Source organism: Cavia porcellus, unplaced genomic scaffold (genome assembly GCF_034190915.1).
Source record: "Cavia porcellus strain 051 isolate PalLab524CR breed Dunkin Hartley unplaced genomic scaffold, mCavPor4.1 scaffold_13, whole genome shotgun sequence".
NCBI classification, from domain to species: Eukaryota; Metazoa; Chordata; class Mammalia; order Rodentia; family Caviidae; genus Cavia; species Cavia porcellus.
In genome coordinates, this window is record NW_026947496.1 from 29,399,870 (window position 1) to 29,523,570 (window position 123,701).

At 40.0% G+C, this 123,701-nt stretch overlaps 6 protein-coding genes, 2 long non-coding RNA genes and 12 other non-coding genes across 23 annotated transcripts; 9 read left to right on the forward strand and 11 right to left on the reverse strand.

Annotated features, from left to right (window-relative positions):
- Nucleotides 1–4,427: 4,427 nt before the first annotated feature.
- Nucleotides 4,428–5,135, reverse strand: LOC100735825 (histone H3.1). The gene has a single exon (XM_063260000.1). It carries the CDS (start codon nt 4,885–4,887, stop codon nt 4,477–4,479), a length of 411 nt encoding a protein of 136 aa, XP_063116070.1. The 5' UTR covers nt 4,888–5,135; the 3' UTR covers nt 4,428–4,476.
- A 494-nt stretch (nt 5,136–5,629) lies between these two features.
- LOC100735272 (histone H2A type 1-like) lies at nt 5,630–6,268 on the reverse strand. The gene has a single exon (XM_003468807.4). It carries the CDS (start codon nt 6,207–6,209, stop codon nt 5,817–5,819), a length of 393 nt encoding a protein of 130 aa, XP_003468855.1. The 5' UTR covers nt 6,210–6,268; the 3' UTR covers nt 5,630–5,816.
- Nucleotides 6,269–6,484: 216 nt separating this feature from the next.
- Nucleotides 6,485–6,965, forward strand: LOC100735546 (histone H2B type 1-C/E/F/G/I). Its single transcript, XM_003468808.4, has one exon. It carries the CDS (start codon nt 6,534–6,536, stop codon nt 6,912–6,914), a length of 381 nt encoding a protein of 126 aa, XP_003468856.1. The 5' UTR covers nt 6,485–6,533; the 3' UTR covers nt 6,915–6,965.
- Nucleotides 6,966–15,010: 8,045 nt separating this feature from the next.
- On the reverse strand, nt 15,011–16,245 carry LOC100736110 (histone H4). Its single transcript, XM_005003293.4, has one exon. The coding sequence runs from the start codon at nt 16,195–16,197 to the stop codon at nt 15,886–15,888; it is 312 nt and encodes a 103-aa protein (XP_005003350.1). The 5' UTR covers nt 16,198–16,245; the 3' UTR covers nt 15,011–15,885.
- A 693-nt stretch (nt 16,246–16,938) lies between these two features.
- On the forward strand, nt 16,939–17,010 carry Trnam-cau (transfer RNA methionine (anticodon CAU)). The gene has a single exon. It is a non-coding gene; the product is annotated as a tRNA-Met (tRNA).
- A 4,315-nt stretch (nt 17,011–21,325) lies between these two features.
- On the forward strand, nt 21,326–21,398 carry Trnar-ucg (transfer RNA arginine (anticodon UCG)). Its single transcript has one exon. It is a non-coding gene; the product is annotated as a tRNA-Arg (tRNA).
- Nucleotides 21,399–25,617: 4,219 nt separating this feature from the next.
- Nucleotides 25,618–25,699, reverse strand: Trnas-gcu (transfer RNA serine (anticodon GCU)). The gene has a single exon. It is a non-coding gene; the product is annotated as a tRNA-Ser (tRNA).
- Nucleotides 25,700–29,979: 4,280 nt separating this feature from the next.
- Nucleotides 29,980–30,051, reverse strand: Trnaq-uug (transfer RNA glutamine (anticodon UUG)). Its single transcript has one exon. It is a non-coding gene; the product is annotated as a tRNA-Gln (tRNA).
- A 1,226-nt stretch (nt 30,052–31,277) lies between these two features.
- On the reverse strand, nt 31,278–31,359 carry Trnas-uga (transfer RNA serine (anticodon UGA)). The gene has a single exon. It is a non-coding gene; the product is annotated as a tRNA-Ser (tRNA).
- Nucleotides 31,360–31,776: 417 nt separating this feature from the next.
- Trnam-cau (transfer RNA methionine (anticodon CAU)) lies at nt 31,777–31,848 on the reverse strand. The gene has a single exon. It is a non-coding gene; the product is annotated as a tRNA-Met (tRNA).
- A 394-nt stretch (nt 31,849–32,242) lies between these two features.
- On the reverse strand, nt 32,243–32,313 carry Trnag-gcc (transfer RNA glycine (anticodon GCC)). Its single transcript has one exon. It is a non-coding gene; the product is annotated as a tRNA-Gly (tRNA).
- Nucleotides 32,314–35,800: 3,487 nt separating this feature from the next.
- LOC134478525 (uncharacterized) lies at nt 35,801–40,721 on the forward strand. The gene is made up of 4 exons (XR_010051196.1): nt 35,801–35,884; nt 37,676–37,820; nt 38,855–38,993; nt 40,248–40,721. It is a non-coding gene; the product is annotated as an uncharacterized LOC134478525 (long non-coding RNA).
- Nucleotides 40,722–45,955: 5,234 nt separating this feature from the next.
- Nucleotides 45,956–46,027, reverse strand: Trnaw-cca (transfer RNA tryptophan (anticodon CCA)). The gene has a single exon. It is a non-coding gene; the product is annotated as a tRNA-Trp (tRNA).
- A 2,227-nt stretch (nt 46,028–48,254) lies between these two features.
- Trnar-ucg (transfer RNA arginine (anticodon UCG)) lies at nt 48,255–48,327 on the forward strand. The gene has a single exon. It is a non-coding gene; the product is annotated as a tRNA-Arg (tRNA).
- Nucleotides 48,328–53,731: 5,404 nt separating this feature from the next.
- Nucleotides 53,732–53,813, forward strand: Trnas-aga (transfer RNA serine (anticodon AGA)). Its single transcript has one exon. It is a non-coding gene; the product is annotated as a tRNA-Ser (tRNA).
- Nucleotides 53,814–54,165: 352 nt separating this feature from the next.
- On the forward strand, nt 54,166–54,238 carry Trnar-acg (transfer RNA arginine (anticodon ACG)). The gene has a single exon. It is a non-coding gene; the product is annotated as a tRNA-Arg (tRNA).
- Nucleotides 54,239–55,576: 1,338 nt separating this feature from the next.
- On the reverse strand, nt 55,577–55,648 carry Trnaw-cca (transfer RNA tryptophan (anticodon CCA)). The gene has a single exon. It is a non-coding gene; the product is annotated as a tRNA-Trp (tRNA).
- A 7,698-nt stretch (nt 55,649–63,346) lies between these two features.
- Nucleotides 63,347–75,401, reverse strand: LOC134478409 (uncharacterized). Its single transcript, XR_010051031.1, has 4 exons — nt 75,180–75,401; nt 74,593–74,696; nt 70,110–70,188; nt 63,347–63,702 (listed from the first exon to the last, which is right to left on the reverse strand). It is a non-coding gene; the product is annotated as an uncharacterized LOC134478409 (long non-coding RNA).
- A 113-nt stretch (nt 75,402–75,514) lies between these two features.
- Nucleotides 75,515–104,855, forward strand: LOC106027458 (proline-rich protein 36-like). 4 transcript variants are annotated; one of them, XM_063260001.1, is made up of 2 exons: nt 75,515–75,652; nt 81,737–104,855. In XM_063260001.1, exon 2 carries the CDS (start codon nt 95,087–95,089, stop codon nt 96,953–96,955), a length of 1,869 nt encoding a protein of 622 aa, XP_063116071.1. In that variant the 5' UTR covers nt 75,515–75,652; nt 81,737–95,086; the 3' UTR covers nt 96,956–104,855. The 4 variants fall into 4 exon arrangements, with proteins under 4 accessions (XP_063116071.1, XP_063116073.1, XP_063116072.1 ...); XM_063260003.1 differs by having other exon boundaries at nt 75,526–75,652; nt 78,057–104,855; XM_063260002.1 differs by having other exon boundaries at nt 75,532–81,933; nt 82,497–104,855.
- A 1,799-nt stretch (nt 104,856–106,654) lies between these two features.
- On the forward strand, nt 106,655–111,363 carry LOC134478410 (zinc finger protein 14-like). Its single transcript, XM_063259697.1, has 3 exons — nt 106,655–107,980; nt 108,172–108,232; nt 109,648–111,363. The coding sequence occupies exons 1-3, from the start codon at nt 107,968–107,970 to the stop codon at nt 110,078–110,080; spliced, it is 507 nt and encodes a 168-aa protein (XP_063115767.1). The 5' UTR covers nt 106,655–107,967; the 3' UTR covers nt 110,081–111,363.
- Nucleotides 111,364–123,701: the final 12,338 nt, after the last annotated feature.

Genomic DNA, 123,701 nt, shown 5'->3' on the forward strand with positions numbered 1-123,701 from the left:
TCACTCCTCGCATGTCTCAACCACCTGAGTACTGGTATTACAGGCATGAACCACCACGCCCTGAATAAATTACAGATTTTTAGACCAATGAAATCATAAGTCCGCACCACCTGGACAGTTCATAAGAAAGGTGTTATTAATGTCTCTGTTAGGCAAATTATTTAATGAGCAGTGAGGTATCTACAGGAGCTTACAACTAATAGATAGGCAACTTTGATTCAGCCAGGTCTTTTATAGACTGACTCAGTGAGGTAATTCTGGGTAGCTCACAATTATCCCTATATAATTAAGCCTTGCCTGGTCCTGAAAGTTTTTTAACTTTGCATTCCATACAAATACAGTTTGCTACACAATAAGGAAAACAATTTCCTTATGGTTATAAAGCTAATCAACTGAAATAACACGAATATGAATCAAACTCAACACTAAACAAACTTTTACAGGCTTTCCCTTTTCTCCCTATTTTAGAGAAGGACAAATAATGCTTTTCTCAAGCATCACAAATTCTTAGTTTGAACAGACTGTAAAACAGAAATTTATTAACTTGTAATTTTATCTCATAGATACAGTAGGAAAAAAACTAGAGAATGATTAGTTGTCAAAGAACTGCTTTTTGAATTCTGGCTTATACAAGCACCATCAACTAAAAAGAGTAAATGTTTAAAGAAATGTCTTCAGTGACTGCCTTTGTTCTACAGCTGGAGGAGGAGCAGCTAAATCTATGCTGTACTTTTAGAAAAATAGAGAATGAACAGTTTTCCTGCATTAGCTGCTTCTTAATTTCCTTCAGATCAACAATTCATATGCCAGTGGGAGGTATTTCAGGGTAGCATACTCTAAGCTCCCATGTTGTTAGAAGCTCCACGTTAGTTTCTATTTTCAAGATTTGAATAGGACCAAACAGAAAGAAAGCTGGATCCTAATTTATATGCTGGAGCACAAATGAAACTAAAAATAAAGCAGAAGCTGCATAATAGACAGACACCAAGACTGCTGCGTTTAACTCCTCTCTCAGGGCCTTGTTTCTCACCTTAAGCAAAAGCCAAACTTCTTGCAGTGGCCTGTGGGAAAAAACAGAATATATCACCCCAAAATAAAAGACTGTAGAGTTAAAAAACAATTAAGAAATAGATACAAAAAAGCTCTTTGTCCTGGTTCTCAAAGCAGAAGGAAAATTTATAGACAATAAGGAATGCCAGACCTCCCTCCAGGGAGAACAAAAGGTAACTTACTTACCCGAGGGAACATTTAGGTGAATCAGAGAAATGGACATTCATAAGCTTTATTAAACGTCCTGTATTTGCTGCTTGTTGTCTTTCCCTGGAGACATGGACTTTAGCAACACATAGCCCTATTCTGTCATCCTAACACTTTGTGTGTTTAGTGTCCTTTGCTGAAGGTACTGCATGAGCCAGGATTCCAATCTACTCCTTTGAGAAATACAAATTACCTGAATGTATTTCAGGTACGTGTGAAAAGTTAGTAAACTTGTTTCTCTCTTATTAATCTGATTTTTGTTTCAAGCCAAATGTCCCTTCCTGGGAGAGGGAGAGTATAAGGGAAAATTCTTCTCCCCTAAAACCTATCAGATTGCAGGTTCTGGGCCCCTGTGTTTCTCCACCTTCATCTCCTGCTGTATCCTGTCTACCCAACCTAGCACACCTTCTGCACTTCCCTCTCTTTCCTAAGCACAGCTACACATCAGGCTTCCTCACATCTCTCAGGCCTTTGAGGAAATTCTCTGCAGGAGGTCTTCACTAATGTTACAGGCAGCTGAACCAGTTAGAAATATTTAGGCAGTCAGACAGGGTTAGGCCCTCGAGGAAGCTGGCACAGAGGACCAGGTATCTGATAACCTTGGAGGGGACACATACCTCTTGCTGTGGGCCAGACTGCAAGATAGAAGGGAAAACAAATGCAACCACACCCTTAAATTTAATCCTTAGGGATTAAGTCTGTATCACCTTGAAGTCAGGAGACATTCCAATCCCTAGGGAAGAGTCACTGCTCTCTAAGAATGCCAGCTTTCTAAATATATCCTACTCTTCACCTCTGTTGTTCCTAAAATTCATTCTTGAATTTTAGAGAACATGAACTCTCAGACATAGTAGGTTGGGAGTCTCATTTCCCTGTATCACTTGACCATATCTAAATTTTAGCCCCCAATATTACTTCATGTTCTTGCCTTTTTTTTCTTATCATCTAATGTTTACACAATGTTACTTAGGTGATTCAAGTTCTTCCCATCATGGAGTCAATGCAAGCTCCAAGAGAGCAGAAATTTTGTTTTGTCCTGCAAACAAACAGACACAAACACATTATAAAATTTCAACAAATACATCAGGAACAAATACATTTAAATTTCATTACCAGGGCATGGTGGCACAGGTCTAGAATCCTGGCACTCATGAGAGTGAGGCAGCTAAGGCTACATAGCGAAACCCTTTCTCAAAAAACAAAAACAAAAAAAAAACCTAAAACAGAATAAAATTCATCAATGTTAAGTGTTGTTTATTGCAGCAGTAATGATGCCATCATAATGAGATACAAACTAAATGTAGTGGTGTATACCACTGTAATCCCTGCTCTCTTAGAAGACTGAAATAAGATTTGCTCAATGTTGAGCCTTCCCCAGGTACTTCAGCAAGTTAGCAAGATCATATTTAGAAAAAAAAAAAAAAAAAAAAAAAAATGTTAGAGACATAGCTCAGTACAAAGGCCCTGAGTTCAATCCCCAGTACCACAAAACAAATTTAAATAATTGGCCTGTGTTGATGATGAAAGTGGATAAGATGTACATAGTTTTATTAGACTTTCCTTTCATATAGTAAAATTATATAAAACACTTTTACTAAAATATCACATACTAAAAGTATTTGAAAACGAAAATATCTGAAAAAGTGACAACTTGGTAAATAAATAAAAGCCATGACAATGGAAGAGCTGATATTTAAATAAAACTTTGTGCTACAAAAAAGCCCTCGTATAAAGACAGAAAGGCATCATGGATGTTTGACAGAAAGTCTAAAATAGTGCCCACCTCTCCTTGTAGCACCTCCATAACCTGGCGCAGCCAATCATTGAATGCAGCTGTGTCTCAGTATAGACTCACATTAGCCTTGCCCTGAGAGATAGCTTTACTACCTAGGAGGAGAGGCAGGACTGCCAACTTTGGGCTGGGGCTGGAAAATTTATTGACTTAAGGTAATTCTGTTTCGAAGACTAAATAAAGGTTGCAAATGTAACTCATAGCAAAGACCTTTGGTTCAATCCCCAGTACAGAAACAGAGAGACAGAGATAGAGCTTCTTATAAATGTCAAGTGACCATTAAAAGTGACTCCCTGTAATGAGTTACACAGTTGTCAAGTATGCCCAGAAGGTCCTTTTTGGAAACTACTATTACTATTTCTCTCGATAAAAATCACAGTTCCTGTTTCAATTAGATAACTCCTTGCTAAACCTGAAGTCAAACAGAAGCTAGTCACAGGACTGGAGTTCATTTAGTGATGCCTCAACCCCAGCTGCCTATGGGTAGCAAGGATTGTCAACATTAATTACAATTGGCTGAATCTGAATCCCTCCCCCCACTGCAGCTGGGAATGGGGCCCAAGGTTGCTTTTATAAAAGTTGCCAGTCACTGTAGTTGACACCATTACGAAGTACAAAAATCTCAAGCTAGCTCATTACATATACTTAGAGAATCTCTTTGTTGTCATACAGCTGGTTAAAAAAATCACTTATCACAAGTTAAGATTTTTTATGATCACAAACTATCCTAAAACTAGGCTTCAAACTGGTTTTTATGACTAACTTCTTGGTTTTTAACTTTTGTTAGTAGAGTCTGATACAGATTCCCTAGCCCTAGATGGGGCTTGACAATCCAATTCCTATCATATTCTGATTGTGAATTTTCATGTTCCTGGTGGGTGGAAAACAATGTAAGGCATTGCATTGACACCAGAGGTCTGCTATCTTAGAAATCCTTATGGGTTAGTTTAACTTTGAAGGCACTCTACTAGACAAAGCATACTGGAAATAAAAAACCTGAATTTACTTACACTTTTACATATGGAAACTGACCAAACGAGTTGGGTATTTTTATAGTTCAACCTCCCCTTGAACTCAATGAACTCCTGCCTCAGCCTTGAGTGCTAAATGACAAGGCTTCAGACACCACACCGGAACCCAGATATTAAAGAGTAGCCTGCTCACTAGTAAGCCAATGGCCCGTTCCCATGCTTAGAAAAAACTTTGAAGGGCTGTTACAGCATTCAACTAAAAGGCATGTGCTGACTACCAACGTGCTACAAATCAGCAAGACTTAAAAACACCTTAAACTTGCAAAGTACCCTATAAATTTCAAGGTAGTCTGTAAAGCCATAAATGAAAATATGCAAAGTTGATTACAGCTATTTTACTGTGTTAGTAGGTGGCTCTTAGAAGAGCCTTTTGAGATGTTGGAAGCAGGGATAGCGTTAAGCCCTCTCCCCGCGGATTCGGCGGGCCAGCTGGATGTCTTTCGGCATGATGGTGACCCGCTTGGCGTGGATGGCACACAGGTTGGTGTCTTCAAACAGACCAACGAGGTAGGCCTCACAGGCCTCCTGCAGTGCCATGACGGCCGAACTCTGGAAACGCAGATCAGTCTTGAAGTCCTGTGCGATCTCCCGCACCAACCGCTGGAATGGCAGCTTGCGTATGAGCAGCTCGGTGGACTTCTGGTAGCGCCGGATCTCGCGCAGAGCCACAGTACCGGGGCGATAGCGGTGCGGCTTCTTCACTCCGCCGGTAGCCGGAGCGCTCTTCCGGGCAGCTTTGGTGGCCAACTGCTTGCGCGGGGCCTTACCCCCAGTGGACTTACGAGCAGTTTGCTTGGTACGAGCCATGTCAGCTAACGCACAGTGACATGAAAGAAGTGCAACAGCTTGCCATTATATATGCTCAGAAACATTCTGATTGGTCTGGATGCTTTTCAAAAGTCCCGCGCTCTAAAACTATTGGTTGAAAAGCAACAAGTTGATTGGTGCGACAATGGAGATTCTGATTGGATGAGTTACTACACTTTCTGATCCTTCAAGGTCTGTCAGTCTGAGACCTCTGTGAGTCCTATTTCTTAAATTGCTAACTCTAAGCTTCTAAAACTGTTAATACCTACAGTATAACACTTGAAAATCCTAGTGTTCTGACTTAGCAAATGTGTGCTGGGGAGGAAAGAACACACTTCAGGAACCCACATATTTTGCATTGTGCCCCACTCGCAAGCTTATAGATGGCACTTCCTAGCATGGTCTTTATGTAACTGTACTACAAATGTTGTAACACCCTAAAATTGGCCTAAATGTAATTTTTACAAAGGCTCAAAATTTGAAAACACGACTGTCTCCACCTTCCAATTAACAAATCGATTTGCTGTCGAATACAAATAGCCTAGGTTATTAATCCTAATACTTCCCAGTTTCCCTAAAACCCATTCTTCCCTTATTTTGATTTTCCTATTTCGGAAATTTATTTGTAGTTATCTTTTCTGAAACTTGCGTTGACAGCCCTTAAGAAACATTGCAATATTAAATGTTGCTTATAGAACACTCGCGTTCCCTATTCAACCTCAGCAGTGTCAAAAAACCATTGGTCAATTCAGACGCATTTCAGGTACCTAGATGGACACACGTTAAGATAAAACTCGAAACATGCCTAGCTATTGAAACCAGCAATTTCGACCTAGTGTTTTTTGCCACATACTCTTTCACTTGAAAATGTAGATGGCTCTGAAAAGAGCCTTTGGGTGTAAGAGATCGCCACATGCTGATGAACTGCTTTACTTGCCCTTAGCCTTGTGGTGGCTCTCGGTCTTTTTGGGTAGCAGCACGGCCTGGATGTTGGGCAGCACGCCGCCCTGCGCAATCGTCACCTTGCCCAGCAGCTTGTTAAGTTCCTCGTCGTTGCGGATAGCCAGCTGCAGATGGCGGGGGATAATACGCGTCTTCTTGTTGTCGCGCGCCGCGTTACCCGCCAACTCCAGAATCTCGGCCGTCAAGTACTCCAGCACAGCCGCCAGGTAGACCGGGGCGCCGGCGCCCACTCGCTCGGCGTAGTTGCCCTTACGGAGCAGACGGTGTACGCGCCCCACGGGGAACTGTAGCCCAGCGCGGGAAGACCGCGTCTTGGCCTTAGCGCGAGTCTTGCCGCCCTGTTTTCCGCGTCCAGACATCACTGAAATCTAACAACGACCGCCACGAGCAAAACTAAAAGTGAATGTAGAAGGTTGCCACCCAAATGTCAAGTAATTATACTTTCAGTAGGGATTGTAAATTGCACTCTCTGATTGGCTAACACAAACTACAGAATATAACCAATTGGAAAGCAGTTTTTGAAGTCACCTAATTTGCATGTGACGCAACGGTGCAGAAAATCTGTCCAATCAGAGCTTAAGAATTGAAACACCATATTTGCATAGAAGCCCTACAAATATTAACGCCGTTGCAGCCTCAGACTATCATTTCTTTTCCAGTTTCCTTTCTGAATTGTCTCTGTCATGCCTGAGCCAGCGAAGTCGGCGCCTGCCCCGAAGAAGGGTTCAAAGAAGGCCGTGACCAAGGCCCAGAAGAAGGACGGAAAGAAGCGCAAGCGCAGCCGCAAGGAGAGCTACTCGGTCTACGTGTACAAGGTGCTCAAGCAGGTGCACCCCGACACGGGCATCTCGTCCAAGGCCATGGGCATCATGAACTCCTTCGTCAACGACATCTTCGAGCGTATTGCCGGCGAGGCGTCGCGCCTGGCGCACTACAACAAGCGCTCCACCATCACGTCGCGGGAGATCCAGACGGCCGTGCGGCTGCTGCTGCCCGGGGAGCTGGCCAAGCACGCCGTGTCGGAGGGCACCAAGGCTGTCACCAAATACACCAGCTCCAAGTGAGCGCGCCTGCCTGCTGCCCACAACCCAAAGGCTCTTTTCAGAGCCACCCACATTATCTCTCAAAAGATCTGTAACAGGAAACTTCAGGCTAAGGCATTACGTAATGGCAGCTTTCCTTTTCCTTTGTGCTTTAAATCAAAGCAAAGGATAAAGGTATTCTACAGCTAGGTAAGATAGTAATCATTAAGGAAGACACGTTAACATTTACGTGGGGAGGGGGGGGGCTACCTCTCACTACCCTCTTTCAGCATTGCCCCTCCTTTGACAGGGTTTGTTTTCCTTTTTCAGTTTCATTTTTTAGTAATACCGTTGTCCTTGGCCAGGGAATATCCAAGCAAAGTTCTGGAATTTTGTGTGTTCCTTAATCTAAATAGGATTCCTGAAAGAATGCATGTTTCGTTTTGCTGATCTTTGATTACACACAGCTAGGGCAGTATCTGGTAAACATAACCTGGCCTGATTATACCTCTACACCACAGACCTCCCAGGCTTTTATTCGCACCATTTAGCTCAAGGTTCCAAGGTCACAAATGAGTGCACGTTTATTCATTGATTCCTTCTCCGATTATAGAAGAGTTCTATACATTGTAGTTTTTTGCCCACGTGAAATACAAGCTTTAGAAACAACGGACAACAATCTTATGAGGGAGGAGACAAGATGTGAAAATCACTCGTTTTAGAAACAAATGACCTAAGAAATTAAGGTAAAGTGCTCCTTAGATGGGATCTGAATCCCAAATCTGTATGAATCCAAGTACTAGTTCCACACCAGTTGTTTGAAACAACAAGCAGAAAGCTAATTGCAATTATAGGAGATTTAGGCTCAGTTAAAGTAAAACAGATGGCGAGATACATGTATCTAGCAAGGCAAAGTAATTTATCACACCATCAAAAATTTTTTTAAAGAAATCAATTTTGGAAACTCAAAAATCACATGAAAAAAAAAGTAGTTTTTCTGAACATCATTTTCGTAGAAGGGAAATCGTGGACATGCAATGTAAGCCTGAGCTTTGAAACCTCACCTTGTGCTTATTAGCTGTATCACTGCAAATACCTATAGACCAAATTACTCTGAATACTAAGTCAATGCTAAGTGACCTAATTTTGTAGACACGTGAAGGAAATTTTGCAAGCCTCGTGTGTTATTTAGGTTATTGATTTCTTGATTTTCAATGCTAATTTTGAAATAGATTTTTAAACAATATTGATAAGAAATCTATTTTTTGGTTTAAAAGATAAATCCCTCAGAACAAGACAGTCTTCACTAAAGCCTGGGTTTAAGCGATTTATTTAACTTCTCTAATTAGTATTCTATTACCTCTAAACAGAAGATGAACGACTGCATGACTTTGCAAAGTTGACCAATAAGAGAACACAAATAATGAATATAGTGCAGTATGTGCACAGAGGAATGTGTGTGTGTGTGTGTGTGTGTGTGTGTGTGTGTGTGTGTAGCGGTTCAAGACTGGCTGCCACGATAGGACACACTCGATCCTGCTCATCTGGAAAACCTTGAGGCCCAATACCTTAAACAAGGCAGTAGTTTGAGCAGCCAGCAGTAGAAAAGTTATTCTTCAAAGAGTCCATTCTTTGACTTCAGGACACATGAACTTGGCATGTTAAAGGTCTCACCAAAATAATTGGAAGGAGAGAAATAAATACCTTGCTAAAAATGTCACCTGGCTAAATTCCAACAGACTCTCAACAGTCAACAGAAACAGAGGCTGCTGAACTCCAAGTGATCATGCAGGTGGAATCAACAAAAGTGCGGGCTAGGGATTTGGCTCAGCTGCGTAAGTGCCTGCCTTGCAAGCACCCGGTCGTGAATTTGATCCCTGATAGCAGGAAAAAAAAAAAGTGCCAGACTCTTTTTACTGGGATTCACTAGATCAACCTTATGAAAGGAGTTCCTAACTGCTAAACTACAATATAACTTCCATCTAAGGCGCATTACATTAGATCTTTCCTGGCGTCTTCCTTACACTGATTCTTCTTAGGTCAAAGCAGCTAGGTAGAAACTATGCCCCTTCTCCCCTAACTACGACGAGGGATACCGCTGGAGAGGAGAATATTACAAACAGCCATATTAGGTAGAAATATAGGCAGTCAGACAGAGTTAGGCCCTCGAGGCAGTCAATGCAAAAGAGAACATATCTTAAGATAATTAAAGTCACAATGGCCAGATTACATACTTCCCAGGATAAACAGAAGTTTGAGATTATTGGTACAATCCTTTTGAGATTTCTCATATGAATAAATCGTTATCTCTTTAGAAGTAGGCCGTTCTCTCCCACCAAGACTAAAACTAAAGAGAATAAAACTATAGATTATCAACCAATGTTAATGGTATTGTCTGTATGCCCTTGCTACTATTGAATCAATAGTAGTGAAGTGGTTATACTTTTAATCTTATTGGTTGATTACAGTTTTGGCCCACATTTTCTCAGAGAAGCAGACTGATTGGCAACTCATTCAGGACCCCTCCTGTCACTCAGGAGCTATTCCTACCCCCATTCCTATTCCCCAATAAATATGCCTACTCTTAAAAAAAAAAAAAGGAAAGAAAGAAAGAAAGCACTGTGTGTTGGGAATGTCTGTTACCTTCCCCGCCTTGCTCCACTAAGACTCAGTTGAGAGCTGCAGAACCCAAGAGGAATCTGAATGAGACTTGTTCATTTTTTCTTAGTCTATTGCTCTTAATTTATACTGTTCTTTCATCGTATTATACTAATATTATCCATTTTTCAACAATAGCATGAAAGGTCTAGCATCTTCTTTAGGTCTTTGTATTTTTATTAAAGGCTCCCAAGCCATATAAAATATAATAAATGAGTATATCTTTTGTTAATCTACCTTCTGTTTCAGGGAGGGCCCAATCAATGAAGCTGAGATTGAAAAAAAAGATTTTTCCTCCTAAAATATACTTGAAAAATGTGTGTGTGTGTGTGTGTTTGTGTGTGTGTCTGTCTGTCTGTCTGTTTCTGAAGTAAAGAAGCAGACAGAGCATTGAGATGATCCAGAGAAAAATAATCGCAAAATGAAAGTGGTTAAGAAGTGCTTTTGTTTATTAGGGCTGCCATCACAAAGCACCACAAATGGGCTTAAACAAATGTATTTTTTACAGTTTTGGAGGCCAAAGGTCTGAGATCAAGGCTGGAACACAGTTTTCTTCTGTGCCTCTTTTCTCACTTGGCAGATGACTGACTTCTCTATGTCCTCATAGGGTCTTTTCTCTTTATCAACATACTAGGTTGAATTAGAACCCACTCAAATAATTTAATTTTCTCTCCAAATACAGTCACATTTCAGACTTAAAAAGTTGATACAATTCAGCCCATAAAAGTACAGTAATTTCACTTCTAAATTACATCAACAACCCTATGATGGTCTCAGCAGGACCAAGATTGGCCTCATTATTCTCCCTGCCAACTCCACTTAATTCATTCAGATTTAAAATCTTGTCCTTATGTGAGTATATTTATATGAGTATACCTTTACTTTCCTGAATAAATTTAAACATATACAAAATTCTATTGATTTTAACTTCTGATTTTTCAGAATATTGTTTCAGAATATTTCTGTTGACTTTTGCTAAAAAAAAATTAGAAATAGAAATGTTTAAGAGTATAACGTTGGCTAAGAATATATTTCATCCTTAATAAAATTCTATGCAGTTACCAAAAATAGTACTGTAGAAAAATAAGCATAATATGCTTATAGGGCACCAACTAACCTATTTATGTTATTTGCATTCATACTCTGGATTTAGTCATAAGGGAAAAACTGATCAATGCCACATATTAACTATTTCTATAACATTTCCTCTGAAAAGAACTTTGTTTCCTACTTGGCTATCTTCAGAATTCCCGGTGACATTTAACATACAGAAAGTTCTGTTTCAGCACTTTCTTCTCCAGATTTCCTTGTCCTACATTAAATGCAAAACAAAAAATTCTTAAACAATAAGTATGTATTAGATGAATAGAATAATAATTTGAAGATACAATTCTGTATTCAGGAAAACTTTTAATTTTTTTTTCCAGAGATCAAGACCTTGCGCTTGCCAGTCAGGTGCTTATACCACTGAGCTAAATACCTGGCTTCAGGAAATTTTTTTTTAAAGAAAAAATATAGCCTAAAAGAAAAAAAAAAAAAAAAAACAGACTGAGGCATTTGTGAATCACCTAATGCTGTAACTCTATGTTCTTATTTATAATCATATTCTACTGACCTTGAAGAGGATCAAGCAAGAAAGCTGAAAAAAACAAAGCAATGTGGTTATAAAGCACAGAAAAGCAAAACAATGTTAAAACAAGATAGAAATACAAAATGCTAAATTGTGGTTATCTCTGGCAAGGAGCAGCAGAGGGAAACTGCAACAAAGTACTTACTGTTAATCTGTGTTTTAGCCAGATGGACATTGGGTTCAAAAGTATGATCATACTATGCTGTATAACTTAGCTATGTTTAGGTAGAATTATAATTTTAAGGCCAAGAAACAATAGCATACAAATATATTAATGGACAAATCATCATCTTCCACAAAAAGACATAACCTCCATGAACAATTAAACGTTGCTTGTACGGAAATTTTGTGACAAGAAATATCACCCTGTTTAAGTACAGCACTTTGCAAAACTGCTTACACTATACTTGTTTTGGAAAATCCCTTACAAGAAATATGTTCCTTTTCCACCACAAAAAGGAAATAGTCACGTTACACACTCTTCTGACATCCTTTGTCACATTCCATTCCTGCTGTGCCTCTTTGTGGAGTGTGTGTTGACTTTCCAATACACTTTCCAAAGAAAGAAAAAATAAAGTGGAGAGTGAGGGGAAGTGGGGCTTCACAGTGTGTGATCAGCCAGCTTCACTAGCAGGGTACTGTTTGAATACAAACCTGAAGTGAGGGCTCAGTACCTGCAGAGGTCTGGAAGAGAATGCCTAAGACAGAGGGAACAGTCAGAGCACAGATCCTTGGAGACCTAAGTTCCTCTGAGGTTGAGGGGTTGGTGAATCTCGGGTAGGAAGGAGAGCAAAAGTACTGGGATTTGATGCCCAAGACTACAAAAGACCTAAAAATGAAGCCTTTGGGACCATAGAAAGTAGTTTGGTGGACAGAACAGTTCACTAATAAAACTAAACAAGGGTGTGGTAATACGAAATTTTCAGAATTTTTCAGAATTCAGTTATTAGGACTTGGATAGATTGCATGTCCAGTGTGAAAGAAAAGATAAAAATAGCTCCAATGGAAAGAGTAGATTTGCAATTCACCAATTCAAGGGGATAAGAGGAGCTCTTTTTGCAAGGTAATTTCCCAAATTTTGTTTGAACCCTACTGAAGTTATAAGTGCATGTTAATTGGACAGTCTCAAGGACTTCCCAGCAAGTACCACAGTCTGAGACTGGAACTCAAGGGGAAAACAATCTGTGGAGTGGTCATGTAATCTCCATAGTTTCAACAAGTAAACCTATCTCCACAGCAACAAGGAGATAGCAAGCAGTTCAACAGAATCATATTTTCATTCTCAGGAATCATCTATGAAAAGCTTTTGGTCAAACTAAGAGATGAGAAAAGGCAGCATTTAGGTAGAGAACTCTTCAGCAGAGTACTACCATAGGCGTCAGGAGGCCTGAAGACACTCTGGAACTGCTTTCAAAACATGGGAGAGTTAGTACATTTCAAAATGGATGTGAATATGTACTATTACGACTGCCCTTCCATAGGGACTGGCTCACAGCTCTCATTTTAAGACATTATTTGGGTGAGATTTCCAGAGTTATTGCATAGTCTTTATTGCTGACAGCATTTTTATACATAGGATAAAAATGTATTCTGTGCTGAGAATTATAAAAGAAAGGGAGAAAACTAGGTAAAATTTTATGAAACCAAAGTTCTGAATCCATACATCATGAATACCAAGTAAGCATTCCTTATTTTTCTGACCTAGGGCTCCATCCTGGTACTGCTTCTCTTCACTATCAAGCTTCTTTCCCAAAAGATTTCTTCAGACCTTATGGCTTTTCTATTCTCATGGCAGTTATATCCTGACAACTTCCAATTATGTTTCCAGCCCACTCCTTTTCCCTAATTTCCTGACTCATATATCCAACTCTGTTTCACATCACTCTTAAATATTTGACAGACATTGCAAACTCTCCCTGAACATTCAAAACTAGGCACATAATTCTCTTCAAAAATGTATTCCTCAGCCAGGCATGATGGTACACACCTGTAATCCCAGCACTCAGAAGATTGAGGCAGGACCACCTTAAGCTACAAAGTGAGCTTAAGGTCAGCCGGAACTGTATAGCGAGACCTTGTCTCAAAAGACAAAAAAAGACAAAAAAAAAAAAAAAAAAACCTGTTCCTCATATTCTTCTTGATTTTAGCCATGCAGTTTCTCCACCCCAATTTTCTTTCTTTCTTTTTTTTTTTTTTTTTTTTTTTTTGATACTGAGGATGAAACTCATGACCTCACATTTGCCAGGCAGGCGCATATGTCACTGAGCTAAATCTCCAGCCTCTCTACTCCAATTTTTATAGTTAAAATCATAGAAATCATACTGAAGAGAAAGATTTGTGTATTGTTTGGACAACTGAATATAGATGCCTTGTACTCTGGGTGAATGATTTGGGATGACAATGTGCAATGTGTGTATCATTGTTGCCCCATGATCGACGTGTTTTGAAATTTCATTTTATTTTCACTCTTTGAAATAAAATGAATTTTTAAAAAATGGATTTGAAATAAAATGGACTTGAAAAAATAAAAAAATCATAGGAATCATCTACAAATTTTCTTTCTCTGATCCTAGTTATCACTAGCTCAGACAAAAAGTCTTAAGCCTTTCTTTAAAAATATATACAGGGTCTTACCCCCTTTTACAACCTCTGCCACTACAATATTGATCCAACTCACTTCATCTCAAATATTTTTATGGCTTCTATGTGGTCACTTACCCTGGTCCCATCACATTTTTCATCAAGCATCCAGATAAAGACCATTTTTAAATATAAATCATGTCCTTTGATTATTTGCTTAATTTTTGTTTTTTATATGTATATGCATACATACATATATCAGATCCTTTGTTTGCTTCTTGATAGGATGAAGAGATAAATAGATAGATACACAGACACATCTCAGATCCTGACAGTCCTCTGCTGAAATCTACCATGGCTCACATCAGTCAAAAGTGAGGCCAAAGTAGTTGCATTAACCTACAAAGCTGTACAAAAAAATACTTCCATTTCCAAGACCAAATCTCCTTTGCCTCTGCACCTGGCCACTTGCATACTTAAGTCTTCTATTTAGAACATTCCACTTTCCCCAACCCTCACTTTATCAACAGACCTCTCTATGATCACTTCCTCTAAAACAGTACCTTCTGGCTTACAATTAGAGCATTACGAAAGCAATGAAGAAAGGTATTAATGAGGAAAGAGATGTAAACTTGAGGTAAACATAGCATAGGCAGCATTTTTTTTTCAAAAAGTATACATACAAGCATAGGTACATTTCACCGCAAAATGTTAAGTATGCAATACCTAAGCTCTCATGCTTCACATTGCTAACTACAAAGCATATGACCTATAACAAAATTTGCCTTTTTCTGCTTCAGTAATGATAGCACTGTTCCCTATAACATATTATGTGTACCTTACATTGCGCTCCCAAAACCAAGTTATATAAACTCCACGAATGAATATTGAAATATTACGATCTCTGTCATTCATTACTGCAATTTCCACAGCATATGCCAGGCCATGTATGCCTGGCATAAGATACAGCAGGAAAAGGTTTCTCTTTTGCTCTTAAAATTACATTCACATGAGGTTTTGTTCGTTTTGTCTTTTCTCAAATCAGTGCCTCTGCTCCAATAATACGTGATTCTTTTCATAGAGAGCCAGGTGTGGTGGTACACAATTATAATCCTAGTACTCAGGAGACCAAGACAGTATTGAAACTTCAAGGCTAGCCTGGGTTATCACAGTAAATTCTAGGCCAGCCTTGAACTACACAGCAAAATTGTTTCAACACACATGTACACAAAGGTGCACACAAACATGCACACACAGGAAAAAGAAAATATGAAATTTAAAATAACTTTATTAGTACTTCTAATATCAATGTATCACTCTACAGATTACTTGTTGGCCACAGGGAAAAGGTTGATTTTACAATGGAACCATCACTAAGCCAGAAATAGAGCATCATACTAAATTCGGATAAGCCAAATACCATGCACCACGACATGGTGCCACAGGATGTAAACATCAAGTATAAACCATTTCTGATAAGCATATCGGGCTGTTTGACTAAACAAGGAAAACAAAGCAGGTTTTCTTCTATAGCACATTAATGTCAAGAAAGGGAAGGAGAGGAGTGGATCTCTAAGCCAAACCAGTGACATTCGCTGTATAAAATGGACGGTTCACAAAGTACAATACTTGAGTCAACTGCATTGCTCATACGAGTACTTTTTAAAACCTGTTAACACCACCTCATTAAAACCTTTCATTGCTTTTACAATGCTCCAACTTTTTAACAGAAGTTACCTGATCCTCGGTACCGGGGAAGCCTCGGCAACACTCCCCACGGTCTCCCCAAAGTCAGTCTAAACACAGGACAGAGCCACAGACCCGGAAAAGTCGGCGGGAAAACGCAGCTTTGTTCTCCCGCCACCCCGCCTCCTCCAGACGCCATCTTGATTGCAGCAACGCGGAGCAGATTCGTGCGGTCAGCAAGAAGAGGTTCGGCTCGTTGGAGGGCAACACGCAGGAGACCCAGAACTCAAGTTCAAACCGGAGGGAAACCTCGAGCTCAGGCAAATGTATAGTCAAGCCTGCTAAACCGTAAGATTTATGCAACACAAATAGGGATCAAAAATGTTAGCTCTTTTAAAGGAAAAGGTGGGCGGCCCTGAAAAGGGCCTTTGGTTGATGTTGTTAGGAAACTGACGAGACTTAGCCGCCGAAGCCGTAGAGCGTGCGTCCCTGGCGCTTGAGCGCGTAGACCACGTCCATGGCGGTGACCGTCTTGCGCTTAGCGTGCTCCGTGTAAGTGACCGCGTCACGGATTACGTTCTCCAGGAAGACCTTGAGCACGCCGCGAGTCTCCTCATAAATAAGGCCAGAAATGCGCTTGACACCACCACGGCGGGCCAGGCGGCGGATGGCGGGCTTAGTGATCCCCTGGATGTTGTCGCGCAGGACCTTGCGATGGCGCTTAGCACCACCTTTGCCAAGACCCTTTCCTCCCTTACCGCGGCCAGACATTTTAGAGCCACTAGAAGGACGCTTGAAGAAAGTGGTCCTGTGAAGCAACAATACTGCTTATATGCACCGATTGCGGACCTGATTGAAGACTGCAGCCCGCGCACACACCTTGGCCCCGCCCCCGAAGCTCGTTTGGTGACGTCACCAATAACCCGGATTCGGGTCCCTGAGCGCAGTTTTGGCGGAAGTCTTGCCTAAGAGTCCTCTGCCGGAAGAAGAGCTTTCCCGCGTCAGATTAACCTTTCTTAATTGTCACTTGCTGTTTCTGTTTCTGTCTCTATAAGCCGACTGCAGTAGAGCTGCTTGCCGCACAAGAGTGCGCTCCTGTTCCTCTCACTGCTGTTAGGGACGGAACCACCCCAGGGTGAAGTTTGAAAAAATTCCGCTCTCCCCTTTGCCCCAGTCTTTCTTGCAGAAGACAAATCTATAGGTGGTTCCTGACTCCGCAGTATTCTGGTTAGCTGGGCAGAGATCCTGGTCTCACTCCCGGAGTCTTTTCTTCCCCTTAATTAAAATCTGCAAAGTCCATTTAAGTATCTAAGCCTCCCTTAACCTCTGCGTCCAGCAATTTCCAAGTGCTGATGTTTGATTCTAAGCTTTCTTTCCTGTGATGCCGACAGCGATTTTCCAAACACGCAGCCTGTGGTCTCCAAATAATAAAAAGGTGATTTCTCGCTGGTTGGGGAGTCACATGACACATGTATCACTTACAAAGAGAATTAAGAACCCTTTTAGGGAAGTAGCAGAGTGGCGCAGCGGAAGCGTGCTGGGCCCATAACCCAGAGGTCGATGGATCGAAACCATCCTCTGCTAGGCGCTTTTTTTTTTTTTTCTTTCTGAAACAGGGTCTCACTGTGCAATTCAGGCTGGCCTTAAGTTCACTTTGTAGCCCAGCCTTATGTCGAACAATGATCCTTCTGCCTCTGCCTTCCCTAGCCTCTTACTTAACTGCAGTCTTCTCTCTTTCTTTAAGAAAACTGCATCCAAATACGTGGGAGAAAAAATTGTGCAATTGAAACGGCTTCTCAGGAATACCTGTAAAACTATTGACAGTCTACATCTTTGGCGAATTCCTATGTACCATTAATTTGTCATCTTAATTAATCTTATGTTTATGAGTTCTAGTTGTCAAAATGGCTATGCTACCTTTGTCAGCCGGTTAGCACAATTCTGTTTGCCTTGTGAAGCCGGAAAAAGACTAAAATCAGGTGAGTGACGAAGATGAGGACGAGTAGAAGAATTCAGAAATCGAGTTTTATTTCCTTCTCCAGATAATTCAGAAACCCTTACTGGCCAAGTGGTTAAGGTGATTATAAATCTAATGGGCAGTTCCCTGTGCATATTCTATACAACTACAACTGTTTTAATCTTGGGAGAAAAATGAGCAGTTTGAGACAGGTGCGGTAAATAAAAGTCTCTAATCTCCACAGTCCTATAAAATCTCTTAAAGAACTATTCTCTACCCTTTTGTTAATGTCAATGTTCTCTGCCCCACCAAAGAACTTCTATTTTGGTACTTAGAAACCAGATTTTGTGCCAGAAAGCTAAGAAAAAATTAAGTGGCCTACAGCCCATGTGATTTTAAACAAATACATATTTTCAGCATAATACTATTTCTTTAAAAAAAAAAAAAAAGTGTCGTCTTAGTGGAAATAAAGGAAACTGGTGGTTGTAAACATGACCACCACTGATTTGGGGAAGCGCTTGTATTATTTAACATATACTTGCAAGTTCAAAATTCATTACAGCCACGGATACAATGCAGTAAATGCAGGAAACAGATATACATAGGTGAAAGCTGGAAAAGTCTTCCTTTCCAGTCTTCAGCGACAACACACATATGCTAACTGTTGAGCGATGAACTACAGTCAGCTGTGAATAGGGAATCAGAGTTGATGAAGGGAACTGGCCACCACATGATCAGCCATGGGGGTGGAACCTTAGCCAGGAACCAAGAGCACATCATGAATCACCGTGTTTACTTTAAATATGCTGACAATCTGGTTTATAGTGACTTGGTGCATCAGAATATAAAATAACATTACTCAGTAAATGTGAACAATCCAGCACTTTACTTTTCAAGGTGTGGTCAAGGGTCCTCACCATGGTAGTTGTCTACAGAGTTAAGTGAAAAGTGAATGGAAGAGTTTTGCTGTATTAACAGTGCCCAGGCAATTGTCTCCTTCAGGAATGGCAGCAAGTTTTGAGCCAAAATTTGCATAGGTACTTGCTAGACAGCCAAAAAGAGCATTGTAGGCAAAAGAAACACAAAGAGGCATGACAGTTAAGAGTTTATAAGGAACTGTAAATAATTCGGTGAGATGGAGTGTGAAGGTAAGAGAGGCTGTGTGAGGGAGAGGAATTGGAAGCAAAATGTGGCTGTCTTGGGCTCGATTCTAGTCACACACTTACTGAAGCAGGGGCCTCGTCTCCAACACCAGGTAGATGAGATTGAAATCGGTGTACTGGCCACAAATACTAAAAGCCAGGAAGAACAGAACACTGTGTGCCATGCAGACAATTGAAGGGCTACATTGAAAAGCAGAAAAATCTCCTAGAGCCTTGGAGAGGCAGCCATTGAAGTGATGAGAGGCTGGGGCTTCAGAGCTGGCAGAGAAATGACCCATTATATTGATAATTGAGGGAACACAGCCTGTCTGGCTCATAAGGAAACAGGCCTAATTGAGAGTCTTCCCTGTTACGAGGGGACAGATCTGGCAAGTCTGGAAACTTGAGAAAGGGTCTCTCACCTGTGAGAGGCAAAGCTGTCAAGAAAGGACTAGAAATTTTAGATCTTATAGTACACTCTGGAGTTATGGCAGAACAGTTAGAGAAAGGGCAGATCACTAAGGGAATCAATAAGTAATACAAACATTTTGATTTTGTTTTTCCAAACAATTGTAAGCGAATAATATGAATAGGTTCTAGTGACAAAAAAAAAAAAAAAAAAAAAAAAAACCATGAAATTCTTATGTGTATTTGTCCTTTGGTCTTTGATTAATTTACCTTTCAAAAACTAATTTTCCTTCTATGTCGGGGTCGCTCCCGGCCGGCAGGAAAGACACACGACAAAGTCTGGCGGTGTGCAACCTTGCCTTTATTTATCTCCGCGTGGGCCCCTCGAGGCCTCCACTCTGCCACCAGCCCTTTCTCGCCGGTGGACTTTTTCTATCTCTCTCTGTGCTTTCTCTGTGCTTCCTGTCTCGTGGCGGGAGAGGCATTCACTTTTATAGGGTGACAGTGGCCAATCAGTTCAAAGCGCGCGATGCGGGCTGATTGGCTAACATCAGTTGTTGCTAGGCAGACTATCTTACAGAGCGGGTTGTTTAAGTCGCCAGCGCAATCAGGGGGCAGGAAGCAGGCGCCAACTTGACTCACTCCATGGGAGGGGCAATCTAGCTCAGGCTCCGCTCCCACCCACAGGCCCTACGTCCGCCAAGTAAGGCGACCGGTGTCGGCGGCTCCCAACACTTCTAATTGAGAAAAGAAAAGTTTGGGTGATGCTCATCAAGGTCTGACCATCCGTATTGGTCATCATCACTGAAATATTATACACAATTTAAACAAGTCTTAACCCCATACACAGACTTCACCTTCCATACTCCTGCCTTCAACTCCATCCATGTCACTGGAAACTTAGTCATTACAGGACAAAAGAATCGTGGAGTAGTGTATAACTTCTGTTGCTCTCACATGCCAAATCCAATCATTAAGATTTTCAAAAAATATCCATAAACCAACTACTGCTCACCTCTTCCACAATTACGCGTGATAGTTTAGGCAAAAATGACAATATGTGTCATATGGATGTTGCAAATAGTTTTGCAACCAATCTCTATATCCAGGAAGACAGAAAAGCATAAGTCTGTATTCAATTTTTTTTTTTGCAGAATAGAACTCTTTTCATTAAACTTACCTTTAAAATGATTATAGAATTCAACACTACATATATGAAGAATTCAGCACAGTTTTATTGGACCACTACTCTTTGCCAGGAGGTATTCCGTGCACAAGGGAAAAAAGGCTATGTAAGATCCACTCCTTGACTCCAGAATTTTTTTTACTAATCTAGAAAAGCCAAGTCCTACCAAAAAAAAACAAGACATTGTTTCTAGGGCCTGCAGTATGGGAAAAATAAGAAAACAGCTTATGTGTAGACTGCTGACATCTTCAGACAAAGTACAGAGTCACAAAGATTTACCGAGAGTCTTAAAAGAAAACAGCCTAAAGTACATAGAGGCATACTGTCCAAAAAAAGTCACCCAAAACATAATTTTAGATCATATCTTGTTATGGAATTAAGCACTCCTCAGAACATTGTAAATCTTGTAAATATTTTTTTCTTTATAGGATTATTTTATCTTATAGCCTCTTGTTTTTATATTGTTTCAATAACTCGTTCATAAAAATTCTTAACAGTACAAGAAAACTTTGTTCTGTTTTGTGTTTCTTCTTTTGTGCATATAAGGAAGCTCAGACTATAGTAGTGGCCTGGATGTCTCTTATACCCCCTTTTCTTTTTGAAACAGAGACTTACTGAACAGTGCTTGGATGCCACATTGTGAAAAACAGGGAACTTGCCTGGAGATTAGGAGAAGGTGACACTAGTCGTGCCTGGGGTCTGCAGACACCCAAGCACCGCGATCCTAACGTTGGTAGGGAGAAACTGCCTTTCAGCTGCGGTTTCCTTGGCAACCGCGCGACCAAAGCTGGCGCCCTGAAGTCTCGGACAGTGCACGTGGAGAGTCTGCATTAGGAAGGAACTGTGAAAAGCTTCCTAAAAAAATATCTTTTGAGGTAGCTAACATGTAATATTTTGGCATCTTTTAGGGTACTTACAGTGCAGTATTTTTGCTGCGGAAAGTCGTAGAGCAAACAACTTTTCTCTCCGTGAAGCAGCCAGAGACCCTGAGGCCGAAATAATTGTCATTCTGACCTCTCATAAATCCCGCATCCAGCATCCCAAATAATCCACGTCATCCACAATTTGCATTTTCCGATTATAAAATGGGAGTGTCACTGCCTTTTTGTTACTACTAAATGAATTTTTTAAAATTGCCACCTGGATAGAAAGTTCACTGGCCCCTAGAGTACTTTCTCTAAGTTACAGCAGAGGCCTAGCGTCGCAGACCACGTGGCCTAACGGATAAGGCGTCTGACTTCGGATCAGAAGATTGAGGGTTCGAATCCCTTCGTGGTTAACTTTTTCTAGTAATTTGTTTTTCAATCTTTCTTTTTTTCCTTTATGTAACTCCTCCTACAAAGATCACCTTGTCTCATTAAAAGGAAAATATTGCTCGTTCTCTGGATTTTTCAAACTTTTTTCTTTCTTCTTTAAAGGGAAGGAAGATACCAGTCTCAAAAGGTCTCGGGAGAATTGGTGCTGGGATGAAGAGAGAAAATCAAAACTGAAATTAGGCTTCTGATATAGCAGAAGTCCCAGATTCTCTCCAAATTTGTTTGAGCATCTGGGCTTCAGATAGTTCTTTGCCTCTTGAAAAAAGAAATTGGTTCTGTAACCGCACCCTCCAGACCTACTGAGCTCTGTCTTGATGATCGTCCCAGTGGAGGACCTGTACCTTTTCCCCCAGACTTAGCAGGTTGGCACAATCTCCAGATCTCTAGCCCGAGCCTATATGCGGTAGTCGGTTACTGCTGGAGCCCAGGTCACTGGTTCTCATTCTTCCCTTCCTTTTCCATCTGAATGTTTTTGCTTTGGTTTCATTCACATCAAAAAGATGAGAGCAGCTCCTATTATTCAACTGTAAATTGCAGAGCAGAAATATTAAGGCTCTTAAAAGGGTTCAATTGTGTATGCTGTGTGTGCACAAACAGAAAGTCAGGAAAATCTCCATGCAACATACATAACAACACATGTCCTGTACCTCAGTATGTGAATGCAACAGGGACTGGGGATGAAGAAGAAATCCCAGCTGCTACTGTCATGATGAGGCAGGTTGACTCCAGATGGGTAAATGGGTAATTGATTGCATCACATGGAGGTCAGGAGTGTTCTTATCAGTCGCGGTGAGCCTGTGGCACGTGTGCCACACTGAGCACACCAGCCTAGTCGCTCTAGCATCGCCACGGTATCACCCAGCAGCTAAGAATTGGATTATAGCTCAAACTTTTACCTTTCAACAAAATGCCATTTATACTTTATTGAGTGGTGGTGCGTGCTTGTAATCCCAACACTCCGGAGGCTGAGGCAGAAGGATTGTTTCTAGTTGGAGGCCACCCTAGTTAACAAAGTGAGTTCAAGGGCAGCCTGGACTGCCTAGCAAGACCCTGTCTCAAAAAGAAAAAAATAGAAAACTGTGTCACTGAAAGCTCTGTTATTATTTTTGTTTGATATCTGAAGATATCGATGTATGAGTTGTTTTCTCTAAGCCAAAAATTTCAGTATGCAGGTTTAATTGTAGTGTTGGCACTTTGTGATAAGTAAGTGAATTCTAGGTTGCAGTTTGGCCCCTTATCTCCAAAATTTCAGCATCACTATTCCAGATCAAAAACATGAATATTAAGAACAAGATCACAATTATCTTTTCTTCAGCCTCCTTTTTAGATCTCCTTTTCTGGTTCCTGTTTCCCCCAGTTAGAATACAAAGTGTATAAGTTCTAATGTCACACAGCCACACCTGCTTTCCTGCCTTTGAAGCCCACCATTGGTTTACACTAAGATCTTTTTATTTACCAGGGAAAAGATATAACCTCGGAAGACAACCTTTCAAAGTCAATAAAATGATAGTTGAGAAATACTTGCTCAACTTTTATTGGTTCCTGGGAACAGGCAAATCTTCCTTTTCCCTTTCTGACCAGTCCAGTATTTAATCTTCTGAGTCACCAGACTGTGGCATGGCCCGATACCCTCCCCAGTCTGTAGTGGAAATGGAAATTCCTACCCAAAGAGATAAAACTGTGCCTGACACAAAAAAAGTTCCCTCTTTTTCTTTCTTGTTGTCTTTGATGGACCTGTAAAGGAAACCAAAAGGAGAGAACCTTTCCAGACCATAAAGTACTAAAAGGAGAAAACTGGAAAGCACAGGGCCACCTGTGGACATCTTAAGTTTTACAAAAAGGCTGATGGGTACTAATGGAAAAATCAAACACAGGACAAGGAAACAGCAGTCTGGGGTTATGTGAGTGAAGATATTTAAGCAAAGCTGAAGATTTGGCCCAAGTAAATACGTGCTAAGAATGCCAGGAACTGGAAATGAGAACAACAGCAAAGGGCCAGAGGTCAGACTGTGGCTGTATATTCAGAGAAGGACCAGAAACTAGAGTTACTTGGTGAACTAGCCAAGAGTGATGAGCAGGAGTTGAAGAGGCCACCAAGATGCAGATTACTGGGTCTTCAAGTTCATGATAATGTAGGATTTTACACCCAGGGAAAGACAGGGGTGGAAGGTATGGAACAGGTAAGAGACAGCATCTGACTTTTCTTTTAGCAGCATCGTACTGGCTGCCGGTTGCAGGACCAATCGTAACAGTGCGGTGGGAAGGAGGCCTGGACTTCAGTGGCCACAGAGAAAGTGGGGGAGAAACCATCTGCTTCTGGATATATTGTAAATAAATAGCAAGAGGCTTACCATTTTTTTTCTATTGTGTATTTATCTTTAGTAGTAAGGGAAAAGAAGCTCCTTGGTTTTAAAGGAACCAAGTGTCAGGGACAAGATTGTCCCACTTAATAACACTACAAAAACCACAAATATAAGCAGGCATGGTGGTGCACAGTTAAAATGCCAGCACTGGAGAAGTCAAACCAAGAGGATTATAGCACGTTTAAGGCCTGCCTGGGCTACATAGTAAGTTCAAGTCCAGTTTGAGCTACAAAATGAGACACTGTCTCAAAAAGCTATAAAATAATTTTGAAACACAGAAAATATCATTTTGTATGTATTACAAGGAGTAAAGAATAACCCAGTACATTCCAGCTGGATAAAGTTTCATTCCACCAACACACACACACACACACACACACACACACACACACACACACTATGCCTTGAAGTATTTGTTGTACAAATATCCGATAAATGTTTAAAATACTCCAAGCTAAAAAGACAAGGACTTTAAAAATGAGCGTACTCCTTTTACCTTCTTCTTAAGAAAGGGAAAGTGGGGAAGGCAGAGGAAGCGGGTAGATAAAACTGCTCAGATGCCCATCGTGTCAAATAGCTCTGACTCTTCCTTGAGGAAAAAGCAAAATATACAAACCACATCATCCAATTCCTGAAGGCCTCATGTTGGCTTGCGATTCAATCTGAATTCCCTCCTACCCTAAACCTTCATTTCCAAGATTAAATGAATCAAAGTTTACAAAGCATGTTTAGGCCACTTATACTACAAGTAAAATTCAAAAGCAGATACTGCCTCAAAAACCATGCTTCTTATCTTTCAGTCTTCATGAGCTATGGGAGAACCACATGCCTAACCAAAATGTATTTCAGAAACATTTTTCTAAAGCCTCAATCCCAGGCACAAGGTTAGAAACTGCTGAAAAGACTCCATTGCCTTAAACACTTGTAAAACAGCCTTGGTTCCCACTAAGGACAGATTGATCAAGTGAAGGTGTTTTTACCAAGTAGTTTGTGTTCTCCACTGTTTTTCTCATCTTACCTGTATCCTATATAGGGGAAGACTTTTTCAGAGAGATCCTCTTTATGATTCTGCAAATGTTGTCACTGTACTCTGTATAGAAAACTCCTTTCTACAGTGTACTATAAAGTGAAAACGGGTGACAGTGAAATTCTGTGGGATTGTGTGATAAAATTAAGATGCAAGTAGCAGCAAATGATCAAAGGAAAAGTAAATAGACACTGGACAGCTTGAAAAAGATTTTCCATTAAAATTAATTCAACTGAGCCGGTCGTGATGTCTCACGCCTGTAATCCCAGCACTCGGGAGGCTGAGGCAGGAGGATCGTTTCGAGTTCGAGACCAGCCTGGACTAAAAAGAGAGCTCAAGGCCAGCCTGAAATGCATAGCGAGACCCCGTTTCAAAAAAAGACAAAAAAAAATTAATTCAACTGAAATATAAGGGCATTTCCGTTTGCAGATTGGCGATGGCGGGTAGAAGAGCCACAAACTGAAAGAAGCGTAACACTAGGTGTGGGCAGGGAGCTTTAAAGCCTGGGAACCGTACACCCCCCACCCCCGGCAAGGGACAGCACCGATCGCTGGGCCTCGTTTCTAAGATTCCAACTTCGCTTGCTCAGCCTTGCGGGGTTTACCGGAAGAGCCTCGGCTGCGAGGGGAGCCTAAGGGATTGCCGCCAATGAGCAAGTGCCAGTCTGCTGAATTTCAAGCAGCTGCTCAATCTCTGGACCTCTAAACTCTATAAAATGAGGCCCGAACACACGTACAACCATCGACAGGGAAAGAGTCTAAAACCTCACTCCCACAACAGTGGAAGACTAACCGACGAGGGTGGGATTCGAACCCACGCGTGCAGAGCACAATGGATTAGCAGTCCATCGCCTTAACCACTCGGCCACCTCGTCGCTACTGGAATATCTTCCAGATAGTTTTATGGCTCTTAATCGAATAGTTGTTTGCGTTTTCTTTTGTGGATTTTTTTCTGCCTTCCTTTTTGAGGAAATAGAACTTCATTTCACAACTTCTATTGTTTTATCGCATGATTTTATTGATGAAAACAATCTCTTCATTCTCTTTTAATGGCCCTCTTACTTTGATAAGGAAAACAAAGGAGTTTGGGAGAAAGGGCAGATCTGAGTACAACAAAGTACTGTGCTTTTCCCTCGGGGGAAAAAGACCAGAGAAATCAACCGAGGGGTTTATGGGGTTTATGACTGCCTTTGTTTTTAAATTCATTTTACATATTGTCGTTTCTACGTCGCCATGAATAGTAGGAGCATCTCTGAAGCCTCCTGGAAAGCACCGAGGCAAGGTTCTCAAAAGGATGCCAGTCAGGCGACACTGGTGCCACTTAGAGACACACGCCTGGCCTCTGTGAAGCCCATGGGGTTATTGTGAAGAACTGAGGGAAATTCAGGTTGGTTTCCAACGTCAGACCACAGATTTGGATTTTATCATGCAGAACTATGGGCCTTGCGGGGGGTCGGGAGTGTTTTATTTTGTACAGGTAAGTGTGACAAAAATGATAATTTGGTATTAGCCTTTAGTATTCCTGTTATCTATTTCTGTGACCAGCAAAAGACCACCCAAGGATCCTTTGCTGCCAGGTCAATTGAGTCTGTTACTTCTGTGACTGCAGAGAACACCCCATGAGAAAGAGATCTCAGTAAAAAGTTACTTTAAAGGTTACTGTAGCGTTTGTGTTCCTGTGGGGTAGCTCAGAGAAGGTGTATCAAAGCAGCAGTGTCTAGATTGGATGCTATCAGGAAAAAAAGGCAAAATCCAATTACTGGGTATCTGGGTAAATTGTACCAAAGAGAAGATTAGAATAGAACAAAGTTATAGTCATAAAAGCATTGGTCTCTCCTGTGTTAAATAGGGATGTGTGCTATTTTGGTGTTTGCGCAGTAACATTTCTCTATCATCTGTGCTTAGTCAGGGTTATAAAATGTTGTTTAATTGTTTCTATCTCATTTCATCATAATCAGAAAGGTCAGTCTGATATTGAAGTTCTGAGATTATGTTCCACAGGAAAACCCCAATGGTCTGGGAGCAAGGGTCAGGCTGGCTCTGACCAGTCCCTGGCCTCGTGAGTAGGGTCACAAAGGACCCCTTTTTCTTTCTCATTTGTAATCAGTATCATTATTTTTTAAATTACTTGTGTGTATGTTACAATGTGATGTAATATAAAACAAATAAAATAGCGAGGATGAAAGACAAACAAAGATAAAATGTGGAATATATTCACAGTTCAAAACAGATACCTCAGGCTAGAGTCAGGCAAGGTGGTGGACACCTGGACCGCCAGCACCCTGGGAGGCTGAACACCTGACCGCCAGCACCCTGGGAGGCTGAAACAAGTTTGTAAATTCAAGCCCAGTGGGGCGATTTACTCACTTAGCAGGACACTGACTCAAAAAGGGGGGGGGGGGTGTACCTCAGTGCAAAGGCCCTCGGTTTGATCCCTGGTACTGCAAAAAGAATAAAATAAAGAAAATTTTAAAATTAAGCTAAAACAGGCGAAATACATAGTTACATCCTTAAAACCTTAAATAGAAACTATAAACTGTTTCTGGAAAGAAAAAACACATTATTTGGTCTTAGGATTTATAAAACATAATAAACAAACTCAGGCCTAGGGTCCATTGGTTCTTCATTCATTCAATCTTTGATATTTATTGAGCATCCCACATGCGCCAGTCAGTGTTCTAACAGCAGGAGTATACACCTCACACAATGTTTCCTGCTCTGATGATAGTTAAGTAAAAACCAAAAGATACAGTATGTCAGAGGTGGTAGATGTGTTGGGATAGTAGCAACTTGAACAGAACGGTCAGGAAAAGTTTAGCCGACTGGTTCTCACACTGCACTGCATGCTTGAGTCCACAGGGAACTTTTGAGAAATATTTATGTCAGCCATTATTCCTAGAGATTCTGTTCCACGTGCTCAGAAATGATATGAGAATAACAGCAGTTAAGAACTTAAATGCTGGCTTAATTATAACAGAAAATATAAAGGAAAACTTAAAAAAATAAATAAAAGCTGAGGCAGAGATCATGTTCCCAACTAGAAAGTACAGGGGACCAGCTTTCGGTACAGCAAAAGAATGTACCTGTGAAATACTAGGCAAGGTTCATTATGGCCTCCGCTCTTTGTGTTATTTAAACCCCAGTGAAGTAGGCACATTTCTTGTACAACCCCTTCCCTTGAGTGTAGGCTGAACTTTGGGCCTTGCTCCTAACTGGAAGGCTACTGAAAGTGTGATTGGATGATCAGCATGTATCTATCTAACAATAGAACAGAATATTCCTTCTCAGTCCACGTACTTTGATTGAACAAGCTGTCACACAAGTGAGAACCACACAGGGAGAAAGTGAGAGTGGACCTCAGTTCACAGCCAGCAAGTGATGGAGACTCATGGTCCAGGGACTGCTACGAAGTTATGCCGGGGATCAAACACATAAACTTGGAAATGGATCCTGCCCAGTTGAGGCCAGCGACAGCTACAATCCAGCCAACACCTTGACCTCAGACTGTTAAGCATCCTGAAGTAGAGAACACAGTGACATTGTTGTTCGAGTTCTTTCTATCATGCTGTGACCAGCATAAGCAAAGGCAGGCTGAACATTAGCTCTCAGAAAAGGCCGATATCCATGATGGAAGCTAAATATGTCAGAAGGAGTATGGAGGATTTTTTCTGGAACACTTTAGAGGTCAGAGCAGTTCCTGGAGCTCTTGCTTTATTGTCATTGAGCACACTGAAGTAGACATTTTGAACTGTTGCAAGTTAACAGAAAGAATTTGGGGTTCCATGGGTTACAGTCCAAAAATCATAAACCAAACTTTTAAAGAAAGACTTGTATACTATTGCATCGGCTCAGTAGAACTGGAAATTATTTCAGGAATAGACTCAATCTAAGGAGGAGCATTAACAGAAATTGGTGTATGGGGACAATGGAACTTCTCAGATGGTTAGGCTTCTGCCCCTGACTCATAATTAACTTACAGGGGTGAGCATTTGAGAAACTGAGGCATAGGATCTCAATGATTTCCATGGTAGCCTGGGATACAAAGTTCAAGGCCGGCCTGGACTACCTAGAGAGGCCCTGTCGCATAAAAATAACCAAACAAAGGAACAAAAAATAACTTACAGGTATCCCATTAACTTCAAGTACCACCAAAGCAAACACTGGCATCAAGAGGCGAGAGTGTGGGTGGGTGGTAGTGCAGGTGACAGGGAAAGAACATTCCAGAGCCAGAGGAGTGCAGCTGGGGGAAGCAGCTGGAGTGGACTCCAGGTGGCAGAAGTGCAAGGGGGAGCACGTGCAGGTGCATGCCAGGTCACCAGAACTGAGACAAAGGCCACAGAGATCTGAAATTCAGGCCCAAACCGCAAAATCATAAATCCCTTGAAAGTAGATCATTACTGAAAGACTGATATGCACTTTTAAAACAGTAATTAGTATTTCTGCTAATGTAGGAATTATGTTATTTTAAAATGTTGAGATGGTGCCTCTAATGAGTACAAATCCTGGATCCTCTAAGATTTATACAACTCTGCTTGCTATATGGCCCAATAGTTCTAGGATGGTGTTAGTACCTAGAGGTCAGTAGAAAACTTTAAGCTTCAGTAAAGGAAGAAAGCAGAAGCTATAAAACCTAAACCACCACCCATACAGAGATTCTAACCTACCAGGAATTCTGGGCAAAAAAAAAATCCAAATCACATATCTAGTGAGAGGGGAACCAGGGTTGCAATTTCAGAGATACATGAAGAGATTTTTCCGCAGGCCAGAGACTCCGCGTTGGTTTGGAGGAAGTAATTGGCACTACTGGCAGCCTAGCAGATGCACCCAGAGTGTATTGTGGGAAAATCACAGGGGAAAAGCCCCAAATGTTTCCGAGGGCTTGAAGAGGCTGAGATTCAAATTGTTGAATTCAGCCTAGCACGCCAAACATAATATATGGGAACGTTATGTACAAGAGGCTGGCTATTAAAATTCTTATGTATATTTTTGCATCTGAAAAGGCATACTGGGACAGTGTTTGATCCAGGAGCTTAAGCACCCTGACCACATGGTTACTTTCCATAAGGCGGAATTGAGAGTTATTGAAGCTTCTCTGGAGGAGCCAGCATTGGCGATTTGTTGGGAGGATATATGTTACAGTATCAAAATTTATACAAGGTCCCACCGAGATTTGAACTCGGATCGCTGGATTCAAAGTCCAGAGTGCTAACCATTACACCATGGGGCCAGCAGTGACAAACTTTCCTGGCACCTTATAGACACCGAATGTGCTAGAAGCCAGGCTAGTGCAATTGGAATGATTCTATTCTGGGATCTAAAGTATATTTATGTTCTGGGATTTCAAGAAAACCACGAAATTGTTCCAACCCTGCCCAAGGGGAATCTTATAATGGATGGATGTCCCTTGCAAAATCAAAACTGCATTTGCTGAATCTTTAACCTGGTCCTTATATAAAAGTAAATGCCTTAGGACACTTACAGGTATGCAAGATGCAAGAAGAAAGCTAAAAAATGAGATGCCAGAAATTTACTGGCAGTTCCGATAATAAGATGAAAATTTTTTACTGTATATTTAAATCTTTCCTTACTTGCATTTCCTAATGGATCGGTTGTTCATATAATATTAATAAGCTAAATCTTATTATATTTATTTTGTTCTTTTTGCATTATAGCAACAATATCTATAATGTGTTAGGAAAAGAAATGCAAAATTTTATGAGACAAAAAATTTTTAAAATAAGATGAAACCAAAATCTAAAAACAACTGCTAAAACTCTTATCTAGTATTTGCTCTGTGCAATTCTGGTCTCTGGAAGTGGGAAGATAGCCCGATTTAGCACGGAAAAAAGACTGGAAGTATTTGTTTGCTTTGATTAATGCTGAGACACAGATCAAATATCATCACAAGTAGAATAGTGATACACTGGATGTATCCAAATTCTTAGAAGAATGTCCAGGAACAGCAGTTGAAGACAGAAGAGGTTTCAGATCTCAGACAGAAACTAGGTTTTAGAAGTAAGACAAGAGCCATCTGTTGGATAGGAAAACGGCAATTCCAAAGGAATTTTTAAAAAAACTTTTTTCAGAACATGCAGTATATAATCTTCTTGGGGAATAAGTACATGTACATAATATGCATTGGTTCTTTTTTTTTTAAACCCTCTTCTCCCTTGCCTCTTGACCTCTTCCCTCCTCCTCTAAATACCTTTGCTCCATTTTCATTCTTGTTGACATTATTAAAATATTGAGGATTTTAAAGTTACAATCTGAACTGTTTCCAACACATTGACAGAGTCTCACAAACTCCTAATGATGCTAGATACAGATGGGTGCCTGAGAGAAATAGGATCACCTGCTTCCAATTTATATGGAGAAAAGTAATATAAGAGTGTCAGAGTGAACAGTCGGAAGAGTTTGCTGGTTTTTAATGTATTTGCAAAGAAAACACTCTTACGTAGTCGGCAGGATTCGAACCTGCGCGGGGAGACCCCAATGGATTTCAAGTCCATCGCCTTAACCACTCGGCCACGACTACAGCCCTTGTTCTAAGCCTTGGATATATTCCCATGAGGAGTAATACTTTCACAATTAAAAAATCCACCTTCAAACCTGATTTCTGCAAGAATGCCACAAAGTCTCTGGAGTGCCTGTCAGTGCTATTTATAAAAAATAGATCTGTGAAAACTGAGACCTTGGCTGGAAGAGGTACAGCGGACTGCAGCACCGGCTGATGCAAGGGAAGAAATCAACCCTTACCTGCAGTCGCTTCCAAGTCAGGCATACTGAGTAGTAGGGTCGTCTGACGCAGCCAGACTTACCATAACTGAAGGCTAGAAGTGGCCATTTCTAACAAATCACCTTGCTGATTCCTACACTGTCAGGTCTAGCCCTCAAAACTTTAACTTTACCTAAAGTCTTTTGTTTCTAAAATCGAGGTTCCCACTAAAACTTGTAGCAGAGGATGGTTTCGATCCATCGACCTCTGGGTTATGGGCCCAGCACGCTTCCGCTGCGCCACTCTGCTTACGTAAGAGGAGGGTTGTCCAGCTGCATATACAAGAATGAAACTTTTGGCATGACCCCAATGCTGAATGACTTACTGTATTTTAATGATTACCACGGAGAATGGAGAGGGCAATGTACACGACTTCGCTCCACCACCACACACCAGAGGTTTAGCATTCTTCCCCGAAAAGCCAGTCTGCTGAGGTTGGGCTTCAGTGGAACTGGATGGGAATTACTTCGGATTGTTGGAAAACAACGTGCGCACTGATGGTCATAATTTATAAAAGTAAACTATACAAACCCCTTGACTCTTGGTCATCCGAGGCTAGCGAAACAATAATTACTGTAAAACTTTTTTTGTGGTTTCCTGTGGAAAACATGTCACTTTTGGGTAGAGAAACAAAACAAGTGTGTGCATTGGCCGGGAATCGAACCCGGGCCTCCCGCGTGGCAGGCGAGAATTCTACCACTGAACCACCAATGCTAGCTGCTGTGAGCCGGTTCCTGTCTGACCTTATAGAGCTACATTTGTATCCTAACTACTTGTTATTAATGTTTGATTATTTCTCTGGGATTTTTCCAAAATTCAGTCAGACAAACAACTGTCTAGGAAAATCTGTGAACCAAAAAGAAGCTGAAAGTCTACCTACATATAACCTTTGGAGGCTTTTTAAAGGTGAAAATTATGTAACAAACAAAAGTCGATCTTCACCCTTTCCTTAATATAAATCCCTAATGAAAATGAATTCTGGAATTCTCTCACTTAGGAAGCAAGTTGATTCGATTAATGTAACTGGAACTCAAGGCAATCCTTCTGCCTCAGCCTCCTAAATCCTGGGATTACAGACACGGGCCATCACGCCTGGCTGAATTTTTTTTTTTTTTTTTTTTTTTTTTTTAGGTCGTTTCACTTTGTTGGAAATCAAATTTGACAAGAAAGGTGTTGTGCTGGTGCAAGCTGGAATGCGAGAGAAAGGCCTCTAAAAGTGCGAATTTTCAGGAACCCCCTACAAACCTGCACCCCATTCCTCGCCCGCCTAGGAAGACCTGTCGGGTTTCCGGAGTCACCGTGGCACTTGGGAACCAAAAACCAAAGTCTCTTGGAAATGCACAGAAGAGGGGGACCCTTGCTTGTAGGTTGCCAGTTGGTTTGGCAGAAAAGTGAATGCGTAGAAAACCATTAACCAACAAGAAGTATTTTATCGCAGTATAATTAGTTTTGGGTTTGAATTTCAGGAAAGTAATGGACTTGGATAGCTTGGATACGAAAGCCTATGCAAGCCAGGAGGCTTCCTGCGTCCCCAGTTCCTCCTGGTCTCTACCTTTTCATAGCTTTAAAATTTAGAGGCATCTTGGCAGCTGTAATTCAGTGCTTTGGAGGAAAAGAAAGTCAGGAAGTGGCCCAGCAACTCAAGAGGCTACTACTGTCTTTCCAAAATGAAGAATGTGGGCCATACACTAGGTTTCTGTAAATCCCAGCAACAGAATTGTATAATATGACAAATATCCCAAAACTTGGTCAATTATATAATGTATTAGTTCTTATCTATTCATTTGTCAACACAGCTTAGAAAAGTTGAGCTACATGCCTGAAGGCACTGACCATGAAGTAAATTAAAATAAACAGCAGATAAATGAGGTTAGATACTGGTAGTTATTTCATGGGACTTCTTTGCAGAACTGGAAATTTAACCCAGGGTCTTCAGCACTGAGCTACAAACCCAGCTCTTTTTCGTTTTTTATCTTGAGACAAGTTCTCCCAATGTCTTTAAATTACCTAGGCTTAGCTGGCCATCAGGCCAGGACCATATGATACACTAGGAATATTTTACCTTATTTCTACTTGCAACAGAAATCGTCAACATAATGCACATAGTAAGTACTTATGTGAAAAACTAATAACCCCAGCACTTGGGATGCTGAAGCAGGAGGATCAGTTGGAGAATAGCCTAAGCTAACACAGTGAATTTGAAGCTAGCTTGAACTACACAGTGAGACCCTATTTAAAACAAGCAAATTAATTAAATAATTAAAAATAAATACAAAAATATATTCTGTGATTAAGTGTGATATAACCTTTATAATGTGTGCTCTCCTTCCTCAGACTTACAGGTCGTTTGCCAAATGCTTGTTACCCAAACATCACCAAAGCTCCCAGAAAAAACAAAGCCAAGTATACTTGCAAGGGAAAACACAAACTCAAGGGTCTTCCCAAAGTTGAATTTTTACTAAGATTTTTGAAATCCAGATTTTGGTTAGTCTTACAAAATTAAGCATTTAGTTAGGATTAGGCGGGGATCATGATTAAAATATTGATAGACAGGGGAGGAATTTGAGTACTGAAATGTAATATTGCACTTTGCTATATAATAAATTGCTCTAAAATTTTGTGTCTTAAAAAGTGCATTTACAGTGCAAAAAAAAAAAACAAGTGCATTTACTCTGGCAGGTTTTCTATGGGTCAGGCATTAAGGAGAACCTCACCTGGGCCAGGGTTTCTTATTAGGTTGCATCGAGATGTTGGTGGAGCCGTGGTTAACGGAAGTCTCCGATGTGGCTGAAGTCATCCTGCCAGCCTGCTCCCTTGGCTGAGGGTGAAGACATAGCTCTTTCCCACATGTGCCTCCTTCAGTTTAGTGTCCTGATGTCACAGATGGCCTGACCAGATAAAGGGACCCAAGGGAGGACAAGGAAGAGGTTGAAGCTTTGTAGGACTTAGTAGAACCCTGCCACTTCTGTAGTTTTCTCTATACTGAAAATAAACCATTGAGTCCACACACTCTCAAGGGGAGAATTAGGCCCATCCTCTGAAGGAAGTCTGCTTGACAGACATGGCTAAACCATACAGAGTCAGAATACTGCATGGAAACTGTCTATTGAGGAGTTTATGGGTCTTTCAAGAAATCTCTAGAATAAACAAAAAATCCTAATTCACTGATTCTGAGTTCTGAGCAAGAGTTTGCGAATGGTAACACTATGCTAAAGAAAACACAGAACGTCAGGCATGGTGGTGCATGCCTATAATCCTAGCACTCAGGAGTCTGTATAGGGGAATTATTGTGAGTTCAAGAACAGCCTGTACTACAACAGTAGCTCAAGCCTGGCCTGAACTGCATAAGGAGACCCTGTCTCAAAAAGACCAAAAAACAAACAAACCAAAAACAATGGAATACAAAAGTCACAAGAATATATGAATATTATTACCTCATATTTATTGGTAGGTGGTACTGGAGATCAAACTCACCGCCCTGAGCCTGCCCAGCAAACACTTACACCACTGAGCTAAACCCTCAGCCCAAGTCACATGCATATAAATAATCAACTGGAATGTTTTCACCTCTCACATTCAATATGGATTCCTTAAAATATATAGATATGGTTTCCACAGGTAATCTTTAAAAGTATTGTTTTTAAAAATTGAACTTTAGAGAGAAACAGTAGCTAAATAATATTTTAGTTGCCTGACATCAAAACTTAAACACTCAATGCCTTAACATGCCTTTTATTAAAAATTAAAGTCCATAGCTGGGGGTTTAGTTCAGTGGCTTAAGTGCCTTTCTGGCAAGCACAAGGTTGTGAGTTTGATCTCTGGTACAGAAAAAAAAAAAAAAAAATCCCAGTATTTTGAACTTTTTAAAGAAGGTTTTTCAGATTAGTATTGTATGGAAATGATATGGTGACTTCTGCATTGAAACAAAGGCACTTATTTGTCACATGCTGGAGTTTGTAAATATAGTAATAATATGTCACTGTGGAGCATGCTAATTACAAATCCTATTAGTGATGGAAGGTTATTTTATGTCAGTGGCCCACCAAGCCTCATGCAATCTTGGACTTGGCCAATTCTAGTGTTTGTGATTGGTTTGTTGTCTAGTGCTTGGATTGCTGGTATGAGTGATACCTGCTCAAGGGTGGAGCCCCGCATATTGTGTAACAGGCAGGAAGAGGGTGTGGCTTGTTTTTCTTCTGCCCTTGGCCCCTTGCTGTCTGCAAATGGCCTGCTGTGCCACTCTGCCGCTTGGAACTAGCAGAGTATAGACTGAAACCTCCAACCGGTAAGAAATAAACCTTCCCTTCCTTAATTTTGAGCATTTGGTATTTTGTTTCAGCAAGGAGAAAGAAAAGTAACTAAGACAGGGGTGAGTCCCAAATAGTCTGTTCAAAGTTAAATCCAGTGAACACAGAATAGTATCTATTGATAAAAACTAAAACCACCAAATTCCTTTGTGAGATACATAACGACATTTATGCTTGCCAGGATCAAACTCACAACGTTATGCTTGGTAGGCAGGCACTGTGCCACTGAGCTATATCCCCTGCTCAAAAATGATATTTATGGGAGCCTCAGATCTGCTTACTCCTTCTTATGGTCTGCTGTTTAGTTCTTCCTCACCTGTGTTTGTAGAATAAATTCAGTGAAATTATCACCTGGATGGAATTAGACACTGGAAACTGTCCCACAGGACTCACAGGATCCTTCTGTTACACATCAAAATACTGTTCATGAGTTTGCACAGATTTCAAAAGCCCCAACACTTCAGGTCACCTTGACCCTGGTTCTGAGGTTCTCCAGAGGATGACTCAGTAATGACAAGACACTCTGGTGGCAGAACTTGGGCAAAGACTTCCTTTTTGACCATACTTCAGCTTTCCTTTCCTCATCTGCCCATCCAGTTCTAGCAGAAACATTGCTATACCACATTATGGAGGATCCTTGATATCTTTCACTTTGTTTGGTTTGGTTTTTTAAGATAGGGTCGCCATGAAAAGATCAGGCTGGACTTGAACTCACTATAGGGCCCAGATTACTGGCATGCACCACCATGCCTGGCAGCCCTTGATATCTTAATCACATTCCTCTTAGATATTTCCATCCCAGGACCTCCCCTCATTCTGCTGATTTTCCACAAACCCTCTACTGTCCTTACTAATACTCAGAGATGGGGTCAGGATTGGAGTTGTAGCTCAGTAAAAGAGAATTTGCCTAGCATATACCAGGCTGTAGTGGGTTCCATCTCCAATACTAGAGGAAAAACAAAGGAAAGGAAAGGAATGGAGTTCAGTTTAGTACAGGTAGAACAAGGAGGAGTGAGGAAATCACTGCTCTTCACTCAGTTGAGGTCAGGCAGCACCCTAAGACCATTTTATATACCCCATACTAATACATACAAAACAACAAAACCAACACTGTGGCAGAAGCCAAACTTAAACCTTTCCCAGGCTGTCTGCCTGCCCTGGCCCCGCCCTCCACTGAACCATAATTAACTATATTCAACTGATATTAAATGACACAGTAGCTAATCTCTCTCCAAAATGAAAAGGTAAAAATAAATTAAACAGGCCATCCTCCAAAATTCAGATGGCATTAGACATTTTAATAACATAAAGAGATACTTATATGTGGCATAAATGACATGTCAGTTCCTAAAGTTCCCTAGACCTTGTCCTCCTTATGAGAAGCCATTACTAAAGTCATAAATACCCTGTTGATTGTATTTGACTCCTGCATACTTAATTAAATTTTACAGATACCTTCTACTATAGACCAGATCCCAAAACAAAAAGCCAAAACTTGACCTTCAAATTCCATAGAGACCTCCTTAATATGGCTTTTCGTGTTTTCAACAACAGAGATAACAGTAACACTTGTGACACTTGGAATTCTGAGACAGGTAAACCGACACAAGGTGTAGCTGCCTGGGCCTCCCCCATGGACCATGCCTTATATACAGCAGAAGGACATTGGGCAAGAGTGTGCCCCATCCTGATGTTCCTTTGGGATCTTACCCCAGGGTTATTGGACTGTCCTAGCCAGCAGAGAGTGGGTAAGCCATCCTAACTTCTAGCCCTCACAGGAAATGCCAGCACTGCCAGATTCATCACCAACAGCTTTGCTTAAACTTGCTGCTGAAGACTGATGGAACTCAGGGCCAACAACAGCCCACATTAAGGTGTCCGTCTCAGGGTCCCAAGTCCCACTAAAAGTCTCAGGTAAGACATTCTCTATATTTGTGGACATAGAGGCCATATGTACAGATTCTTCCTGAGTTTTCAGGCTGCTATATTAAGTCCTCAGTCTCTAGGGGGTATTGATGGTCAACCTATGCCATTTACAAACAGGGCCTATTTCTTTCTTTTTTTTTTTTTTAACTGCAAAATGGTATTTATTTACATTAAAATATGAAATACCCATATACACAGATTTGAGAGGCACAACCTGTTCTGTACATAAATTGTAACGTTCACTACATAATATACATAGTAGTACCTGTTGGTTAGTGGCTAGAATGAGAATGGTACCAACACATCCCTCATAAAAAATAAATTATTCATTCATATTTTCTGATCACACAAGACACTTAGTATTTTAAAAGGTATATACTAAAAAAGTCAATGTACAACAAAATAGATTCATTTTATGAAAAATGATTTCAGATGGTCACTCATGAATAACCCATTTTTAGGATGCATTTTTAAATAAACTACATTGATTATCAATATTATGCATATATTCCTCCCTAAAACATGACAGAAGAGATAAATTCCTTTTCTTAAAAGGTATAACTATTGTAGAGAATATGCTAAGCTACTGCCCCCAACTTCCAACACTGCCATTCTGTTTTTAAATTGGAATTTAAAGTTCCAATTCTAGTATAAAATTAGTTTCCTAATTCTGAAAATTGTTTCCTTTTAAAAGTGACAGGTTGCTTTGAATCTTACCAATATTCTAAGAAATTTAAGCTTTCTTTTTATCTTAAAATGCTTTAGGTTAAAGCTGATACTGTATGTGGAAATTTTCAGATAAATTCAACATTTTTTTCTCAAAGAGTTTCACAAAGATATTTTTCAATTCTATAATGTAACGAGGTCCAGAGAACACCTCATTATTTTCATAATACAGTGAAAGATTCATCTTTGGCATTTCTCCATTGATTCTAAAAACACAGTATTTGATATCATATATTGCACACATGTTCTTAAGTTTTAACAGCAGTTTCACTTCTAAGAAATATTTTTCTTTTTAGATATGCAAAAAAAGTCTTAACATCATTCACTTTTTTATCATGAAAAGCTGAAATGTTTGATGTTGGTGAAATAAATGTGTTTAATACTTCAGTGAATAGAAATTCAACATCCTTTCAAATTCAACACTGGATAAAACAGGTATGTATGCAACATTTTAAAAAAAGGAACTCAAATATAACTTTTTAGTATTAACATGAAGCCTAATAACTGCAAAGGAAAAAGGGTACATTGTCTCAAATCATGGCAATCGAACTGATATATTTTGTCTCTTCTTCCCTATTCTATGGCTTTTCTTTAAAAAAGCAAAAAAATACAATTGCTATAAATGCTGATTTGCAGAAAAATTTTCTACATTGCCTTCCACATTAGAATTATTCACAGTTTTCTTGCTCATCACACACTAAGCTTTTGGATGAAAATTGTACAACTATTTAAAAGTAACAGGCCTCTTACAGTTTGAATTTGGTCAGGGCCTATTTCTTGCAGGTCCCAGACTGCTTCTTCCCAATCTACCCAGTGGTGCCAAAACTCCCCTCCACCACTCACTCTACAGTCCTAAATCTTAAAAATTCTTTTTATTCCCTTGTGATTATATAGACTGACCCAGACACTGAGGCCTCAACAGCTTACACCTGTTATCGCTAGTAAACCTCTCCTCAGTGATATAGACTACCCCCTTCCTTTCTTATTCACCAATTTCTCAGACAACCCTGGTCAAGACTGACAGATAAATTTTGTCTTGTCACTTTGTTTATACTTTTTCAGGATACATAAAAGCCTTTCCCACAACCAGGAAAACTGCTGATATACTTACTAAAGTCCTGTTACAGCAAATCATTCCAAGGACTACAACCAGGTTAGAGCGACCCATACCTGATATTCTTGGCAACCTCAACAGTGATCAAAGTTGCTAGACTGATATCCTGGTGTCATATCACTCAGGCTAAGTGGTGCCCTTCCAGCCCTAAATCTAACCATCTTTTTGCCTACTCATCTCCATCTCACCAGGGCCTCACAGCCACAACTTTCAGGCTGTCATGTTTTGTTATCCAATTTGGTTTCTAATTTTTTATCCTTTTTTACAGCAGGACTCTCAACAGTATTTCCTAAAGACTCCCACGTCATACATACCAGAGACAAGCCTTACCTACCTACCCTCCTTAACTTTTACCCTTTCAGATGGGGGAGTAATCACCTCTCATAACTTCACTCCTCCTAACCCCACATTTATTTTTCAGAATTCTACCTTACTGTGGCAATGATTCTACCTCAACATGGTCCTGATATAGTGACATATCAGAATCAGAGGCACCTTTCCTTCTACCTCAGCTGGGTCCTTAATTATGACAGTGCCATGCCTTCTCATAACATCTTGTCTCTTTGTTTTTCCAGTCTAACATACGTGCATTCACCAGTGATGAAGTTGTCCTGGCTAAAACCCCTGGCACCAGCTTCTACCTGGGCATCAACTGTCATCCCATCGACTCCCCTAAACCCCAGTACAGTGCCCTTTTCCAGCAGGAAGCAGTAAAAGAAAGAAATCTCCGCCCTTTTTCCTAATAATAATAATCATAAGACGGAAATGAAAGGGCTTTGGCCCAGACAGGACACTGTAGTCAGTAAAGCCTTAGAGGCGGAACCAAGGAGCTCTGTCTTCCCCACCCCTAGGAATTTGCCTCTGGCAGGAAATAAATGCCAATGAGATACCTGTGCATCCCTAATGCTCCTCAGGCACCACCCCCAACCTAAGAGAATGTATGCCCCCACTCCGTGTCCGGAGAGATAGCCAACCCCGGGGAGATGCCAGACCTGGGTGGGGGGGGTGTCTCTTCCCGTATTCTTAAAATAAAGATCATTTATATTTCATACTTGTTATCTTTTCAGCCGCGCCACAATTCTATCACATACCAAAACACATACTAGGTCCCCACTACTCCCACCTGATTTTCTTTCACCATTAAGGGTACGCCTTGCGACAAGAGCTTGGAATTTATCTGTTGCATCCACCACACTATACCAAGTTCACAGTGTACCAAGATCTCTTCCCTATCACAGTGATTTAAATAAAATCTCTTTGTTGACTATTGTAATCCAAATATTATAATCCCTTTTTCAGTCTACCTCACAATACAGAAAGTTATATTTGTAATACCATAGAAAAGTTATTCGAACTCCAGGGAGTTAATTCCAATCTGCCACCTCCAACACAACCCACGGCGAAAGTAAAGACACTGAGACATATTTAAAGTTATGGGCAGCCAAGGAGTCTTAAGTCCATTCCAAATGAGGATATATGGACAAAGGCCTGATTTAAGGCCTGTCCCAGAAATTATCTCATGAAGAAAGGAGTGATTCAGGGATAACTGACAGTGGCAATGGCCAGGGAATTACACGAACAAGGTGAGCTGAGCTAGCCAGGATGGAGAGCCAGTGCCTATGCAATATACATAGAGAAAGATAATGCAGAAGGATCAGGATGCCTAACTCAATTGGGATAGCATATGAATGAGTTTAGGAGGCTGTTGCTTCAGTTTCTGATATGTAAACTTTTGTACTCTGGGAAGTCATAATGTTATAGGCCACTGAGTTAGATAGGAATATTATAGGCAGTCAGACAGGGTTAGGCCCTCGAGGGAGTCAGCACAGAAGACTAAATGTCTTGTGACGTTGGAGGAGACAGGCACTGCCCACTGTGGGCCAAATCTCAAGACAAAGGGCAAAGCAAATACACCCACATCCTAAGGATTGATAAGTCTAGATAGTTCTCTGTCACCCTGAGGGAGCCAGGAGTCACCATCCGAACCCTTTTACAGAAGTCACTGTTCTTTAGGCATGCCCGCTTGTTACGTGATTCATTTTCCCATTTGCTCCTAATTTAACCAATTTTCCCTCTGTATTTATTCTTATTGGTTGACTATAGTCTTGTCCCACTTCATGCTCACCTTGGGAGTTCCTATGTTTTCCTCACCTTAGACCTGCCTCACTTTGTAGTTTTACTCTATAAAAGTCCCTAGAAAAGACAGACTCTGGCAACCCTATGGGACTCCTGTTTTTCTCCCAGACAAAAGCTTTCTTTCTTTCAATAAATAAACTCTGTTCTTAACCTCCATTATTCCTAAAATTCATTCTTCAATTTTAGAGAACACGAACTCCGTGCCAGACATCTAGTAGGCTAGGAATTTCATTCCCCTATATCAATAGCCTCTTTTTTGAGGCTCTACCCACTTGACATTGTGGGAGCTAACTGGCTCTTCCATAGAGAACACAATGCAAGGAAACAGGAAATTGTCAGTTGACCTTAAAGATTACATATCAGTACCTTAGCTAGCCTTATTTGCATCACTTAGAGCCAGTTGAAGGGAGAAGGAGATAGCATAGCCAGCTCCTGTGAGTATCAGTACAGAGACAGGGCCTGGTTTAAATAATGCTCTATAGCTCTGCATTTGGGGAGAGCCATCCACTTGATCTTCTGCAGTTGGTGTACTGGATTATTATTCATTTCTGTGACTGAATACTCTGACAATCTCTGCTGCATCAGACATCAGATTACTCTCGCCTTGCCCAAACTGCAGCACAGCTCCTCACCCTTCTTGGTACTGTTGCAGGGCTCCTCACCCCGCTTACAGTATCCACCTGACAAAACTCAGAAGCTGCCATAAGAATTTACTGTTTGTTGCAAATAGTACTGGACCAAGGCCCCTCTACCATTGTGGGAGGGTAGACTTCAGCAAGCTCCGGTCAGCAAACCCAGATGGCCAATAAGCCTCCCCAATGTTAGAGTTTACTAAGTTTTTCAGACTGCTCCTGCCTCCCAAATTCCCTCCTCCTCTTTTTAAAATGCCTCTGCAAACTGGAGTTCAGTTCATTCTACTCTTTCCTCCCTGCAAAAGATTATAGACTAAAGTTTGACTCTAGCAATTTAACTAACATTCAGTTTCATTTAGCTTTTTATATTTCACATTAATAGGTAAATAATAATTATATTTTATCTTTGACATATTAAAAATTGTGAGTCTTTAAAATTGACACCCTGCCCCAAATTACCCATGTCTAGTCTACTGAATAGTTCTGGATTATTTCATTTTCTAAGAACCTATTATAACCTTCATTATATGGAAGTTATAAGTCTAAGTTACAGAAAATGAACAGTTATGCAGATCATTTCTTCCAAGGAAATGCAAATGAACCATGTTTTTAATATGTTTATGATCCTGTGGGTAGGGACAAATCCTGCTTCTATCCAATCTCCCTGGTTACCTGTGTGTGTTGTTAGTTCTCCTTTGAGTTGGTTGTAGTATACGAGCTTAATAACTAATTATTGAATTAAATAAAATACAAGTTCCTTTTATATCTGTATGAAAGGCATTATTTTATCTTTTAATTTATTCTTTTAATCTATATATGAGAAACTTACATGATCTGATGTTCGAAAAACGTAAGTTCCCAATTGGTTTGTTCCACTTTTAGAATATGACCTTAAATAAATTATTTATGGCCACTTTCAATTTTTCTGAAAAAATAAAGGAACTTTATAAAAAGGAGAAATATACTATGCCTAGTATATCTATCACTAAATAAATGCTACTTCAAGCCAGGCATGCCTGCATATACCTGTAATCCCAGCACTAGGGAAGCTGAGACAGGAGGATCCCTGCATGCTGCAGGCCAGCCTGGATTACAAAGTGAGTTCAAGACCAGCCTGAACTGCATAGTAAACCCTGTCTCAAAAAAAGACAAATAATAACAATAATAATAAAATAATACTACTTTGTTTATCCTTAGAGCAGTACCCAGTTTAATTGGTGACAGCATGTCCGCCACTCCCTAACTTTCATTCCCCAGGTTGTAATTGTGTTTGGAGATAGAGTCCCTATGGAAGTGGTAGAATGGGCCCTAAGCACATGAGGCTGTTGGCCTTACAAGTGGAGATTAGGACGTGGACACACAACAGAAAGGCCAAGTAAAGACCGCAAGAGAAGACTGACCATCTGTAAGCCAACCAGAGACACCTCAGAAGAACTCTCACCGACACACTGTCCTTGGACTTCTAATATCCTGAACCATGAGAAAATGATTTCTGTAGTTTCAGCTCCCCAGTCTGTGATACCTGTTATGGCAGCCTACCAAGCTAATGTAATTGGAGATGATGAGATCTAGAACAAGAGATAGAAAAATATTCTACAGTATCAGTAGACAGCTTGACAGAGCTCTAACTTTATAGCTTTTAAGAATATAATAAAAAAAATGCCTGTTCATTTTTTTTAATATAACAATTACCCCCTTTTCCCTTTCGCAGCTCTCCTCCCCCCACCCCTGCTTTTTTCCTTTTCTAGTACTGAGGACTGAACCCAGGGCCTGTGCACTGCACAAGTCCACTTACCATTTTCTAGTTTTTGAGACAGGGACTTACTAACTTGCCCAGGCTGAGCTAGAACTTCCATCTTCCTGCCTTAGCATTTCAGAAGGCTGGAATTAAAAGCCTAAAGTACCAGGGCTGGCTATACCACTTCTTTATAAGCCTTATAAGGCAAAAGATTGATCTAAGTACCAGAAATATTATAATTCAGTGCATTCTTAGTAACTAGACTCAGGCTTTCATTGCACAAATTCACTTTAATGGGAAAGAAACAAGAGAGAAAAAATTTAGGATCAAAAACAGTTTCTACTCATTGTTCCCACTGGCTACCAGACTACCATGGCAGAACTCAACCTTCCTTTTTCCTTTGGTCTGCTATGCTAAGGATCAAGCCCAGGGCAGCCCCCTGCCACCTAGCTACATCCCCAGCCTATCTGAAGGTGTTCAGCAATAACACAGCAAAATCTCCCCTGTCCTTCCGTGCCTCCTCCAAAGCTACCGGGTACCTTTGTGTACCAGACATTCTGCTAAATACTAGGAATTCAGACATAAATACATAGATTGCTCAGCCCTTGCTGGACATATAAGTAATGAGTGCATTCCAACAACACAGTACCAGAGTGTAGACCGTTCAGAGAAACTTAGGGTGATAAAAATCTGGAAAGCAAAGTATGAAGGGTAGGGTATGGAGAACCTTGTATAGAGACCAGAAAGGCTGAGGTGGGGGGAACATGTTTTCCTTTCCCTTGACTGCTAAAGGATGAGTGTCTGAATCATGCACAAAAGAGGGAGAATGGGTTTTTCAGGGCAAACAGCAGGTGCAAAGGCTCTGTGGTGAGGAGCAAAATGCAGTTGAGCTGAAAGGTCAGTGTGTCACAGGGCTAATAGGCACAGATAGTTACAGTCAACGTCAGGGTATGTTTTGCATTTAAAAGGAAGCATGATAGAGCCAGGCACATAGGCCTATAATCCTACCACTGGGGAGGCTGAGGCAGGAGGATTGCTGTGAATTTGAGACCCCCTAAGGCTACATAAGTGAATTCAAGGCCAGCCTGCACTAATAGTGAGACCCTGCCACAAACAAACAAACATAACAACAAAATGTGATACTGTATTACACAAATGTCTCCAGTTATGATTTGTCAATTAAAAATATCAATTTTTATACAACATAATAAGGTCAGAGGTGTCACTGAACAGGAGAAGTTAAGAGATCATGCAGATGGCACAGAAAATAAGCTCAGCTTGAAAGAGAAATAGAAAGAAGGTAAATTCCGGAGTGAGAGCGGTGCTGTCCGTGGATAAGCCCGGAAGTCAGGGAGCAGACTCCCAGAGGACAGGGTCTGGACAAGACGCCACTATCAGGGGCGGGTGGCAGTAAACCTCCTCTGCACCAGAGACATGCTAGAAGCGTCAGAGAAGATAAAAGAGAAACAGACTACGCAGTTTCTGGTGGCAGAGAACTTTAAAATCAACCCTCTGTTTAACAGTATAACAAAAGCCACTTGTCCCGGTTTGTAAGGGAAGTTCATCCCCTTGTCAGTTCCAGGAACCCCCACCCACCCCGCACCCCAGGGCAAAACACAGATTACTGACAATCTGTCTGTCCCTTGCATCTCAGCAGTCTTTGGAATATCAAATTCGCTATCCAGGCTCAATGAATTATGCCAAGCGGTTATTTAATTGCTTCACAGAGTAAAAGCCAATCTTTTTCTCCACCATCATGTCTAAAATAATCACCTGCTGACCCCGACGTGATTTGAACACGCAACCTTCTGATCTGGAGTCAGACGCGCTACCGTTGCGCCACGAGGTCACGGGGGCAGCATGCTTTCGCTCTCAGACAAGGATTTCCCACTGCAGTCTGCGGCTTTATTTCTGCAGTTGCCATCTGGTTTGTGTACCTTTCTGCAGCACACATACTAATCGCTGTCTGGTTTGACCTTTTCTCTCCCTACCATTCACAGCTCAACTAAATGCATTGGGGGAGGGGCAAGGAAAATAATAGATTCAGTTTTAATCCCCAAACTCAAGTACTTCCCGTGGGAAAAGCTCTTTTGTTTTTTTCCATTTGCTGCAACTTCAAAAATAAAGATTGTGGCCCTATTTGTTTAGATTGTCAGTGAAACAGGAATAAAACATGGCTAGGATGTTTGCGCTACGACTTTTTTCTATCTGTTCACCGCACTTCTGAGTCTTGCGGAGCAGATACCCAGCCTGGCCCTGCACTGCCCCTGTCCGCCTAGCCCTTCCCTAACCCTCTCACGCCTTCCCAACTTCTTCCTCTCCCTCACCCTTCTCTATCCTTTTCTTACCCTACTCCACCCTCACCCCTTTTTTCTCCCCTGCCTCCTCTATCTTCCCCTTTCCCTCTCTCTGCTCCTTCCCTTCTTCTTCTACTCTGCCGCGTCTCAGGCTCTTGGCCCTCCCCAACCCAGTGGGTCAAATCAAGACAGGAGCAGCGTTTCCTTCCCAGGTCTTCACTTTGCAGTCAGGATCCTGGGGCCTTCTGGCCTCCCTGATGTTCACAACAGTGGTCCTGACCAGTCATCTACATTTATGGTGCTCTTATTCTTTTATACCCTGCACCCCAGGGGTTCTCAGAAAGCCCTCTGGGATCAGTAACAGGAGGGAAGGAGAGAAGCACATTTTACCCCGCATCCCAGGCCTACCGATTTAGAAACAGCAGGTGTTTTCACAAACTTCCAAAGGACTGTGCTCCAGGGAAGGTTTGAGAATCAGTACTCCTGCCTGCCTTTCTTCTGAATAAGTCTCACACTCTTACTCCCTGGGTAAGCCCTCTCCTCTTCCCCTGTTCTTCCTGGATGCTTTAGTTGACTGCTGTGTGCAGACAACTCCTGGGCTGTATAGGTCACAACAGTATCAAATTTGATGTCATCACCTTCCCATGCGCCTCAGCCTGTAAATGTCCTCAAACTGTATCCTCTGGGAGTCGAATTTAAGATTTGGTCTCTGGCCTCTACAGGCTCAGCCTGTGCACAAAGGTTGGGACCTCGGTTTCAGGGAATGGCACACTATGCGTTTTCAGGAATACTCTGAAGAAAAGAAACTTCCACTCTGCTAGGGTGAAGGGTTGGCAATGCCAGGGCTCACTAAGGGCTGCCAAAACAAATCACAGCCCAGGAACTTCTCAGAGTACCAAACTGAGATGTCCAAGATCGAAACATGGGTTGCGCTTTTTTTTTCCTGAAGCCCCTCTAGCTAACTTTTAGATGACAACCTTCTCTGTCCATCTTTATATCCTCTTCTTTCCCTATCCTGTCTTAATCTCTTCTTCTTAAACACATCATCATACTGGATCAGGGCCCTCTCACAGACCTCTTTTCACCTTGTCACCTTTTTAAAGGCCTCAATCCAGTTGATCCTGAGACCTGAAGGCAGGGCTTCGCCCCAGGAATCCTACGGAGTTGGGGGAAGGAGGCATCCTGGTGACACTCTTGCGGAGCTGGCCGGGGGCACGGGCGTGGAGTTAGACCCCATGGCCTCTCTGCCTTCTCTATACAACTCTGCTTTCTCGGGACTGAGAAATCAACTATCTTTCTCCTAAATCAGCTTTTCAGATTACAAAACTCAGTTGCTATTATCTCCTCTTCTAAACTTTCTTTCCATTTTAATTTGTGTCTTAGACCTGTCCAGGAGGAGAGTTTGGTTTCGCGAGCTCAGAAGTGAGTTCTTGGGGGGAATCCCGAACCAGCGTTTAGAAGCGAACGGGCGCCTAAGTCTTTCTGCCCCTTTCCTCCGCCGCAGCTGGGGCGCTTTCTCCTGTCTTGACCTTGCTCCCAGCTTCCCGAAGACAATAAAGCAATCTATTATTAATGCCTGAAACACAATAATCCTGCCCTGGATAGCTTCCTGTTGAAATTGCAAAGAATTTCTGATCATTAAATTAAAATTATTCTTCCAATTAGTTTGTAAAATATTTTAGGGATTGGACATTCCTTGCTTTACAATCATTTCACTAGTTTAGCCTCTATTCGTGAAGATTATTTTCTTTTAACAAATTAGCAGGCCATTCACTGTGGGACCACGTGGCCTAATGGATAAGGCGTCTGACTTCGGATCAGAAGATTGAGGGTTCGAATCCCTTCGTGGTTGCTTGGGATCTTTATTTCTACTTGGCTCTGCTAAGAGTCTTAGTGTTCACTTTTATCATTTCCTTACAATTGTCTTTTCTCACAATCAGAAAGTAGGTACCTGTTCCTTTTCACCTTAATGGAATAGTTTTAGCCTATCTGTACTTTTTCCCTTTACGCCCCATTAGGGAACAGCAGAACCTAGAAAATTTTGGAAACGCAGGCTTTATGAACGGCCCCTGTGTATCCGAGCGACTCCGGCCCCTGAGCTTGGGTCTTGGGGTGTGGCCTTGGGCAGCAGCCTATTGGACAGGCACCAGCAAACTCTACAGTTTTTACCCTTCGCTACGGTAATGAGTAAACTCCCCAGGTTCTTCCTAAAGCAGGGCCGCGCACACAATAGCACAGGCTGTCAAAAATCTCAAGCTGTCATTGGAACCCTCGGAAAGACCTGGAGTCCGGGGACAGAGGCAGGAGAAGAGGCCAGCCGGTCCAGCCCTTCTGAGAATGGGGAAGATTACTGCCAGCAAGAGCTAACGAATAATGGATCGGGCAAAGAGATAAACAGTGTGAAAACGTTTAGGAAAAGGCCACAGGAAAAGCATGTAATTTCATGGTTTCAGACTGCCACCCTGTGACTAGCGAATCATTTCAGAAAGAGCCCTGGACGCACTCCTTTGTCTTTGGGAGCATCAGACACCCTGACGGGGTCCCCCAATGCAATCTGCAAGGTTAACACCATGGTGCGGTGTGTGCAGGAAAATATAAACCCTAATCTAATCACTCAAATCAGAGGGAGTCAGCCAATGACTGAGTCTTCTGGTTTAAAGGAAGAAAAAAATTAAAATGTGTTACTAAGAATCCTGAGACAAACTGGGACATTCTAAAACACAGCTGACGTGGATTTTTTAAAGTCATTGTCAAAACACAGAGCTGTGAGACTTCTGAACGAAAAGAGAAAAGGAGACGTTATAGCCAAATACAACAGATATTCTGCAGTTGCACATGGGTTAGAAAAACTGCCTTTAACAGATATATTAGATAAATTTAACTAAGAACTGGATATTAAATACTTCTGAAAAGTTGTTTGTTTTAAATTGAGGTGGTGCTATTATGGTTATGTAACATGCATGTCTAAAAGATATGTGTTTATATATTTATGAGTGATACATAAAAATGTCTGCAAATGAATGTCATGACGGCACAAAAAGCAGATAAGAGTCATGTGACAAAATTAATTGTCAAATCTGAGTAGTGAGTTTACAAATAATTCCATATATTTTTCAACTTCGTTGTGTGTTTGAAGTTTTTATTGTATATAAAAATATGAATTTTTTTTGAGGCAGGGTCTTGCTATGCAGTTTAGACTATCCTTGAAGTCATTGTATAGCCCAGCTGACCTCAAAATTTGGGGCAATTCTTCTGCCTCAGCCTCCCAAGTACTGATATTACAAGTATAAGTCACCATGTCTGGCTTAAAAATTTGAGTTTTCAGAAAAAAGTTTTACAAAGACTGTATTATTTAAGCAAAGGCCCTAAAGGATGAATGCAGGGCTCTGAGTACACAAGGCAGAGATAGATCACTGTGAAGAAAAATATGCTGCATTAGGAAAGGTAGGTCCTTTTGAGACAGAAGACATGTAACTCCCAAACTATTAGAAGTCAAATGCATGAGTTCACAGTGGCACCACAATGAGGAATAAAATCATAAAACAAAAAAAAAAAGTTAGCAGAGTTTATTGGAAATAAAGGAGAAAAGAATAGCACCTGGATTTTCCATAAGGGCCCCAAACGGCCACTGAGGCCCTTTGTCAGGAATAGTTTGTACAACGAAGTCTCAAAGAGGGTACAACATGAGTCAAAGTGCCACCAACCTATAGGATTGCAGGGATAGCCATCTAGTTAATATTGATCCAATAGGGAAAGGAGTTACATAGCAATGGCACATGGAAAGAACAAAGGCATTTTTAGATGTTCTGGTCACCCACCTGAGCTACTGATGCATAGCTGAACTTACTGGACCAGGTGGTGCTAATTACAGTATAATTTCAAGTTACTGTTTATCTGTTAGGAAGGCATGGAAGTCTGGCCATTGCATCTTCATCTTGTGGGCTGGCCTTCTTCAGATGCCTCTTCAGCCCCAATTCTTTCTTTCTTTTTCTTCTTTTTCTTCTCCTTTTTCTTCTTCTTCTTCTTCTTCTCCTTCTTCTTCTTCTTCTTCTTCTTCTTCTTCTTCTTCTTCTTCTTCTTCTTCTTCTTCTTTTTTTGGGTACCGGGAATAATTCTGATGTCTTTATTTTTTGTGCTCATTTCCTTGTCTCTTTCTGACTACATACTAATTTTTACCTAATTTACTGTCTATAATACTTTTGTACCAGGAATTAGATAAGAGTTAGGATCCTATTAGGCAGTAAGGAAGACTTCCTCAAAATGAAGTCAGGAAGCCCACAATGGAGTCTACTGAATCATGACCCTCCAGGGATCTTACACAAACACTTGCCACATGTCCTTTGGCTGTCTAGGACCTCTCCAAGAAGGATCAAATGGGCCATTGGCTGAAGAGTGCATTGGCCTGCATGGGCACTGTGTGAACTCTACATAGAACAGTCCCTGAAAGGAGTGATCTTCTAAATCCCTAAAAAGCCCCTAGACAAAGAACCCCCTCCTGGTTACTAGGAGGTTTCTTTGCCTTTATATCTTTTAAATAAATTTCCTTGTACCCTCCTTCCTCCATCCATACTTTTCTTCATCACAGAGGTACACAGCCCCAGGGGTGTGGTAACCCTTGTCTCAGGACTTTCAGGCTCCCTTGACAGTGACCTGAGAAGAAGCTGCAAAGGTTAGACAAGTACTGAGGATGCAGGTCGCCTGTGTCATTTGCAATCTTTCCTAAAGGTCAAGGGATATCTTAAAGATCCAAAAGGAAGTGATGCAATCAGTACACTTTCCATATTGGTGACAACATGCTCCCACTTACATAATCTGCCCTCAGCATCTCTTATTGTTGCTCCTACAAAAAGCAATGTCCCAACTAAAACTTTAATTCCTTCCATATTCCAAGAGCTTTAAGTCTAGGACATTGCTGCACTGTCTTTCCCTCAAACTGTGGTCACTCTTGCACATCTTTCAGAGCTGAGTTTAAATATGATTCATTCTATAAGTATTTATTGAGCTGTGATGGAGAAGGCAGAAGTAAAGAAGGTAAAATTGCAAACTTTCTTCATGAAACTTGCATTCTAATGAGTGACACTCCAGGCAACACCTGCAACCTTTGTGTTTGGGGTTCAACACCCTCTATGAGGGCTACTGTGGCACGCAGTAACTCTCACTTGTACTGGCTTATTAACTGTTCACTTCTGCAATTGTTTACTTTAGACATTTCTGGGAGTGGTAGCCACTTTTTTCCTGCTCTCCATTAAATGTGCAGTACTTAGCAATGGGCTTGGCATGATTGTGCTCAAAATACAATTTTTGAAAGAATGAAGAGAGATTAAGAACAGGAAGCCAAAAGAATTTTAAGAAGTTGTTACAAATAACTCATGAGTCTGGTAGGGGGGAAAATCAAGCACAGGGAGATGGTCAAGTATTGTTATGATTTTTTCTAGTCTCCCAAAGCCTCATGTTCTCCTCATGTGGGCCTTGGGAGAGGACTGGCTCGTGGGCATGTGATACTCATCACTGGTTTAGCCTACTTGTGAGTTTATAGCTAAATGTGATGTTTGAAGGTGAAGCCTGGTGGGAGGAGGTGGGTCACTATAAGCATGGTCTGGAAGGGTCTATCTCCCTCCTCCTGTCTTGATCCCTCCCTGCTACCAGCCTGCCATGCCATGGATTGTTTCTCCTCTGCAATGCCCTGCTGTCATGACACCCTGCCACGCAAACAACCAGTTGTGGACTGAAACCTCTACAAGTCATGAGCCAAAATAAACCTCTTCTTCTTTAACCTGCGAACGTCAGGTATTTTGTGTCAGCGATGAGAGTAACTAAGACAAGTGTCATTCTAGGTCTCTGGTTTTGGAATCTGGGTTCTTTTAATACAAATTTTAAAGGTTCTTTTAAATACAAATTTCTTTAATACAAATTTGCAAATATGATGAGAAGTCTGGAGTGTTCCTTTTGGCGTGTGTTGTTTTTGTCCATGAGTATATAGAAAAGAATAGCTGGGACTCTTGGATATCTTGGAGCCCAGGAAAGAAATCTGGATTAGAGATGATTTTCAGTCCAGCAGATAACAAGCATGTCTTATCTTTCTGCTCACTATGGCCATTCCCCTCCTTGCTCGCTAATACATGTATACTTGCAGGTAATATTATAATGCTAGTGCAATTTCAGAAGTGTGGAGTTTCTTAAATTCTGTTCTTGTTGCACCACTGGCCATTGACCCAGTCTTCACAATGAGCTACATCTCAGCCTTCTCCCCCCCTTTTTTTTAATTTTTAATTTTTATTAGTATATGTTTATAGTTTATAATATTTACATTCCTTGTATGGAGTTGGTACATGTACATAACACATAATTCTTTTTTTATTCCTTTTCCTTCTCTTCCTCCCCACCTTCTTCCGTCTCTTGATTCCCTTCCAATTTAAGAACGATCTATCTCCCTATTATCTAGCTTTTAATTTGCTCTTTATTTATATTTTGGGTTTCTTACATAAGAGAAACCATGCAATATTTAAGCTGCTTCCAAGATGTAGTATTATGGACTGTGCTGCTAGAAACTAGCATATTATGGATCACCGTACCTGATGTCTTTTGGGAAGCTATGTAGAGGAGCAATAGCTCGGTCAAATGGAATTTAGAGTTTTAAAGTTTGGATGAATCTCTATGCTGATTTTCGTAATGGTTGTACTTCTTTACATTCCTACCAACAATGTAGAAGATTTCGAGACAAGGTCTCACTACATCTTTAAAATGTCAAGGCTAGGCCTCCTGCCGCATCCTTCCAGAGTGCTGAAATTACTACCAGGCACCACTATCTTACAGGAGTATCATTTACAGGAAGCCTTTTATACTATCCAAGTATTGTCCACACAACTTTAGATACAACTGTTCTTCCCCTTCCGCCAGGAGGTCACACGCAGTAGAGTTACCATAATGCAGGCTAAGTATCTGAAGGTGCAGGCATTGTCTGAGCAACACCTCTGTGAGATTTACTGAGGATAAATTTCCTAGAAGGCAAAAATTACGAGGATTTTTTTAAGTTATTGGTATATATTGCTGATTTTCTTTCTAGGGAAAAAAAACCCAAAGAATGTTCTTGGCTTAACACACACAGCTTGGAACTAAAGTTGGTGGATTACTTTCCAGTTTTATTGATAGGCCATAAGTCAGCTGTTAGTGAATCCTTAATAAAACAAAAACAAAAATAAAAAACAAAGCGCTGTATATAGTAACATGTAGTATTTGGAAAGCAAGGCTGGCTATCTGTAGTCGTGGCCGAGTGGTTAAGGCGATGGACTAGAAATCCATTGGGGTCTCCCCGCGCAGGTTCGAATCCTGCCGACTACGGTTGCCTTTTCTTTTATCCAAATACTACATGGTGATTATCGTACTACAAGCTGTCTTCCAGATATTTTACAAGTCGCCTCAAAATGAATTTCACACTGTGCAAAGTAAGCTTTCAAGACGGAGTGCGAGTTATGTCTAAGTGATTTTTGCGCTGTCCAGGAAAATTCTGTGCACAAGTAAGCAAAATTAAAGAAACTAATAGAACTACGTTTTTAGTTCCGACATTTCTTTGGGTTCAAGGTCCTGATAACTAATGATAAATGAAAATTTCTCCTATTTACCTCTGTAGAAAGCCAGCAATTCCACCACTTTCTTTTTCTACAGGTTTAGCTACCCACCAGAGCGTAGAGGTGGGCCAGTGGCGCAATGGATAACGCGTCTGACTACGGATCAGAAGATTCTAGGTTCGACTCCTGGCTGGCTCGTTCCTTCAGTTTTGCTTACCAAACCAAAAACCGAAGTTCTCCCAAGTAAATATCAGTAGAAGTTTCGTGCATCTCTGCAGGTTCTGATTTATTTTTATTATTTAAAAGTTTCTAATACAATAAATTTTTACACAAAATGTACAAAAATGTTCGTAACAGCCTCAAGTTTTAGTTAACTCTTCACTATTTTCTACCTGCAATCATCATCCCCTAGCTATTATTGCGGCTCAAACTCTCATCTCTTAAGGTCATACCACCTTGTCAGGAAAACTTTCACTGATGTCCCGTTCAAACTTGCAGCCACATTGCTGTATCTCCCTATCTACCTCTCCTGTGGCCAGCCATGCGTTGGGCCCATAAGTGCTTTCGGATAAATTCCCCAGGAGGAGTGAATCAATACCGGTTCTCAGACGTTCTTTAGAACACCTGTACCAGTTTTCACCTCAAATTCGCGAAGAAAATTCTGCTTGGCTTTCATCTCACATGAGAAAGATTTTGGAAACAAAAGTAAGGAAAAGTAGATAGCAGAGGATGGTTTTGATCCATCGACCCCTGGGTTATGGGCCCAGCACACTTCCGCTGCGCCACTCTGCTCATTAGAGGGAGAGTGTCCCAATTGCAAATTTCTCTTAGTTGAAGAAAATTTTCTGTGATTTGCTGACTTTTTTCCCTAGACCTATGGCCTAGACCGATTGGTAATAATGGGATTCATAGAAAATAAAAAGTAACTGATACATTCCATGCACATCAGAGAAAAACGCCTCTCTCACCCAAATACTTGCGTGGCGGTCAGTGTAAATGATCCAAAGTAACAGAAACTCTTTTGAGAAATAAAGATATTCACCCTTCTTCCACACTGTGAAGTATTAATTCACAAACTTCTGGAGGATCTGGATCCCTAGGTAGGACACAGACTAGCATTCAAGCATCCCCCCCCCCCCCCATAGTACGGGTGGTTTACTCTATAGCTACCCAGCAGGTTGTAAGGGTCACTTCCCTGGACATTTGGGATCCCAACCCTATTCGGCTTTCCTGCCTTTGGTGCTTAGGGACTTGCCAGGCAACTGCTCCCCAAGATCTCACTGAAATGGGCATGGAAAGAAGGCCGGCAGAGTTAAAATGGGAACGGAAATTCAGAGTGTGTGCAGTAGCAGGCTGAGGCGACTCCGCAGGCCCGCGTGCACGCTTCCACAAGCTATCACTTACTCCTGTGCGAACCGGTCTGTATTGAAGACAGCATTTTGAGGAGGCTAAAACAAACCAGCATTTCGTAGCTTGCTTTTCTGTTTTACCAATTCCCACATCAAAAACCCACCCAAATCAGCTGGGGAAAGCATCTGACCCCGACGTGATTTGAACACGCAACCTTCTGATCTGGAGTCAGACGCGCTACCGTTGCGCCACGAGGTCCCTGAGGAGGTTGCTTTTTAGTTGACTACAAACCTGATCCCGGAAACACGTTTCCAGGGTTCAGTGGAGATCCGACAGCAGGTGGTCTTAATAAACAAGTGTCTGTTTTCCTTCTGCTCCTCCCTCCAAGGGACGCTGGCGAGGGTAGGTTTTGAACTCATGGCCAAAGTTGACTCGATCCTAACCGGTTTTTCAGCAAGATGAGTCCAGGCGGAGCTGGCGAGCTGACTTTGTGTGGCTTCCTCTTTCATACCCCGACCGACCTTCGGCATCAGATTACCAGAGATGAAAGGGGACCGAAAAAGAGCAAGAACCCTGGTCTACAGGGGCGAGCGGCTAATTCAGAGCTGGGTTCCGGCTGGTGAAAGCGCCTGCTTAGGAAAACTTCGGATGTGAGCGATTCCTCGCCCCGCTCCGACCTGAACTCCAGGTAGATCCCCTCAAATAGCGGAGGGGTCGCTTTAGACTCCTAGAAAAGGGTGCTCGGAGGAGCGATCCAGTGCGGCAGAGATGGCGCCAGTCCGGGGTTGTCAGTTGTCTGCTCGTGTCCATTCCACACCGTCTCTCATCATGAAGCCGCGACCTGCGGAAAGACGGGGCCTGTGTCCCTTCTGAGCCAGCGGGCCAGGCTTCCCGTGCCTCCGGTCCCCAAAGCCAGGTACCCTCTGAGGAGAAGGAGAGGTCAAAGTCAGTGGACCCAGTCCTGAACTGACGACGGCGACGCCCACGGCTTACACGGAAGGCGAGCTATTCAACAAAGCTCGTTGGTGCACAAACAAGTGCACACGACTTCACCCCTGAGTTTCTGTACTACAGATTTCCAACTCACTCACGGGGCCTTCTACCCGTGACAACATCCCTGCTCGCAAAACCCACGCGGTTCAGGTCTGGGATTGCAGAGCTGAGCGTTCACCCTGTTACCAGGGTTACGCGGAGGTTTCCAGGCACGCGCACCTGTAGTGGCGCGAGGTAGCCACTAGGGGACGCGACGGCACAGAGCCTCTCCCGCGGGGGAAAGGAGAAGGGGAGGGGCCTGGGGAAGAGGGGAGAGCAAAGGAAGGGAAGAGAAGGGAGGAGGAGAGAAGGAGAGATTGAGAAGAGCAGAGAGAAGAAGAGGCTAGAGAGAAGCTGGAGCAGGGAAAGGGGAAGGAGGTACCACCTGAGGAGAAGGCAGGGAGGCCGAGGAGGAGAGGGGGAAGGGGGAGCAGGAAAAAAGCTGTAGACCGAGCCTGCAAAGGGCAGGAGCAACCCTCTGGAGCTGGGGTGTAGCTCATTGGTAGAGCCCTTACCTGGTATGTGAAAGGCTCGGGGTTCGTTTCCTGACTGAAAAGAAAAAAGTAACAATTCCCAAGACAACAGAGTGAAGCAACAGAGCATTTGTAGGGTCCTTCGTATTTTGCAATGACTTCCTCACAGTAACAAGTCAGTGATTGCTGTGATTGGCGGCAACCGCTATCCACGTTCTATTTTTAACGCGAAATCCTTGTTCCTAATGAAACATACCTTTGTGTAACAAAGCAAAAAAGTGACGGACCTTTACTACACTGCACTTTCGTATTACAGCATTTGTGTGATAAGGTTACAGCTACTTGGATCCCTGTGTTGAGGTTTGTTTCTGATGGCTAACCAAACCACAAAAGGCCATTTCTTTTGGTAAAAAGGAAAAAGGTTTTATTCAAAGCTAGCCTTGGGAAGATGGAGGGGCCTCTTTACTTCAAACCTTCCTGTCTCCTGGTCCGGTTGTGCAAGGGCCTTAATAGCAGTGCTCTGAGGGGAAGGAGACACGAAGACCCCCAGGTGGGCTCACCCCTCTCTAACCCATGACCTCCTGTGTCCATGTCTTCATTTTCTTTTTCATCTATCCTCGGGAGAAGAGAAAGTTTGGAGAAACCTTTTTCTCTAAAAGAAAATACAGATATAAAACTTTTAAACTTCCATATGTAGTGCCACTTACAGTAACTCTGAGATCTGGAAATAATAAGTCACTGAAGGCTGTGATCATGTCTGAGCTTTAACAAGAGGCAGGCAGAAAGCAGAAAACAATGTTCACACTATTGTGTCCTCCTGAGGAGGCTTGCTAATGACAGCCCAAGGGAAAACAGAAAACCAGAGAAAAACAAAGCAGAAGCTGAAGGGGGTGGGGAGTCAGTGCCAGGTCCTGGAGCAGCCCCTGCATATTCCTTTCAGACTCATAAACTGGTTTCCTGTTTACTCTAAGCTTAGGAGAGGAGGAATACCGATTTACTCCCTGAGCATGAGTAACGGGAAAAGCAGCTTATCTCTAGAAGAAAAAAGAAATCTTACTTTTTAAAGACCAGTTTTAACCCTTGAGTTACACTGCTGAGGAACAAACCCAGGGTCACAGGTACACTAAGCAAGCAACTAACCACTGAGCTACATCCCTAGACTTGGATGCATGCTTGATGGATAGATATGTGTACATACTTTGCGATACTGGGAACTGAACTTAGGTCCTTTCCACTGAGCTATGTCCCAGCCCTTTTGTATGTTTTATTTAGAGACAGAGTCTAGCTGAGTTTCTAAATTGCCCAGGCTAGGCCATTGAACTTGTGATCATCCTGCTTCAGCTTCCCAGTGTCCTGGGATTACAGGGGCGCACACACACTCCCATCCAGTGCCCTACTTATTTTTTAAATTGATAAAAGTTGAACGTACTTATGATATATAACATGATGTTTTAAAATATGCACGTGTTGTACAATGGCTAAATCAAACTAATAAATACACCTTTTCACCCATGGACTGTGTCAGTTGAAAATGGTCATAATAAAAAATTTAACATTATGAAAATTGCATATTGAAATCCAACATTTAGTGACTGAATAGTCACTAATGAAAGTATAATTTAAAAACTTTAAACAGCATCATGGTGCATATCTGTAATCTAAGCACTTGGGAGACAGAGACAGGAGGGTGTTGTGAGTCCAAGACCAACCTGCACTACAAAGAAAGGCTCTGTTGGGGCTGGGGGTTTAGTTCAGTGGCATAAGCAACTCCTCTGCAAGCAGGCATTTGTGAGTTCAATCCCCAGTACCAATAAAAAGGAAAAAGATCAAAACAAGAAAGACCCTGTCTCAGAAACAAAACAACAAAAAAGTTTTAAATACATAAAGATAATGTGATCATCTTTTTAATATGGTGTTGACTCATAAAAAATAGGCCATTAAACATTAAGCATTCATTTGGAAAGAGAAACACACCATTCACTGATCCTTTCTACAGATATTCATATCTGCATCAGGTATGGTTCTTTGGTTCAGCAGCCTTCTCCAGCAATATGAGACTCAGCTCCAGGGAAAGTGATTTCCAGTGGACAGAGGAAATCAGAGCACTTGTAAAGGCTCAGGCATCTCCCAGATTGGTGCATACCTTTAAACTCCATCTCTTTTTGCTGCAAAAAGAGACTCGGCCTGAAGCCCATCTGTGCAGTTCAAGAAGTCCCACTTCATGATATCGTTTCTTCTTGCGATGGGTTATGTCCAAGGCCTGCAGACCTTTGACTCTGTCTCACCAGATAAACTGCAATACAGAGCCCTCATTTGTCTCATATTTGTGCACGTGAAGCAGTCATTAATGTCAGAAAGATAGAGTTTAGGTGCACAAGCTACTGATTTGGGGGAAGAGAAGTTATAAGCATAATGTCTGATTTAGAAATTCATTTGCTCCACTTCTTTCACATTGCCTCTGAAGCCTTTTATTACCAGTGTGGAATAAAAGGCTATCAGAATCATTAAGTATGCTTAGGCTATTCTCTGAAGTAAGCAAGTTGAAAACATTATCTGGGATTCTCTTTGATCTGAGTCATTCTTTGGGCTTAATACTGACTTCATTACATTTTGTGTTCAGATGATTAACACTGCCTTGATCCCTCAAATGAGGAATACAAAACCTAGCCAAAATAATTATGCTCAGGGACAAGGTATGGGAGAGGGGAAAGGAAAGAAAGGAAAAGTAAAACAAAACAAAGCAAAAAACCAGGAGAAAAGAAGGAAAGAAATGGAAACACAATTTTTGTAAATAGGTAGGAGAAGAGGAGTTGAAAGGAGGGTAGGGCAATGAAAAAAAAAAAGAAATTATATCATATACAGGTATAAATTCAATATGACAAATGTGATAATTATGTATAACTAATATGCACCAATAAAACCCAATTGAAGAAACAAAAAAATCATCCTCATGTAGGCACAGTTGGGCACACTTGTAACCCTAGCACCCAGGATGCCGACCCAGGACAATCGCTCCAAGTTTGAGATCAGCTTGGCTACAGAGTGAGATCCATCATCATTATCATCGTCATCATCCTGATCCATGCTAATGATAAGACAGTGCACCCTGGTGGTAGATCTCCGTAACCCGCTTACTGAGTGCATATTTGCTTGAACTCTGCTGGAATTCAGCAATGTGCCTGCTCACAGCGCAGGCTGTGCAGGTCTCCTGCCTTACTCAGCAGACCCTGTTATCCTACTGGATGACTCTTATGGAATAGAAATTCAAAGATAAAATCACTAAGAAATTAATGACTACAAGAGCAGGACACTAGATCATGCCCAAGCCCATCTTTCTGAGGGTGTCCTGTGCAACCTAATGGAGCAGGCGCCTGCAAGGTGGCCCTGTTTTCTTCTTTTTCTTGACTGTTAGATGTGCCACATTTATTCTCACTTCTATCCAAGTCTCCCCTGAACTGTCGGAAAGTTACTAATCTCCTCTAAATCTTATTCCTTATTGTCCTGAGTAAGAACTTCTTAATCACACATTCAATCTGGCCATCAAATCCCCACTCTTTCAATCTTTCCGTGAGAATACAGTACAGAGTGCTCAGTGAAGCATCTCTGGCCCTCTGGCACCTGCCCATGCCTACCCATCCAGCCTTACCTTCTCCATACTCAGCCTGGCAACAGTCAGAACAAGCAAACACCTGACCCACAGAATGGGTCCCCAGACTTAACAAATAACCCTACAGGCCACCCATTAAAATCTGTTCTATGTATGAAGACACTCGCAATCATATTATTCACTCAAAATTCATGTTTACCTGGGTTACACTGTATTTGCCAACTTCCCTCTGTCTCACCCCCATCTCATCACTCTGTCTTACCCCCAAACAGCTGATTCATAGTCTACTATTACTATTTTAGGTGACAAGTTGCTTCATCTCTTTCCAACACAATTCCTCATCTGTAAAACAATGGCAAGGACAGTGGTGAAGAGGATAACACCCATGTCCAAGGGTGTGGTAAAAGTCAGAAGTTCACACGTGTAAACATCCGTTCGCACAAACCACTCAAAATAGTACATGTCAGGTGCTCGGAACTTCCTGATGACTTGGTTGTGAATTTCTGAACAGCAGGAACAATGTTTGTTCCCTGCACTGCCTGCTCCCAGCAGTGCCCAGCACACAACCAGAAGCTCACGGTCGATAAACTTATCCCAGAACTGGGAGAAGGAAGGTTGTGAAAACCTAGGGGCTGGGGATTTAGCTCAGCGGCATAAGCACCTGCCTTGCAAGCAGGCGGTCGTGAGTTCGATCCCTGGTACCGGTAAAAATGAAAAAGACAAAAAAAAAAAAAAAAAAAAAAAAACCTTACCTGGTTCCAGCCTTACCTGAGTGCCAACAATATTTCTATGGCAGGGTTTTGCCTTCCCTATACCTATGGGGTCCCCTTCTCGGGCATCTGTCTGCTTCAGCTTCTGCTCCTTCCATATACCTGCCTCTTTGCAGCCCTCACCATCTCCATGGCTTTTGCTTTTTCCCACCTCAGAGATGACGTCTGATTGACCTGCAACAGTACTCACTCCACACCAGCTTGGGCCTTCCCCCCTTGACCTCTCCCAGGCCTGGCCCTTTTGATACAGGTTCAAGAGCAAAGATAGTAGAAGGACAATGAGAAGGTGGGCAAGCATTATGTGAGAGTGTATTAGCATTCTCGGCAGGAACAGATTCAATGAAAAAAAGTATATGTGATTATACAAAGGATTTATGAGAATCAGAAACAAAAAAATACAGAATTGCAGCCTATGAATTAGAGAGCTGCAAGGTCCAGCTGCAGTTGAGGATGAAAGCCTGGAAGTTCACTGATGAGTCACAGGTGCCAGGCTATGTCAGAAAGTCAAATACTCAGTCTGTGTGACAAGGTTGAGGCGTCTGCACTGGAAGCCTGAAGGAACTGGAGACCAAGATCTCAAGCTGATGGCAAAGATAGGAGCGCCTCTGAAGAAAAAGGTAATCCTTCCTTCCTCCCCCTTCTTTTATTCCATCCAGGTTACAAGACTATTGGTTGGTGCCACCCACATCCAGGGTGAGTCTTCCCCCTTCAGTTTTGGTCTACATGTCCATCATCCACCCAGAATTTGCTGATCTTCTAGATAGTTCTTACTCCACTCAAGCTAACATGTCACAGTCAATGATCACAGTGAAAACCTGAGAATGGGAAGAAGAAACCTATGTTATTCCTTTCATGTTACCCTTATGGGACAAATAGACTATGGTAGGGCAGGAGAAATACCAAGAACCTTCAAAGTGGGTGTGAGTGAATGGAACAAGAACGTGTGGAGTTATGTCTGCTTTTTCTGTTTTATCTCTGCCCAACCGGTGTCTGGTTCATACAAGTAGACAAGAAACTCTCCTTATGAACTGAGCTCTGGTCCTCTTGTCTCTTGGAATCAGTATGGAGGGATAAGTGGGAGAAAAACCATAAAATGGAAAAAATGAGAAACGGCAAGAACTAGGTATAGTGACACACACCTATAATCCCAGCTACTTGGGAGGAAGAGGCGGGAGGATTATAAATTTGAGGCCAACCTGGACTAATTAGTAAGACCTTGTCTAGAAATTTGAATAAATAAATAAATAGGTTGGGGCTTTTGGACATGAAAGGTGATTTAGTAAAGTCCAAATTGCAATACTTTGTTGTCAAGTCTAAAATGAGACTTCAGTAATTTGTCGATGGCTAGTGATTCCATAAGGACTTCAATAATTTTCCTTGTCCAATGCAGTAGGAATCTCTAGAAAATCAGAAGAAAAAATCTTAAAGATACTCTTTAGAAAGGACAAGGAAATGTCATTGAATAGAGTGTTAAAGGGTAGTAAAGAGGCCCCAAACTCAAAGTAAGAATATTCTCATGATGCTTTTCTGCTATCTCTGTCATTTTTAGAATATCTAGAGGCCACTAGTCATTGCCAGGTGTATGTCTGTGGAATACAGTGGCAGATCCACGGGAAGTAGCCACTGTGTTTACTAACACATGTGTTCATGACTATGTGGAAACCTGCTCAGTATACTTAATCCAAGCCTCTTAATTAAGTGGTAATGATCAGATGCCAGTAAGCTGATGAAAGGCACTGCTACTTGTCACTCCTATAACGGCCTCATTTTTTGAGAAGCATGTGGGAAGAAACTGGTAAGTCATGAAGATGAGACATCAAATGTCTAGGCTCTGAATTATACAGTTTATGATTTAACAAAAAAGCTTCCCAAACACTACTAAAGAAATCGATGAATCATTATGGCCCAACCCCCTCAATGAGGAGTGGAACCATTGGTGTTCAGACAGGAAGCAACTTGCCTATGTCTACTCAGCTGCTAGGTTTTTCCCTGGGATCAGCTATTAATCTTTAAAGCCAATTATTGGAATAAAATTATTGGAATTATGGATTTTCTGTTTTTAAAAGCAATTCATGTTTATTTTGGAAAAATGAGGAAATCAGAGAACATCACAGGGACAGTATGCTTTAGGCAGTTGGACACAATTACAGCAGCAGGACAATGTACTGCTCAAGGCCTGCTGTAGAAGGGACCTCCTGTAGCTTCTCTCATGTCCCAGCAGCCACCCTTGCCAAGCAGATCCCTCTGTCCCATCTGCTCCCACCTCCTGCTGTAGCCACTACAGCCTCTGTGTTTGCTGCAGAAGCAGGAAGTCTTCATTAAGTACTTTCTTACACCCAAGTCTTGCTTTTTCTGTTTGTTTCCTAAGAAGAAAATCGTTCATTCTTTCCATCGATGTGAATTCTTTCCATAGATGTTTCATGTAGTTCACTGTAGCAAATAAAAACACAGGATATTTTATCAGACAATCCTTCCTACTCTCTGCTTTGGGTCCAGGGAATTAGCGGTGGGTAAAAACAGACAAAATCGCTTCCTCTATGAAGTTTACAATCTAGAGCGTGCACTACTCAAAGAGTAGAAGTAGGGTTCTGGAGAGAACAGCTACAAGTATCTGAACAGGGTGCAGACGTCTCTGGATCCTCCAGGGGGAGATGTGTCCATTTGCAGTGACATCAGCCCTTGTCTCTGTCTCCTATGAAGCAACTTATGAAAAATACAAACTATACAGTTTGGGTTTATGTCTTATGAAAGTACATAAATTTTCAGCTACATCCCAGCTCCATAATTTTAAAAATTTCTTGATTAACATGTTATATTTGTATATATGAGGTGATCAAAAATAGTTACTAGTTAAATTTAAAAAGATGCATTGGCATTAGTACCCCCAAAAAACTGTCCCTCGATTCAAACACACTAACTTTATTGTTCCTGCCACTTTCTGAAGCAGTTGTGGAAGTCTGAGGAGTGATCAAAAATATGCAGCTGAGTGCCATCCAATAAAAAGGTAGGCTCCCCAAAACATTACAATGTCCCCTCACACACTTACTCACCGGATCTGTCTGTGTGTGACTTCAAGCTCTTCCCCAAAGTCAACATTACCATGACACATATTTTGAGTCAATTCATGACATCCAGGGAGCCATGACAGCACAACTAAAAACAATTATGAAAGACGATTCCTAGACCTCATTCAGAAAGTGGCAGAAACAGCCAGAGAAGTGTGTTTGAGGTAAGGGGAATATTCTGAGGGGGATTAATGGAATGTGTATTTTGCTATAATATTTTTAAATTGACATACTCATATTTTTATCATACCTTGTGTGTATGGGGTGTAGTGTGTATATGTGCATTGAAATTTCAATGCACATATACAGTGTTCACTGATCAAATCAGAATACTAGCATTTTCATCTATACAGGTGCTACTGAACACTCTATTTTATAAGTAGAAAATTGAGAGAAAGACAGAGACAGAGAGAGAGAGAGAGAGAGAGAGAGAGAGAGAGAGAGAGAGAGAGAGACTAACTGGATTGACTGAAAGCAGAAGCCAAGTAAGCCACTGGGATGGGAGGGAGTGCCAGGACTTGTTAGGAACTGTTACCCCTCAACTCCTATTATCACAAGGAATTTCTTTGTTCTAGTTCAGACTGGAGAAAAACCCAGAAAGTAAATGGTAAGTAAACTGAGGGTTTTGTTTGTTTATTTTAAATCTAAGATTTCATTTAACAGGCAGCTTTATCCTGACACTTTTCCCTGAGCCTTGCTCACTTTTACACAGATCAGGATCTTCACTTATACATCCCTGTATCCCCTGTCTCTCACCTCATGGAGCTTCCTAAGGTTTTTCAGACCTGTGTTCAACCTTACCCAGCATCTCTTGTAAATTCTAAGATATTTGATTATTATTTTATAGTTCTGGCTATTGAATTCAGAGCCTTATACAGTCTAAGCAAGACCTTTACCACTAAGCTATCCTTAGTGCAAGAATTCTAAAGTTTATTTTAATGTCATCCAGGCATTGTGGTACACACCTGTGATCACAGAACTCAGAGGCAAAGTCAAGAAGGTTACAAATTCAGACCCAGTCTAGGCAACCGAGCAGCTTTACAAGATGCCCTCTCAGAATAAATAAGATTTGGGGTATGCACATCTATGCAAAAGCATCAGGTTCCACCCCAATACTGATAATCATTATCACCACCACCATCATCATCATATCCATTTTAATGTAAAAAACACAGTCTAAGCAAACTCTTGGTCATTCATTTGACATTGTGTAGTGAATATAATAGTTCCAGTTTTCAATCTATTTAACTTTTCAACCTGGACATTCCCTGACTGCAGCCTATCTGCTTCCCTCCCTCTCCATACCAGCTGCACCCTCCCATACCAGTTGTACCTAGGTGTGCTAACATCAGACAGTTTCACTGCATCCTGTTATCTCACTCGCTCACCTGCTGAGGTCACCTTGGTGTGTAGAGCTGTATACCTGTGACCTTTGTCTCATCTCTAAAACTTAGTTTGCTTACCTTTTGCTACCACAAGCCCTAGATAGCAGCTGTCCTAATCCAGACTCAGAGTTTAGCCTTTTGGAGTGTTAAACTCCTCTAGTAGCATAATAGTTTGGTTCCCTCCACTTTGCCTCTCAATTTCTTTGCCTCCAGTAAAAGTAAAACAGCTGTAACATTACAGAAGTGATGAGTAACTTACTAAAATTAGATTTTAATTTTTAATGTTGCATTTTTAAAGTAATTCCCATCTTCCTTTAGATTTCGAAGATATTATTATTTTATTTATTTTTATTATATTATTACTATTATTATTATTATTATGGTAATGAGGATTAAACTCACAACCTTGTGCTTGTCAGGCAGGCACATTGAAGACATATTTTTAGAGATATTTTAGAAGTCTATTTATTTATTTAGTGTTTTGCGACAGGGTTGCCCTACATAATTCAAGTTAACCTTGAACTCATTATGGGTGGTCTCAATCTCATGGAAATCTGCCTGCCTCAGTCTCCTGAATGCTGGGACTGTAGGTATGTACAACCACATGTGGCAATTATTGTATTCTACAAATTAGAGTTTTTATATAAAATATTGGTCCAAAACATACAGTCTCACTCTCCTGGACTTTTTGCTCCCCATAGGTACACAGGTCCTGTCCTTATGTTCTGCTGTCTCTGGATCCTCCCTGAACCATCTGCAAGGCCCCAGGTGCACCACAGGTCCTCAAGCATCTGCAGCTTGTCCCTGGTTGACCCCTGTTTATTGTGCTCTTTCAAACTAGGACAGCTTCCTTAATTCTATGGAGCTGTTTTCCTTACCTAGAAATTGAGTTAATGATGCCTGGATCTCTAAGCAGATGTGAGGGAATGAGGTAAGGTGTGGAGACACCTCGTACAAGACACAGAGTACATGCCTGTGATGGTGAACATGCTTGCTATTTCCCTCACCGCATCCTCTCCCCGCATCTCAGGTGGTAAGACACAGGAAGGTTTTGACTTCCTGTCCCACAACTTGCCCCCTGCCCCTCCTGATCTGTTTCCTCCTACCTCATAAAAGTAGGCTTCTGTCTGAGCCTACTCCTGAACCAACACTCTCATTCACCCATTCATTTGCTCACCAAAATTTATTAAACACCCATGAGCGCTAGGTGGCAGTCCATCACCGTGGTAGTTGACAGAGGCTCCGAAGTGAGCAAAAGAGAAAATCCTCACAATGATCATGATTTGTGGCAAGCAGACAAAATGAATTAAGTAGTGGTACATATTGGAGTTGGGTGGGGATTAGTGCTTAAAAGAGAAACAAATCAGTGTAAAGAATATTGGAAGTTGCAATTGAAAAGGCAGTGAAGAGGCAGGGGAACACACCACAGTAATCTCGGAGTAAAAGCATTCCAGGTAGAGAGAACAGCCTGTCAAAGCCCAGAGGCAGACGCATGCAGGTCCTGCACGCTGCATAACAAAGAGGCTGGTGTGGTGGTCAATAGCTAGTTATTTAGAAACATCATAGATGGTCAGCCAGAGCCAAGTCCTTAGAAGAATTCAGTACAGAAGATAACTGTGGTGGCAGGGGCATTCATTGTAGGTCGGGCCTCAGGGTGGAGAGATGATTGTACCTACCTAATGCCCCTAGGAGAACAGCGATAATTGATACTCTAAATAGGCATCAATCACCTTGGGTGGAGGGCCAAAACTTAACCTACCCCTTAACCTACCCCTGCTTAGTCTACTCCTTCTTTGGGGACACAATTAAAATGTAAAAACACTTTTGCGAAATATCAAACTTATAGGTATTTCATGATCAATTAGAGTTCTCTGACCAAGTTTCTGCTGTTTCTGCTCAATCCAATTGACCTTGACAATATCTAAAGCCCAGCTGCTCACCTCTGATGAGCACTGAGTCAGAGTGATTGTTTATACCTTAAGGCACCCAGGATAGTCAAAAATGCCGTTAACTAGGCTCACTCTGTAAGGACCCCCACCCTGGAGTGTATCTGTATTGTGATGAACAATTCCTTTGTTTCAACAAATTCAATGTATGACTCAATACATGTAACCAGTTATGTAGAAAGTCTTGCATGTGTCCAAACTAAAAACTTAGAGCCCATGACAATGCCCCCACATATCCAACTGAAAGCCTAGAGCCCACAACAATGTCTCATACAAGTCTGTTTCATGTATCTGTGTTGGGAAGGTCAGTGGTGGAATCTAGAAAGTCTATATCAGCAGGATGAAGGATCTGTGCCAGCAGGCTGAGGGGTCTGCACTGGAGCCAGGAAGTGATGCTCAAAGTAAGGACCAGGGCTCCCTCAAAGTGAACTGCAGCCATTCTCAGTGACAATGAGGTCCTGAGCTCCTCTGATGATGAAAAAAGCTGAATTCATATCAGGAAAGCCAGTGTGACAAGCTCCTCCAAGAGAACTAACAGCACTACCTCTCCCCCTCCAGTTCTCCTTTTTATGTTGTTAGCAACAACCCTCAGGTGGGCCCTCCACACCCAGCACCACATTGATTCAGTTCAGCTGGATGTTACAAGTTGCCCACCAGTTGTTAATCCACCACATAAGGGGGCAATGTCACCAGACACTGAGGGCCTGCTAGGCCACATGTGACCTTGAAAGCTATTGTACCCACCGTGGCTTTACCAATGAGAGGGGAGCCATTATAAGCTCTTGAACAGAGGAAGGATTGGATCTGACTCATGCTTTAATGTTTCATCAGTTAGTAACTGAAGTTGCAGCACTTTGGGATGTGGCACAGATAGAAGACAGAGGACCAGCAGGGGGTTCCTCAGCGACAGATGGGAGACGAGGCTGACTTTTACCAGTGTGTAGCCGAGGAAGTAGTGAGAGGTGGACAGATGGCGGATTTAGTTTAAAGAGAGTTACAAGGCTCTGCTCAACGACTTAGATGGGGAGCACCAACAAAATAGTGGATCAAGCGTGACTTTAGGTTGTGGTCCTAAAGGATAATACATATGGAGTTTCCACTGATAGAGAAACAGCCTGTGGAGGGGAGGGAAAAGGAGGAAGTGGCACAGAACAGGAAGCTCAGTTTGGGATCCATGAATATTTAGGAGCTCACAGGGGGCACATAGAGATATTGAATAAGCAGGTTTATAACAATGGCCCAGCCAAGGAAAGAGGCTAGAGCTAGAGATATCATTATTCCTTTTCTTCTGTATTTTCATCGTTGTTGTAATTGTCTTTTCATTTTCCTGCCTGATGCATTAGTTATCATTGGTATATAACAAATTACTGGAAACTACGTGTTTTATAAGAGCACACCCATATATTTGCATTCTATGGGTTAGATATTCGGGCACAGCTTTGTGTCCTGTCCTGTTCCCTTTCTCCCTCAACTCAGTTTCCTAGGCTGCAACTGAGGTGTTAGTTAGGGAGATCTACCTGGACTCTTGGTTGTGGAAGAGTCCTCTTCCAGAGCCACCGAGGGAGTTGGAAAATGTACATCTTCATAGTTGGAGGCCTGAAGGCCTTATGTTTTCACAGACTGTTGCTGGACCCTGCCTTGGACTCCTGGAGCCCACCCTCAGCTCCTTGCCTTGCAGGATCCCAACCTGGCTACTTTCCTCTTCCAAGCCAATCAGGGAACAAAGCTCTGGAACAGGTCAGATACCCAAAGAGCCCTGCATAGCAATATTCAATCATGGAGAGCATCCCACATTCTCTAGTGAGCAGCAAGTCATATTCTCAGCCCACATTTCAATGATGTGATCACAAAAGACCATGCTAGAGACTGTTTCCTTTACACGCTCCAGGTTCTCCTAACCCACAGACCCTGCTCTTCCTTTGTTTGAGCAACATGCTCATGTTTACTTCTCCCAAGGCTTTCATTCCACACACATAAAATTTCAGAAAAGACAGCACTTGTGGCTTCCTAGCTTTGCTGACCATGATGACGGACCAGTGTTCCACCCAGTCCTTAAGCCTTCCTGTTACTTAAGAATGGTTTCCCACCCATCAAACTGACTGTCCTTTCTCCACGGACCCACCTCCCGGAGTAAGTCTTCCTATTTGGCATCCATGTGCCATGTCCTGGGGCTGCTTCTTACTTCCAGGGAGCTGCTTCCCAGAATTCTTGCTCTACTCATTGCTTAACTGCTGGTGTTCCTTAGGCTTTAGTTACGAGTTCTCTTTTTATAGCACACATGCTTTCTGTAGAGTCTCATATCAGTTAAGATTCTCTAGAACAGATTAAATTGTGTGTGTATGTGTGTGTGTGTGTGTGTGCATGTGTGTGCAAAGAATTTACCAAGTATGCTTACAAAGTCTTCCTGCAGAGTTGGAGGTGGAAGACTGAAAAATAGTCACCTGTGAGCTGGCTGGTGAGCTGGAGGATCCAGTTAAAAATCAAAGGCCTGGAGCCCACTGAAGAGCCTGGTGGGACTCCCTGTAAGGGAAGCCAAAAGGCATGCATTAGGAGGCTGGAGTCTGTGCTAGAACCCTAAAGATACTGAGACAATTTTCTAAAAATGATGACAAACACTAGTGCTCCTCTGAAGAGGAAAAGGGAAGTCTTCCTTTTATTTTTATACCATGCAGTCTACAAACCTATGCCAGCACACCCAGGGTGAGCTTTCCTTCTCAGTTTGTGACTTACATATCAATCATCCTGACATACCCACTCATCTGCTAGGCCTTTGTTAATCCCTTCAAGTTGACATCAAAATTCACTATCATAACTTCCATCAATTTTCAGGACTGTAAGTTAGCCCTTCCGGCACCTGGATTTCCATCCCTACCTCTGCCCACTCCCTGAGTTCAGTGCCCACTGGATACCTCAGAGGTATCTCACACTCAGTCATATCCAACAGTAAATTCAACATGGGGACTCAGGGGAAGAGTGTTGCCTACTATGCAAGGCCAGCACTACAGAAAACAAATATAAAACAAATGAAAACTCTCCCACCCATCCTGTCCCCATTCTTTATCTCACTGAGGGGCTCCCAAGTATACATTTAGACACTGGAGAGAAATGTTGAGAACTGTGCCTTAGACAATTATTTAGTAAGCAATCTATATAATGACAAATTGGAGGAGGTGAAGAATTGGGGGGTGGGGAACAGAGTATTTAAGTGTGTGTAAGTGGATACTGGACCCCGCCCCCATCACCAGAATACCACCTCTCTGCTAATAATTTTCATGCTGCCTCAACATTCTGAGACCCTCTCACCCAGTTTTTCAATGAATAAATGACAAAGTCTTCTTAATAGTTAATGAAGCTCCTAGCTCTAAATCTGGCAACTGTGACATGCTTTCTGCCTTTGAAAGGAATGGAGCTTTGGTTATCTTGTTTCATCACCTCTGCACAGAGTCTTTTCCTCCTTGTTTGCAGCCACAATTTTGCGCACTTTTAGGGCTTTGCAACAGGGAAAGAATAAAATAAGGCTTATTAGGCTTAATTAAAGAAATTATAGAAAATCTTACTAAAATCAGCCATTGTCTCTGCAGGTATATTCACTGGCTAATTTTGATTAAAAGAGTTAAACTTTACTAAAGGAATTATTTTAGAAGTGATTAAAAGAACAAAGGTAGAAAGAGGAGAGAGAGAGAGAGAGAGAGAGAGAGAGAGCCAGATACAAAAAGACCAAGATAGGACAAATGGCATAAGACTTTACAACAGAGGAAAGAATGCTCTCTAATGGAGAGATTCACCAGAGGAGTTAACGGGCAGAGCATAAAGGAAGCAAGGTGCCAGAAATGAAGAAAACCTCCCACCTCCAATAAAATGTAAAGAAGATAAGAGGCAGACACTTAACTTAAAAGAAAGCTCTTATTTAGTACCTAAAAATACACACATACACGTAAGAATATATATTCTCATTCCAAGGTCATTCTATTACTGAACTAGATACACATACATCCCCTTATGTAGTCACTATTGCTAAACTGCATTTTTTAAGGAGGCTCCTCCTGTCCAACTTATGAATCCAAGAAATAAGGTTTGACAAAGACAAAAGGGCAGGAGTATAAGAGGTAAAGTGTTTTAATTGGCTCAGATTTTTTTTTTTTTTTTTTTTTTTTTTTGTACCAGGGGTTGAACTCACAACCTAGCACTTGGCAGGCAGGCACTTATGCCACTGAGGTAAATCCCCAGCCCAACTGGTCCAGATTTCATTAACTACTCTCATAAGCCCATATTCTCAGAATTAGTTCAGTCAACCTTCAGCAGCAAACAGAAATGCTGAGACATCATCCAGGATTTGGAGGCAGATTTATTAATGACAAGCCTAACTGGAAATCATTCCCAAAGTGTCAGGTCCTCATCTCTGATAGTCTAGGGCTTATAAGGGATTTGTAACTGGGAAGTACAAAAGCAGAATATTTGATGGTTATTGATTGGTTACATCTTATCTTGTAGGAGACAATTTAAGTGTCTCCCCTTGATTGAAGAACAATTGGTGCAACTTGGTTAAACTGAGGCTTATTTCCATATGCTGATATGTACAGAGCTGACTGTGCTATTTCCTTCTCTCTTCAATTGGCTCTAAGCATTGCAAATAAGGCTAGCTGAGCTATTGGTATGTAATCTGTAAATCCATCAGACAGTCTCCTGTTTCCTTACATAGTGCTCTCTGTAAAAGATGAGCACAGCAGGATGGCAGAGCCACTAAACTCAGGGAATATCAGCTGGTACCAGCCTCAAAATAAGAGGCTATGACTCCCCAGGGCATAAAAGTTTACATATCACAAATTGAAGCAACAGCTTCCTAAAACCATTCAAATGCTACCTTAATTGAATTATGCAAATTGATCCTTCTGCATATCATTCTCCCAACATTTTGCAAAGATGCTTTTTTCTGCCTGGCTGGCCAGCTCAAGTTATTCACATAGTTCCCGCCAATCTCACTATCACTCATCCTCAAGACATGCCTTTCTACAAAGGATAATAAATTCTGGGAGAGGCCTTGGATTAAGACCTTTATCTGCATATCCTCACTAGAATTGGGTTTAAGAGCCCTTGGCTGCCCTTAACTTTTAATATGTCTTGGTGTCTTTACTCTTGCTATGGGTTGCTTTGGAGATGGTAGATTGGAATTAACTTGCTAGGATTCGAATAATGTTTCAATGGGATTATAAATATAACTTTTTGGATTGTGGGGAAGATTGAAAAAGGGATTATAGTACTTAATATTTAGGATTACAATACTATCTCATTATTACTAATTGGCATAAGGGAAAACTACATCATATATGTTGCACACTAAAGGGAGTTTATAGGAAGCCTGTCTAGAACTCAGCACGATCTGGTGGAATTTGTATTTGTAATCCCAAGAAAAAGTTATTGGAATTCCAATAATTCTCTGGTGCAGTTTACAATGAGAAAAAAGAGTCAAATACATATCTGTAGTGGTGGGGATCTAAGGGGGTCCTAAATCCAGTTAGAATAATGGCTACCCAGAACAAAGGCCTTGAACCAGGGCCGAACCTAGGTTTCATTAATTTGTGAAGAGGAGAGGGACTTGGGGATGAGTGACTTAGAATGGTAGGAGGTACATAAGTGTAGTGAGCTGGGCCGGGTAGGAGGCACAATAGCACCTCTACAATATAGAGAGAGGGATGCACAAAGAATAATCTGCATAACACTGTTTAAGGAAGTATCTTGTATTTTGGAGTTGTTGCTTCAACTTTGATGCCTAGTCTTCATGCCTTGAGATGTCATGGTTTCTCTCTCAAACCTCAGTCTCAGCCAATAGACTGGCACCACTGGGCCTAGCTTACTCATGCTAGTTGGAAAGTACAGGCGAGGCCTAGCTGACTCATTGCATTGCTTTAAAGACTACACACATACCAGCATGTTAGCTAGATCCATTTGCATTGCTTAAGCCAGTTGAGAAAGTAAAGAAATACCCTAACTAGTTCTGTACATATCAATACATGGAATTAGGGCCAGTTTTAGCCAAAATGGAGACAAATGCTCTTCTTTCAAGGAAAGCTGTCCTGGCAGGCCTCCACAGGAGTTCAAACTGTAGGCAATCTCAGAGTTACAGGAAACATACCGGTCCACAGTAGGGGCAGGCTCAGAGTGACAGAAAACACGTGGTTGAAGTAATATAGAGGTTCGGGGTAAGGTAGGTTAGATAAGGGAACTATGCAGTTGGCATTAGAAAGCAAATCTCAAGGGAGTAGCTAATTACCGGCTGCCATAGGACCTCAGAAATAGAAATTTAATTCTATTTTCCTCTTCAAACTTACAGATCACAATATGCAGGCTGTAAAGAGTCACGGCAGAGATAAGGTTGTAGGGTAAGAAATAAGTGCTAAATAATTATGAATTATGTTCCTCAGAAGCCAAAAGCAAAAAATAACTGCAGACAAAAATACAGAGGAAGAAAGGGGCAAAAAGAGAAAGAAGGGAAAGGAAAATCACAAGTATGGGCCAGGATAGATAGCTTGCATACACTGTGAACTCCAGAGACCAAACCATGGTAGATATGGGGCAGGTAAGGTCTCTTTTGAGTTAGCAATAGAAGCACACAGCTTCCCAATGGGGATGTACCTGTCGGCGTGGACGGCACCATTCTTATAAGAATATGGGTTAAATCCTTGCAGTTTAAGAAAAGGAGATATATTAGCTCAGAGTTTTGGAGATTGAAGTCAGTTATTATTTGAGTCAAAAGCAAAAATATCAGAGTAGAAGAAAATAAGAAAGGAAAAGTAGCTAGAATATGAGAACCAGGAAGCTCAGAGGAAAAGTGGCAGAGAGGAAGGGATAGGGAGAAGGTATGGTCCCAAATGTCACATGTCTGTGACCCAACCCAAAACATCACAAAATTACTGAGATTGTACTCACCTCTCATGTGTAACAAGACATTGAGTGTCACATGATTCTAGGGAATATGTCTCTTCTAGGATTTGTAATGTGTTGAACGACAGTGTCAACTTGTGCAGAAAGAACTGCAGGAAAAGGAAGTTAACAGTCTGAAGTCTTAAATTTCCCGTCTCGATGCAATGAAATACATTTATTCAATTATTATATTCCCTTTCTGGCATGTATTTACGTACTTTCATTAAAATGAGTAAATTGAGATACATTGCGTGAGAAGCAAACTTCCTTCTTGCAAATTTTTACCTCTTTCAATATCAAGTTATCCCTCTATTCAACGTGTTCTGGCCTTGCCTGAACTCATGTTGTTCTCACACAGTGATTTCTTCTTTGCATTTTACTTTATTTTGTTTTTTTGGTACCAGGGATCAAACTCACTACCTCATGCTTGCCAGATTGGCGCTTATGCCACTGATCTAAATCCCCAGCCCCTCTTCTTTGTATTTTAACTCTGGAACAGTCTTAGCACAACTATGACCCCATTTTGAGAGGTAACATCCAGGGGTTGTCCCCTAAGTCAGTCCCCAGGTGGAGCCAGGGATTGTCATGCATACCAGTAATGCCAGATCTGTGGTGGTTGATGCAGGAGGATCACAGAGTTGGCAGCATAATGAAAGCAGACTAAATTACACAGAGACAGTCATAAGGGAAAGGCAGCTCTGCAAAACCTGGAGAAAACACTGCTCCAAAAAAATATTAGTGCAAATTCGCATAAGAAACTGGTCTCGAACACACTGGGTTACAATCCATTAGAACTCTGCTCCCACTGGTGCGGATTCTCCTGCCCTGTGGATCTCAGTTTAGAGGCCCAGCCAAGGAGCAGGAGCAAAACAGAGCTGAGGGGCGGGGCGTATCGCTGTCCAATCAGGTGGGCCGAGGGAGGAGGGCTCTTTCCCTGCGCAGAACCCCAGATCTTGGGCATGTTTTTAGAAGTCCGCCTTGCTGATTAAACTTTCTTCCTTTGGGATTTCTACGGGTTACAGGCTGTAGGAGGAGGACCCTGGGGAGCCCCTGTAGCCACACAATGGTGAGGTTGTGGGATGGATGCCCTGAGATGGGTCGGGAGGGGATGGGACTCAGGTCCGGATGGAAGACAGGAATAGCAATGGCGGCTGGAACCGCTCTACCAGCTCTCGTGTCAGTTCCCCATTCTCTAGCGCTGTATACAGTGAGTTCCTCTTGCCTTGGCTAAAGCAGATACATTTTGGGTAATCAGCACCATAGTTTTTCCATGGCCATGTTGCCAGCCCAGAGTGCATTCTCAGGCAGCCACAGCCCACTGCCGGGTCAGCAGCTGTAGAAAGGAGTGGGAGTTGTGGGGGAGACTTTGTTAGAGGGAATGAGCTGGGGGAGCTGTGGTGTGCTGTTTCTCTGATCTCATTCCCTGATGTTTGTATTTTACCTAAAATTGAACTCAGGACTTCTGCTCAGAATTGGATTCCCCACACTTTTCAACAGTTTCTTTCTAAAATTTGAGATCGAGTCTCACTAGGTTACCAGGCTGCATTGAATCGTTTTGCTTGATTCTTTGCGGTTTTTTGATTTTTTTTTTTTTTTTTTATTTGAGACAAGGTCTTGCTATGAAGTTCAGGCTGTGCTGTTGTTGTGACTCAAAAATGAGGCATCATCCAAAAAAAAAAGCGCTTTAAGCTGGTACTCAGCAGCACAGTCGGGTTGGAATTGCAGAGCTGTGCAACTAGGTTAGGTCCCTGGGAGGTTTATGAAGGGAAAAACCGCAAAACAAAGAGAGGGGGCAGAGGGGGAAGAAGGTCTTTTGTCTCCTTATTTGACTTGGAGACAAGTTTCTTAGCTTTACAGGATATTAACTTGTGGTCGGCTAGTTCCAGAAACAAGTTGCTGTTCTCAGAGCGGGGAAGTTTACGGGAAAGAGAAGTTGGAACAAAGGTCAGGGTAACGAAGCTTACAAAACAGGATGGTGGTACTTTGGTTAAGTTACAACAGCTGGAACTTAGTGTGTAGTCCAACCTAGCTTCAAAATCAGGCGATCCTTTTGGCTAGGACTGGCACTGGGAATTACAGACACGCACCATCTCACCTGGCTTGCAGTGAACTTTTGAACTTGTCTCCAGCAGTACTGAGATGGCAGACAAGTGCCACCCAATCTGGTTAAGATGGGGTGCTCTATCACCACTGATTTTCATTTTCATTTTTAAACCACCCCTGTTGACCAGCATTACACTCTTGTTAAATGAAATTTCACTGATGCATTGTGATGTCCAACTTGCATCTCAGCCATTTGGGACACTGAGGCATGAGGATAGCTATACCAAGGCCCATCTAGAAAGTGGAGCAAGACCCAGTTGCAACATAAAGTAAAAATACTTGGGGCTGTATCTCGAGTCTAAAGGAACCTGACAACATGCATGGGACCCTGAATTTAATCTCCAGTACTGAAGTAGGAAAAAAATGACAAGCATTCTGTTTAAAATGCACCTGAATTATTGCATTTCATTCCCTTTGCACCATAGGGATATGTGATACAATACTTGCTCAAGATGCTGAGCAGCAGCTGTGAGTCTCTGCTGGTCAGCAGCAGCAAACCATGTGAAAACAGCTGGTAGTTTCCGATGTACTATGTTCAATAAAGGCCATGAGATATTTAATGTCTTACTATGAAACTTGGTATGTGTTTCATAGATTTTTCTCCAATACAGATCAGTGTAAGTATGTTGAGCTGTTTTAAAGGAGCCAAGGCTTAATTATGTTTGCTAGACTAGATGTACTCAAAACATTTTCGGTAGCTTTTATTTTCAACTGACTTTAGGTTGATCAAGATATTTTCCCTTGGTAACTCAAGCAGCATTTAGTGGACTCTTTGGTAAAGTGTTTCTCTGTAGAATATGGAACTGATTCAATAATTTCCTTGTGTTGAGAGCAGTATTAATCAGGGTGTTAGGAGAAACCTAACTGCAACACATGAGTAGTGTTTGTAGAAAAGAGCACAAATTTTGAGTTTGCTTTCTCTTTTTTGCTGTGGTTTGCTTAGATTCACATTTTGGTTTGGTTTATTTAGATTTTGCTGTTTTGTATTATAGACAGGGGCACCACTCTGGTCATACTGTGTAGTCTCCTTCAGCAGGGCAAGGGGACAGGATAGAAACTGTCAGCACACCCAGAGAAGAGCAGTTTGACATAAGATACCAGCAGTGTACAATGCTGAAGAGAAGAGATGTGTATGTGTAGATTGAATTGAGGCTGACTGTAAAAACCATTCTCCCTGCCTAAGCGCTGGTGCAAGTGTTTGGCTTTCTCCTCTATCTTTCCTACTTTCCCTTCCTTGTAAGTAAGGAATATGTCTGTCAAGCTGGATGGCCTGTGGGGAAAGAAGGGCACAGCTGAGATAATGCTCCGCGTTCAGTTCAAGCAGTGCCTTAGCCTGGCCTCTGTACCCTCCCCCTTTTCCCCACCAGGTCCTTGAGTGTCAACATAAAACACCCAGCGGTGAAGACTTCAGTAGACTCTTACTGTAGTGGCAACAGAAAGGCAAATAGGGGGAGCACAAGAAGAACGAGTGTGCAAGTATAAACTGGGGCTTATTTGGGTAGAGTTACTCTGCTTGGCTTTGCGTTGCAAAGATAAAGATGGCAGCTCTTGGGGTCATCATTTTGTACTGGAATGTATTGTTCAGGAACTTATGTGTGCACTACATCAGCTACAACAGGTTTTCCACCACTAGTGACTCCCTAGTTCAGAAAAATGTGATGGATCATGACACCTTCTTTTCCTTTTCTAAGGCTTTGGGAAAGCAGGCTTTTCCAGTTGTCAGTGATATAAATACACAGCAGGCCTTCTCTTTGTTCTGCTCTAGAAACAAATTTGAGAAAATACCATACATGCAGTGTGTGTCCATTTAAAAAATACACTGCCACAGCCTGAAGGCTGTAAATCCTTATTCTAATAATCTTCAGCTCCAGAATTTTTCTAACAGTGAATTTTATGGATTTCAGTTGATAGTCATTTTTCCCCTATTTTTTGTATTTTCTTCATTTTTGACCTTTACTGTGAATTACCTCCTTATATGACGTGTTCATATTTTGATGGGAAGTCTTTTTTTTAATTTTTATTTTTTGGTACCTGGAATCAAAGTCATGACTTTGTGCTTGCCAAGTAGGCGCTTGTAGCACTGAGCTATATCCTTGGCTCCTGAGGGCTCTTTGTTTTTAAAACTCTTTTCCCGTTATTTGGCCTTTGGTCGTGACTTTTGAGAATGAAAATACTTTGTATGATTTTTCATCTGTAAGTTAATATCATTGTCTTGTTGAACAGAAATCCTGTTACTTTTTTTGCATCTTTTCAAAGTCACTTGAACATTTATGGATTTATACATTTATTTCTGATATTTTCTTTACTTCTAGATCAGAAGTCATTTTCTTTTATTCCTGCAATTTACTGTTTCTTCTTTGGTACTTTGGTCTTGTATCTATATTTGGCACAGGTTTTATATTTACAATGCTAAAACTTCAGCTTTACTTAGCTTCAAAAATGCACAGGTTACCACCTTATGTGGATGATCTCTCACCTCTTCCTCTTGATTTTTGTAGTCAGCCATATCAAACCTCAGTTTAGGGTAATATAAAAAATATTTTGATATTTTTAATAAATTTCGTGTCCGTGTATGTTGATTCATGTTCACAACTAAATGACTGTAGCTATCCTGTGTCCAATGAAATGGAGAGGAAAATCTATTTTTGAAATTGAAATTTGAAAAATATAGTGCTGTCTTTTGTTTTTCAAAAGACATTCTAAAAGTTTTGTCACATTTGTAGTTGATTTTTTGGTGCTATAAATGTAGTTTTATGAAAGATATAATATGAAGAATTTAGAGCATACAATATCAATCCATTTCTGCACATTATCTTCTACATGTTGAGATCTTCTGCAGTGTTGTGTGAGTTTTTTGTTTTTGTTTTTTGGATCTTTGAGACCAGTTATCATTTTGTAGCATATGTGATGTTAAACTCATTGTGTAGTCCAGACTGACAAACTGGGGGCTCTCTTCCTGCTTCAGACGTTCAACTCCTGGCCTTACAGACCTGAGCTCTATGCTTGGCTTTGGAAATTTATTATTTATTTATTTTTTAATAAACTAGAATGCACTTAGATGTGGCCATGGCATTTTTAAGACTCAGGTATAACTGTTATTTTAGTGATGGTGGTAAACAAGACAGTAGTGACACTATTCACACAATCGATTCAGGATGAACAAATCTTTTTTATCCACATAGTTCACCAGAGTGCTTGGCATTTTCTCTCCAGGAAGGAAATGTAATGGTTTCTGTTGGTTCACAGGTATGTGAAGTTTGTGGTCCTTCTTCATCTTCTCATGTCTCAGGTGGTTTGAGTTTTATCCTGGCACGCTGAATTCGACAGTCTATTTCTTGCATCTTACTGGCAAAAGGAGTAGTTAATAGTAGTATGAGATCTTGTGTTAGGCAGTATTTTCCTGATGGCTTTGCCACAGGCTGGTTCTGAAGGTCCCCCAGGCTAAAACCCCTTTACAACAAATATGCAAGTTCACTGACTCCTGTTATGCAAAAAGAACTTTCAGGATGTATCAGGAAAATATTCATAGGGAAGATTTATTAAAGATAGATGTAGGACAAAGTCAAGAGTGGAGTAAAAATGCTAAAAGAAATGAGACACAATACAGTTGGGGACTGGTGTCCTTTATGTTTAGGGAGGTGGAAATCTATAGAATTTGATAATCTGTAGTGGTAGTCTTAGCAGGTAAGGATGGATAAGGATAGCCAGGCCCAGAAAAATAATTGTCTGTTCCTTTGGAAAATTCTAGAAGGATGGTCTGTTTGTGGGTGAAAGCAGATCACTGGCAAGTAAAAGGGAATGGGCAGACCCATTTGTAGAAGAAAGGGATTTGCCCAGGTTTGCTGTTTTGGGAGAAGGAAAAAAGTAAACAAGGCTTGTGCTCCAAGTCTGTAGTTTTTCTTTGAACTACAGTTTTTAAAGTTTTGATTTCCTTGTCTTCTTTCTTTATGCAGTTCTTGTTTGTCCTGTATTTCATCATGATTATTGGAATAAGTTTCACCAGCCAATAGGCTTATTTTGATTTTTGGGCTCAGTTGGAGATTTTTTTTTTTTTTTTTTTTTTGAGCCTTTTCTTAATACATGGAGCTGATTGACAAAGTATTGTCTGGAAGTAATCTGACCTTCTCTAGACACAGAGTCTAAATGAGTATCTTTGTGGAGGACCTATTCAAGCCAAAGCAGAAAAGCAACTAGGTTCTCACTGAGCCCCTGTGTAACAGACCTGAGTGTTTTGGCATCAGCTAAAATGGCTTTGTTAGGTTCTCTCCTTTGGTGTTACGTTTTCACTCAGGCCCTTCCTGAGACCCAAATGCAGTTGTGCAGAGTGTGAAGCTGCAAAGGCTTTGTTAGGGTATTCTGGTGCAATAGAGAAGCAAAAGTACAAAATGAACAGGTTTATTGAGTTAAGGACATGGAAAGGAACACACAACCCATGGCACCTGGGCTGTCTCCTTCAACAGGATACAGAAAGGCAGAGGGCTATGGGACCTCTGATTGAAGTGGCACATGGGGCAGACATGGATGATTTGTGAGGAACCGATTGGAATTCTCTGTGCCTGCAAACAGGAAGGGGAGCTGCAATTAGGGCTGAGGAAGAAGCAGGAAGTGGTAGGCGTTCCCGCTTAGGCCTTCCACAATGGGATAGACCACCTCCATAACTGTACAGTAATTTATACCAGGGCAAGAACCTTTCAGGCTTTATCCTTAGCCAGCTTTGAAGCTTTTATAATCCTTTGCCTTGGAACTTTAATTGTATGTAGTATTTTTCTGTATGAATAAGTTGCAGATATTATAAAAGAATGTCTTGAAAAGTTATAATAAAATTCTATATATAAATGCATGAAAGTATATGACTATTTGTAGGTGTTAAAATCCCTTCTTTAAGTTAAATGTGAGGAGGATTTTCTTCTGTGAAAACTGGCTGAAATTGAGGAAAGGAGCAGAGTGCAACGTGTCATCTCTTTTCAAGGCTGACATTAAGTTTTTACAAAAATTAACAAAAATTCAGTCTTCTAATTAAATGTATTTTCTGTTTGTTCGTTTTCAGACAGGGTCTTGACTTTGTAGTACAGGAATACCTTGAATTTGCTATGAAGCCACAGCTGGCTTTGAACTCACAACAGTCATCTGCCTCAGCCTGCGCAGTGGTGGGATTTAAGACCTGTCCGCCATGCCTGGCTAGTTCAATGTATTTTTCAAAATGTAGTTGTTCCTGAAAATGTCCATGAGATTCACACATCACAGGTAATTCTTGACTTTTGCTTCTGTTAATAATGAAATATGTTTTCCTATTTTTACTTCAAATGAATTAAAAACTGGTAACTAAACAAACCTAGAGAAAAGACCTTTCAGTTTAATCTTGCTATTCTGAATCAGCATGCTAAAATGTTAAAATTATTTCAAAGTTTATAATGGTAATAAAACAAGCCAAAAAGAGCAAAGCAAATCCTGTCTCTGTTGCTTAGGGATGGGGGGTGGGAGGGTGGTGGTCTTCTCTTCAGGCCACCTCTCCACCTGCCTCCCCAGGGACTGTAGCTTCTTTCCTGGTTCTCCAGGGCCACTGCTGGCTTGTGGTGGTGGGAGGGACAGAGGGCTGTTTAAAGTTTTTAAAACTTTAACATGACTGGAAAACATTAGGATTATTTGGAACACTGAAAACCTGTTTTTAAAAGTTCCTTTCCATGTCTAATTAAAAACAGATCACTGATCAAAGGCTTATTGTTTTAAATAAACATAGTAGCATTCTTCCTGTTTTAAATTTTTAAGTTTGGTACCGGGGATTAAACTCACAATCTTGTGTTTTCCAGGCAGCTGCTTACACCACTGAGCTAAATCCCAGCCCGCTGTTTTAAAATTTTTAATAAAAAGCTTTTAGAACAAATTTTCTAATTAGAAATGTTTTGCTCAAGATTTACACTCTCAAGATGTATGGTCAATTTATAAGAGAAATAATAACTTTCATGTTATTATACAATTGTCACCCCACACATGGATTATCAGTTACTTAAAACTTGTTAATACATATTTGTGTCCCAAACTTCCATATGGATGTGAACCCTGTATGTATACAAAAGAACATATCACATACTTGAGATGGAAAGATTTTATAATTATATTTTTAAAAATCATTGTCTTAAAATTTTTTTTCTGGAAAAAACTCATTATTAAACAACTCAAATTTTTAATCAGAATAAGGAGTAAAGTAAGAGCACTTTATGCATTAGAGAAAAAAGGAAGCCGTCAGCACCTCTTTAAAGCTATTTATGTTAAACTGTATAAACAAACCAAGCCAGGCAGGATGGTTGTTGCAACTAGCCTGGTTACAAAGTGACTAGCCTGGGCTACAGAGTAAGCTTAAGGCCAACCTGAAGTAGATAGTGAGACCTTGTCTCAAAAAGACAAAACAGAACAAAAAAACAATAGCAACAACAAAAACCACAGTAATGACCAGACAAGCCTCAACTATTAAATCATTTAGAGCAGATTTTTAAAAGCCATACTTAGGATATTAAATGAGTTCTGCTTAATAAACTTAGTAAATGTGCTTAATAAGATAATGAACAGATATAACCCTCACTCACTTTGAAACTCATTCTTTATTAACTTGACCTATAATTTCACTAAAGGCCTTGTGCTTTTTTCTTCTCACAATTTAATAGAAAAACACAATTTGTGAGAATCAAAAGATTGTATACTATCGATAAACTTATACTAATTGACACTGACAGAAACATTCCACCAAAACAACAGGGCAGTAGTCACTGGTTTCAAGTGTATGTGGAAGAAAAGCTGTATTTCTCTGTTTTGAAATTGCAGCATTTCATTTTGATTTCTGCTTTGTTTCTGTGCTTGTCAGCTGGTGCTATTAGGAAACATAACACCAATTGGAAACTGGTAAACCAACTGTCAAATCTAATTAATTTGGGAGGTGGAAGGAAACAAGTCTGTTCACAACATCACTTGGTTTATTATTATATGAATAAGGACTTGGTGGCTGAATTCCAGGATAAGTATTTAAACTGAAAGCATAAAAAGTCTTCACATCTACAAAGGCATACATTTTTATGCCATAGTTGATCTATCACTTTCCTTAAGGCTTTGACATTCCCACAGTCTCCATGAGAAATCTCAGCTAAGCAGAGCAGACCTATAAATTCTTTAAGTTCAGCTGGTGAGATATCATAATAAATACATTTTTGATTATGACTGTTCATGCATACAAAAGGATTTACTTGCTTTTCAGCCTTTGTATATTTCAGCATCTTGTAGCATTTTATCTGTTATAATTTCCAACATTGAATAGCAGTGCTGGGATTCTACACAATATGTTTCATCCTACCAAGGGACTATTTATTTTTGGACCCAGACTTGACATTGGATGGTAACATTGGGTTGTGTGACCATTTGGCAACATTTGGACTAATCACATGTGTACTCACATTGCTGTTTTGTCTTCTGGATCAAGGAGATTTGTATCTGTATCAGTTGATCCTTGCTACATTATACTGTCACAGGAACTTTGGCTCACATGACCAGTGTCACAGTCATCATTATCATCATCATCCATCCATACCTTCTGTTCTGAAAGCAAGCATTTTGTCATAATCGATCATCTTCATCATCCATGCATGAGTTATTTGATGATTCATTTCTGACCTCCTTCAAAACTTGTACATCCAGTTTTTTAAGTGCCATTGAACAGGGCTACTTCTGCCAGAAAAATAAAAGCTTTTTTAAAAAAAACAAATCTGGTAGTGGTATGGGTCTCTGGGATCCTCTGTGATGGTTGGGTAAATACAAAAAACCATTTGGAGCATAATATGGGTAAAAATCCTGTTTGACAATTTTACACACCTGCACACACCTTGTTGATGTCATACCAAGTGGGTAAACACAAAGATTGTTTTCAGTATCCCTCAGGGAAAGGTACTGAGACACACAGCTGGCTACTATACTAAAGCACAAATGTACAGTTACAGAGTACCAAGAGGTGAGCCCACGGGATCTAGTGCAATGCTCCTACCCACATCGTGTCCCCCTGTCTCCTGTCACCTTGTCTAGACTGAAAATCTACTCCCAACATTAGTGTGGCCTGCTTTCCTGTATTTGGCACAGAGGACCTAAATTTCCTACTTTGCTTTTCTGCCTTTCTGTCTTTGGATCTAATTGGGTCATGTTTCCCATCCCTTCTCCCAATCTTTGTCTTTACAGTACAGTTCCCCTTCACCGGAAGGGTATTGCACAGGAAGAGTGTTTGGTACCGGGGATCAAACTCACAACCACACACTTGCAAGGCAGGTGCTTATGCCGCTGAGCTAAACCCCTGGCTCTGGCCTTGTGTCTTGTCCTTGCTCTTCTGCACTACTATATTTGAGTTATTCTTTTTGGAGTTAGTGGGTTTCTCATCTGTGTAAAAGATATAAATAATGTAAAAAATATAAATAATTTCTTTGAGGATGCCATGGGCACTTTACATTGAAAATCCTAAGGTCACAACACACTGGTGTGAATCTGGGGAAGCTAAACCTAACCACACAAAATTCTGCTCCACAGTTGGGTGAGTGAGTTTGTAGCTTCACTGACATATGCCACAAACTGTGTCTCAGAAAATACAGTACTGTTGGGTGTGTTGTTTACTTTTTGACACATGAGGCTCTAACGTGGAAAATAAAATTAGCCTTGATATTTGTAAATGTCCACCTATTTAGCTTTAAAAGAGTTACTTCTTCAGACAGGTTTGAGTTCCTGTCAATTTTTTTCTTCCCTGAGGTAGGGTCTAGCCAACCTGGCCTTGAACTCACAGTGATCTTGCTTCAGCCTGCTGAGGGTTGGGATTACAGGTATGCAACACCACACCTGACTCTTTCATTTCATCTTGAAGAAACACTCTACCCACGGACGGCCTAGTAGTAAAGAACTGCATCCTTCAATGCTTGTATCTGAAACCATCTGAATTTCTCCCTCATTTTTCAAAGACTTTTGCTGCATGTAAAATGCATAGTTGGGAGGACTTTTTGTTTTCCCTCACTGTTTCATTCAATATATCACATGTCAACCTGTTTGCTTCTGCCCCCCTGTAACAGAAAATGGTGCCCCTCAGCCAGTATACTTGTTTCTTAATTGAAAGGCTCTGTTCTTAATGTGTACAGTTTTACTAATTTACTCAGTTATTAGAGATTAGATACCTTTTAATTTTATATCAGTGTTACACAGACATGTATAGACAAAACATTCTATGAAATAAATTAGTAGACCCAAATGTACCATTTATGCATTTTAAGAAGCAAAGCATATATGAATTTATCCTTCATAAATGTCTTTAGTGTTTTATTATAAATAACTTAGATATTTTACATACATAGCTATCTAATTTTCTCATATTTATAACTGTGGTCCACAAAATCTATAACATCTGGCAAAAATAGTTATTGACCTAAAACAACTTCTAAAATAATTTAACAGTTATACTTAATACTCGAAACTTGACTCTACATGTGCTATAACTGGAAGCCATTTTTTAAATCTGAGAAGAGATTTGTGGGGCTTTTGAACTTGAACATTTACATGAATTCCAGTGAATTATTTTTGACCAGATTTTAAAGTCACTGGAAGAAATAAATAAATGGTCATTTTCATTTAGCTTTAGATGAAAATTTCCATAAAGCAAGTCCCCAAATCAGAAACTCCAAAACAAAATATTAGTGATATAGGGGAATGAAACTCACAACCTACTAGATGTCTGATAACGAGCTCAAGTTCTCTAAAATTGAAGAATGAATTTTAGGAATGGAGGTTAAGAGCAGACTATATTGAGAGAAAGAAAGATATCTGAGAGACAGAAGGGGTTCTAAGGGCATTGCTAAACATTGTCTTTTCTAGGGACTTTTATAGCGCAAAACCACAAGGTGAGTGGGTCCAAGATGGGGAAAACTGGGAACCCTCAAGGCAGATGGATATGATGTGGGACAGAACTATAGTCAACCAGTACAGTTCATTATTCAGGTAAAGTTGACCAAATCAGGGACAAATGCGGAAGTGGAAACTGAGTCACATAGCAAGCAGTCATTCTTACAGAGCAGTGACTTCCTGTAGGGGGTTGGGATGGTGGCTCCTGGCTTCATCAAGGTGATTAATATCTACTTAGAATATCAATTCCTGATGTTTGTACTTAGGGTATGGTTGCATTTGTTTTGCCTTTTGTCTTGAGATCTGGCCCACAGAGGTGTCTGTTTCCAAAGGCACGAGACTTCTGGTCCTGTGTGCCTGCTACCTGGAGGGCCCGGCCCTGGCTTACTGTCTATAATATTTCTGCCTAACTCAGCTGATACCATTAGGACTAGATAATTCATTCCATAAATAAAGGAATGCCCAGAGAAGGGTGGATTAGCAAAATCTAAGATGGCAATTGAGAAGATAGCACCTCCCTGACATCAGTCAATGAGGAGAGGAAGAAGAGAGCTGTAGGCAGAAAGGTCACTGATGTTTGGATCAGTAGTGCCTAGCTTTGGTCAGAAAGCCATTTCTGCAGAATAATCATCAAACTTTCGCTTGTGCTGTATTTCACATCTCTCAGTCCTTTTACTTTGGAGGTCTGGATGGTGGGCCTGTACTGCTATCTCCAAAAGCAAACTTTCCTGGATAATCAAGATGCTCATAGGTGAATTGACTTATAAGACTATAAAAGAACTTCATTAGTCATGGATGTTAAAGTGCAGAGATCAAAAAATGTAGAAATTTTCATGAACTACAGGGAGAAATATCCAGCCTATATTGATTCCTCCTGGCTTCATCATTTTAGAGTTGTACAAGTTATTACTCTTGTAAACATGTGCCCCACTATTCCAGGAAATAAGGTAAAAGAGCAACATGGCTACCTGTTTGCTCAGACACAACTTAGTGCAGGACACAAAACTGTATTCCTTCCCTTAGACATAGGTAGAAAAGTCTCAAATAGCCTTGTATTATTAGATAATGGCTAACAAACAGAAACTTAATTGCCTCCACTTCTCCATTCTGTGAAGCCACATGGGACGTCTGTTATCCAATTCAATACTTGTTGAGTAGAATAACCAAGTAGAAACTGCCAGTCTTGGTGAATCATTCTTGTTTAAGAAAGTGGCCCTGCAAAAATTTTGGAACAAACCAATTTTTAAACTGCTGAAGTCATGACATACCAATCCATTGTAGGGATGGGAAATAGGCAGAAGTGGCTGGGGATTTCCCTGCTACTCATTACCTGGATGATTTGCATTTGTTTCATCAAGGATTTGAAAACCATTTTTTGTATACACCATAACTCTATAACCAATGTTTACAAGTGCTGGATATTCCTACTAAGAGTAGAAGCAGCCTTTAAACTAATTGACTACTGTAAAGTACATTTTCTGAGAATTTGAACAATTTAAACTTATTTTAGACATTGTCTATATAATCCAAGCTGCTTTTGATCTCATGGCAGTCATGCCAAAGTCTCTGACTGCTGTTTTTATATGGATGATATATTAACCTCCAAGTAATCCAAATTATATAAGGAAAATAGTTAACCTCCTAAATTGTTAGATGGCCAAAATGTGAAGTTTGTGTTCCCCCAAATTGTAAAAATAATTCAGAGGATCAATGGAGTTGAAGACATGGGACATTTATTGAAAGAAAAATGCCTTATGTCTAAATGACACAGAAGGGGACCTGGATAGTGGGTTGCCGACGACCCTAATTCTTGGAAGAAGTTATACAGGGCAAGATCATGAAGGTGGATATGAAATCATGAGGTGGGTATGTGGTGGGACAAAACTATGTTCAAGTCATAAGAATGTGAGCATAGTCACTTAATGTAATATTGATTCAATTGGGGAAGCAAATCACACAACAATATACATGGAATGAACGGAATTTTCCAGGAAGGGATGGGCCAGGGAGGCTTTGGTCCCCCATAGAATATCAGTCTTTACTATTCATTCTTCCTGAAAGTGTGTGGGTATAATTATTTCCTTTACCCCGAGACTAACAGGCACCAAATGTACCTCTTGCCATAGCTGGAATGTGTTTTTCACTATGTGGTTCAGGTGGACTTAAACTCACTGTAGCCCAGGCTGACCTCAAACTAGCTGTGATCCTCATGCCTCAGCCTCCCGAGTGCTAGGATTACAAGTGTGTGCCACCATGTCCATCAATATTTTTACCTAATTTAGCTCTCTATAATACTAGGATTACAGCTGTAACAATGCAAATTTCAAAATAAAAAGAATGCCCAGCCCATGCTGTATTGTATATGTCACATTATCTCAATGTCTCTGATTCTCAAGAGTCTTTAAAATCCGAACAAATTTAAAAGAATGTAGTTGCATCCCCTTTGTGTTCCTTATTCTTTTTTATAGACTTTTCAAAACTGAAATTTTTTCTAAATTCAAACACCTAAAGTATAATTCTGATTGCCCTGCTCCAGCAATGTACATGATTAAGCGGTGAGGATATCGTCATCATATTGTTTGGCACATGTTTTAAAATCATGTAAACAAAAACATATCTGCATTAATGTTTTTTTAATTAGTGCTGTTATTTTTTAAATTCATCCTGGTACCTGTGAATGATACACAAAGTATAATAAATATATACACATACCATGCATACTTTTAGAAGTTATACTATTGGCATGCTTGTTGTACATATACTCATAAGGAATACTGAATCTCATATTTGCCTGCCTAAAGGTAGGATTCCTTTTTGGAGCAAGATAAAAAATGTACATCTCAGAGCAGAGGACTTGCCTTAGTTAAAAATCAGTTGAAAACTGATTTTCCTGTTGTTACTTATTGTATGTTTTAGTCAGTTTGGAAGCTTTCCGCTAAAGTTTCAAAACTTACCTTGTGCTAAAATTTAGCTATAGTCATATTTCTCAAGGCATGAGGTATAAAAAAATAATATTTCAAGACTAGTACTCTTCACTAAGAAAAACAAAGTCAGGTCATCTGATGTATAATTTCTTTATTTTCTATTAAGAAATGGCGGGGAAAGGAAACAATAGTCACTTTTCAGCAAACAGGTTTCATAAAATATTCTGAAACTTATGCTCAGTACCGTGTCATTCATCTGTTGGTGGGCATCTGAACTGTTTTCAAGATTTAACTCTTAACAATTATGCTGGTGTAAACATGGATGTGCATAAGTCACTGTGCTCTGATGCTTTGAACTCTTCAAGAGGATATATAAAAAGGTCAAGTGGAATGTCTAGTATTAGGATTTCTGAGGAATTTTCATTCTGATTTCCCTAGTGGTTTTACCAGTTTACATTGCCACCAGCAATAGAGAAGTGTTACTTTTTCCCTGCATCCTCACCGTCATTAGTTGGTTGATTTCTTGATAATAGCCATTCTTCCTAGAGAGAGATGAAATGTCATGATTGTTTTAATTTGCATTTCTCCACTGACCAGTAACGTTGAATATTTTTAAATGTATGTATTTGTTCTTCTTCATCTGAGAAATGTCTGCTCATTTCACGTACCCATGTTTACAGTAGGTCTTTAAATTTGGGGGCTTTAATTTTTCTTCTTTCTTTATGTATTGTGTGGATATTAGTCTTTTGTATGATGCGTAGCTGATAAAAAAATTCCCCCCATTCTGTGGGTTGTCTCTTTACTTTGTTGGTGGTTTCTTTTGCTGTGCAAAAGCTTTTTTAATTTGATGTGCATCTAGTTATTTCTTCTTTGAGAGATTTCTGGGGTGATCTAGTTTTTGTTCATAAAGTCTTCACCTACACCTAAGTCTTAGAGTTTTACCTATTCTGTCTTCCAATAGATTAAGTGTTTCTGCTTGAATATTTAGATCTGTGATCAGTTTCAATTTCAGTTTATTGCATGGTGAGAGATATGATTCTTGGACTACGTTTTGGCATGTAGAAAGCCAGTTTTTCCACCACAATTTATTAAAGAGCCTATCTTTCTTCCATTGATGTTATTTGGCTCCTTTGTGAATGATAAATTAGCTAAACATCTGCACTTTCTAATCTGTTCCATTCATCCTCAGGTCTGTTTTCATTTTTTTAAATTTTGCTTTTGGTTTGATTTTAGTTCTGTTTTAGTTCTTTTGTTCTTTGCACTACCATGGGTTTGTTTTTTTGTTTGTACCAGGGATTGAAGTCATAGGCTCATGTTTGCCAGGCGGGCACTTATGTCACTGAGCTGAATCCTCAGACCCTACCATGCTAGTTTTATCACCATAACTTTGCAGTATAAATTCAAATAGCAGATTGTTATATTTTCTGCCTTCTCATTGTTATCCAGAATTGATTTTGGTCTTTTGTTTCTTCTGGTTGTGACATTTGAATTTTAGAATTTTTTTTATAGTACTGTGTTTTTATAGTACTATGTTATTGTTACATTGATTTGGGTTGCATTAAGTATGCATAACACTTTTAGAATTATGAACATTTTCATTACACAATTTCTGTCTACATAAAAACAGAAAACTTATACATTTCCTAATATGCTTACGGATCCCCTGTATCAGAGTATTGTAGTTTTCAATATATAGGTCTTCTATTTCTTTTGTTTGATTTATTCCTATTTTATTTTTCTTCATACGATTGTGAAAGGTGAGGTTTCCACAATTACCCTCAGTAAACTATTGAAATTTCCACTTTTTTTGGTAAATACATATACAGTATATAATAAGCATATTTTTCAGCTATTTCTGCCCTTGTGTAACTTCTCTATGATCTTTTCAATAATGCCTAAGTCTTTCCTGTTACCATTTTATACAAGCAGTCTTTTTATACTGCTCTTTGTTTTTTTTTTTTTTTTCCTGTTCGGTTGTCTCCGTGCCTTTTTATGCAGTTTAACCAGTTGTTCAGTTGTCTTCATGTAGATAATGCACTGATTGTGTGTGTGTGTGTGTGTGTGTGTGTGTGTGTGTGTATGTGTGTGTGGTACTAGGGATCAAACTCAGGACCTCACCTTTGGTAAGGCAGGCACTTAAGCCACTGAGTTAAATCCCCAGCCCTTCACTGATAGTTTTGAAATACTCTTTCTTTCATTCATATTTTTTTTCAGTTTTTACTGTCCTCTTTCTCTGTATTTCTTGAAGTTTTGGTGTATTTGGCATTGTTATTTGTTGGATATAGTGAACATTTGATTACCCTATGGAGATAAATGTCAAAATCACATCCTCTGTGTTTTTCAGTATGAAAGGGGATTCATTTGCATGGTTGGAACTGGATACTTCACTTCCTAAGAATAATCTGGGTGTAGACATATCTGAGTTGTTTAGGCTTTGGGGAAGCACTGCTATAAGCACCAGAATTTTCAAAATGCTTTTGTTTTCCCCATCCCTCTTTCACAAGATTGGAGACGTTTTTCTGTGGTTACCATTGGCAGGATCTAGCCATGTTGTGGTCATGACATTCTCCAAATTTTAAGATGTTTGAACCCTGCCCCCGAGGAGTTTTTGCTTTTTAAATTTCTCTTATTCTTTTTCATCAGGACGCTGAACATATTTCTAACATCTTCAGTTGCTGAGATTCATCAGAGTAACTTACGTTGCTGGCATTCTTCCTCTTTGTTCTACAGTTTAGGCTTCCAGGGTTTCAATTTATTTTCAGTCATTGTTGTATTTTTCGGACAGGGTCTTGCTCTGCAGTGCTGGCTGCTCTAGAGCTCACTTGTTTAGCCCAGGCTGTACTGGACTCTGGCCATCATCCTACTTGTGAAGGGTTTTGTATTTTAAGTTAGCTTCCACATTCATTATTGAGAAAGAAACTTTTATGCCTTTTCTTTGAAATGGGAAATGAAGTGTGTGTTGTCTTTCTTTGTTTGATTTCCTGTTACCTTATTTAGCCCACAAGGCTCATTCCATTTTGTCCCACTTGAAGACAATATAGTCAAAAGCATAGGGGATTACAAGATTGGATCTGACAGATATTTTGACACCCCAGTATTCACCCTGTGTGAGGAATTTCTTGGGTACATTCCCTGTTGATTTTTATAACCTCTCAGCCCCACCTCTTTACTTCATTCTGTCAGAATACTTTGTATAAGATAGAGTTCTCCCTAATTTTTCTGAGTCCTAAATTACGTGAATAATATTCCTTTGCATGTCCCCATTATTCTTTAATCACCTTGAGCATTCATCTTCTCTGAGTTTCTAACCTGCACTCTATCTGAAGCCCAGTGATATTTTCTATGATCTATCAGAGAAATTCCTCAGATACTCATCTTCCACAGTTTTTGTTTTGTTTTAAGGTTTGAGTCAGATGTTGTAGGCTCACTGTGTATCTTAGTTACTTTATGCTCGTCGCTGAGTCAAAATACCTGAAGCCCAAAGTTGGGAAAGGAAAGGTTTATTTTTTACAGTTTTTGGAGATTTCAGTCCATACTCAGTTGGCTCCAAGGCAGGCGGGTATGGCTGGACTGCAGTTCATGGCAGCTGCCAACAGCAAGCTCGAACCAGCAAAGAGCAAGACACAGCTTCTTCCTGCCATTACATCACATCCTGGCTCCACCCCTATGTGGGTGGCACATTGACACCATCAATCCAAGCACTAGACAATGAACGAATAACAAATGCACAATTCAAACTCATGAGGCCTGGGGGACACAGATATAAACCATGACACTGTGTAAATTGTGCTTGAGACAAAGTATACAAATTAAACTAGAAATAACAAATAAAAGAACCAGTGATCCTTTTCTGTGGTAGCAGTGAATGCTAACACAGTATCAAGATTCTTGTGTGAGATGTACATATGGAAGGAGAATAGTTGTTTAATGACCAAAAAAAAAAAAGATATGGCTTCATTTCAGATGTTTTTTCTAAAAGATTATGGTGAAAAAAAAAGTTTCAAAACAAAATAATAGTAGAATAATACTAGATAATAAGTTGTGTATTGTTATCTTCAAAGTAATTATTCAGAGTACAAGATATGTGCATAGAAATTTTCCAAATGATATTAATGCAAATTTTTCTTTTCAATGAACTAAGGAAAGCATATTGTGTAACTGACTTGTATTTTTTTCCATTCCCTTCCTACCTTCCTCCGGTTACCCACTGTTGTAGTCAGGGGTTGGGAGGAGAACAGTTAGAATCATTACATGGAATTTATAATATTATTTATGATGGTCACCCAGAGTTAAGACAAGTGGCTGCAGGAAATCTATCCACAACACCAAAGACATAGAATATTCAACCAAGGGCCTGAATCCCACAACAATGTCCTGCATGAGTCCAGAAGAAGTCCTAGAGCTCATGACTATGCCTCCTACAAGTCCAACTAGAGGTCTAGAACCCACAAGAAGGATTCATGCCAGTCTCTTGTATGGATGGGAAGGCCCAAAGGTGAGTAGTGGAAGCCAGAAAGTCTTAGGCCAACCAGGTGAAGGAGCTGTGCTGGTAGGTTGAGGGTTCTATGCTGGAGCCAGAAGTCACACTCAAAACAAAGACCAGGGCTGTCCTGAAAAGCAGCACAGCCATCCTCAGTGACACATGAAAGGTTTGGCCTAGACAGGACACTGTAGCCAGGAAAGCCACAACCGGAAGCAGGAAGCCCCATCTTGCCCTGCCCCTAGGAAGTTACCTGTGATGCCATCTTCCCACCCCTGGGAATTTACATATGGCGCCAAACCTAGGACCAATGGGCTACCTGTGTATCCCTAATGCCCGCCTTAGGTTCCACCCCAAACCGAGGCTATTTACAGGCCCCCACGCCGCGTGTCCGCCGGAGAGATTGCCGGACGCCAGCGGTGGGGTTGCCGGTCATCTCTCTCCGTGTTCTCAGAATAAAGGCCGCTTTTTATTTTATATTTCTCATCTTTTGTTAATATTTTTCATCTTTTGGAAATAACTCTATCATTTGGTGCCGTGACTCGGATCGGCAGGCAACTGACTCTTGGGCCACATACCCAGAGTTTCCTCGCCGATAACCAGATAACATCCTGGATTAATCCCGAGCTTTTTCCTCTCCCAAGACGTTCCTGTCGCCAGCCGCCTGCACTCCACATCGGCCAGACTGATTTCAGGTGAGCACTCCCCGGGGAACTTTTCGCACTGGGCAGCCCCAGTGGAATGTTCTCCCCGTCTGCGTGGGTCTGTGCATTTTCACGTCCTTAGGACCGCCCAGGGCAGGGTTCTTTCTGGGCAAACCTGCGCCCACAAAATCTCTCACGTTCTTTGGGTTCGGATAGCCCAAAGCAGAGATTTTTGGGACCGCCCACACTGAAAGAATGCCTCACTTCCCTTAAAGCCTTGCGCTTTCACGGGCAAAACTGTTACTGACCCCACGTAGACTCCATTCGTAAATCTCTCAGTGACGACTGGAGTTTACGGTTTGGAACCGTAGTCGCCGCGTGGTACCACAAATAAGTGACGACTTTTTCTGGACCTCCGGTTTTTTTTCTTGCCTGAATCAGTCATGGGGAACGTATTTTCTAACTCCCAAAAGACGCCTTTAAAATGCCTAATTTCCAATTTACGTACTCTAAAAATTAAAGGTACCATAAAAACTAAACAACTAACTTTTTACTGCCAGGAGGTCTGGCCAACCTACCCGCTTATTGGCAAGCCTTGGCCTCGGCAAGGAACATTTGACCCCTGCATTCTCAGGAACTTGTACGATTTTTGTCAAGCTGGCAACAAGTTATTAGAACTCCCTTATGTCCAAGCCTTTCTTATTCTGAGAACACGCCCATCTCTCATTAAGTCTTGTGCTCCAGCTGAGATACTTTTAGCTAAGTCTACTGCACCGCAAACTTTTCCGTCCTGCTCTCCGTTTTCCCAGCCGCCGCCTGCCTACCACCAAACTCGTTCCCTGCCGTTACCTCCCGCCAGACCACTCTCTTCTTCCCCTATGCCTGATTCTCTCAGCAGCTCTAATCCCTCTTCATTGCAGATACCTCCCACTGTACGATCGTCTCCCTCTCCGCCTTCCAGGACCCATAACTCTCCCAGCAGCTCTAATCCCTCTGTGTCGCAGTTATCTCCCGATGTTCCATCCTCTCCCCCGCCTTCTCCTGGGACCCATAACTCTCCCAGCGGCTCTGATCCCTCTGTTAGTGCTTCCTCTCAGTCTCCGACTTCTCCTGAGAATTCTGTAACCCACCATACTAGGTCTTGGTCACTATGTCCTTCCAGCAGGTCGCGTGATTGTTCCAGCTTGCGCGGGGAACAGTCGCCATGTTACAACCCTCTGCCACATGGCATGGCGCCGCCATGTTCCGGAGGGCCACATGGCGACAGGGCGCCACCATGTTTCAGGCCACGTGACAGGGCGCCGCCATGTTCCCAGGCGCCGCCATGTTTTGGGTCACGTGACAGGGCGCTGCCATGTTTCCAGGGCCTTCACTGTCAACAGGCGTCTCCTTGTGGCTCCTCTTGTGAACTACAACAGCCGCCCTGTTGCAGTGCACATGATGCTTCATTGTGCTGCCGACAGCAGTCCTCTAGCTGCAAGGCACACAGTGAGACGCCATCTGCTCGTGTTTCCCAGGGTGACCGGCAGCAGCTCTATAGCCGCTCTACAGATGATTGCTCACATGCGCCTACCGGAAGGATGGCTGCTCAATGGCCCTCTGCTCTGGAATCTTCTCCTCAGGCTCTGCTTCCACTTCGGGAGCAAGCTGGCCCCGAGGGGCTTGTTAACATCCATGTGCCTTTTTCCCTTTCTGATCTATACCAGATTACCCTTAAATTAGGTAGCCTCTCTGTTGACCCACAGAATTATATCAAGCAATTTAAATTTATTACTAATTGTTATGATTTACATTTTAAGGACGTTTATAATGACTCTGGGCCTATAGCTGTGCCAGAGCAGGACAAGCATACTAACTATAACAAACTTTTAAAACAGGTCCAGGAAGCTAATCAAAACCCAGCTGTGTTCCTAAATTGGCTTTCTAATCCTCGCACCCTGCAAGCAGTTCCAGCTTTGCGCGCTGTGTCGGGCCGCCTCCCAGCCCCTCCCCCATGCGCCGTCCCAGCCCCTCCCTCCCCTGTGCATCGCCGTCGCCGCCGCTGCCACCTTACACGTTTCCGGGGGCAGTCCGAGCCCGCCCCTGCGCGCTACATCCCAGCGCTTGCCCCACCCACTGGGCGTGCTCTGCCGGAGCACCGTGAAACAGCAGCTCAGCGGCTCTGCTCAGGCATGCTTTTTTTTACAATTTGGCTCCACTCAAAAGATGCTTTTTTATTACAATTCTCAAACCATTTAATCAAAGTCACTGGCCACCTGATAATTTTACCAGCCTTGTTTATCAATCAAAGCTTTCACCAACCTCCTGTTTAACAACTAAGGTTATAAATTCCTTTTGCTGGGAGCCACTAGCTCTATTTCAAGACAAGGGTTTTCTTCAAAGTTTTATTTTATTTGTCTTGGTTCATACTACTGCAAATAACAACTTTAAAAGTAAATGTGTTCAGAATTTGACAGTATTAGATCAGTTTTGATTTATTCATAAGATTGATAAACCTTTACTGCAAAATGTTTCCATTAAAGCCTTGTTTGGCAGACTAAAGCTTTGTTAATTCTACGTGTCACCCTATAAAAAAAAGGCGATATGCCATCCAGATAAAGCCTGCTGTCTAATGTCAATGCCAATTAAATTCCTGCATACTTACTTAATTCTACTATAGTCCAAATCCCAAACAAAAAGGCAAAACTTGACCTTCAAACCTTAGAGAGATCTTAATATGGTTTTTCATATTTTTAATACTTGTGACACTTGGAGTTCTGAGACAGGTAAACCTACACAAGGTGGAGCTGCCTGCCCCCTCCATGGACCATGCTCAAATGCAGCAGAAGATACTGGACAAGAAAATGCCCCATCCTGGCATTCTTTGAGACCTTACTCCAGGGCTACTGGACTGTCCTAGCCACCAGAGAGTGGGTAAGCCATCCTAAGTTCTAGCCCTCATAGGAAATGTCGACACTACCAGATTCGTCACCGACAGAAAATCGCTGCTGGAGGCTGAGGGGGTTCAGGGCAACAACATCCCCCTTTAAGGTGTCCGTCTCAGATTCCAAGTTGCACTAAAGTCTCAGGTAAGACATTCTCTATATTTGTGGACATAGAGGCCATATATACAGAGGTCTTACTGAGTATTCAGGCTGCTATATTAAGTCCTCAATCTCTATGATGGGGTATTGATGGTCAACCTATGCCATTTATAAACAGGGCCTATTTTGTGCAGGTCCCAGTCCTAAATCTTAAAATGCCTTTTATACAGGCTGACTTAGACACACTGAGGCCTCAACAGCTCCTACCTGTTGTTGCTGGTAGACCCTTCCTCAGTGATATAGACCACCCCCCTCCTATTTTATTCACCAATTTCTCAGGTAACCCTGGTCAAGACTGACAGATACATTTTGTCTTCTCACTTTGTTTATACTTTTTCAGGAGACATAAAAGCCTTTCTCATACTTGCTAAAGTTCTGTTACAGCAAATCATTCCAAGGACTACAACCAGGATACAGCGATCCATGCCCAAATCAAAGTTGCTGGACTGCCATCCTGGTTTCACATCGCTCAGGCTAAGAGGTGCCCTTCCAGCCCTAAATCTGATCATTCTGAGTGGTCATCTCATCTTCTGTCGCCTACCCATCTACATCTCACAAAGGCCTCACAGCCACAGTTAACAGGCTAAGTCATGTTTTGTTATCCAATTTGGTTCCTAATTTCTTACATTCTATTAATGATCATTTTTACAGCAGGACTCTTTAACAGTATTGCCTACAGACTCCAACATCATGCATACCAGAGACAAGCCTTACCAACCTACTGTCTTAACTTTTATGCTTTCAGATGGGGGAGTAATCACCTCTCATAACTCCACTCCTCCTAACCCCATGTTTAATTTTCAGAATTCTGCCTTACTGTGGAAATGCTTCTACCTCAACATGATCCTGATAGAATGATATGTCTAAATCAAAGGCACCTTTCCTTCTACCTCACCTGGGTCCTTAAATATGACAGTGCCATGTCTCCTCATAACATCTTGTCTCTTTGTTTTTCCAGTCTGACATACGTGCATTCACCAGTGAAGCTGTCCTGGCTAAAACACCTGGCAGCAGCATCTACCTGGGCATCAACCTTCATCCCGTCGACTCCCCTAGGCTCCAGTACAGTGCCCTTTGCCAGCAGGAAGTAGTTAAAGAGAGAAATCTTCGCCCCTTTTCATAATAATAACCATAAGACGGGATATGAAAGGTTTGGCCTAGACAGGACACTGTAGCCAGGAAAGCCACAACCGGAAGCAGGAAGCCCCATCTTGCCCTGCCCCTAGGAAGTTACCTGTGATGCCATCTTCCCACCCCTGGGAATTTACATATGGCGCCAAACCTAGGACCAATGGGCTACCTGTGTATCCCTAATGCCCGCCTTAGGTTCCACCCCAAACCGAGGCTATTTACAGGCCCCCACGCCGCGTGTCCGCCGGAGAGATTGCCGGACGCCAGCGGTAGGGTGCCGGTCATCTCTCTCCGTGTTCTCAGAATAAAGGCCGCTTTTTATTTTATATTTCTCATCTTTTGTTAATATTTTTCATCTTTTGGAAATAACTCTATCAACACAGAGGCCCAGAGCTCCTCTGATGATAAGCACAGTCGAATACATGCCAGGAAGCCAGAGTGAGTTCATCCTGGAGGCCAAGCGGCACACGTCTTCCTCTCCGGAACCAGGAAGCAATGCTGGATGTGAGGACCACAGCTTCTCCGGCAGAACCAACGGCTCAAACAGCAGCACGTGGCAGGACCCACAAATACCTCAACGCCTTAACCCCTCCCTTCTCCTTCTCCACATCTCTATTTATGCTGGCCACTTTCCTCAGGTGAAACATCTGTGCTCAGCACCATGGTGATTTAATTCCGCTGGCATTAAGTTAACCACCAGTTTTTAATCTGTAACACCCACCCGTGTTCCACTTTACTTTTGAACAATTCCATCCCATTTCACAATATCTTTTGTGCATTTTGGACCTTATTTACTGCTTCAGTTTCTCACATCAGGGGAAAAATGTGGTGTTTACACATGTGACTCTGATTTATTTTACTTATGAGTATGGTGTCCAGTTGCAGCCATTTACCAATAAATGGCTAAAGTTTAGCCTTTGTGGCTGAAATTTGACCTTTATGGCTAAGTAAGACTTCGTTGCCTAAAAAGACCACAGCGTTTTTATCTGTTCCTCTGTCAATGGGTATCTGAGTTGTTTCCAAGATTTAGCTATTATGAGTTGTGCTGTTATAAACATGGGTGTATGTATATCACTGTGGCTTGATGTTTTTAACTCCTTTTGTAAGGCAACCATAAAAGGAAAAAATAGGTAATACTACTTTCTGAGGAACCTCAATATGAACTTCCACAGTGGATGGACCAGTCTACACTCCCACCAGCAGTGGGGAAATGTCGTGTCTCCCCCCACCCCACGTCCCTCTGGCAATTGTTTTTGGTTGATTTCATGATGATAGCCATTCTAAAAAAAAAAAAAAAAAAAGGTAATCGTCATTCCTTCTAGAGTAAGATGGAATCTCAATTTTGTTTTAATTTGTGTCTTTTGAAGGACCAGTGATATTGAACATTTCGTCATATATTTATTTGCCATTTGTATTTCTTCATCTGAGAAGTGTGTATTCATTTCAGATGCCTATTTTTGGATTGAGTCATTGAATTTGTGGAGATCTGATTTTTAAGAAATTATTTCTATATTCTAGATAGAAACAAAAGTCCATTTTGTGAGGTACAACTGGCTTTTTTTTTTTTTTTTTTTTTTGCCACAACTGGCTAAGTTGTCTTTTCACTCTTGGTGATTTCTCTTATTGTCTTAAAACTTTTTCTTAAGATGCCCACCCAATTGTTGATTCTTTGTAGTATTTCTCATCTAATCTGGATTTTGTTCATGAAGTCTGTGTTTAACACCTATGTCTTTGCCGGGCATGGTGGCTCATGCCTGTAATCCCAGCACTCGGAAGGCTGAGGCAGAAAATGCCACCTTTTTTTAAATCCATTCCTCAGTTGATAGGCATTTAGATTGTTTCCAAGATCTGGTTATTATGAATTGTGCTGCTATAAACAGGGGTGCACATATATCACTGTGGTATTATGTTTTCAGTTCTTCTGGGAATATGCTGGGTCTGGAATAACTGGGCCAAATGGGACTTCCACTCCCAGCTATTTGAGGAACCTCCAACCTGACAAGAGAGAGAAATAAAAGGAGTAAGTATAGGAAAAGAAGAAGTTAAATTACCATTATTTGCATGAGACGCTCGCTACACAGAAGACCCCCAAACTCCATTAAAATACTCCCAGGTATAATAACTAAATTCAGTAATGTAGCTGGATACAAAGGCAACATTCAAAAATCAATAGCATTCCTATATACAAACAGCAAAATCACTGAGAGAGAAATAAGAGAAGCCACACCCTTACAATAGAATCCAAAAAAACTGAAATACTTAGGAATCAATCTAATGAAAGAAGTAAAAGATCTATGAAAGGCAAATTATAATACCCTGAAAAAAGCAATTAAGGAGGACCTCAGAAAATGCAAAGACATCCTTTGTTCATGGATAGGAAGAACAAATATTGTGAAAATGGCCATTCTCCCAAAATTGTGCTGATTTAATGCAGTCGCAATCAAAATACCACTAGCATACCTCACAGGTCTAGAGAAACCATTTCTAAAATTCATCTGGAACCAGAAGAGACCTAGAATAGCAAAGGCAATTCTGAGCAACAAAGGCAAGGCAGGAGGCATCACAATCCTTGACTTGAAGTTCTACTATAAAGCTACTGTAATAAAATCATCATGGTACTGGAATAAAAACAGACCTAAAGATTAATGGAATAGATTAGAAGATACAACCACAACTACAAACACACTCGGCTACCTTATCTTTGATAAAGGGGCCAAACATATTTACTGGAAAAAAGATAGTCTCTTCAATAAATTGGATTTCCATATGCCAAAAACTAAAACTAAACCCATGCCTATCACAATGTACTAAACTAAAGTGAAAATGAATCAAAGATCTAAATATTAAGAAACACAAAATCTGCTAGAAGACAAAGTAGGTAGAGATCTTGAGGACATAGGGGTGGTTAGAGAATTCGTGAATAAGAATCAAATGGGAAATACTTCCCAGAATCAATAACTGAGATCACATCTTATTAAAAAGTTTTTGCATGTTGAAAGAACTGTCTGGCATAGTGAAAAGAAAACCCACAAATTGGGAAAAAATCTTAGTGAACTGTCCCTCAGACAAAGGACTTCTATCTAGAACATATGAAGAATTTTTTAAAAAATCAAATCCCCAAAATTCAAAGACCCAATCCAAAAATGGGCATCTGAGAATAATACACAGTTCTCAGCTGAAGAAGTACAAATGGCGAAGAAGATGAAAAAATGTTCAACTACATTGGTCAGTAGAGAAATGCAAATTAAAACCACACTGAAATTCCATCTTACTCCAGAAAGAATGACCAGGATAAAGAAAACTACCGACAAAAAATGCTGGAGAGGCTGTGGGGAAAAAGAAACTCTTCTGCACTGTTAGTGGGAGTGCAGACTAGTATAACTACTAAGGGTATTTTTACTGGAACTTTACTAAACCTATAGTACACTTTTGGGAGCATGACCATTTCCTTTTTTAATTTTTAATTTTTTTGGGTACCAAGAATCAAAATCAGGACCTTAAGCTTGCAGGCAGTTGCGTATACTCCTGAAGTGTATCACTGGCCTTGTATGGCCATTTTTACTCAGTGGTTTATTCCTATCCATGAGAATGGGATATGTTTCCACATTCTGACATCCTCTTTAATCTCATTTTTCAGAGTATTGTGGTTTTTAATGTAAAAGCTCTTTTGCTTCCTTTGTTAGATTAATTCCAGTATTTCATTTTTGGGGGATACTGTAGTGAAAGATGTGATTTCCATAATTTCTCTTGTAGTTTGTTGTTTGTGTGTAGGAAAGCTATTGATTTTTCACTCTTGACTTTTTATCCAGCTACAATACTGTTTGATTATTAAATCTACAAATCTTTTGGTAGAGCATTGGGTTTCTTTATGTAGTATATCATGTCATACACAAATTATTAACCTTTTAACTTCTTTCTTTCCTATTCTCATTCCTTTTATTTCTTTCTCTTGTCTAATTGCTCTGGTCAATCTCTCCAGAAGTATATTAAACAGCAGTGGTAACATTGGACATCTTTGTCTTGTTTATGATTTTAAGATGAAAGCTTTCAGTTTGTGACCATGTAGTATAATATTAACAGTTGGTTGTAATAGAGGACTATCATCAGATTGAGATAAAGAAAATCTATTCCAGTTTTCAGCAGGGTTTTTATCATAAGTGTATGTTGGATTTTGTCAAATGTTTTTCTGCATCTATTGAGATGATCATGTGAACTTTTTTGTCTTTGTCCATTTTAATAATTGTGTATCACACTTATGAATTGTTTGTTGAGCCACCCTTGAATACCTGGGATAATCCCTAGTTTAACATAGTGTGTAATCTTCTTGATGATTTGTTGCATTCTGCCAATATCTTATTGAGAACTTTTTGCTTTTATGTTCATTAAGGACATTGGCTTGTGGTTTCCTTTTTTGGTTTCATCCTTATCTGGTTTTGGTATCAGGGTAATACTTTCTTCCAGGGATGAATTTGGAAGTGTTACTTCACTTTCAGTTTCCTGAAAAAGTGTCAGCATTAGTGGCATTAGTTTTTCTCTAAAGTTTTTATTAAAATCAACTGTGAATCCATTAGGGCTTGTCCTTTTCATTGTTGGTAAATTTTAAATTTCATTTTAATTTTATTGACTGATGTGAGTTATTTCAAATTTTTGTATCTTTTTGAATCGGTTTTGGGAATTCATGTGGTTCTAGGTATCTATCTGTCTGTTTCTTTTGTGTTTTACATCTTATACTACTACGGGTTTTTGAGTTAATATTGATCTGGATTTCTGCAGGAAGCACTGTGATTTTCCCCTTTTGATTTCTAATTTTAGTTTTTGTTTTTTTGGTTTTTTTTTTTTTTTTTTTTTTTGTCTTTTTCCTTTTTATCGGTACCGGGGATCGAACTCACGACTGCCTGCTTGCAAGGCAGGTGCTTATGCCACTGAGCTAAATCTCCAGCCCATTGATTGCTAATTGATAGAGTCTTTTCTGTTTTTATGAGGTAGGATAAGGGGTTATCAACTTAGTTAACTCTTTGATTAACTTCATTGATTTTTTTTCAGTCTTTACATCAGTATTTGCTGTCATTTTATAATTTCCTCTTTCCTATGAGTTTTGGCTTTGATTTGTGTTTTTACTACAAGTTTGAGGTTCAACATTATGTTATTTATTTGAGCTTGTTCTGTTTTGCTAATGTGAGAATTCATTGCTATAAATTAAAAGATAGCAGGATATATTATAGCAACTTTTTTGTTTTCCTATTAACTTTATTTGAACCCCTGTATTGCTCGCACCATCTTGTTTTAACTGATTTTACTCTATTCTGTTTTGTTTGATAGAATCAAGTTCGAGGGTATAGGCAACTACTTTGAAGGCAATAAGATTCACTATGATGCCCATTCTGGTTTGACTATTATCTTCTTTTGAAGTCCTGTAAGGTCTCCAATGTTTAGGTTTTATTAGTTTTGTTCTGTACTGTTTTGTTCAATTTTATTGTACCTGATGATACAGGCAACAATTTTTAAGATAGCAAGAGGCATTATGGTAACCATTGTTGATCACTTGGTATTCTGTTTTTACATCATGTACTATGTCCATCCTTTTGTTTTGACTGACTCCATTTTGGTTTTGTCACATTTGGTTTTATTCTTTTCAAAAAAAGTAATAAGAACTGTGGGAGTAATAAAACCCCAAATGTGTAAATGTTATTGTAAAAAAGAGAGGAAAAGAAAGTGCTCTAAAGGACACAATTGCAAGTGTGTTTAGGTATGTAAGATAGATGACCATATTACTAAATTTTTATTGGATCATTGAACACAACTGTTTGCAATCTCATTGTTTGAATGTCCACTTTATATGCTTTAATTTTGTAATTTGAACAACTATTTCTAAGATGACAATGTGTAATCTATTAACTAGTGATTTCTTACAGTTTATTTTTTTTGAAATTCTGTATTACTTTTACCCTTTTACTGTTTTGTTTGGTTTTGTTCTCTTTAAATAAAAAAATTAAAAATTTTTTTTCCTCACAGACTGCTTTCATTGCATTCCATAATTTCCAGTATGTTGTATCAGTATTATTGTTTAATTAACATACTGTTTAATATCTTCTTTAATTTCCTCTGTGATCCATTTATTTGTTCTGGAGGACCTTGTTTAATCTCCATGTATTTATGTATTTTTTGCATTTTTTCTTGCTGATGATTTCCAACTTCATTGCATTATGGTCAGATAACATGCATGGGATGATTTTAATTCCTCTGCACTGCTTAATCATGTTTCATGAACTCATGTGTTCTAATTTGGAGGATATCCCATGTGCAGCTGAAAAGTATGTGTATTCTGATGTTACAGGGTGAAACACTGTGTGGATACCAACTGAATCCATTTGTTCACTGGTTTGGTTTAATTTTGATATTTGTTTGTTGATTCTTTGTCTAGTTATCTATTTGTGAGAGTGGGATATTAAGTTTCCCCATTACAATTGTTTTAGTATTTCTTTGATTTTTCATGTTTGTTAGGATTTGTTTTATGTATTTGAGTGCACACATATTGGGCACATATATATTTATGATTTTCACTGTCTCATTGTTTTCTCTTATCAAGTATGTAGTGACTTTCTTTTCCCCTTGATTTCTAATCTCATTGCACTTTTCCTTGTCGTGGCAGTATCTTATTTCTCTATTGATCTTGAAAGATAGTTTTGCAGTGTAAGTCAATCTTAGTTATAGGATCTTTTTTTTTAGGGATTCAGATACCTCACTGCCAGCTGTCTTTGATCTGAGAGTTTGTGTTAGGGAGCCTGCTGTGCTTCTCATCGACTTTCCTTACAGGTGTTTTGTGCCTTTCCTCGATCCATTTTCTTGTACTGAAATCCTAGAATCTTGATTATTATATGCCTTTATGTGAATTTATTTTCATCATGGCTATTTGAAGTTATATATGTATTTTTTACTCATATGTCAGGTTCCTTATCCAAGTTTGAAATTTTCTGCCATTATTTCTGTGAAGAGGCTTTTTAATGACTTTTGTGCTGTCTACAGATTTCTTACCGTGTGCAGTTTCTTGCGCCTTGTGGCTGGTGGATTGATTTTTCATATCTCATTATTTTTAAGATACCTTTCTTATGATTGTAACTGAATCCTATCTTCTAGATCTGATAGTCTATCCTCACCTTCATTCTCACCTTCACTCAATTCATTGCACATATTTTCAGTGGAGTTTTTAATCTCCTGGATTTGTCTTTGAATCTGTCTCATACATTCCATTTCTTTTCTATGTTGGGCATGCATGGGTTCTGTCGTTTTCCTGAGCTCATCTAATTTTTTTTATCTGTGTCTGGTTTAATGTCTTCATTTTAATCATCATTTCTCCCCCCCCCCCGCCTCCTTCGGTACTGAGGATCAAACTCACGACCGCCTGCTTGCAAGGCAGGTGCTTTATGCCCCTGAGATAAATCCCCAGGCCAACATTTCCTTTTGCAATTTAGAGATTATTTTCTCTTTATCATCTTCCATTTATGTTCTCAATTATATTGCTCTCCTCTCAGAAAGTTCCAGTGGTTAACTTCTGATTTCCCCTGTGCCATTTTGCTCTGGACTTGTCCTATTTGGACTGGGGGGGGTCTTAGGTTGCATTTTGCTTCTGCATATTTTCATTTTCTGTTTTGTTCTGTGTGTGTGTGTGTGTGTGTGTGTGTGTGTGTGTGTGTGTTGATTCTTGTACATTTCTTATGAAACATAGCTTTATCCCTACTGTAGAGGGATTCCTAGGAAGTGACTGTTCTTCAGGGATGTCTTCTTTATGTATGTAGTTCCTGATCTTTGTGTTTATCCTGAGATTGTATCTGCCTAATGTATTAAGGATGAGAAGTCTATGCATTTGACTCAGTACCCAATCCTTTAGTACTGGACTATGGTGATTGTTATTACTCCATACAATCACAGTGTCTTTTTATGAGGGAGTAAAACTGATTATGACAGTAGCATACTGGCTAAAGTAGTACAGTTATCAATTACAATAGTCTCAAACAAAGTATGATTTGCTATAGTACCTGTTAACCTGATACACTTAAATCATTAGAGCAAATTCTACAGTTATGTAACACAACCCTATACATACCAGGACCTTGGATGAGATGACTTTCCTCTTAGCAGAGAGATTTAAAAAAAAAAAATTTTTTTTATTTTAAAGAGAACAGAACAATGCAAATCAAACAGAACAATGCAAGCAACACAGCACTTCACAACAAGAAAACTGGGCATCAACAGTAGCTACCATAATGTCTCTTTCCTTCAAAATAGTTGAGCAAGCAGAGAGATTTTTATGATGAGTAGAAGATAACAAAAAGAAAGTTAAATCTTAAGTCATGAAAGGAAAAAAAAAATAAAAGAAAGAATGAAGTGGAAAAACAAAAGAAAAATATCCACTAAAAAGTAAACAAGACAAAACAACAGAAAACAAAACAAAATACCAACAACTGAATGGAAGAAGAAAAATCAATCAAACAAACAAAAAATGAATGTAGTAAACTTCCTTTGGTGTGTTCATTTGTTATAGTAGGCCCAAGTCAGATTTCAGAAATGTTTTGCACTACAGGCAGGCTTACTGTGGGATTTGTAACTGATATGAGGCTTGACCTCTGAAGGTGGGGGCTCAGACTGGTCTTCTGTTGTTGGGATTCTCCTGCACTCTTAGATAAATAATGGCAGCCCCACCTGCACACTTGTATTCCATGGGTCGGTCTGTCGAAGCATACTGCTACAAATTTCACATGTAACTGGTTCCATCTTCTCATCATCTGTGCACGTGCTAAGGACTTGCCAGGTTTTCTGCCTGGGCTGGGCAAGCATGTATGCCCCTGCTTGGGCCTTTGTGCTTGGCCATGGTTCTCAGCTGAGCTGGGGCTGCATGTGCCACCCAACCTTGGCTAAGGTGTCATGTTCTCACTTCAGGTTTTTGTGAGTTCATGGTATCATGAGTCTCAATCTTCCTCTTCACTGTATCTGATGATTTAAGAGACAGTGAATTTTGAGGATGTAGCTGTAAACTTCACCTTGGAGGAGTGGGCTATGCTGGATCCTTCTCAGAAGAAGCTTTCCAGAGATGTGATGAGGAAAACCTTAGGAACATGGCTGCTGTAGGTAAGGAAAGTATCATTTTCTTTATGGTATTGAATGGATAGGATGTTGCATGTCATTGCAGTGTTCTTAATTGTAAATAGTGAAATTTTAATGTATCTTTCAGGTATGATTACATTGTACTATGAGTCTAACAAACATCTATTACTTTTTTATGAAATATAGTTATCATTTTATTTGTTTGTATACTTTAGGAAAAAATTATGATGAACGACAAATTGAACATGAATACTATAACTGCAGGAGAAATTCAAGGTAATTTTGACTTTGAAAATGTGTATGTTCTTGAAGAATCAGGGCGTGAGCAGAAATAGTAAAACCAACCATATTATACTTGAGAGGTCATGTTCAAATTCCTTAAATCTCATGATATTTCTCTATAGATGTGTTCATGCTGAATATCTGTACTCTGAAAATTTAGTACTTGAAATATAGCAATGTCTGAATCTTAGAGTACACTGACATTGTACTACAAGTGACGTTAACTAGTGAAATTATTTTCCATGCTGAAGATTATAAAAAATATTGTATGAAATTGTACTGAAATATTGAACCTATATAACTTTATATTAAACCTACTTTCTGTTTGGTCCAACATTCAAGTTCAGTATATGCAACTATCTACATACATATGAACATGTTGAAAAGACCATGTTCAAGTGAAACAAATTATGTAAGCAATGCTATTTGTATTTGAAAGAGGGTAAACACATCGACTATTTGCCTAGTTGTTAATCAAGTGGCAGTATTCAAATATTAAATCAATGCCATTATTTTGGTAATAGTTGTTTTTAGAAAATTCTCCACACCATTCAGTCCATTCATGTTCCAAAATATTATGATATACCATCCCATATTCTTGTTGGAAAGCTCATAAAGTATAATATTTTTGAAAATATGTATAGAAATTTTTGAAAAGGGTGAAAAGAGATTCAGTTTTGTATGGCATAGTGGTACATACCTACTTTCTTAGCACTCAAGACTTGATTTAAGAGTATTGTCATGAGGTAGCAGTCCACCTGGGCTATATACTGAGTCAGTGATAGTTTCGACTGCATAATAAGATGATGTCTATAAAAAAATAGACAGCTATACGTCTCCTTTGGTCATCCTCTCAAGGCTAAAGTAATCATAGTATGATAATACATACATGCCCATTTTGTAGCAGCACAATGTATAATACCTAAGCTCAAGAAACATCCTACCTACATGCTCATCCTCTATACATTATGGTAATTGAGGAATCTTACCATGATGTTAACATCTTCTGAATTTTAACATTGTGTGACTCTGTTATAGGAAAGACATACATTCATACTCAGCCTGGGTAACAATGCTTATTAAGACTCTCTTAAAATAAAAAATAATAAACAAGGCCTTTATGTAACTCATAAATTCATGATAAGATATCTTCTTGGAAGGCAAGATACCTGATTTCCTCAAGGTAAATCACTAATAAAATGAATTTAAAAAAAATTTTTTTTGAGACAGAGTCTCACCATGCAGTTCAGGCTGGCTCTGGCTCACTCTGTAACCCAGGCTGGTCTCAAACTCATAATGATTCTCCTGCTTCCCCATCCTGAGTACAGGGATTACAGGTGCCACTATGCCCAGCTAATAAAATGAATTTTAAATGTGACTGATTGTATTCTCTTATTTTTCTTTTATAGAAAAGAAAAAATAAAGAAATGCTTACAATATAAATTAAATAGTCAGCATGAAGAAATGAAATTTTGGACTCCTGATATTAATATGAACTTGAAACCAACAGGTACAAAATCAAGTGAAAGGTTTGCTTGCAAAAAATCTTTAATTGGTAAATCATTACCAGAAGTTCCCATCACAGTCAACACCACACTCAAATCATGTGAGTATCAGGGATTTGAAGATGGAAATACCTGCACTGACATCCACTGCATTCACAAGCATGCAAACAAAAACCCTGAAGAGAAACCCCATGGATGTAAGCAAAGTTTAAAATCGTACTCTGATCTTCCTGAAGGAAGCAGTACTGAAGAGGAGTTCTTTGTACTGGAGCAAGATATGGAAGCCTTCAGTACAGCCAACTATTCTCAAATAGGGGAAAGAAATCCAGTAAAGTGAATGCCTGTGAATGTGTACAATATGAAAAAAGTTTTAACTCTCAGCATGATATTGAGATACACGAAAGAGCTAACACTATAGAAAATCACTGTGTGGGTTAACAGTGTGGGGTAGTACTCAGCAATAACATTTCATTTTGGAAATGCAAAAAAACTGACCTTGTGAAGAAACTCTATGTATGTAAGCAATGTATGAAAGCCTTCTGAAAGCATTTGGCTTACAGAGTCATTGTAAAAATCATGAAAGAATGCACATTGAGGAGAAACGCTAAGTACGTAACTTCTGTTGGGAAACCTTCACCAAACACAACCATTTTAAACACATAAACGTACTCACAGTGGGTAAAAACTGTCAATGTAAAGAATGTGGGAACATTTTCAACAAAAACATTCATTGTCAAAACACGCGAGTATTCACTCTGGGGAGAAACACTATGTACATAAGCAATGTGCAAGTGCTCTCAAGAGACAGTCATTTCCATTGATGTGAAAGTTCTCCCAGAGTACTAAGCTTATGTAATTAAATAATTTTAAAATGCATAAACTGTGTACACGTATTGTGAAATTTGTGAAAGAAACAACAGATGAAAGTCTTCAGTAATGTAGTAATCATCACAGGCTTAAAAACATAAAGGAAAATTATATGTGAAGATATAACTTACCCAAACATTAAAAGACAGTAGAGAGAAGTCTTCTATGTAAGCAATTTAATGAGACTTTCAGTACATAGGTAAATTACTATCTAAATGAAGGAGTAATTAATGAAGAGAATCTAAACATGTGAGCAATATGGGAAAGGGTTAACGTTTCTGAATGCATTCAAATATATGAAAAATTCTCATGAGCAAAGCACAGGTATGCAATTAATGTGTCAAACCATTAGATTTTTCCACTTACTTTGAAATAGATGAAATTCATACTAAACAGAATCCCTATGTGAATACAGAAACCAAAACCAAAAATGTGTGCACACAGGGAGAGTTGTCTCCATTTTCATGTGACCTTGCTTGTAAATGTGGCAGTTCATAATGGAGAAATGCATATCAAAGTATGTTTTTTGGGGGTATCTCTTGTCATCTTGGTTTCTTTCATATTACACGTAAACACAGTTCTGTGAGAAAGCATTAAGAGAGACACACACAAGTCTTCATTTGTCGTAACAAGGCACATTGGATTAAATTCCTGTGGATGTACAATGTTCTCAGTTATTCTTCAGAGTTTGAAAATTTTTTGAACATTTCTTATATAGTGCAAATATATTCAAATAAATCATGTAAAAAGTAAGTCATGTAAAAATGTAGTCTATTTTTTTATGAAATATGGTACCAGAGAAGATATAAATACAGTAAACTCACTTGTAGATCTCTGGAGTAGATATTTGTAAGTTAATTTATGAGAATACACATTGCACTTTCATAAATGTATATGGTATTGTAAGCAATAATGAGTTAGGCTAGTATTGGCTTTACTCAAATCCAGTCATAATTTATTTTTTATAATCACCGCTACAAGTGAGTTTAGATATGTCACATGCTAGGAGGCTTAGAAGTTTTGCAGTTCTTTTCATTTTCTTTGTTTTTTGTTTGTAGTAATTGTGAGATAATATGAACCTAGAACTGAACTTTTGTAAATTTTTCTCATTTTGCACTACATTCCATTGAAACTGTGCATCTAGTCTGTTGTTCTAAAAGAATTTGGATTTTCTACTGCTTTATGGATATGATGTGTTTTTCATTATTTTCTACATGTTTAACTGTTTTCAACCAAGTTGTAGATTAATGCATATGTTTTCCATGTTCAAAGATGATATCTCTGTATTTCCCAGTGTCATTGCAGGTAATACACAGCATTGTGCCTGTTTCATTTGATATCAAAGTCATTATCTTCATATGTATACAACTTCGTGCATTGTTTACCTCATGAAATTTTATTAACTTTATTAATTGCCATATAATTTGAGGGTAGTTTTTTCTGCCAGTCATCCCACTAAACAAAATGAACTTCTGTGAGTTTCCAAGTCCAGAAGAACCATATTTTTTTCTCAACATGTAATGGAATTTTAGATGAATCTTTTCACACACTATAAATGATGAACTAGTTTAACATTAAAAACACTCACTTTTTTTTCTATCTCCTTTTTCTCTTTGTTTTATTTTTTTGTTGCTGTTGTTTGATTTTGTTGCTGGCAGTGCAACGCAGGGCATCCAAGTCGCCATGTAAACACTGCACCATTGATCTGCAGCTCCAGTTTTTCACAATTGTTTTTCTTTAGTCATTTCTCCCTTTCAGTTTTCCAGACATTAATATTTTTCTTATTTTATTCTGCACATAATTTCTCTTTTCTCCCTTTTTAATCATCTAATTCTCCTGATTTTCTTCCTGTTAATTTTCTGAATTCTATAAACATCCCTCTAATGCCACCTATATAATATTTTGCTGCATTTCTCGCCGTTCTCATAGCACGTTTTTTTTCTTGCATTCTCTTGTCCACAAACTCACATATCTTTAATAGTGTTACCGTGGTGTTTTATTGGTTTTCAGAAAGTTATTTTTATGAAATTACTTTTGTACCATTACACTTATGATTAGATTACTAAATACATTTCACATCAAAACTGAACTTTGAAAATATAAATCCTTAATATCAGTAAATGACATTAAAGGAGAAATTTTTATAACTACCAACTTAGAAAATTTGAGTTCTGGCATATTCACTATGGGATTATATGAGAACTTTAGAAAAGATCTAACCCCAATATTATTCAAACTTTTTTTAAAACTTAGGGAAATAATTAGCAAAGTCATTCCTGAAAGCAATCATTTCAAAATCAGAAAAGCATGCAACCAAAATAGAGTTACAGAGTCATCCAGCAAGGCACTGGAGTTTGACAAGGGCCAGCCCCACCCAGGAGGAAACCACAGTGATCCTACAAGGCCCCAGAGGGGGTGCACAGGCCAGCCCAAGGTTGTGGGACTGCGAGGCACTGATGTGGGTGCACATGGCAGCCAAGTCAAGGCAACAAGAGCCTCAGTGACCCAGCAGGGTAATACTACGGTGATAATGTGAATTTTGTCCTTGCTTTACTTACATGATATGTAGTATTCATTAGTCTGCATCTATTGATTCTTCCTCATATCCCTGAAAAAGAAAATTTGATCATGATGTATGAACTTTTTGACAATTTGTCACATTCGGTTTGATGGTATACCATTGAAAATAATTGAAACTGTTCATTGGAGTGCTTGACCTATATCTTTTGCATTTTTTAATATCTTTATATAGTTTTGGTATTAGAGTGATTTTAACTTCAAGTAAGGAGTGGCCATGCTACTCTTTCAAGTTCAGTAAAGACTTTGAGGCGTTCTGATGGGCAATCTCTAGAGTTCTCGGAGAATTCAGTTGTAAACACATTGGATCTGGGGATTTTCTTAGATGGTAGGTTTTTTTTTTTTATTAAGTTTTCAATTTCCTTCTCTATTACTGGACTATTCCACATTTTTATTCTGTAATCCATTTTGTTAATTTATCTATGTCTTAATCTGTAGGTTTCTTCTATAATTAATATAGTACATATTTTTAAGTAATTATACTTCTGTAGATTTCAAGAATGCCTATTATTTCATATTTTTTTCTGATTACACTAATATGCTATTATCTTTCCTTTTTTGCTAAGCTTGGTGGCACAACTGTCTATTTTCTTTATCCATTCAAGGAACCAGTTTTCCACTGAATTCACTTTTTAATGATTTTTTTACTGCCAACTTCATTCGTTCATTTATTTCTGCTCTGATCTTTATAAATTCTTTCCTTGCACCAGCTTTGTATTTGGGTTGATTGATGTATAGGACTTGAGTTTCATCATTAGGTTGTTCTGCATCACTCTGTTTCTTCATGTAGGCATTCACAGTATTCCTCTTCCCTTTTAGATGTAATTTCTCTTAATCTGAAAAATTCTGATGTGTTCTACGGTAATTATTGTTTGATTTCAGAAACTTTAATTTCTTCTGTGACTCACTGAACAAAGTAGTGCACTGCTTAAATTCCAATAATTTACATTGGAATTTGTGGTTTCTTTTGCCATTGATTTTTTTTAACCACAATGAATATCTTCATGTATATCTGGGACACATTTCTGAAAGTGACATCTCTAGGAAATAGCGGTACACATTGTGTATATACAGTTAAATCAGGGAGGGGCTCTTAAGATGACCCATGTTGCTGATAAGATCTTTTGACCTTTATTAAGGGTTGATCCCAAGATGACTAACACCAGGAGGCAGCACAAGACTTGGCCCAGAGAATAAAGGTCTCCTAACGTTCTGTGTGAGATCGAGCAAGCTCTTTCCCCTGTTGGGGCCTCAGTTTCTCCATTTATGCAAAAAAAGAACTGGAGTAGGTATTGTCTCAGCCTCCTTGCAATGAGAAATGTTCCAACTCTGGCTTGCTGGATGAGGGAGCCAAGCTTAGGCTCCTGAAGCTCTGTCCTTGAGACCAGCCTGCCCCCAGCTGGCTAGTTGTCAGATGGCAGCCGTATTCCAGACTCCCTTGGGAGTCACCAGCTTATTGGACTCTCAATTGTGCACTGTGAAACTGGCAAAACGTTGAGGGAATAAATGCCATCATTGTCATAATGCCTTCAGCTTCCACTTCCTGAAGTCCCATCCTTTGGGCTCTGTTTACTCAGCAAATATTCACAAATTTCTTCTTCGTGCCAACGCTGTGGTAAGGCCTGAGGTCTTGAGTTTTTTACTGAGTGAGGTACAAACTGCTAGGGACAGAACTCGCCTCAGGTTATTGCCATATATATTAAAGAGAATAGAATGCAACAAAACAAAACAGAATAAAGCCAATCAAAACAAACAATGAAAGTGGTATAGAAGTTCAAAACAGGATAATAGGAAATCAACAATGGCTACCATAATATATCTTGCTGTCTTCACAATAGTTGTCCATCTTCACAATAGTTGTCCATACTATCAGACATCAAACAACACAGCATAATCTGCTCTTTTGCATTGATTTGAGTTTTATTTGAACTATGCCGTGATAATATATGGATACTTTTGTATCCATATAGCCAATGGTTATGCACTGGTTTTGTGTTCTGCTTTCTGATACACACAGTGCAGGTTGCCCTCTGGCTAAGTCAGCACGTTCTGCTCTCCTTTCACAGGAACCCCTTTCCCACTTTCAGAAACTGCCTACACATGTGGTAGTTCTTAAGGCTCCACCACTGACTTCAGCCCACGTGGGGAGGTGCTCCTGATGAGTGTTTCTTGGTGAGTCAGTGATGATGAGTGGTGTGGAACTGATCAGGATACCCCGGGAACAAAATGTCTGGGTGATTGGGGGAGAATAAATGAGTGCTAGTTTATTTTTCTTAAATGTGTTGCCATTTGCTGTTGCTGCCACTCACAAAATGCCTAGTGACAAGACTCTGCATTCAAATTGGGGTCTAACTAGTACACCCTCTTAATTTTTAACTTTTCTCAGGATTTATCAGTACTTTGTCATACTTTTGTCTTTCAGTATCTTTGGTACCATGTTTTGCAAACATATCATTTACATTCCTATTTTGTTTGGGGAATGTAGAAGAATTAGATGCCTGTTTCAGTGGCCTTCCTCTGATGATTTCAGGCTCCCTTCCTCAAGATGTTGGATTTCTCCAAGATGTTGTACAAGCTGAACCTTTTTGTAACTAAGCAGTAGATGAAGACAATTCCTGCTTCCCTATAAAAACCCTGTTTCTGTATTTGGATGTAGTACTTTTCTACCTCAGTTTGCCTTGTCAGTCTTTCTTTGTCACATCTGTTTCCACTTCCTGTGTCTTTCACAGTGTTTCTTAGGAGTCTTCCTCTTGGAGTGGTGTCCCAAGTTGCCCATGATGGAAAGCTCTAGCCCCTTTCTTTCACCCTATCTTTCTGTTTCTGGACCTGTCCCCCATGGCTGCTCTGTTGCTTCCTGCCACACTGTCTGGAGCTTCAGGACACAGCCAGTGAGTCAGATCCATTAATGTTGTAACTCTCTGTAATAGAACATATTGTAAATGTTAGCTCTGAGTCAGAATAAGCATTTGTTTTCTATTTTTAGTATATCTAGTTTCTGATTATAAAATACAAAACTGACTTCTTCAAGTGCATAGCCCTGTTTGACCTCCTGTAGAATTACTAAATAACTTATCTGTCTATAATATTAGGATTAGAGATGTTACAATTTAAATGTTTAAATAAAAAGAATACCCTGCCTATGCAGAATTATGCATGTCATATTGTCTCAACATCTGACTCTGATTCTCAGGAATTTTTAAGATTCTAACAAACCAAAAGTGTAATTTTTTTGAGACAGGATCTCACTATGCAGTTCGGGCTGGTCTCTGGCTCATTTTGTAGTCCAGGCTGGTCTTGAACTTTCAGTCATCCTCCTGCCTCAGCCTCCTGAATGCTGGGGTTGCAGGAGTGTACCACCATGCCTGACTCTAAAGTGTGTAACTGCATCTCCTTTGTGTGGTCTAATCTTTTTTTTTTTTTGACACCTTTGTCATATCTTTAAACACACTTTTCAGTCATGTAAATAAAAAGGTATCTGCATGGATGCTTTTTTCATTACTTAGTGCTCTTTTTTAAATTACTCTGGTATAATCTGAGTGATACACAAACAAAAGTACACACATAGATATATCATATATACACTCACAAGTTATACTGTTGGAATGCTTTTTGTTCTTATACTTCTAAGAAATACTTGATCTCACATTTACCTCTCTGAAGTTAGAATTGCTTGTTGGATCAAGATGAAAAATATACATATTAAAGGAGATTACTTGCCTAACTAAAAAAGTGTTTGAGTATTTGAAAGCTGATTTTCTATTTTTTAACTTATTACAGGTCTTAATCAATTTGAAAGCTTCGGCCCAGTGTTTCAAGACTTTTTTCATTGTGGTAAAATTTAGACATAGTCGGACAGAAGTTCATACATTTCTCAAGGCATCTCATATGAAAAAAGAATATTTCAAGAATAGTACACTTCATTAAGAAAAACAAATTCAGCTCATCTGATGTAAAATTTCTCTATTGTATGGGGTAGGAGACAATTATCAATTTCAGTAAGTAAGTTTTAAAAAGTATTTTGAAAGAATGCAATCAATCTTGACTCATTCAGCTGTTGGTGGGTATCTGAGCTATTTCCAAGATTTAACTATTAGTAATTGTGCTGTTATAAACATGACTCTGCATATATCAATGTGATATGGTGCTCTGAACACTTTCTAGATACCTAGAAGAGTCAAATGAAACATCTAGTTATAGATCTTTAAGGAATCTCCATACTGATTTCCATTGTGCTTGTATCAGTGTACACTCCCTGAAGCAATAGAGAAGTGTCCCTTTTTACCTGCATCCTCACCAGCATTTGTTATTGGTTGATTATTCAGTTGTAACCATTCTTTCTGGAGTGAGATGATTTTTATCGGTACCGGGGATCGAACCCACAACTGCCTGCTTGCAAGGCAAGTGCTTATGCCTCTGAGCTAAATCCCCAGCCCCTGATTTCTCAATATTGCTTTAATTTGCATCCTCAAGTGACCAGTAATGTTGAGTATTTTAAAATATATTTATTTGCTCTTAGTACTTCTTTATCTAAGAAATGTCTATTTAGTTCATTTGCCCATGTTTGGAATAGGTCTTAAATTTGAAGTTGCCTGTTAATTTTTTACTTCTTTATATCTTACAAATGTTAGTCCTGTGTCTGAGAAGTAGTTGATAAAAATTTTCCCTCCTTTCTATGGTTTGTGACTTGATTTTGTTGGTGGTTTCTATTGCTGTGCAAAATGTTTTTAATTTGATGTGATACCAGTTGTTGATTGTTTATATTTCTTGAGTCACCCATTTTTTTGTTCATAAAGTTTTCACTTACACCTAAATCTTTCTGAGTTTTACTTATTGTATCTTCCAGTAGATTAAGTGTCTCTGCGTTATTCTTTAGTTCTGCAATCAATTTCTATTTTAGTTTAGTGCATAGTGAGATGTATCTGTCTTGTGTTAGGTTTTGATATATGGAATTCCAATCATTCCAGCACCATTCATTAAAGAGACTCTCTTCCAGTGAAGGTATTTGGTCCCTTTGTAAGATAGGGGCTGGGGATTTAGCTCAGCGGCATAAGCGCCTTCCTTGCAAGCAGGCAGTCGTGAGTTCGATCCCTGGTACCGATAAAAAGAAAAAAGACAAAAAAAATAAAAAAGATAAGATACCTGAGTGTCCTTGCAATTTGTTCCGCATCTTCCTCTCTGTTCCATTAGTCCTCAGGTCTGTTTTGTTTTGAGTTTTTTCTTTTTCACTTTGGTTTCAGTTTTGTTTCATTGTATTTATTTATTTTTGCCAGTATCATGTTTTATTAAATCACAGTAACTTTGTAGTATTACTTCAAATTGGAGATTGTTGTATCTTTTTTCTTCCCATTGTTATCTGGAACTGATTTTAATACTCTAGATTTCTTCTGGTTTTGGCATATGAACTTTAAAATTGTTTTCTCTAATATTCTGTGTGTAATGTTATTTTTATATACATTGGGATTGCATTAAGTCTGAATAACAGTTTTGGAAATATGACCATTTTCCCTACATAATATCTGTGTATCAAAAAATGGGACATCTTTACATTTTCTAATATCCTCTTGGATCACCTGTTTCCGAGTACTGTGGCTTTCAATGTGTAGGTCTTCCATTTCCTTTGTTGCATTTATTCCTAAGTGGGTTTTTATGATATTGTGAAAAGTGTAATTTCTTTAATTGCTCCATCAGTAAACTGTTAATATTATCCGTTTGAGTATATTTTTTCATAAATATGTGTAGAATTTATTTTGATACATGCTTTTCAAGTATTTCTGCCTTTGAGTAACTTCTGTATAGTCTTTTCAATAATGATAAAATAATTACTGTTACTATTTTATACAAAAAGCCTTTTTATTACTGTTCTTTGTCTCAATACTTTTTTAAATAGACTTTTCAGTTGCTTAGTTGCCTTAATGGAGATAATTCACTGACTTTTTCAAACATTCTTCCCAGGATTTATTTTTTCATTTTTTACCCATAGTTTCCCCCTTGTCTGTATTCTTTGAAGTTTTGGTGGTATTGTCATTTTTATTTGTTGTTTATAGTGAACATTTGAGTAGTCTAAGAAGGTAAATGTCAAAATCACATCCTCTATCTTTTGCAGTGTGAAGGGAGATTAATCAGAGTGATTGAAATTGGGTACTTTGGGCAGGGGATTTAGCTCAGTGATATAAGTGTCTGCTGCGCAAGTGTGAGGTTGTGAATTCAATCCCTGGTACAAAACAAAACAAAACAAAACAAAAAAACCAAAAACTGGCTGCTTCATTTCCTGACTAGAATCTGGGTGTGGAAATGTCTCAGTGATTTAGACTTTGGGGAAACACTTCTTTTTTCCAGTTAAGATTTACTTAAAGATCAGAATTATCAAAATGCTTTTGTTTACCCCATCCCTCTCTCAGAAGGTAAAGCCATTTCTCTGTGGTCATCACTGTCAGAACCTATGAGTGGAGTAGAAATTAAATTCACCAAATTTTAGGATGTTTAAACTCTGCCCCTTGGAGTCATTGCTTCTTAAACTTCTCTTTTTTTTGTCCATCAGAATGCTTAACATATGCGTAACTTCTGTTTCTGAGGTTCATCAGAGTAGTTTATATTTCTGTAATTCTTCCTCCTTATTCTTCAATCTAGACTTCAAGTGTTTCAGGTTGTTGTTGTTTTTGTTGTTCTCAGACAAGGTCTTGTTAAACAGTGCAGACTGCTCTTGAACTCATTTATTTCAGGCTGGCGTGGAACTCGTGGCCATTCTCCTGCCTCTTGAGGGTTTGGATTTTAAGTTAGCTTCCACATTTACTACTGATAAAAAACCTTTTCTTTCATGTCCTTTATTTTGAACTGGAAAGTGAAAGAGTGTGTTATCTTTGTTTGACTTCTAGTTACATTAGTTAGCCCTCAACACTCATTTTTCTTTTGTCCCAATTGAAGACAATATAATCAAAAGCAAAGGTGATTACAACATTGGATATGACAGATCCATGGACAAACCAGTTCTGTGCCTGTGGATCTCAGTAATCTCTTGGCTCAATTTACTTCACTATCTCAAGATACGTTGTACAAGATTGAGATATCTCCCTAGTGTGCCTGAGTCTTCAGTTATGTGAAAAATACTCCTGTGCCATATCTCCACCAACATGAACATAAAAACCACTCCTTTCAAGGATAACATAAACTTTGGTAACATTTGTGTAATATGTACTCATTAATCATCTTGAACATGTATTTGCTGCCTGACTTTCTAACCTGCACTCTTCCTGATGTTGAATGGTGTATTCTGTGAACTGCCAGAGAAATTCAACAGATACTAACCTACCTCTGTTTTTCTTTAAGATGGGACTCTGATTTTGTAGGTTCACTTTTTAATTATGGTTTAGATAAACTATACAAATAAAACTAGGGACAACCAACAAAAGAACCAGTGATCCCATTCTGATATTTCTTCAGCAATGAATTCTAATTCAACATTGAAGTTCTTGTGTGAGATATAAATATGGATGGAGAATGGTTGTTTGATGACCAATACATGAACTAAACATTTGGAAGACACAGACTCACTTCAAATGATTTTTTAAAATTTTATGGAAAAAATAAAACAAAATTTTAAAACACCAATATGTTTTGTATTGTTATCTTCAAAGTAGTTCCTCAGTGTACAAGATATGCACATAAATATTTTCCAAATGATATTAGTGTGAACCTTGCCTTTTAATGAACTAAAATAAGCTAGTACTATATCTATTTTGTAATTTTTTTCCTTTTCCCTTCCATTCTTTCCCTTTTCTCCCACCCTAGGTCCTCTTTCCTTTTGAACAATTTCTTTCAATTTTGCAATATCTTTTGTTCATCCTGGACTTTATTTATTCTTTCAGTTTCTCACATGAAGGAGACAATATAATGTTCACACATTTCAGTGTGATATATTTCCCTTATGCATCTGGACATGGTGCGTATATATTTCTCTGGTATGTTTTTAAGTCCTCCAGAAAGATACCCAGATTAGAAATAGCTGGGTCAAATAGAACCTCTAATACTAGTTTTTTGAGGAATCTTGGTACTGATTTCCACAATGCTTGGACCAGTCTACACTCCACGAGCAGTGAAAAAGGCTTCTTTTTTTTACCCACTATTCCTGCAGGAATTCTTATTGGTTGGTTTCATGATGATGGCCATTCTTTCTGGATTAAGTCAGAACCCCAGTATTGAATTAATATGCATCTTTCAAAGGACCAATGATGTTGAACATTTGTCATATATTTATTTGCACTTTGTATTTCTTCATCTAAGAAGTGAATATTAATCTCAGATGACTTTTTGACTTTGAGTCATCTGATCTTTTTCAGTCATTTCTATGTTCTATATGTAATTCCAGGACATCAGCTCAGCAGCACAAGCACCTGCCTAGCAAGCACATGGTCATGCATTTGACCCCTGTTACAAAAAATTAAAAATAAAAATAAAAATAGTTATAGGTTTATTGTCTGAAAGACAATTGTCTAAAATTTTTCCCACTTTGTGGGTTGTCTTTTCACTTTATTGGTTATTTTTGGGTGTTTTGCAAAAGTTTTTTTAAAAAGATGACATCCTAGTTGTTGACTCTGGTGCTTCCAATTTAGTCTTGGTTTTGTTCCTGTAGCCTCTGATTACACCTGTGGCTTCAAGATTCCTACCTAATTTCTCTCCCAGTAGAGTTAGTGTTTCTGTTCTAATATTTAGATCTTTGATGTGTTTTGACTTTAGTTTAGTGCATGGTGCTAGACATGGTTCTACTTTTAGACTTCAGCATGTGGAGAGCAAGTTTTCCCTGCACTGTATATTAGATGCTTTCTCAGTGGGCATGTTTGTCTCCTTTGACAAGAATAAGAGGGCTTATTGTGTTTGGATTAGTGTCTGCATATTTTTCTACTGGTCCTCAGGTATGTATTTGTTTTCCATTACCATGCTGATTTTATCACAGTATCCAGTAAATTTGTAGTAGAATTTTCTTTAGGCAGTTGTGATGCCTCCTGCTTGGCATTGGCTGCTGAGAACCTCTTTTGCTTCTAGATCTCTTCTGTTTCCAAATGAGTTTCATGAGTATTTTTTTCAGTTCTGTAAGGTATGCTAAGGGTATTTTCATTGAGACTGCATTAAACCTGTAAAAAAAGATTTGGAAATACTGCCATTTTCATTATGTTGGTTTCTCCTATCCATGAGCAAGTGATATCTTTCCATTTTTTCATATCCTTTTCAAATTCATTTTTCAGCATATGGTTATTTTCAATGTGTAGATCTTTTACTTCCTTTGTTAGATTGGTTATTAAGTATTGCATTTTTAGGGGATGCTATTGTGAAGGATGTGGTTTCTTTAACTTCTTTCTCAGTAAGTTTGTTTTTTGTGTACAGGAATGCTATTTATTTTTCATTATTGACATTTTTTCCAACTACTCTATTGAATTTGGGTTGTAAATGTACAAATCTTTTTTTGGAGCATTTGGTGGTCTTCTAGCAGAGTATCATGTCATACACAAATACTTATATTTTAACTCTTCCTTTCTTACCTTCACTCACTGTATTTCTCTTGTCTTTTGGCTAGATTGTGAGAAACACCCAAAGGAGCCTGAGACTTGAGAAACAAGCAAACCTTATTAGAAACTGATGAATGACATTACAATAGATGAGGCTGAAATTGTCTTTGATGAAACTTTGTTTTCCTGAACTTTTATACAGTTTTATAGGGTCACAAGTTCCTCAGTTACCAAAGTAGCCACATTTCCTCACATCGTAATGTTGGAATGTCGCAAGACCCTTTTACAACTCTTTTCCTCGATGTCAGGTCTCTTTGTCATACAAAATGTAGGCAATGGTCATGGTGACAGGTGTGTGCTAAAATTGTTCCTTATCTTTGTTTTTTTTTTGGACCAAGGATCGAACTCAGGACCACATGCTTAATTGTTCCTTATCCAAGTGCTTGGCTCTCTTTGTGGGATTTATGGATAACTAGTTGGGAGGGGTTTTGAGGCATGAGATCACTCTAGTGGATTGGTCAACTTAAATACTAGCTGAATTAAATCAGTGTGGTGCTGAGATTAGATGGCCCACCTGAGGACTGTTACCTGCATAAACAGGAGATATAATGAGGAAGAGAGGTGGTGTCAGATTGAGATAAAACCATCTATTGGGTTTTTTCATGAATGAATGTTACACTTTATGAAATTCTTTTTTGAGAATTTATTGAGACCATGTGAATTTTGACTTTGGCTCTGATATTATGATGGATTACATTTTTTGATTTGTGTAAATTGAAACATCACTGCATCACTGGTATAAACTCTACTTGATCATGATTTAAAATCTTTGATTTTTTTTGCATTATATTTACCAATATCCTATTGAGACTTTTACATCTATATTCACCAGGGAGACAGGCCTAGAGTTTTCTTTTTGTTTGAGTACTTTTCTGTTTCTGGTATCAGGGTAATGCTTACTTCCAGGAATTATTTGTAAGTGTCATTTCCCTTTCAGGTTTCATTAAAGTGTTTCAG

Excerpts from the sequence above, each read along its gene's own strand:
- LOC134478410 (XM_063259697.1), top strand. Across the intron at positions 108,233-109,647 it reads AACTGCAGGAGAAATTCAAG|AAAAGAAAAAATAAAGAAAT; the intron begins GTAATTTTGACT and ends TTTCTTTTATAG.
- LOC100735825 (XM_063260000.1), bottom strand. The coding sequence starts at position 4,887 with ATGGCTCGTACCAAGCAAACTGCTCGTAAGTCCACTGGGGGTAAGGCC.
- LOC106027458 (XM_063260001.1), top strand. The coding sequence starts at position 95,087 with ATGGGGAACGTATTTTCTAACTCCCAAAAGACGCCTTTAAAATGCCTA.
- LOC100735546 (XM_003468808.4), top strand. The coding sequence starts at position 6,534 with ATGCCTGAGCCAGCGAAGTCGGCGCCTGCCCCGAAGAAGGGTTCAAAG.
- LOC100735272 (XM_003468807.4), bottom strand. The coding sequence starts at position 6,209 with ATGTCTGGACGCGGAAAACAGGGCGGCAAGACTCGCGCTAAGGCCAAG.
- LOC100736110 (XM_005003293.4), bottom strand. The coding sequence starts at position 16,197 with ATGTCTGGCCGCGGTAAGGGAGGAAAGGGTCTTGGCAAAGGTGGTGCT.